The sequence below is a fragment of the Symphalangus syndactylus genome, chromosome 3 (genome assembly GCF_028878055.3).
Source record: "Symphalangus syndactylus isolate Jambi chromosome 3, NHGRI_mSymSyn1-v2.1_pri, whole genome shotgun sequence".
NCBI lineage: Eukaryota > Metazoa > Chordata > Mammalia > Primates > Hylobatidae > Symphalangus > Symphalangus syndactylus.
Genome location: NC_072425.2, coordinates 86,685,023 through 86,828,863, shown reverse-complemented (window position 1 = coordinate 86,828,863; position 143,841 = coordinate 86,685,023). Strand labels below are relative to the sequence as shown.

Sequence of the window (143,841 nt, the reverse complement as noted above, 5' to 3'; positions counted from 1 at the left end):
CTGGGCTCACCGCAACTTCCACCTCGCAAGTTCAAGCGATTCTCCTGCCTCAGCCTCCCGAGTAGCTGACATTACAGATGCCTGCCACCACACACAGCTAATTTTGTATTTTTAGTAGAGACAGGGTTTCACCATGTTGGCCAGACTAGTCTCGAACTCCTGACCTCAAGTGATCCACCCACCTCGGCCTCCCAAAGTGCTGGGATTACAAGGGTGAGCCACCACTACTGCCCTTCTCCTTTTAATAAAAAAGAAACATTCTCCACTCTCTCAGCCTGTGGCTACAATGTTTCATTTTCTAGACCATGCTGGCCCTGGGCCCATAGTGCCCCTGGGAAGATTGGAATAAAGCTTTGGAGTTAAGACTAACAAATCCAGCCAGGCGAGATTTAAAGTTAATCGCTGATTAAATTTAAATGCAAAAAGCTGATTTACTTTGGAAGGCCCAGGCGGGTGGATCACTTGAGGTCAGGAATTTGAGGTCAGCCTGGCCAACATAGTGAAACCCCATCTCTACTGAAAATACAAATTAGCTGGGCATGGTGGTGTGCACCTGTAGTCCCATACTCAGGAGGCTGGGGCAGGAGAATCACTTGAACCTGGGAGGCGGAGTTTGCAGCGAGCCGAGATCACATCACTGTACTCCAGCCTGAGTAACAGAGTGAGACTCTTGTCTCAAGAAAAAAAAAAAAAAGACTTACAAGTCACCTAAAAGCCTCATCCACGTATCTTCCAAAAGTGTTGTAAGACTTCCCATTTGGAAATTTACTTGGCATTGAGCTCATGGTGTACTAATATTCTTCTCAATTAGACAGTGAGGCAAAGAACTGTGAACATTTAATGTGGAGTAAGGCGCCCTCTCTGTGAGGCAGGCTTCTTGGTTAGGGGTCCTACCCGTATCCCACCTCCCAAAACAGCTCTACACATCACACTCCACAATTCACAAGTAACAGTGTGAGAAGATAAACAAGAGATGACATTTTTATCCACAGTTGTGGTAATTACGATACTAATTGTGTATATGAAATAGTCAACACTTTTTATAACTTATAAGAAAAATTAGGATGCATCCACGATCTAGAAGAGATGGAAAGACAAAGTTAATTGTGTTGTGACATTTAAATTAGTGAAATCCATTAAGATTTTTCCAGAACGTTGCTACATAAAAGGACAAATGCTTTGTTAATTTTGCTTGTTTTGTTTAACCTCCCACCCTAATTAAGACCGCTATGCTCAGAGGAACCGTGCAATTTCAGGGTGACATGAATGAAGCCATAGTACCCCAGGAGAAGCCATGTGCCCCCTTTCTCAAGTAGAGCTTATTAAAGTTAGGTCTAGCCAGAGGCTTACCTAAAGCACTCTTCTCTCCATTCATCTGGTGCCCGTGGCTTTAGTCTGTTTCTCCGCATTTCCAGAACTTTCAGTGTCATTTAGTTCTCCCACCATTACTACATGTTAGAAGAAAAAGGTTTCAAATAATGAAAAATTTATTCAAAACTCTTATATGGTCCTAAACTGGAAGAAGTCAATGTGCTTTAACTTAATTCCAATTGGATCCCTCTAAAACCATTTGTATTTCACTTATTTCAACTGTAGAAAGTTAATTGTATAATCTATTATAAGGGCTTTATTGCACATGAATAAAGTCATAACAATTTTCATCGACATAGAGGCCTATTATTAATGTTCAAAACCAATTATTTAGGGGGAAATATTCAACCAGCTATAATCAGAGACTCACAGATTAATCACACACACAAAAAGGGTTAAAGATATGTTTTAACTAAATTATCTGTGTTGCCATTCTACCAGGAACAATGACGTAAGTAACTTGTCCTTTATTTTCTTTTTTTCTTTTTTATAGAGACAGGATCTTGCTATGTTTCCGGGGCCAGGGAGGATCCAACTCCTGGCCTCAAGCAATCCTCCCTCCTCAGTCTCCCAAAGTACTGGGATTACAGATGTAAGCCATATCGCTCGGCCCAATTTGTCCTTCTTTAACATGTTATTCTTTCAACGTCTTATTTCTCAACAGGGTAAACTGATTATATTTGGCAAGTTATAAATAAAAGCTTCATTGCAATTTCACTAACGTAGGTCCTTAAGAAGCAAATGCTTGCTCCTGCTAATGACTATTTGAATTCTAAATAGAGTTCAAATAAGAAATTCTAAACCTTTAAGTTTGCTTACCGAACATAGACAGCAGTAAAGTTTTTCTTTCACTGGACTCCAGAGGTCAGATAGAAAGATGAGTTATAAAGCAGTGTGGCCGGGCGCGGTGGCTCACGCTTGTAATCCCAGCACTTTGGGAGGCCGAGGCGGGTGGATCACGAGGTCAGGAGATCGAGACCAGAGTGAAACCCTGTCTCTACTAAAAATACAAAAAAATAAGCCGGGCGTGGTGGCGGGCGCCTGTAGTCCCAGCTACTCGGAGAGGCTGAGGCAGGAGAATGGCGTGAACCCGGGAGGCGGAGCTTGCAGTGAGCCGAGATCGCTTCACTGCACTCCAGCCTGGGCGACAGAGCAAGACTCCGACTCAAAAAAATAAAATAAAATAAAGCAGTGTAGCCACAGCTTCTGCACCACACACAGGTGTTGCTACCATGGAGCACTTTGAGCAGAAAGTGCTGGCAGTGCAAATGTTTCCTGTGGGTTGTCAAAAGAGAGGCCAGTAGTTTCTGCCACCCGTGATGGCCCAGCACAATATGCTTTGGCAGGGGCCATTCTTAGCCCATAAGTTGCTGCACTGAGAGAAGGGCACACGGGGTGCAGCCAGTTCTGGGGGCTTGAACATGTCCAAAACATCCTTGTCTTATAGAAACCTAGGACACATACAGGAACATTCATTAATATTCTCAAGGAAGAAAGTTTTATTTTGCACTTGGAAATATGTCAGAAATCACTTGAAGGCAAATAAGATCTGGCCCTCTGCAGAGGTAAGTGGCTAACATGCCCTAGATCTCCATGCTTAGACGCTGCCCCTTTGGTACCCATGGTTCTCCAGGCCTTTCCAGGGCAACACTGTCCAGCATCTCTCTCTTCTCCTTCTCCCCCCACCCGTCTGCCTTTGAAAGTTTGACTCTCATATGTGGTGCCTGATCCCTAGGCCACCTGTGCCAGCCAGCCCCTGAACAGATAAATCCTACCAAAGGTTAATCCCAAGCACAAGCTTTGGGCTGGTCCTTCTGGGTTGATTGGCTTTCTCTCTCTCTCTCTCTTTTTTTGAGATGGAGTCTCCTTCTGTCACCCAGGCTGGAGTGCAGTGGCGCAATCTCAACAGTCTTGGCTCACTGCAACCTCTGCCTCCCGGGTTCAAGCAATTCTCCTGCCTCAGCCTCCCTAGTAGCTGGGATTACAGGTGCCCGCCCCTGCTTCTGGCTAATTTTTGTATTTTTAGTAGAGATGGGGTTTCACCATGTTGGCCATGGTTGGCCAGGCTGGTCTCAAACTTCTGACCTCAGGTGATCTGCCCACCTTGGCCTCCCAAAGTGCTGATATTACAGGTGGGAGCCACCGCTCCTGTCCTGACTGGCCTTTCCTCCAAGAGCCATGCCAACCCAACCAAAAGGATTCCATTTTTAATGAGAATTTCAGGAACCAGTATTTTCTTTTGGGTGAAGGGGAGAGGGATTGGGGACTGGGGATGATTTTCCAGGTCTTTGGCTCATCATATAACCACTCAGTGGCAACTGTGGCCCAACAAAAACATTTTTTCTGTCCCAGGACCTTAAAGCATTGAGAAAGGACCCTCAAGGCACTGATTCCCTTCAGTAATGACCTAAAATATTTCTCCCAGATAGGCTCAGGTTCCTGAGACAGCCTCCACACTTAGTCCATACATCTTGTTTGCAGTTAATGGCAAAGAGTTAGCTGAGAAATCGAAGATAACAAGGCTTTTACTTTATAAATGTGCAACCTAAGAAATCAATCCAAAAATATGTAATGAAAGCATTCCATTTGACACATTCTAGACATATTATCTACATTTTGCTACAAATGCTTTGGCCTAAAATAAATGGCTTCGTTTGCAGAAATGCGTACCACACGTTTATCAAAACTCCTCACCCGTTGGAAAGTGCTGTAGTCGTGGTAACTGGAGGGCACAGCAGCACCTGAGTCCTGCAGGATGGCAAGGCTCCTCTTGCTATTCCACCACCCCATCTCGGGGCAGGCACAGGACGGACACAGCCAGGCATTTGAGAAACTCACTCCCCATTTGCTGTATTTACCAGGTCCTGAGCTAGGGGGTTAAAAGGAAAGAGGATACATCCCAGCTTCACCTTTGATGTACACATGCGGAAAAAAGAAGCAGGTGGAGTTACTCTTTCCAAAAGGAAATATTCAAAAAGTATATGGAAATATTAATGCAACTTTGAAACGACAAGCGGTTTCTCTAGGCAGGATTCAGCAGAACTCAAAAAGTGGGTACATTGCTCTAGGCAAAAACTTGACAGTACTGGGGCATGGGAGAAGAATTTTAAAGTGCTGCATCCAGTGCAAATTTTCCCAATTAAAGCTATATTTTTTACATATCTGTACATAATAGATATAGAATAGATATGTTATAGAATATGTATATATACATAGGTCTACATATATAACATATACATAAGTATGTATATACATGTTTAAACAAAGATTTCTATGATCTAACTCAAACTTTCAGTGTTGAATCAGAGAGGCCTTGGTCATTAACAAAGAAATAATGAGGCCGGGTGTGGTGGCTCACGCCTGTAATTTCAGCACTTTGGGAGGCTGAGGCGGGCGGACTGCCTGAGGTCAGGAGTTCAAGACCAGCTTGGCCAACATAATGAAGCCCTGTCTCTACTAAAAATACAAAAAAATTAGCTGAGCATGGCGGCACATGCCTGTAATCCCAGCTACTCGGGAGGCTGAGACAGGAGAATTGCTTGAACCTGGGAGGCAGAGGTTGCAGTGAGCTGAGATCGCCCCACTTCACTCCAGCCTGAGTGACAGAGCGAGACTCCGTCTCAAAAAAAAAAAAAAAAGAAGAAAAGAAAAGGAAAGAAAAGAAATAATGAAATAATTCATGAAGTTTGGACAGAGGTGGGGGCAGGGAGCAAAATGCCATTTAGCATAAGATGACCAGCTTCCTGAAAAGTACCTTTCTCTAATATAAATGGCAAAAATCATTTCAAAACTTACCACTTTATGCCGTCCACACCTTTAAGGTCCAAAACTGACATATCCAAAGTAAATAGGAACCCAAGAAAAAAGGGATTATTCCCTGGCTCCAGGCAGATCAGCCCTTATCTCCTTCAAAGAAAGTTTCTTGCTGTTTTTATTGACTGTTGTTTTAAATAAAATGAACAGGTAATTGAGAAGTTGTTACTGAGCTTGTACAAGATAGTAGATGGGTTTTTACTCTCCAAATAAGAATATTTTCCCCTCAGTGCACACTGCGTGATAAAATTATGCACTTGACTTAGTGACCCAGGGGCATTTGAATCCATAGGTAAGAAGGCTCAAAGGAACTGGAAGAGAAAGCAATGGGGAAGCAGATTAGACAGAAGGTCTCTCTGGAAGCAGCATTTTCTGCTGTGGATGAAATCATGTTTTCCAGCCCGATGCACTCCTCCTACAGAAACTGGTCAGCATTTCTCCAGGCACGAGAAGTGCCACTGCCTATGTCCCATCACAGACTCTGGAGTGAGACTGCCTGGTTCAGATCCCACCAGCCCTGTGGCCAAGGTCAGGTTAATTGATTTATTTAAGCCTCAAATTTTCATCTCTAAAATAGGAGTAATAATAGGAATAATAATAGTACTTACCTCTCAGAGTGGTTATGAAGACTAAATGAGAATGCATGAAGGTGCTTAGGGAAGTGCCTGGGGTAGAGTTAGAGCTCAAAAGAGTATAGCTATTGTCATTTATTATTAGTAGCATTTACATACTCAATTATTATTATTGTCATTATTATTATATTCAAGGTGTGAAATGGCAATCAATGTGAAGAAGTGAGCAATAAACACATTTTGGGAAGATAACCTCACAAACACACTCTCTTCTTTCCCTGTGGTAGACCATGAACTCTAATGTTTTGGGATGAATCTAGACTTTCCATTGGGATTAAGGTCAAAGGCTGAGTCCCCCAGAGCATGATTCATAGTGTTAGGAATAAAGCCATCAGAGTGACATAGAACACAACAAGAAATACACTTTTACTGTTTTATTTTTGTTTAATTTTATTTTAGAGACAAGACCTGGTTCTGTCTTCCAGACTGGAATGTAGTGGCATGATCATAGCTAGTAAGCAGTACAACCTCAAATTCCTGGACTCAAGCAATGCTCCTGCCTCTCAGCCTCCTTACTAGCTGGGACTACAGGCATGTGCCAACACACTCAAACTTTTTTTTTTTTTTTTTAACAGATGGGATCCCACTATGTTGCCCAAACTGGTCTCAAATTCCTGGCCTCAAGTGATCCTTCTACCTCAGCCTCCCAAACTGCAGAGATTACAGGCATGACCCACCATGCTCGGTCAGTTTTACCCTTTTAAATTAGTTCTTAAACAATTCATACATAGATAGATCCTCCTTACAAAAATTCAAACAATTGCAGGTAAGGACAAATTGGCCGTTGACCACCATCCCTGATCCTAGAGTCCTCTTTAGAGGGAAGCACTGTTGTCAGAGTAGAATCCATCCTTCCACACCTTGTCCATGGAAAAATTTACACTGCTCATTTTGGTTCACATAAATGGACTTACACCCTATGCATTATTTGGCAACTGCTTTTTTCATTCAATAATGTCTGGAGCTATTTCCATGTTAGTATTCATTTTTTTTAAAAAAATGGTGCCTATTCCCAGCAACCACAATGGATTGCTTCAATAGGCCTGTTGAATGTCCATCCCTTGCCTGCTTCTGTCTGTTCCAGAAGTCATTGCTTTGTGGGGGAAACGGCTTACTAGCCTGAGACACTGGACATTTGTTCTTTGGCTCTTGCAATTCTAACTAGACGTGAGACCTTGCGTTAATTGTTAGATCACTCTGAAATTCAGTTCCCTTATCTATTAAGTGAGAGATTTGGACTATATGATTTCTAAGTTTCCAAACAGCTATGCTAATCAGTGTTTTGGTATTGAGACAGAGAAAAATGATCTCTTTCAAATGTCAGAGTGAAAAAAGTCAGTGGGAAAAGCTGATGATCTCTGAGGAGGTTATTCCTACCAATGCTTCCCAAAAAGTCAGGTCTATTCCTCACCTATACTCTGGCTTACCTTGTTCTTTTAATGCATGCCTAATATTTAATAGTATGTGAGCTTTATTTGACATCACCGGAGTCAAGATATTTTTGCGTAGTCACAGATACACAAACTCCTCTGAAGGAATTTGGTTGAAAATAATTACAGCTGGACCATTTATTGGGGATAAAATTAGGATGTCAGAAGACAGGTTTGGGGAAGTCAGTGCTAAAAGGGAGAGATTTGAGTACCCTAAGAAGTTGTGTTCAATCATTTATTTCTTCAACACTTATTGAGTGCCTACTATGTCCAGCAGCCAGGATATTAAAATGAAGAACAAAGACCATTAGCCTTGGTGCTTCCAAAATCTCAGCCATTGCTTGTTTTCTACCCACAGGGTGTTCGTGTTATGGGGCAGTTCTTTTGCTCCCCAGGCCATCATCATTGTACTTTGCTGTCAGAGAGATCAGACGAAGCCTTTGGAGAGCCGCTTGTCAGCGTGGGTTTGTTTTTAATGAGGTTTCCTTCAACCCCACTATTAATGTTTAATCAGTGCAGGAGGAGGGTGGTTGGCAAAGATCGTTTTATAACTCTTATCATTGTTGCTGGAACATAAAAAAATTATCATTACTGATACCAAAAAGGAAATGTTGTTTCACCAGGAAATGGTAAACTGGGACCTATTGTGGTGTGGATGAGCAGTGACATAATCGAGGGTGGGGAGTGCGGAGGTGGAACACGCAGTGTTGAACGAGGGGGAGAGGGGACCCAGCAAATGTTCTCCTACCTTCTTCCCTTTTCCTCTGAGTGGCAGTAGGTTTTAAAGACCTAGAGAGTTCGTAGCATAACCTGCCAGTATGTACCCTAGGGTTGAGCCCAGCCTTTTGCCCCACATTCTACTGGACTTGTTCACAACCCCAACCACATTCCCACTCCCTTAGATGTGGCCTTAGAGCTCCAAGATTGAAGGGCCCCCAAACTTCTTTTTTTTTTTAATTAAAAAAATTTTTTGTAGAGACAGAATCTCCCGGGTTGCCTAGGCTGGTCTTGAACTCTTGGCCTCAAGCAATCCTCCTGCCTCAGCCTCCTGAAGCACTGGGATTATAGGTGTGAGCAACCACACCCAACTCCAACTCCTTATTTTGCTCCCAGGTTCAGCCTTGTCTGTGAAGGGAGAGACACAGCACGGAACCTTCCAACCCCATCTGCTTCTCTAGTTAACTAAGCAAGTCAATCCTTAGCCTCCAGCCCTTCGGCTCCCTGCCTGCATAATCAAACAGATTTAGAGTAAAGCCAGCATTGGATTAAATCCTAGTGTTCTTTAATAGAATGCTAAACATAAATCCACGGAGAGCTAAACGATTCTTCCCCTCCCCCTGTCTCCCACCATCATCCCTTCCCTCCCCACACAAATTGCACCAGTTTAGACCCTGCCCTCCTTACACCTTTATTCCTGCCTGTGAACTGCTTTGAATTTTTATCATAATTGCTATGTGACTTTCAAGCATTCTTGAATTTTTTTCTCCACATAAACATTATTTTGCCCCCAACAGTGATGTAAACAACGTTGGAAAGTTTTGGAAGCACCATTTCTGTATTAGAAGTCATCACACTTCCTCTGTTGACAATCATTCATTGGTTCATAGCTAGTGGCTATGATTTAATTATCTGCCCTTTAGATCTCCTACATACACTGCTATTTTTCTAAACAACAACATGCAAAAAATGGTGTAAGGGCAAAGACAGCACCAAACACCAGCAAGGCCGTGAAGCTGTTTTTATTATGATGATTTCCTTATGTTGTACAGACTGTGGCATCCAGCTAGACAAGCTCTGTGGTTAATATTATATTTGAAATGAAAAAGATTCCAAGTTCTTCAAATTTGCATTCTCAAAGTCTGTCTTCTTGAATTTCTATATTTTAAAAACAATCTTCTGACCATTAAGATTGTATTTAAATCGGCTTTGCAAATTCCAGCAAGAAACTGAGTCCACATCATTTGAGGTGCTATTCTGTCGACTTCCCTTGCTTCCCCCTAGCCAAAAAGATAAGCCATTTTAAAAATTGTATAATTACTTAAAAAAAAGTTTAAAGTATTCAACACACAGTGAGCTAGGCTCCCTGAGAGTTATGATACAGGAGAAAGGGACAAAAGGATACCATGCCAAAAACTGGAAGAGGGAAATTGATAAATTGAATATGACTCTAAAGGAATGGAACAAAGCAAATGTTAATAGGCAGACTGCAATTCTGGCTACCCTGGAGGTATTAGTTATTTCTGGGCTAATCCTAAATTAATTTGCTCAGAATGATCACTACGGAGCTGCTTTAAGAGACAGGGTACACAGTTCTGCAGTTGCATGATTCCTACATATGACAATTAGACAGCAAGGCTAAAGCAGAGAGCTATCTAGCAACTGCATAGCCCAGAAAGAAACAACTCTGGTTCCAATTTACTGACAAACTCCTAACTTGCTGAAGTCTCAGGTCTGCCCCTTAGTTTTTGCCTTTTATACAATTGTCTTTTGGTTATTGCATGCATTTAAAAAAAAAAATGTTCCATTGAGCATTCCCTGGCAGAGAGGAGAAAGGCCTTTCTCTCATTCCCATCTTCCATACTAAACTTCTCCTCCATCTGTATTTTTTTTCCTCTTCCCAAAGGACGGCCTTCTCTAACAGTCTAGGAGTTCAGAGTGTAAATCACCCCTTATTAGCTCTGAACATTGGACAAGTCACTTTACTTCTGTCAGCCACAGATACTCAAGAAATATTTACTGAGTTAGTATGTTTTCTAAGAGATGGGGATTCAGGGGAGAACAAGATAAAGCCCCCACTTTATAAGCTCACATACTTATGACCGGAGAAACAATGAATGGGAGAACAGAGAGGCACTTAATAGAGTGTCAGAGGGAGGCAAAGGTCAGCGGTTGGCGTGGGGGAAGGGCAGAGAGCGAAGGAGGGAAGTTACTTTGGATGGAGCCACCAGGAAAGGCTCTTCAGGTCATGAGGTCTGAGCAGAGACCAAATAAGGTAAGAGAGTGAGTCACATCCTGGGGAGAGACAGCGATTGCAGACACCAAGGTGAGACTAAGGTTGGCCTGTTCCAAGAATGACAAGAAGCTGGTGTGGCTGGAGTGAGGTCTGTGTGGGACAGAGTAGAAGGAGATGAGGGAGGTACGTGGAACTAGGACATATGCACCCTGTGGCCACTGTGGGACTTCTGATTTTATTCAGCGACAGGAAACAACTGGAGAGTTTTAGCAGAGGACTTATGTGGTCTGATTTTGTTTTGTAAAATTGGCTCTGGTTGATTTTGTCAAGAGTGGACTCCAGAAGGGCAAAAGTGTTGCTTACTCCATGGAAGCAGTAAGACCAGAAAGGAGGTTATAATAATGACTGTGGCAAGGGATGATGGTAGTTCACTACTCTATGAGGGTGACAGTAGCAACAATTGCATGGCACTGTTGTGAGAATTAAATAAGATAGTACATGCAGGTAGCTTGACATTGTGCCTAGCACATAGTAATAACAGTGTTAGCATTCTTTTGTTTGTTTTTTTGTTTGTTTGTTTGTTTTGAGGCAGGGTCTCGCTCTGTTGCCCAGGCTGGAGTGCAGTGGGGTGAGCTCCTCCTGGGCTCAAGCGACCTTCACACCTCAGCCTCCCAAGTAGCTGAGGCTACAGGTGCTCGCTACCACACCAGCTAATTTTTGTGTGGTTTTAAAATTTATTTATTTATTTATTTTTGTAGAGATGGGGTTTTGTCATGTTGCCAGGCTGGTCTCAAACTCTGAGGCTCAAGTGATTCACCCATCTTGGCCTCCCAAAGTGCTGGGATTACAGGTCTGAGCCACCACGCCTGGCTTGAGCATTCTTATTGCTATCATGATGATTATTATTTTGAGGTGATTCTTCTATGCCAACTCCTTTTCTAAGCTTTGGCACTCATATTGCTTGAGGGATTCCAAATGTTTCTTTCTTTCTTTCTCTTTTTTAAAGATAGGGTCTTGCTTTGTTGCCCAGGCTGGAGTGCAGTGCATGATCATGTCTCACTGCAACCTCTGCCTCCCAGGCTCAAGCCATCCTCCCACCTCAGCAACCCCGAGTAGCTGGCACACACCACCATGCCCAGCTAGTTTTTGCTTTTATTTATTTATTTTTTTTTGAGACAGAGTCTCACTCTGTCACCCAGGCTGGAGTGCAGTGGCGCGATCTCAGCTCACTGGAACCTCCACCTCCTGGGTTCAAGTGATTCTGCTCCCTCAGCCACCTGAGTAGCTAGGATTACAGGCATGCACCACCACACCTAGCTAATTTTTGTATTTTTAGTAGAGACAGGGTTTCACCATGTTGGTCAGGCTGGTCTTGAGCTCCTGATCTCATGATCTGCCTGCCTCGGCCTCCCAAAGTGCTGGGATTACAGGTGTGAGCCACTGTGACTGGCCAATTTTTGCATTTTTTATGGAGACAGGGTTTCCCCATGTTGCCCAGGCTGGTGCAAATATTTCTTTTCTTTTCTTTCTTTTTTTTTTTTTTTTGAGATGCACCCTCGTTCTGTCGCCCAGGCTGGAGTACAGTGGCATGATCTCGGCTCACTGCAACCTCCACCTCCTGGGTTCAGGCGATTCTCCTGCCTCAGCCTCCCGAGTAGCTGGGACTACAGGCGCCCGCCACCACACCTGGATAATTTTTGTATTTTTAGTAGAGATGAGGTTTCACCATATTGGCCAGGCCGGTCTGGAACTCCTGACCTTGTGATCCGCCCACCTCGGCGTCCCAAAGTGCTGGGATTACAGGCATGAGCCACCCCGCCCGGCTGGTCAAAATATTTCTTAATCTCTTCCAAGCACTCCCTTGTGTGTCCAAGCAAGCTTGCATACAGAAAGGTTTATGTATTTGGTCCAAAATGTTCAAAATTCTTTGTCAAGGCCATTTTTATTCACTGTGGTTATAAATCCTGCCACTTACAACCTTAGAGAGGCAGCACGGTAGCGAGTCCTGACATGGCACTGCTTCCCAGGGGCATCTGGTGGTTGGTGGGGAGGGGCATTTCTGAATGTCAGGATGGCAGGAGGGCAGTGCTGGCACTTTGAGTGAGGTCTGGGGATGTTAAATGAAACAGTCCTGCACAATCAATGATTTTCCACCCAGACTCCCCATGCTGTCCCTCTGGAAAACACTTAAGAGGCAGGAAAGCCTCCTTGCAGGCTGTACATGGCCCAACTCCAAGGAAGTTGTACAGCATGGGGGGCCTGGGGATGCTGGCATAGAGGAAATATCCAAAAAATGGAAGAAATTTCCCCCACTGCTTTCTTGGAAGGTTAAGGATATCCAATAAGTTAATGTATGTATGTATTAATTAAGTTGTAAGTCATCATAAGGCTGACCAACCTGTCCCTCTGCACACACAAGTTGCTAATGAGACAGAAAATAGTCTCTGCCTTAGAGAATTTATAATTCAATAATCAGTAATGAGTAGCTATACTCTCCTATTAGAGAAGAAAGTGGGCAATGTGCTTTCAAAATTATGGGCCTGGTTTTCGCAAACCAAACATCTTATTTTTAATTAAACTTTGTAAACGCCAATTCTTTTTTCTCTAGTTATGAATATTTCCACAAATATATCCACATTGTACCAAAATGTATTAAGTCAAAGATACTTAAAATACTACTTAGGCTTTTAAAAACAAAATTACATGTAACATTGTTTATGACACCTACCTTCTTTTAAAAATGGGAAAGGAAATAGTCAATAGCCCAGGTTAATCTTTTTTTTCTCTCTTTTGCTTTTTTTTTTTTTTAAAAGAAAAGTTATGGTTGTCTACGGCAAAATAATCTCAAGAGAAATTCTGATCTGCTAGAATAAAATTGAACTGATTCTTTATGAAATTTCATTTTTGTAGTCAGAAAATAGCCACTTTTATGCATTCGTTATTAAATCACTCATTTGCAGATAATAAGCATTGTCTACCATAGGCCAGTTTTGCACAAACTTTCAAAATTTATTCCAAAGGGCACTTCTAGCCTAAATAAACAACAAAATGGGAATAGGAGGCATGGGCAACAAATACTAGAAGCTACATTTAATGTAATTTTTTGAAGGGGATAGTTTTCCTTTATTAATAAGATAATTAAAGGGAAATAACAAAAAAAATAAAAGAACTGTGTTAAAAATGTGCTGAGGTTAAAATGTTGACACACTAAGTACATTCGACAAGCTTAATGACCATGGCAGGCACTGACCGCTGTTTACTTTGTATTCACCATCCTTCTTTCCTACTAACAAATACCAAAAAAAGAGAATCCCCTATTTCAGTGTAGATGGATTCATTCTCCAATTCCAGAATGTGAATCAAATTTGTCTAACCTAGTCACTATCCATGGACAATGGTTGGTCTAAAGGTAGTGATTAAACCCAATTTTAGCCAATGAGATGTAAACAGATATCTGCTAGGTAAGCTTCCAGGAAAACCTTTGAAGCACTGTATTAAAAAGGCAAGTTCTGCTTAGGGATGTATATTATAATTCTTAGAGCAATCATTAAAATAGCAATACAAAGAAATATTGCTAAAAATCAAATAGATAAATTAAAATGGAATACTAAGAAAATTGTTTAAAAAACAATAAGATGGGAACAGAAGAACAAAAAATGAAGAGTACAGATGATGAGATGATTAAACGGTAGACCTAGATTCAGCCATGTCAATAATTACATTAAATGTTTACAATCTAAACACATTAAAAAGCAAAAATTATCAGAGTGAGTAAAAAAAAGCAAGACTCAACCATATGCTCTGTACATGATACCATCTTTATTTGTGTCTTCTCTAAGTAAGAAGATACAAATAGGTTTGAAAGTACATGCAACAAAAAACATATACTGGCCTGGCATGGTGGTTCATGCCTGTAAGCAATTTGGGAGGCTGAGGCAGGCAGATTCTTTGAGCCCAGGAGTTTGAGACTACCCTGGGCAACATGCCAAAACCTCATCTCTACTAAAAATACAAAAAGTTACCCACGTGTGGTGGTTTGTGCCTGTAGTCCGAGCTATTTGGAAGGCTGAGGTGGGAAGATTGCTTGAGCCCAGGAAGTTGAGGGGGCAGTAAGCCATGATTGCACCACTGCATTACAGCCTGGACAATGGGAGTGAGACCCTGTCTCAAAAAAATATATATATACACCAATAACTCTTTTTAAAAAATGTGAAGCAACCCAGAGGAAGTCAGAAAAAATAAACAAAAAAGAAGAAACTAACAGAAAACTAAAAATAGAAAAAAATAGAATGAAAGATTTAAGCCCTGACATATCAATAATTACATTAAATGTAACTGCTGTAAACACACCAATTAGAAGACGAAGATTGGCAGGGTGGATAAGGAACATAGCCTAACTATATGCTGTCTAAAGAAACTCATTTCAAATACAAATCCTAAGAACATTTTTAGGGACTAAATGTTTGTGTTTCCACAAAATTCATTTGTTGAAGCTCTAGCCCCAACTAAGATGGTATTTGGAAAAATAAGTAAGCCTAAGAAGGCTGAAGAGGATATATTGATATTAGATTAAATAAACAATAAGACAAGAATATTACCAGAGATAAAAGAGAATATATCAGAAATATAAATGGAGCAATCCATCAGAAAGACATATAAATTATAAATACGTGCCTAATAACAGAACCTCAAAATACATGAAGAAAAAAATTAACCAAATTAAAGGGAGAAATGGATAATTCTGCAATCATAGTAAAATATTTTAATATACTTCTTTTATCAATTGATAGAACAACTAGACAAAATTCAGGACATAGTAGATTTGAATAATACTATAAAATATATTGATATAATCAGCATTTGTATAATATTACATCCAACAACTGCAGCATACATATCCTCTTCAAGTACACATGGCACATTCACCAAGACAGACCATATGCTGAACCATAAAACAAATCTTAATAACTTCTAAGGAATCGATAGCATGTAGAGCATATTCTCCAACCACAATAGAATTAAATTACAAATCATATCAATAAAAGTAATATATCTAGGAAAGCTCAAATATTTGGAAATTAAATGCAAGCTTTCAAATGTTATGAGTCAAAGGAGAAATCAGAAGGGAATTTAGAAATTATGTTAAACACAATGACAAAAATAGAACACATAAAAATATATGGGATGTGGGTAAAGCAGTACTTAGGGAGAAATGTATAGTTTTAAATGCTTGTATTAGAAAACAATTTGATAGTTTTAAATTAATGATCTATTATTTTAAGAAGCTAAAAAAAAACCCAAAGTAAATATCAGAAAGTAAATAAATTTAATTACAACGAAAGTCAGAAAAATAGAAAACACGCAATAGAGAAAATTAACAAAACCAAAAGCTAGTTCTTTGAAAATATTACCAACAAAGAATTATTGGAACCAAAATTTAAATAATCTGAAATTGAGAAACCCTGAGCTACAGTAACAAACCAGTTTGGCCTTAGCAAATGGTAGATAAATAGACCAGGAGAACTGGATAGAGAGTCCAGAAATATGCCATATATATGGTTATTTTTTTAAAGTGTCAAGGAAATTCAATGGAAAAAAATATTTTCAACAAATGGTGCTGGAACTACTGCTTATCTATATGGGGAAAAATGAACACTGACCCTTTCTTCAAATCATATACAAAAATTAAGGCAAACTGTATAATAGGCTAATATAAAATCTAAAACTATAAAATTTCCAGAAGACAACTAGGATAAAATTTTAGTGACCTTGAGATAAACATAGTTTCTTAGATAGGAACACTAAAGCATAGACCATAAATGGAAGAAATGATAAATTAAGCTGCAGCAGCCAAGGAAGATATACAAATGACCAGTAAGCACGTAAAAAGGTATTCAATATCATTAGTCATTAGGAAAATGCAAATCAAAACCACAGTAAGTTACCACCTCACACACACTAGAATAGCTAGAATAAAAAAGACAGTGTTGATAAATTTTGGAAAGAAGGTGAAGGAATTGCATCCCTCATACACTCCTGGAGTGAGGGAGTATAAAATAAAGCAGCCACTGTGGAAAACAGTTCAGTGGTTTCTCAAAAGCTTGAACATAGTTTCCATATAATCCAGTAATTTCACTCATAGGCATATATTCAAGTGAAATGAAAACATGCAAACCTGCAAACTGGTACTCAAATGTTCATAACAGCTTTATTTGTAATAGCCCTAAACTGGAAACAATCTAAAATTGACAAACTCCTTGCAATGAAGAAAAAAGAGAATCCAAATAACCAATAATTTAAAAACAATTATAACTAAAGAGTCAACCAATAGTAAAAGGATTGTGAGAGAATATTATGAAAAACCTTATGCCAACAAATTTGACAACTTACATAAATGAACAAACTCCTAGAAAAATACAACTTATCAAAATTGACACAAGAAGAAACAGAAAATCTGAATAGCTCTATCTCTGTTAAAAGAATTTAATTTGTTACCAGCAACCTACCCACAAAGTAAATTCTAGGACACTTAGTTTCACTGGTAAATTTTATCAATCAGGGAAGAAATAATACTGATCTCATGTAAAATTTTTCAGAAAATAAAGCAGGAGGAAACACTGCCCACTCATGTTATGAGACAATAACTCTAATGTCAAATTCTTTTTTAAAATGACATACTAATATCCCTCATGAGTAGTGGTTCATGATGTTTCCCTCTTAAAGGAAATTTGTCAACATCTGGAGACATTTTTTAATATCATAACCTGGCCAGAGAGGGGTGGACAACCACTGGATAAAGGAATAAGCACTAGGAATCAACATTTCTGTAATATTTCGCAATTTTTATTATGAAATGCTAAAGGAAAAATGAAGGGATTATAATTTTCTTATATTCCCTAACAAATTTTATTTCTACCTAGAAGAGATAGCTATAAATACACTATAATATTCAAGCTGATAAAACAAAATCAAGAAAATGTATAACAAAGACCAATAATACCAAAAATGTAGAAATTATCAAATCCTAAAGAAACTTAGTAATTGAAACCTTAAAAAAATATGTTTTTAGGGCCGGGCATGGTGGCTCATGCCTGTAATCCCAGCACTTTGGAAGGCCAAGGCAGGCGGATCACGAGGTCAGGAGATCGAGACCATCTTGGCTAACACGGTGCAACCCCCTCTCTACTAAAAGTACAAAAACTTAGCCAGGCGTGGTGGCAGGTGCCTGTAGTCTCAGCTACTTGGGAGGCTGAGGCAGGCGAATGGCATGAATCTGGGAGGCAGAGCTTGTAGTGAGCTGAGATCATGCCACTGCACTCCAGCCTGGGCAACAGAGCGAGACTCCGTCTCAAAAAATATATGTGTGTGTGTGTGTGTGTGTGTGTGTGTGTGTGTGTGTGTGTGTGTGTGTGTGTCTTTGGGAACCCATAGCACTTATTTCTGGAAAGCAAAGTGAAGTAAAACATAATTCATCATGCTTTCAACAGAATAAAGGTATAAGTCACATTTTAAAAGAAAATATTTTATAAAAGTCACCATCTGTGTTAGACCATTCTTGCATTACTATAAAGAAATACCTGAGTCTGGGTAAGTTATACCCTGGGTAAGTTATAAAGAAAAGAGGTTTAGGGCCAGGCATGGTAACTCATGACAGCACTTTGGGAGGTTGAGGTGGGCAGATCACTTGAGGCCAGGAGTTAGAGACCAGCCTGGCCAACATGGTGAAACCCTGTCTCTACTAAAAATACAAAAATTAGACAGGTGTGGTGGTATGCACCTGCAGTCCCAGCTACTCAGGAGGCTGAGGTGACAGAGGGAGACCTTGTCCCAAACAAAAAAAAAAAAAAAGAAAAGAGGTTTAATTGGCTCATGGTTCTGCAGGCTATACAGGAAGCATGCTGCTGGCATCCACAAGACTCCTGGTGAGGACCTCAGGGAGGTTACAATCATGGTAGAAGGAGAAAGGGAGTAGAGTATCACACAGCAAGAAAGGGAACAAGAGAGAGAAGGAGGGAGGAGCCACACAGTTTTAAAAAATCAGATCTTTTGTGAACTCATTTATCACCAAAGGGTTAGCACTAAGCCATTCATGAGAGATCCACCCCCGTGATCCAAACACCACCCACCAGGCCCACCTCCAACACTGGGGATTACATTTCTTTTTTCTTTTTTTCTTTTTTTTGAAACAGAGTGTTGCTGTGTTGCCCAGGCTGGAGTGCAGTGGTGATCTCGACTCACTGCAATCTCTGCCTCCCAGGTTCAAGCAATTCTCCTGTCTCAGCCTCCCAAGTAGTGAGTAGCTGGGATTTACAGGCACACACCAGGATACCCCGCTACATTTTGTATTTTTTTTTTTTTTTTTTTAGTAGAGACGGGGTTTCTCCTTGTTGGCCAGGCTGGTCTTGAACCCCTGACCTCAAGTGATCTGCCCGCCTCAGCCTCCCAAAGTGTTGAGATTACAGGCATGAGCCACTGATTCGAAGGGGACAAATATCCAAACCATATCACCATCTTTATTTAATTTCTTCTCATAAGGATTTAATAATATAATTAAAGAAAATTTGCTAAGAAGGAAAAAAGTGCTATTATCATCCCATAAGTTTTTATTTTTATATAATTCTTTTCAATTTTTCCTGAAATGCAGTTATATTTATACATGGCATCATGCATTCTGGTTTTTCACATAGAATATAAAATGTTTTATGTTTACATAGGTTGTTTGATAAAAATGAAATATATCAAGTTATGGAGGATTTCTTTAACACAATTTATAATTTTGCAATCTATTTACAAGGAGGATACAAAACTCTAATAGAGGAAAAATAAATTTATTCAGACATGTGCCTTATTCTTGTGTGAGAAGACTAAGTAAAATATTAATATGTTCATTAAGTTAGATTACATTAAGTACCAGTTACAGTCTCCAGCCCACTCTCCTGACAAGTTTATAGTGTAATTCATCTGGAAAGATTAGTAAGACTATCATACAGTGCCATTACTGATGATCATGACGGTGATAATGATAATGATGATGATGATGAGTAGTTATAATAATATCATCATCTGAATGCGGCAATTTTTTTTCCAGAACAGCATTGATACTTGCTAACTCAGATCAATTAATATTTCCATCTCCACTGACTGATGTATTAAATTTGAAAGTTATTCTAAAGAGGTGGCATTAAACATTAAAAACTATTCCAAAAGCTAGAAAAAAATGGAATCGTGTATTTATCTCATCTATGAAAGAATAATACGTGGCTCACACCTGTAATCTCAGCACTTTGGGAGGCCAAGGCAGGCAGATCACCTGAGCTCAGGAGTTCGAGACCAGCCTGGCCAACATGGTGAAACCCTGCCTCTACTAAAAATACAAAAATCAGCCGAGCGTGTGTGTGTGTAATCCCAGCTACTCGGGAGGCTGAGGCACGAGAATCACTTGAAACTAGGAGGCTGAGGTTGCAGTGAGCCAAGATCGCGTCACTGCAATCCAGCCTTGGTGACAGAGTGAGACTCAGTCTCAGAAAAGAAGAAAGAATGATACATGACAAAATGGAGGCCATTTTCGGATACACATAAAATATACTAGTATAAAATATTAAAAGTAACAAAAAAAGATAAATATGTAATATACTACTAATAAAAGACAATTTTAAATATATAAGGTTAGTACCTGATTCTGCCTGACTTACAGCCAAGGTGGACAAACCACTTACACATGCAGACTTAAAGACATCAAATTACCAAAATGAAAAATACACACCTGGCTGGGTTTCTTTAATACATGTACGATCTAGGGCATAATTACACATCTATTAAAAATTGAAAATGAATTAAAAGCCCAAGAAAGCACTCATTTGCAGAAGTTGGGGTTGGAAGGTGGGAATACAAAAAATTAGCTGGGTGTGGGGGCGGGCACCTGTAATCCCAGCTACTCAGGAGGCTGAGGCAGGAGAATCACTTGAGCTTGGGAGGCAGAAGTTGCAAAGCCAAGATCCCGCCACTGCACTCCAGCCTGGGTGACAGAGCGAGACTCTATCTCAAAAAAAAAAAAAGCAATGGTTCTTATTTCCAGTGTATAAGTCACCTGGCCCAGGCTGGTTCAGGCCTTCACAAAAGAATAACGGTATCTAGGAGAGGTGTGCAAACTTTCCCTTTCTCCTTACTTAGTTCAACTAAGATGCCTGGATTTTTAAAAATAAACCTTTATTATGAAACAAAGATAACAATGAAGCAAAAAAGTATTGGCACCTGGTGGGGTCTAGCCAAAAACTGGCTGAGGCTGGCTGGCACGTTACCTTAGCCTGTCCAGGCAACCTCATCACAGAATCCCTCAGCCCCTTCTTCTGGTCCCTAGAATCTAGGAGATCTGTTAGGAGAGTGAACAACTATTCAAACACCACTTATTGAGAGCCTTTTAGGTATTAGACACTTCAATGAGCCAAATATTTTCCTGGTGCTTATCTAAACAAATCATCATAAGGAAGTGTGCAAAATATTTTGAAGGATTCGTAGGTAGATGCAGACTGACATGCTTATTAAAATGCAGATTTCAGCTGGGCGCAGTGGCCCACCCCTGTAATCCCAGCACTTTGGGAGGCTGAGGCGGGTGGATCACTTGATGTCAGGAGTTTGAGACCAGCCTGGCCAACATGGTGAAACCCTGTCTCTACTAAAAAAATACAAAAGTTAGCCGGGCGTGGTGGCACACGCTCATAGTCCCAGCTACTCAGGAGGCTGAGGCATGAGAATCACTTGAACCCGGGAGGCGGAAGTTGCAGTGAGCCGAGATCGCACCACTGCTCTCCAGCCTGAGCGACAGAGCAAGACCCTGTCTCAAAAATAAATAAATAAATAAATATGCAGATTTATATGCTTCTTTCCCACTACCACCCCCACTCTGCCATTTGCTGAACCATAATCTGTTATTAGGAATGAGAAATCTTCCCAGAAGTTTCTCATGCAGGCAGTCTGAGGGCTGCCCTTAAGCAAAAGGTGGACTTAAAGGAGCATTAAGACCTCTCTTGCCTCCAAATTTTCTGAGTTTATGATTTTGTTTTAGTAGACTAAAACATAAGAGCTTACGTGATGAAAAACAGGGAAATGCACAAGGCATAGTTCCATACAATGGAGTGGTAAAAAGGTCATTTGATAAATTTCTTTGGGAAGACGTTGGTGCTCTTCTATTTTAGGAGGTAACAAGAGCCCTGATACCCATAGATTCCTTTTTGGTCTGACTTCCACTACATACTCAATTTAAGTAGCTTGCTTTGGTTACATTTTCTTGTATGGCACTGTTGTGAAACACATGCTGTAATGTTCCAGCACACAGACATGATTTGGCATTTCTTTTGCTTGTGATTTTGGTTTTATTATGCCTCTATTCTGGTCTTCCAGGCATTATGTGGAGAGGTAATGTTGAAAACCACTTTCTCCAAATATAGCTGCTAATTCCATGCATCTTTGAACTACATCTTCTGTTACTTGCATTTACTCCCCCTCTATTTGTCACCTCATCAATGATTCTCCATCTGGCCCTGAACACCTTTCCAGCCTCTAATAAAATCTGCACTCCAGTCAGACTGGACTCCTTATACCTTGTGTAGTAAAGAATTAAGTGTACCCAAAGAGAGGTCTGGCCTTTACTCTCAGCTCCTAAAAGGTCATCTCTAAGCGCTTGAAATGTCTTGCCTGATAAGAATGACTTTGTTTACCTGGGGGTCTTGGGCCACACTGGGTAGTCTAACAGTGTGATTTATTGTGGGGGTTTGGTACTATGAAGTATCAGCTTGACCTCCAGAGGGGCTACAGCCTAAAAGTCAGTTATGCAGGCAGTCAACCGTATTGATGTGACTGAGCCCCAGTAAAAACTCTGTGCACTAAGGCTCAGATGAGCTTTCCTGGTTGATAATACTCTAGGTGGATTGTCTCCCATTATTGCAGGGAGAAGTTAACATGGTCCATGACGATGCTGGGAGAGGACAACTAGAAACCACACATGGACTTCTCCTGGGCTCTGCCTGATATGGGTTGAATCTGTGTCCTTACCAAATCTCATGTCGAAATGTAATTCCCAGTGTTGGAGGTGGGGCCTGGGGGAAAGTGATTGGATCACAGGGCTGGATCCCTCATGGCTTGGTGGTCTCCTCATGAGAGCAAGTGAGTTGTTGGAAGATCTGGTTGTTTAAAAGTGTGCAGCACCTCCCCACCACCTCTTGTTCTTGCTTCTGCCGTGTGAGACACCTGCTCCCCGTTTGCCTTCCACCATGACTGGAAGCTTCCTGAGGCCTTCCCATAAGCAGATGCTGGCACTATGTTTTCTGTACAGCCTGCAGAACCATGAGCCAATTAAACTTGTTTTCTTATTAATTACCCAGTCTCAAGTATTTCTTTACAGCAATGCAAGAATGGCCTAACACACCACTCCATGCATGTCTTCTACAGGCTGACTTTAATCAATATCCCTTTGCTATAATAAACCATAACCATGAGCATGACTGCTTCTAGTGAGTTCTGTGAATCCTTCTAGTGGATTATTAACCCTGAAGATGGCCTTGCTGACTTCCTAAGTTTGCACACCTACAGTGCTCTAAACACATCAAGGTCTTTTATTCTTCTAGATCTTTCCTCCTGCAGTTCCCTCTACCGGATACTCCTTTCCCCTGGACACTTCTCTCCTTTACTCACCTGGCAAACTCCTGTTCTTTTATGTAGGTATTGTTAAGCACCTCTTTTGTGAGTCCTCACCAGATCCTTCTTTCAGACGAAATTAGTCATTCCCCATCCCACTCCCATTATGCTAGTTCTCTTAGGACACCTAGCACAAATAATCATGACCCTCACATCTTTGCATTCTCAGTACCCAGCAGAGGGCTTCATGCAGAGTAGGCCTTTAGTACATGTGTATGAATTGAATGAATTACATACGGACATGACTGTTTGAAATAAAGGGGAAAAATCCAGACCAGAAAATATGCACATATGAAATGCAACTCAGTGACAACTATGTAAGGCTGTTAATAAGCACCAGCAAGGGATGCCAAGTACTGTCTGATGTGTTTCAGATATTTCTCCTCTCCAAATCTCATGTTGAAATGTGATCCTCAATGTTGGAGGTGGGGCATAGTGGGAGGTATGCAGGTCATAGGGGCAGATCTCTCATAAGTGGCTTGATGCCTTTCCCATCGTAATAAGTGAGTTCTCATTCTGTTTGTTCACAAGAGAGCTAGTTGGTTAAAAAGAGCCTGGCATTGCTTTTGCTCCTTCTCATGCCATGTGACATGCCTGCTCCCCCTTCACTTTTCACCATAATTGTAAATTTCCTGAGGCCTCACCAGAAGCCAAGCAAATGTGGATGCCATGCTTGTACAGCCTGCAGAATCGGAAGCCAAATAAACCTTTTTCTTTAATATTATTCAGTCTCAGCAATGCAAAACAGACTAATACATGCCTATTTAACACATAATATTATCTTTCTTAGCATAAAGAAGCCATTTCTTTTTTAATATGAAAAATGAGGGTAGGACCACTACAATAAAAACTGTTTCCCAAGATGCACATATATAACTGCAAGGTTAGAAATGCTAAAATATGATGTGTAAAATGTTTCTAAAATGGGCAAATTTTCATATTTTAAATCATAAGCAGATCTATTTTAGCAATCCAATTACTTTTGTCATAAAATATATCATTACATTTTCCTGGTTTTTTGGGGGGCAACTAATTTTAGTTAACTTCTAGTGAGTTACTGTAAGAAAATATTTTAAGAGTATGCTTATTCTTTCTGAACTATGTTCACTCAAAAAAAACCATGCAGAAATCCACAGAAACTATGTCACTCTCATTATTCATAATGTTTATATTTTATTATATTAAGCTGTATTATACAACAATTAGGGCTTATCTTTTCGGACTTGTGCATTTTGAGAGCTTTGGGTTTTAGTGTAAATGAAGCCTACAGCTGATAACATTTCACGGCAAGACTAAAGTAATAACTATGTAAAGTGCTCATTTACATGGCTTTTCATTTCAGGAACAGAAAGGAAGAAATATAGGAGTTTTTTACCATTGTATGATAGCATCTGGGGACAAATACTGAAATTGGACCTGTGCGATGGCCATCAATTTGGTGGCTGCTATCAAGGAAGCAGGGGCCTTGTAAATGAGAGCAACGTTGTGTAGGCTGGTTTTGTTTTGGCTCATTTGTTTATTGTTAATCACAAGCAATTGACCTAGTACTAGATTTTTGTTTTGTTTTTATACCAAGCAATTCTTTGATAATCAGTCTCACTGTTTTAGAAGAAAACTTTAGCAATGTCTTTGGCAGCAAGATAATTTACTCCTAAAATAGTCCCTAGAGACAAATCATTTATTGTTCTCATACCTACATTAAAGTTCAAAAGGCCAGGCACAGTGGCTCACGCCTGTAATCTCAGCACTTTGGGAGCCCGAGGTGGGCGGATCACGAGGTCAAGAGATAGAGACCATCCTGGCCAACATGGTGAAACCCTGTCTCTACTAAAAATACAAAAATCAGCTGGGCGTGGTGGTGCACACCTGTAGTCCCAGCTACTCAGGAGGCTGAGGCAGGAGAATCGCTTGAACCCGAGAGGCGGAGTGCAGTGAGCTGAGATCGCACCACTGCATTCCAGCCTGGCGACACAGCAAGACTCCATATCAAAAAATAATAATAATACTACAAATAAAAAGGTCTGACTTCTCTGAAATGTTTCTAATCCCAGTACTATATTTTTGAAGTGAATTCTAACTAAATGTTTCTGATCATGTAGCCCCAACTTAGCAGAATATCTTTATCCTCTTTTCAAAAAGAATCATCAGTGAAATAAGAAGAGATAAATGTGTTTGAAGCTTGGCTAGTGATTTTGCCTCTCCCACCTGCCCAATGAAAGTATATTCATTGCCTACATAGAAGACCACAAAATGTTTTTAAAACCAATGTTTATGGTCATTTGTCCTTTAAACTTAAGTAGTTTCCACTTCTGGTATGGCAGCATGAGAAACTCCAAGGACCCACTTTCTGGCATACAAGCACGGCTGATAAAAACTATTTTAAAACAACTATTTAAAGTCTCTGGAAATTCTCCAAAGCATACAGCAAATGAAGAAACATTTATTAAAGAAAATCCACTAAAACTCAGAAAGAACAAATAAGAGTATGTGGAATTTGAGTCATGACCCTCTCCCAACTTTATTCACCCAGCTCAGCTTGACAGAAGCTCCACTCTAGGTGAATACAACCAGGAATATGGAGTTCCCTCTCTCCTCAGCTCCTAATCAAGGGGTACCATATCTTAACAGGAGGGTAGAATGCCAACATTTCTCAAGGCCTCCAACTCCAACTTCAAAAGGAAAAATTCCAGGAGAGTATAGCCGGGAGATTGGGAGCTCCCTTCCTCCACCCAACACTTACACATAAAATGGAGGGTCTACCCCAAGTGCAGCAGGCCAAGCTGGGACAACCCCAGTGACCTCTGCTTCACCTTGCTCAAGTTAGCAAGGAGAGGGAAGCCAAGAAGATCAGAGGCTACTGCCCCACCCGGAATAGTGCTTCAGAGATTTTTCCTATGGGGAGAGTTAGTTCATCAGAAAAGAGAGTTCCAATTTTCCCCAAAGTAACTGACCATTTGAAAGAGAATGTGGGAAAGTTCAAGCCTAAGGGTGTTCTAGAAAACAACAGCTTTTCTTAATTAAGAGCACCAGCTAAAGCATGTACCTGCTATTTCACCAAAGAGAACCAAGGAAAGTGACAGCTAAGAAGTACTCTCTGCTGGGCATGGTGGCTCACGCCTGTAATCCCAGCACTTTGGGAAGCCAAGGCGGGTGGATCACCTGAGGTCAGGAGTTTGAGGCCAGCCTAGATGAAACCTGTCTCTACTAAAAATACAAAAATTAGGTGGGTGTGGTGGCAGGCACTTGTAATCCCAGCTACTTGGGAGGCTGAGGCAGGAGAATCACTTGAACCTAGGAGGTGGAGGTTGCAGTGAGCTGAGATAGCACCACTGCACTCTAGCCAGGGAAACAAGAGCGAAACTCCATCTTGGGAAAAAAAAAAAAAGAAGTACTCTCCTGGGGGTCAGACTAAACCTCAAAGACTAGTCTCAAAAACTACCCCTGCCTGAGTTTAATTGGATCAGACTGCAGAACAATTTATACCCCAGGGCATTGTTGAAAACAGTAGAGGAATCAGCTGGTAATTCATGGAGTCTACAGTTGGGTGTGACACCAAATGAGGCAGAGAGCTTAACAGAGAAACTAGGGGAAAAGATAGTCAAAGAATGTCCTCCCAAAATCCCTGTCATCCAACTTCGCTGTGTGCACACCCAAGGCAATGCCCTCCTAGGAGTCATACCCTGCACAGTAGGAGTGTCAGGCCTCTGAGCCCAAGCCTGCACGTATACATCCAGATGGCCTGAAGCAACTGAAGAATCACAAAAGAAGTGAAAATGGCCGGTTCTTGCCTTAACTGATGACATTACCTTGTGACATTCCTTCTCCTGGATAATAAGTCTCTGGAGCTCCCCACCGAGCACCTTGTGACCCCTGCCCCTGCCCACAAGAAAACAACCCCCTTTTACTGTAATTTTCCACTACTTACCCAAACCCTATAAAGCTGCCCCACCCCTAACTCCCTTTGCTGACTCTCTTTTCAGACTCAGCCCACCTGCACCTAGGTGATTAAAAAGCTTTATTGCTCACACAAAGCCTGTTTGGTAGTGTCTTCACATGGACATGTGTGACATTTGGTGCCGAAGACCCAGGACAAGAGGTCTCCTTTGGGAGACCAGTCCCCTGTCCTCGCCCTCACTCCAGGAGGAGATCCACCTATGACCTCAGGTTCTCAGAACAATGAGCCCAAGGAACATCTCGCCAATTTCAAATTGGGTAAGCAGTCTTTTCACTCTCTTCTCCAGCCTCTCTCACTACCCTTCAATCTCCCTGTCCTTCCAATTCCAGTTCTTTTTCCTCTCTAGTAGAGACAAAGGAGACACATTTTATCTGTGGACCCAAAACTCCATAGCCAGTAACAGACTCGGGAAGACAGTCTTCCCTTGGTGTTTAATCACTGTGGGGACACCTGCCTGATTATTCACCCACACTCCATTGTTGTCTGATCACCGCGGGGACGCCCGCCTTGGTCATTCACCCACATTCCCTTGGTGGCAAGTCAATTGCGGGGACGCCCGCTTTGGCTGCTCACCCACATTGCAGCCCAGGGCTGCTCACCACCCCCCTTCTCCGTGTCTCTACCCTCTTTTTTCTCTGGGCTTGCCTCCTTCACTATGGGCAACCTTCCACCCTCTATTCCCTCTTCTTCTCCCTTAGCCTGTGTTCTCAAAAACTTAAAACCTCTTCAACTCTCACCTGACCTAAAACTTAAGCATTTTTTTTTCTGCAACACCACTTGGCCCCCATACAAACTCAATAATGGTTCTAAATAGCCAGAAAATGGCACTTTTGATTTCTCCATCTTACAAGACCTGGATGATTTTTGTCAAAAAATGGGTAAATGGTCTGGGGTGCCTGATGTCCAGGCATTCTTTTACGCATCGGTCCCTCCCTAGTCTCTGCTACCAATGCAGCTCATCCCAAATCTTTCTTTTTTCTCTCCTGTTCCTTCAGTCTCCACCTCAAGCTCTGAGTCCTTTGAATCCTCCTTTTTTACGGACCCATCTGACCTCTCCCCTCCTCCCCAGGCTGCTCCTCACGAGGCCGAGCCAGGTCCCAATTCTTCCTCAGCCTCCGCTCCCCTACTCTATAATCCTTCTATCACCTCCCCTCCTCATACCTGGTCCGGAATACAGTTTCGTTCTCGCCCTCTCCCACCTGCCCAAAAATTTCCTCTTAAAGAGATGGCTGGAGCTGAAGGCATAGCCAAGGCTAATGCACCTTTTTCTTTATCCATCCTCTCCCAAATCAGTTAGCGTTTAGGTTCTTTTTCACCAAATATAAAAACCCAGCCCAGTTCATGGCCCATTTGGCAACAACCCTTAGACACTTTACCACTCTAGACCCAGAGGGGCCAGAAGGCCGTCTTATTCTCAATATACATTTTATTACCCAATCCACTCCCAGCATTGCAAAAAGCTCCAAAAATTAGATTCCAGCCCTCAAACCCCACAATAGAACTTAATTAACCTCGCCTTCAAGGTGTACAATAAGAGAGAAGAGTTCCAATTACTTGCCTCTGCTGTGAGAGAAACCCCAGCCACATCTCCAGCACAAAAGAACTTCAAAACGCCTAAGCCATAGCAGTCAGGTATTCCTTCAGGGCCTCCTCCCCAAGGATCTTGCTTCAAGTGCTGGAAATCTGGCCACTGGGCCAAGAAATGCCTGCAGCCCAGGACTCCTCCTAAGCCGCGTCCCATCTGTGCGGGACCCCACTGGAAATCAGACTGTCCACCTCGCCCGGCAGCCACTCCCAGAATCCCTGGAACTCTGGCCTAAGGCTCTCTGACTGACTCCTTCCCAGATATTCTCGGCTTAGCGGCTTAAGACTCACACTGCCTGATTGCCTCGGAAGCCTCCCGGACCATCACAGATGCTTTGGGTAGATCTTACAGTGGAGGGTAAGTCCATCCCCTTCGTAATATGGAGGCTACCTACTCTGCATTACCTTCTTTTCAAGGGCCTGTTTCCCTTGCCTCCATAACTGTTGTGGGTATTGACGGCCAGGCTTCTAAACCTCTTAAAACTCCCCAACTCTGGTGCCATCTTGGACAACATTCTTTTATGCAATTCTTTTTAGTTATCCCCACCTGCCCAGCTCCCTTATTAGGTCAAGACATTTTAACTGAATTATCTGCTTCCCTGACTATTCCTAGGCTACAGCCACACCTCATTGCTGCCCTTTTCCCCAATTCAAAGCCTCCTTCACATCCTCCCCTTGTATCTCCCCACCTTAATCCACAAGTATGGGACACCTTTACTCCTTCCCTGGTGACTAATCATGCACCCCTTACCATCCCATTAAAAACTAATCACACTTACCCCGCTCAATGCCAATATCCCATCCCACAGCATGCTTTAAAAGGATTAAAGCCTGTTAACGCTCGCCTGTTACAGCATGGCCTTTTAAAGCCTATGAACTCTCCTTACAATTCCCCCATTTTACCTGTCCAAAAACTGGACAAGTCTTACAGGTTAGTTCAGGATCTGAGCCTTATCAACCAAATTGTCTTGCCTATCCACCCATGGTGCCAAGCCCATATACTCTCCTATCCTCAATACCTCCCTCCACAACCCATTATTCTGTTCTCGATAAAACTAGCTGACCCCATAAATCCTAAATCCTCTCTACACTCCCCTTTCCATTCCTTAAGAAACAGCCCTAAAAGCTGCTCCCACACTAGCTCTCCCTAACTCATCCCAACCTTTTTCATTACATGCAGGCAAAGTACAGGGCTGTGCAGTCAAAATTCTTACACAAGAGCCAGGACCGCGTCCTGTAGCCTTTCTGTCCAAACAACTTGACCTTACTGTTTTAGGCTGACCCCAACATTATTCCTGATACCACACCTGACCCACATGACTGTACCTCTCTGATCCACCTGACATTCACTCTATTTCCCCATATTTCCTTCTTTCCTGTTCCTCACCCTGATCACACTTGGTTTATTGATGGCAGTTCTACCAGGCCTAATCGCCACTCACCAGCAAAGGCAGGCTAAGCTATAGTATCTTCCACATCTATCCTTGAGGCTACCACTCTGCCCCCCTCCACTACCTCTCAGCAAGTCGAACTCATTGCCTTAACTCAGGCCCTCACTCTTGCAAAAGGACTACGTGTCAATATTTATACTGAATCTAAATATGCCTTCCATATCCTGCACCACCATGCAGTTATATAGGCTGAAAGAGGTCTCCTCACTACACAAGTGTCCTCCATCATTAATGCCTCTTTAGTAAAAACGCTTCTCAAGGTCGCTTTACTTCCCAAGGAAGCTGAAGTCATTCACTGCTAGGGCCATCAAAAGGCATCAGATCCCATCACTCAGGGTAATGCTTATGCTGCTATGGTAGCTAAAAAAGCAGCTAGAGTTCCAACTTCTGTCTCTCATGGCAGTTTTTCTCCTTCTCATTGGTCACTCCTCACCTATTCCCCCACTGAAACTTCCACCTGTCAATCTCTTCCCACATAAGGAAAATGGTTCTTGAACCAAGGAAAATATCTCCTTCCAGCCTCACAGGCCCATTCTATTCTACTGTCATTTCATAACCTCTTCCATGCAGGTTACAAGCTGCTAACCCGCCTCTTAGGACCTCTCATTTCCTTTCCATCGTGGAAATCTATCCTCAAGGAAATAACCTCTCAGTGTTCCATCTGCTATTCTACTATTCCTCAGGGATTGTTCAGGCCCCCTCTCTTCCCTACACATCAAGCTCGGGGATTTGCCCCTGTCCAGGACTGGCAAATTGACTTTACTCATATGCCCCAAGTCAGGAAACTAAAATACCTCTTGGTCTAGGTAGACACTTTCACTGGATGGGTAGAGGCCTTTCCCACAGGGTCTGAAAAGGCCACTGTGGTCATTTCTTCCCTTCTGTCAGACATAATTCCTCAGTTTGGCCTTCCCACCTCTATAATGCAGTCTGATAATGGACCGGCCTTTATTAGTCAAATCACCCAAGCAGTTTCTCAGGCTCTTAGTATTCAGTGGCTCCTGGTTTTACCTCAAACCACTACCCTTAAGTCTCTCTTATAAAGTGGATAAAAGATCTTCAGTGGCAAGGTACACTCCAATACTTTCCCCCTGATAAAGTCTTATTCTTTACTTTTATAGTCACTCTTATTCTCATTCCCATTCTTATGCCACCCTCTGCCTCTCCCCAGCTGTCTCCACCACACTATCAATCGCACTCACTCTCTCCTAGCCATTTCTAATCCTTCTTTAACAAACAATTGCTGGCTTTGCATTTCTCTTTCCTCCAAAATTGCCGAGGCCTTGACTTACTGCTAAAAAAAGAGGACTCTGTATATTTTTAAATGAAGAGTGTTGTTTTTACCTAAAATCAATCTGATCTGGTATATGACAATATAAAAAAACTCAATGATAGAGCCCCCAAACTCACCAACCAAGCAAATAATCACACTGAACCCCCTTAGACACTCTGATTGGATGTCGTGGGTCCTCCCAATCTTAGTCCTTTAATACTTGATTTTCTCCTTCTCTTATTCGGATCGTGGGTCTTCCATTTAGCTTCTCAATTCATACAAAACCATATCCAGGCCATCACCGATCATTCTGTACGACAAATGCTCCTTGTAACAACCCCATGATATCATCCCTTACCACAAAATCTTTCTTCAGCTTAATCTCTCCCATTCTAGGTTTCCATGCCGCCCCTAATCCCACTAGAAGCAGCCCTGGGAAACATGGCCCATTATCACTCCATACCACCCACAAAAATTTTTGCCACCCCAACACTTCAACACTATTTTGTTTTATTTTTCTTATTAATATAAGAAGACAGGAATGTCAGGCCTCTGAGCCCAAGACTGCACGTATACATCCAGATGGCCTGAAGCAACTGAAGAATCACAAAAGAAGTGAAAATGGCCAGTTCCTGCCTTAACTGATGATTTAACCTTGTGACATTCCTTCTCCTGGACAATAAGTCTCTGGAGCTCCCCACCAGCACCTTGTGACTCCTGCCCCTGCCTGCAAGAGAACAACCCCCTTTGACTGTAATTTTCCACTACCTACCCAAATCCTATAAAACTGACCCACCCCAACTCCCTTTGCTGACTCTCTTTTCAGACTCAGCCCACCTGCACCCAGGTGATTAAAAAGCTTTATTGCTCAAACAAAATTTGTTTGGTGGTCTCTTCACATGGATGCGCGTGACAAGGAGACAACAGATTTCATTAAAATTGTCTAGCCAAGTCACAAAAACACACTCAAGCAAATAACAAAAACAAGCCCCAGAGAGGGAGAGAAAAATCTGTATCCATAGTCCCAACAATGTATTACCTAAAATGTCCAATTTTCATAAAAAATTATGAGACATGCAAAGAAACAGAAAAGTGTGAGGCATACATGGGAACAAAAAATTGCATGTGAGAGGGGCTAGATTTCAGATTTAACAGACAAAGTCTTCCAAGTAGCCATTATATATGTACAAAGAACTCCAGTAAATGATGCATTAAAAAGTAAAGCAAGTTGAGGCCAGGCGCCATGGCTCACACCTGTAATCCCAGCACTTTGGGAGGCCAAGGCAGAGGGATCACCTGAGGTTGGGAGTTTGAGACCAACCTGGCCAACATGGCAAAACCCCGTCTCTACTAAAAACACAAAAATTACCCAGGAGTGGTGGCACGTGCCTGTAATCCCAACTTCTCAGAAGGCTGAGGCAGGAGAATCGCTTGAACCTGGAAGGCAGAGGTTGTAGTGAGCTGAGATCACACCACTGCTCTCCAGCCTGGGCAACAGAGCAAGATTCTGTCTCAAAAAAAAATTAGTAAAGGAAGTTATGATGACTATGTCCCATCAAGTAGAGAGTATCAATCAAGAGATATGAATTATTTAAAAAAAAAATGGAAATACTGGAATTGAAAAGAAGAACAACTGAAATGAAAATGTAATAGAGGGGCTCAACTAAACTAGATTTAAAGTGTCAGAAGAATCAACAAACTTAAGATAGATTGATAGAGATTAGACAATCAGAAGAACAGAGAGAAAAATAGAATGAAGAAAAATTAAAAGAGTCCAGAGAAATATGGGACACTTTTAAGTGCACCAACATACACATAAGGAGAATATCAGAAGAAGGAAAAAGAAGAAAACAGAAAAAAAAACTATTTGAAGAATTGATAGCATAAAATGTTTAAATATGTTGAGAAAACATTAATCTACATATCTGAGCTCAATGAACTCCAAGGAAAATAGATGCAAAGAGATACAAATTCAGACACATGAGAGTAAAAATGCTGAAAACAAAGATAAAAAGGAAATCTTAGGCCAGGCACAGTGGTTCATGCCTGTAATCCCAGCACTTTGGGATGCAAAGGAGGGAGGATAGCTTGAACCCAGGAGTTTGACAGTAGCCTCGGCAACACAGGGTGGTGTGATTTTTCTGTAGATCCTGTCTCTACAAAAAAATATTTTAAGCTAGGTGGGCATGGTGGCATATACCTGTAGTCCCAGCTACTTGAGAGGCTGAGGTGGCTGGATCTCTTCAAGGCTGCAGTGAGCCAAGATTCTGCCACTGCACTCCAGCCTGAGTGACAGAGTGAGACCTGTATTAAAAAAATAATAATAAAAATAAAAAGAACAAAAGAAAAGAAAATCTTGAAAGCAGGAAAGAAAAACATCTTATCACATATAAGAGATCCCAAATAAGGTTAGTATTTGACTTCTCTGCAGAAACAATGAAGGCCAGAGGCAATAGAATAACATATGTGAAATGCTGAAAGGAAAAACAGTCAACATTGAATCTTATATCTAGCAAAAACATCTTTTAAAAATGAAGATGAAATAAAGACATTCTCAAATAAACAAAACTCAAAAAAAGTCATTGCTTGCAGAGATATTTTACAAGAAAGACCAAAGGGAGTTCTTCAGGCTGAAAGCAAGTAAACTCAAATGAAAGTGTAAATCCACATGAAAAAACAAAAAGTATGGGTAAAGGTAAAAATATATACCGGTATAAATGCATATTTCTTCTTCTTTCTTCTTGTTATGGTTTGAATGTGTGTCCCCTACAAATCTCGTGTTGAAACGTGATTCTCAGTGTTGGAGGTGGGGCCTGGTGAGAGCTGACTAGAACATGAGGGTGGATCCCTCCTGCATGACTTAGCACCATCCCCTTGGTGATGAGTTCTTGCTCAGCTAGTTCACGTGAGATCTGGTTGCTTAAAAGTGTATGCACCTCCCCACCCTCTCTCTTGCTCCCTCTCTTGCCATGTGATGCACTAGCTCCCTGTTTCCCTTCTGCCATGATTATAAGCTTCCTAAGGCCTCACCAGAAACAGATGCTGGCACCATGCTACCTGTACAGCCTGCAGAACTGTGAGCCAATTAAACCTCTTGTCTTTAAAATTAACCAGCCTCAGGTATTTCTTTATAGCAATGCAAAAATGAGCTAACACATTTCTCTTGGCTGATTTACAAATCAAGTATATAAAACTACGTGTGTGTATGTATATATGTTTGCATGTACATATGTATGTATTCTTAGGCCTAAAACATACAGAAATGAATACTTTGCAAGGCAGCAACTTGGGGCAAAATATTGGACTAGGAAAATAACACCAGATGGTAACTCAAACACACAAGAACAAATAAAAAGTATCAAGGTAAAGAAGAAGTTAAATATAGCAAACACCATAAATATATACTTTCTCCTCTTTCTTTTTCCATCCTTAATAGACACAAAATTACATAAAGTCATAATTGTAACAATGCATTCTTGGGATTGTAGAATATAAATATTTGGTACGTACAACAGCAATAGCACAAAAAAAGGGAAAGAGGAGTAACATTTCCACATCTCAGTGGAATTAAGTTACTGTTGCCCCTTGGTATACACAGGGGATTGGATCCACACTGCTCCCTACACCCATGTATCCCATAGAACTCACTTAGTGAGGATTATGGGTAAAAATAATAGCAGCATAAATTCATATTTTTAAAAACATGAATTTTAAAAATTCTGTCAGCCTTGCAGAACCTGCATATACAAAAAGTCAGCCCTCCATATACACAGGTTTCACATTCAACTGAGAAACCTTCAAGCCAAGTTTGGTTGAAAAAAATCCATGTACAAGTAGATCCACACAGTTCAACTCCACATTGCTCAAGGGTTAACTGCAACATAAATCTGAAGCTGATTCTGATAGATTAATATGTATAGGAAAGCTCTAGAGCAAACAGTAAGAAAAACTCAAAAGCCTACAGTGAAAAAAAATCATTAAATGAGTTTGAAAATGTTACTCTAGATAATATTCATTTAAAGAAATTAGTAAAGGAAAAATAGAGGAACAAAAAAGACATGAGACCCATGGAAAACAAAAAATCAAATGGCAAACATAATCTAACTTTATGAATAATATTAAGTGCAAATGATCAAAAGATCCAATTGAAAGACAGGGATTGTCAGATTGGATAAAAAGCAAGATCCAACCACAGATGCTCTCAATTTATGATAGGGTTATGTCCTGATAAACTCATCATAAGCTGAAAATATTATAAATCAAAAATGCATTTAATACATCCAGCCTACTACATCATAGCTTAGCTTAGCCCACCTTGAACATGCTCAGACCACTTATGTTAGCATGGCTGACAGGGAGCTGCAGCTTACTGCCACTGCCTGGCATCACATGAGAGTATTGTACTACATATTGCTAGCCCAAGGAAAGATCAAACTTCAAAGTTCAAAGTATGATTTCTACTGAATTCATATCACTTTCACACCATTGTAAAGTTAAAAAGTCATAAGTTGAACCATTATAAATCAGGGACCATCTGTATATGTTGTCTACAGAATACACACTTTAGATTCAAAGACAGAAAAATGTTGAAAGTAAAAGTATGGGAAAAGATATGTCATGCAAACAGCAAACATAAAAAAACTACAGTGGCCATACTAATATCAGACAAAATAGACTTTAAAACAAAAAAAGCACTAGAAATAAATAGGGACATTTTATAATGATAAAAGTGTCAACCCATCAGGAAGCTATAACAATTAGAAATATATATACACCTAACAACAGAACCCCTCAACATGTGAAGTAAAAAATGAGAGAATTAAAAGAAGAAATACACAATTTAACAATAATAGTGAGACATTTCAATACTCCACTTTCAATCATAGATAGAACAACTATGCAGAAGATCAACAAGAAAACCAAAGACTTAAAGAGCACTACACACAAATTTGACCTAACACACATTGGTAGAACACGTCGCCCAACAACAACAAAATACACATACTTAAGTGCGCATGAAACCATCTCAGGAATAGATCATATGTCAGGTCATAAAACAGGTCACAATAAACTTAAAAGGACATACATAATACAAAGTATGCTCTCCAAACACAGGAATAAAAATAGAAATTAATATCAGAAAGAAATGTGGGAAATTCACAAATATGTAAAAATAAAACAACATACTGCTAAATAACCAATGGGTCAAAGAAGAAAGCACAAGTAAATTCATACTTTTAGATGAGTGAAAATGAAAATACAACATACCCAAACTTGTTGGACATGGCTAAAGCAGTACTTAGAGGGAAATTTATAGATGTAACTTCCTACATTAAAAAAGAAGAAATATCTCAAATCAATAACCTAATCTTCCATATTAAGTACACTGTAAAAAGAAAAGAACTAAACTCAAAGCAAGAGGAAGAAAATAGTAAGAATTAGAGCAGAAATTAAAGAAACAGCAAATAGAAAAATGAGAGAAAATAAACAAAAAAGAAGTTTATGTTTCAAAAAAATCAGTAAAATTGACAAACTTTTAGCTAGACTGAATAAGATTAAGACAAGACTTAGGTTGCAGAAATTAGAAGTAAAATAGGGGGCATTACAACTGGCCTTACAAAATAAAGGAAATTTAGGAATCAAATAAAATAATTACATGGAAATACTATAAACAACTGTATGCCAACACACTGGATAACCTAGATGAAATGGACAAATTACTAGAAGGTACAAACTACCAAAAATGATTAAAAAAAAAATAGAAGGCTGGGTATGGTGGTTCATGCCTGTAATCACAGCACTTGGGAAGGCCCAGGCAGGCAGATCACTTGAGCTCAGGAGTTCAAGATCAGCCTGGCCAACATGGCAAAACCCTGACTTTAATGGAAAAAAAAAAAAAAAAACAACCAAAAAAACAAAAATTAGCCAGTGCAGTGGTGCACACCTGTAATCCCAGCTACTTGGGAGGCTGAGTCACAAGAATTGCTTGAACCCAGGGGGTGAAAGTTGCAGTTAGGGAGATCATGCCACTGCACTCCAACCTGGGTGACAGAGCGAGACTCTGTATCAAAAAAAATAAAAATAAAAAGGGGGTGGAGCCAAGATGGCCAAATAGGAAGAGCTCCAGCCCACAGCTCCCAGCGTGAGCGACGCAGAAGACGGGTGATTTCCGCATTTCCAACTGAGGTACCAAGTTCATCTCACTGGGGAGTGCCGGACAGTGGGTGCAGGAGAGTGGGTGCAGCATACTGTGTGTGAGCCGAAGCAGGGCATGGCATCGCCTCACCTGGGAAGCTCAAGGGGTCAGGGAATTCCCTTTCCTAGTCAAAGAAAGGGGTGACAGACGGCACCTGGAAAATTGGGTCACTCCCACCCTAATACTGCGCTTTTCCAATGGGCTTAACAAACTGCACACCAGTAGATTATATCCCACACCTGGCTCGGAGGGTCCTATGCCCACGGAGGCTCACTCATTGCTAGCACAGCAGTCTGAGATCAAACTGCAAGGCAGCAGCGAGGCTCGTGGAGGGGTGCCCGCCATTGCTCAGGCTTGAGTAGGTAAACAAAGTAGCTGGGAAGCTCAAACTGGGTGGAGCCCACCACAGCTTAAGCAGGCCTGCCTGCCTCTGTAGGCTCCACTTCTGGGGGCAGGGCACAGACAAACAAAAGACAGCAATAACCTCTGCAGACTTAAATGTCCCTGTCTGACAGCTTTGAAGAGAGTAGTGGTTCTCCCAGCACGCAGCTTGAGATCTGAGAATGGGCAGACTGCCTCCTCAAGTGGGTCCCTGACTCCTGAGTAGCCTAACTGGGAGGCATCCCCAGTAGGGGTGGACTGACACCTTACACGGCCAGGTACTCCTCTGAGACAAAACTTCCAGAGGAATGATCAGGCAGCAGCATTTGCGGGTCACCAATATCTGCTGTTCTGCAGCCACCGCTGCTGATACCAGGAAAACAGGGTCTGGAGTGGACCTCCAGCAAACTCCAACAGACCTGCAGCTGAGGGTCCTGTCTGTTAGAAGGAAAACTAACAAACAGAAAGGACATCCACACCAAAAACCCATCTGTATGTCACCATTATCAAAGACCAAAGGTAGATAAAACCATAAAGATGGGGAAAAAAAAGAGCAGAAAAATCGGAAACTCAAAATCAGAGCACCTCTCCTCCTCCAAAGGAATGCAGCTCTTCACCAGCAATGGATCAAAGCTGGACGGAGAATGACTTTGATGACTGGAGAGAGGAAGGCTTCAGAAGATCAAACTACTCCGAGCTAAAGGAGGAAGTTCGAAACAATGGCAAAGAAGTTAAAAATTTTGAAAAAAAAATTAGACAAATGGATAACTAGAATAACCAATGCAGAAAAGTCCTTAAAGGACCTGAAGGAGCTGAAAACCATGGCACAAGAACTATGTGACGAATGCACAAGCCTCAGTAACTGATGCGATCAACTGGAAGAAAGGGTAACAGCAATGGAAGACGAAATGAATGAAATGAAGCATGAAGAGAAGTTTAGAGAAAAAAGAATGAAAAGAAATGAACAAAGCCTCCAAGAAATATGGGACTATGTGAAAAGACCAAATCTACGTCTAATTGGTGTACCTGAAAGTGACGGGGAGAATGGAACCAAGTTGGAAAACACTCTGCAGGATATTATCTAGGAGAACTTCCCCAATCTAGCAAGGCAGGCCCACATTCAAATTCAGGAAATACACAGAATGCCACAAAGATACTCCTCGAGAAGAGCAACTCCAAGACACATAATTGCCAGATTCACCAAAGTTGAAATGAAGGAAAAAATGTTAAGGGCAGCCAGAAAGAAAGGTCGGGTTACCCACAAAGGGAAGCCCATCAGACTAACAGCTGATCTCTCGGTGGAAACTCTATGAGCCAGAAGAGAGTGGGGGCCAATATTCAACATTCTTAAAGAAAAGAATTTTCAACCCAGAATTTCCTGTCCAGCCAAACTAAGCCTCATAAGTGAAGGAGAAATAAAATACTTTACAGACAAGCAAATGCTGACAGATTTTGTCACCAGCAGGCCTGCCCTAAAAGAGCTCCTGCGCCACTGCACTCCAGCCTGGGTGACAGAGCAAGACCCCATCTCAAAAAAAAAAAATGAAAAAAATAATAATAATAAAATAAAATAAAATAAAAAGAGCTCCTGAAGGAAGCACTAAACATGGAAAGGAACAACCGGTACCAGCCACTGCAGAAACATGGCAAATTGTAAAGACCATCAAGGCTAGGAAGAAACTGCATCAAATAACGAGCAAAATAACCAGCTAACATCATAATGACGGGATCAAATTCACACATAACAATATTAACCTTAAATGTAAACGGGCTAAATGCTCCAATTAAAAGACACAGACTGGCAAATTGGATAAAGAGTCAAGACCCATCAGTGTTCTGTGTTCAGGAAACCCATCTCACATGCAGAGACACACATAGGCTCAAAATAGAGGGATGGAAGAAGATCTACCAAGCAAATGGAAAACAAAAAAAGGCAGGGGTTGCAATCCTAGTCTTGGATAAAACAGACTTTAAACCAACAAAGATCAAAAGAGACAAAGAAGGCCATTACATAATGGTAAAGGGATCAATTCAACAAGAAGAGCTAACTATCCTAAATATATATGCACCCAATACAGGAGCACCCAGATTCATAAAGCAAGTCCTGAGTGACCTACAAAGAGACTTAGACTCCCACACAATAATAATGGGAGACTTTAACACCCCACTGTCAACATTAGACAGATCAACGAGACAGAAAGTTAACAAGGATATCCAGAAATTGAACTCAGCTCTGCACCAGGCAGACTTAACAGACATCTACAGAACTCTCCACCCGAAATCAACAGAATATACATTCTTTTCAGCACCACACCACACCTATTCCAAAATTGACCACATAGTTGGAAGTAAAGCTCTCCTCAGCAAATGTAAAAGAACAGAAATTATAACAAACTGTCTCTCAGACCACAGTGCAATCAAACTAGAACTCAGGATTAAGAAACTCACTCAAAACCGCTCAAATACATGGAAACTGAAGAACCTGCTCCTGAATGACTACGGGGTACATAACGAAATGAAGGCAGAAATAAAGATGTTCTTTGAAACCAATGAGAAGAAAGACACAACACCCCAGAATCTCTGGGACACTTTCAAAGCAGTGTGTAGAGGGAAATTTATAGCACTAAATGCCCATAAGAGAAAGCAGAAAAGATCTAAAATTGACACCCTAACATCACAATTAAAAGAACTAGAGAAGTAAGAGCAAACACATTCAAAAGCTAGCAGAAGGCAAGAAATAACTATGATCAGAGCAGAACTGAAGGAAATAGAGACACAAAAACCCTTCGAAAAATCAATGAATCCAGGAGCTGGTTTTTTGAAAAGATCAACAAAATTGATAGACCGCTAGCAAGACTAATAAAGAAGAAAAGAGAAAAGAATCAAATAGACGCAATAAAAAATGACAAAGGAGATATCACCACCGATCCCCCAGAAATACAAATTACCATCAGAGAAGACTATAAACACCTCTATGCAAATGAACTAGAAAATCTAGAAGAAATGGATAAATTGTTTGACACATACACCCTCCCAAGACTAAACCAGGAAGAAGTTGAATCTCTGAATAGACCAATAACAGGCTCTGAAATTGAGGCAATAATTAATAGCTTACCAACCAAAAAAAGTCCAGGACCAGATGTATTCACAGCCGAATTCTACCAGAGGTACAAGGAGGAACTGGTACCATTCCTTCTGAAATTATTCCAATCAATAGAAAAAAGAGGGAATCCTCCCTAACTCATTTTGTGAGGCCAGCATCATCCTGATACCAAACCCTGGCAGAGACACAACAAAAAAAGAGAATTTTATACCAATATCCTTGATGAACATTGATGCAAAAATCCTCAATAAAATACTGGCAAACTGAATCCAGCAACACATCAAAAAGCTTATCCACCATGATCAAGTGGGCTTCATCCCTGGGATGCAAGGCTGGTACAACCTATGCAAATCAATAAACATAATCCAGCATATAAAGGGAAACAAAGACAAAAACCACATGATTATCTCGACAGATGCAGAAAAGGCCTTTGACAAAATTCAACAACCTTCATGCTAAAACCCCTCAATAAATTAGGTATTGATGGGACGTATCTCAAAATAATAAGAGCTGTCTATGACAAACCCACAGCCAATATCATACTGAATGGACAAAAACTGGACGCATTCCCTTTGAAAACTGGCACAAGACAGGGATGCCCTCTCTCACCACTCCTATTCAACATAGTGCTGGAAGTTCTGGCCAGGGCAATTAGGCAGGAGAAGGAAATAAAGGGTATTCAATTAGGAAAAAAGGAAGTCAAATTGTCCCTGTTTGCAGATGACATGATTGTATATCTAGAAAACCCCATTGTCTCAGCCCAGAATCTCCTTAAGCTGATAAGCAACTTCAGCAAAGTCTCAGGATACAAAATCAATGTGCAAAAATCACAAGCATTCTTATACACTAATAACAGACAAACAGAGAGCCAAATCACGAGTGAACTCCCATTCATAATTGCTTCAAAGAGAATAAAATACCTAGGAATCCAATTTACAAAGGATGTGAAGGAAATCTTCAAGGAGAACTACAAACCACTGCTCGATGAAATAAAAGAGGATACAAACAATTGGAAGAACATTCCATGCTCATGGGTAGGAAGAATCAATATCGTGAAAATGGCCATACTACCCAAGATAATTTATAGATTCAATGCCATCCCCATCAAGCTACCAATGACTTTCTTCACAGAATTGGAAAAAACTACTTTAAAGTTCATATGGAACCAAAAAAGAGCCCACATCGCCAAGTCAATCCTAAGCCAAAAGAACAAAGCTGGAGGCATCACGCTACCTGACTTCAAACTGTACTACAAGGCTACAGTAACCAAAACAGCATGGTACTGGTACCAAAACAGAGATATAGACCAATGGAACAGAACAGAGCCCTCAGAAATGATGCCGCATATCTACAACTATCTGATCTTTGACAAACCTGACAAAAACAAGCAGTGGGGAAAGGATTCCCTATTTAATACATGGTGCTGGGAAAACTGGCTAGCCATATGTAGAAAGCTGAAACTGGATCCCTTCCTTATACCTTATACAAAAATTAAGTCAAGATGGATTAAAGACTTACATGTCAGACCTAAAACCATAAAAACCCTAGAAGAAAACCTGGGCAATACCATTCAGGACATAGGCATGGGCAAGGACTTCATGTCTAAAACACCAAAAGCAATGGCAACAAAAGCCAAAATTGACAAATGGGATCTAATTAAACTAAAGAGCTTCTGCACAGCAAAAGAAACTGCCATCAGAGTGAACAGGCAACCTACAGAATGGGAGAAAATTTTTGCAACCTACTCATCTGACAAAGGGCTAATATCCAGAACCTACAATGAACCCAAACAAATTTACAAGAAAAAAAAAAAAAACCCCATCAAAAAGTGGGCGAAGGACGTGAACAGACACTTCTCAAAAGAAGACATTTATGCAGCCAAAAAACACATGAAAAAATGCTCATCATCACTGGCCATCAGAGAAATGCAAATCAAAACCACAATGAGATACCATCTCACACCAGTTAGAATGGCAATCATTAAAAAGTCAGGAAACAACAGGTGCTGGAGAGGATGTGGAGAAATGGGAACACTTTTACACTGTTGGTGGGACTGTAAACTAGTTCAACCATTGTGGAAGTCAGTGTGGCAATTCCTCAGGGATCTAGAACTAGAAATACCATTTGACCCAGCCATCCCATTACTGGGTATATACCCAAAGGATTATAAATCATGCTGCTATAAAGACACATGCACACATATGTTTATTGTGGCACTATTCACAATAGCAAAGACTTGGAACCAACCCAAATATCCAACAATGATAGACTGGATTAAGAAAATGTGGCAGATATACACCATGGAATACTATGCAGCCATAAAAAATGATGAGTTCATGTCCTTTGTAGGGACATGGATGAAGCTGGAAACCATCATTCTCAGCAAACTATCGCAAGGACAAAAAACCAAACACCGCTTGTTCTCATTCATAGGTGGGAATTGAACAATGAGAACACATGGACACAGGAAGGGGAACGTCACACACCGGGGACTGTTGTGGGGTTGGAGGAGGGGGAAGGGATAGCATTAGGAGATATACCTAATGCTAAATGACGAGTTAATGGGTGCAGCACACCAACATGGCACATGTATACATATGTAACAAACCTGCATGTTGTGCACATGTACCCTAAAACGTAAAGTATAATAATAAAAAAAGAATTAGAAACAAAGTAAAAAAAAAAAAGAAAGAAAAGAAAGAAGAAAAGAAATAGAAAATCAGAACAGATCTATAAAAGTAAAGAGATAAACTAGTAATCAATAAAAACTTTGCACAAAGAAAATACTGTGGTTGAAGGCCTAGTGGTTTCCCTGGTGAATTCTGCCAAACATTTAAAGAATAATTCATAACAATACCCCACAATTTCTTCCAAAAAATAGAAGAGGGGGGAACTCATTATTTGAAGCCACTGTTACCCTGACACAAGGCCAGAAAAAATATCATAAGAAAATAAAAATACACAGTAATATTCCCCATGAGTAGAGATGTAACACTCCTCAACAAAATACTAGCAAATCAGATAATCAAAGAAACATAAAAAGAATTTTTATGGTGTAAAGAATTTTACACCATTACCAAGTGGGCTTCACTCCAGGAATGCAAGGTTGGTTTATCATTCAAAAAATAAATTAATGTACTACCCCATGTTAACAGAATAAATAACAAAATCTACATGTTCATCTCAATACTTACAGAGAAAACATTTGACAAAATTCAGCATTCATTCATGATGATTTTAAAAACACTGAACAAACTAAAAATATCGAGCAACCTCCTCATTCTGATAAAGAACATGTGAGATAAACCCACAGTTTGCATCATAACGTGAAAGATGGAATCTCAGAATATAATCTTACCTGGAAATAGTGTCTCTGCAAATGAAATTAGGATGAAGTCATATAGGATTAAGATAAGCGCCAAATCCAATGACTAGTACCCTTTTAAGGCCACATGAAGACACACAGGAAAGAAGGCCATCTAATGACAGAGACAGAATGGAATGAGGCAGCTAGAAGACAAGGAATGCCAAAAAAAGAAAAAAACCAAAAAAATAAAACCAGCCTGCCACCACTAGAAGTGGTGACACTCCTAGACCCTTCAAAGGGAGCACAGGCCTTGAATTCAGGCTTTTAGCCTCCAGAACTGTGAGAGAATAAATTTCTGTTGTTTTAAGCCACACAGTTTGAGGTAATTTGTTACAGTAGCCATAGGAAATTAATATAGATTTTAGTACCAGGGCATGGGGTGCTGCCATAACAAATATCTGAAATTGTGGAAGTGACTTTGGAATTGGTTAATGGGTAGAGGCTGAAAGAATTTTGAGATACATGATAGAAAACCTAAATTGCTTTAAAAAGTTTGCTGGTGGAAATACGGGTGTTAAAGGTGATTTTGGTGAGGGCTCAGATGGAAAAGAAAATAGTAGAGCTTCTATCATTTTAGATAACACATATGTCATCATGATTAGACTGATGGTAAAAATTTGAACATTGAAGATGCTTCTGGTGAGGTCAGAAGGAATTGAAACACATGATTGAAAAACTGGAGGAAAGGTGATTACTGTTATAAAGTGGCAGTAGAGTTGGCTGAACTGTGTTCTAGATTTGGATGGAACGTAAAAATTGTGAGATATAAACTTGGAGATTTAGTGGAGAACATTTGCAAGCAAAGTGTGGAAGATGTGATCTTATTTCTCCTTGCTTCTTATAGTAAAATGCAAGAGGTGTGAGATAAATTGAGAAGGGAACTATTATGTGAAAGGAACCAGCATTTGCTGCCTGAAAAAATTCTCAGCCTATCTAGATAGCAAAAGATGAGAAAATATGGTCTGGAGAGAACACCAAAGGCATGGTGGACAAAAGTTTGTTGATGAGATATGTGACTTACAGATATAATCAACCATCTTATCAGAAGCCACAAATAGAGATGGAGTTATCTGGAAGCAAATCTATGCAAGACCCCCTTGTCTAATGGCTTGAATGCCCACGAGCTGCATAGGAAACAGACAGGTTTTTGAGGATTTTGTGCCAGTAGGAACACTGCCAGCCTGTACTAAAAGGGGTAAAGATGGGGTAAAATGAAAGAAGGCTGGCTTCAAGGACTGAGCCATGGATGCAGTAGATGGGGTCATTATTGCTGCAACCCAGAAGATGGAGCATCAAGTCACAGAGAATTATTCTTAGATCTTGAATCTTAATGGAATCAGGAAACCTGTTGGGTATCAGAGGCCCCTTTATTCCTTAAAATTTCTCCCTTTTTGATTAGAAATATCTGTCTTATGTTTGTCCCACCATTGTATTTTGGAAGCAGATACCTTATTTTCTGGTTTCACAGGTCCACAGATGAGAAATTTTCCCCAGGATGAACCACACCAAGATTCTCACCAATACCTAATTTTGATAATGAGACTTAAGACTTTTTTAGTTGATGATATTTAGATGAGATTTTGAACTTATAAGTGATGCTGGAATGGGCTAAGACTTTGGAGGATGCTGAGATTGGGTAAATGTATTTTGCATGTGGGATGAATGTGAATTTTGGGGAGCCACAGGGACGACTGTATGGGATTGAATGATGACCCCCTAAAACACATTGGCCTAAAACCTCAGAATTTCACCTTATTTGGAAATAGAATCTTTGCAGATGTAATTAGCTAAGTTGGAGTCACAGTGGATTATTGGAACCCTAAATCCAATAACTGGTGTTCTTATAAAAAGGTCATAGGAAAATACACAGGAAAGAAAGCCCTGTGACAACAGAAGTAGAGACTGGAGTGATGCAGCTACAAGCCAAGACCTGCCAGGAGCCACCAGAAGTTAGGAAGTAGCAAGAAAAGATTTTTTAGAGCCTTCCAAGGGGATATTTTCCTGCTGACACCTTGATTTCACACAGCCTTCAGAACCATGAGAGAATAAATTCTCTTGTATTAAGTCATACAGTTTGTGGTGTTTTGTTACAACAGTTCTAGGAAGCTAATTCATCAACCTTGAATTATTGGGATAAATCTTTATCTTCTACCTAGGTATTGATCCATTACTGAAAGTAAAGTATTGAAATCTCCAACTGCTACCAAATTGTCTGTTTCTCCCTTCAATTCTGTTAATTTTTGCTTCATGTATTTTGGGGTTAGGTGCATGCATGTTCATAATTGTTATATTTTTGTGATAGTTGACCTTTTCATCATTATAAAATTTCTCTCTTTATCTCTAACAACATTTTTTGTTTGTTTGATTTAAAGTCTAATGGTCTGATATTAGTGTAGCCATTCTGACTCTCTTACATGGTTGCTGTTTGCATGGTATAGCACTTTGGATCCTTTTATTTTAAACCTATTTGTGTCTTTGAATCCAAGGCATGTCTCTTGTAATCACCAGATAGTTTGATCTTTTGAAAAAAAAATCCAGTCTGACAATCTCTTTCTTTTGATTAATCCATTCTTCAATATGCATAGATATGTTTTGCATCAATTCTAGAATTTTGGATTTTTAAAATAGATTCTGATTCTCATGAAATTCTCCATCTTTACTCATTAATCAAAGCTATTTTTTAAGTCTGTCCCTGATAACACTAATAACTGGGTCACCTGTGGATGTTTTTATTGCCTTTTCCCTCATAGTTCAGATTTTTAACATTCTTTGTAATTTTTGACACAATGTTAGCTATTAGGTTTGATACATTTTATAGTATCTGCATGATATATTCCTGGTGGGAAGATAGAGTGGTGGCAGGCAGACCGCATTAATTCAATCAATCATTCAGTTGACTTGAAGCTAAGTTACGATTTTTATAAGGTATAATTTACTCTGATTCTCCTGTTTGTATCTCTACAGAGTTCTTAAATGAGATCCTGGGATATGTACTAGGGGCTTTCCCTCTTGAAGGGTCCTGAAATAACATTTTTATCTCTCAATGCCATGACGCAAAAAAACTAAAAATCTTTTTTCTGGCTTTCAGCAAGTTTCTGCCTTTTTTTTTTTTTTTTTTTTTCCTCTCTGAGCAATACAAGAATTCAGCAAATACTCAAGAGGAAAACAAGGAAAGTGCCAGGCTCACTTCTCTGAACTTCCTGTCTTACTAGGATCTCTGCTCTCCCAAGTGCTGACTGGTTTAAAGGCCCTGTTCTTTTTGTTTCTCCAGTCCTGTGCGGTTTCCATAACTTGTTTGCTTCTCTGATTCTTAGCAGTAACTCTCTTCTTGGGCCTTTTACCCAGAATTGGCAAATTCCACAAAGGAAGAAGTAGCTACAGAATGTCTGCTCACTTCTCTGTTAAAATATTTCTGTACTGGGAGTCCCCAAGACCACACCAGCACCCCAGCTTCAGTGATTCAACAGAAGCACTCACAAGGCTCAGCATACAGTCATACTCATGGCTATGATTTATTAGAGCAAAGTACTACAAAGCAAAATCAGCAAAGGGGAAAACGACATGGGGTGAAGTCTAGAGGAAACCTGACACAAGCTTCCAAGAATCCTTTGCCTGTGGAATCACACAGGCTGTGATTAATTACTTCAGTACTGAATTGTGACAACAGGTGTGAAATGTTGTCTGCCAGGGATGCTCGTTAGAGTCTTACTGCCCAAAGTTTGTATTGGAAGCTAGTGACAGACGCACCCTCTGCCTAGCACAAATCATAATTCCAGACTCCTAGAAGGAAAGCAGGAATTCAGCATAAACTATGTTGTTTATATAGTTTACAAAGAGAAAACCCCCTTATCAGTTAGGGAATGGTGGGAACATTCCGGTAATCCAAGTTCCCAGACACTAGCCAAAGCCCAGCTTTAAAATCAGGGCTAAGGATAGCATCTCAGCCTGTTTTCTGCACAACTTCTCTCTGGCATTTTGTCTTCTAGAGTCCTGTTTAGCTGAAAGTTCTTCAATGGCTTCAAACAGAGGTTTTAAGCAATTTTATCCAAAGCTGCTTGTTGTTCTCAATGAGTGTTGCTCTGCCATAGAAGTGTCTGGTTATTTTTCTTTTCTCTTGTGAAGACGGTATTTGAAAAATTGTAGAACTTGAGGCTTAAGATGATGGGTTTTTTTCCACCTCCATGGAGCATTTGTTTATTACCAAGCATTTAGGGGATTATTTTTAATCTGATTTCAGGAATTGGGATGGTTTGAATCCGTGCTGAATTCCCTGTGTATGGGAGAGAGTTGATGCACTTTCAATTCACTCTTACTCCTATGGTGGAGCTTTTTTGGGTCCCAGCCCAAAGCATGGGAATTTCCTAAGCCCTCTTTTATGACTTGGCAGGCACTGGTATTCAGTTTTTGTCCTCCTAATATCCTGGAGCAGTAAGAAGCACTGCTTATCCCCTTAAATGCTTCTTCTAGAATCAGCCAATACCTCCAGGAAAGAAGTTGTGCCAATGCTTGCCTTATTGCTTGCCTCTCTAGATTTTCATGTTTATTTATTTAGAGACAGAATCTTCCTCTGTTGCCCAGGCTGGAGTGCAGTGGTGCTATCTCGGCTCACCGCAACCTCCACTTCTCAGGTTCAAGTGATTCTCCTGCCGCAGCCTCCTGAGTAGCTGGGATTACAGGCATGTGCTACTAGGCCTGGTTAATTTTTTTGTATTTTTAGTAGAGACGGGCTTTCACCATGTTGGCCAGCTGGTCTTCAATTTCTGACTTTAGGTGATCCACCCATCTTGGCTTCCCAAAGTGCTGGGATTACAGGCATGAGCCACGGTGCCTGGCCTAGATTTTCAGGTTTTAGAGTTTTTGCTGGATTATCTAGGTGCCAATGGAAATTTTGATGTTAATTACCTAGTTTCCCATGACTGAAAGTGTAATTCTACCTCTACCTCACTTATTACATTGTAAAATGTTTCTTAGAAGCAATATTTTGGGGAAAATCATAATGGTGAACAGGAAGCTCATTATTGCACACACACAAGCATGGTGCTTAGGGAAGGCAAACTTAAACCCAGATCCAGAGTAAGGGTCTATTCCATGAGGACAAATAGTTGTCTCTCCATGAAAGAAAATATTTGATATAATCAATCTGCCACTAACTATCTGGTCACCCTCAGATGTTGTATCTTAGGATGGTCACTGCTGCTGGCCAGTTTGGCTCCTGGCAGTAAGAAGGACAGCCTTGATGAAAGGAGGCCTGTATTGTTGAAGATCGTGTGTAGCCCTATCCTTCCAGTATAGCCACTTTGCTCATAAACTGGTTGAACAAAGGCTGGAATACCAAAGAGATTTACTGATATCCTCAAAGTCATCTTGACCATCTGATTATTTAACACCTCCTTCACCATAGGGCCTTTGTTTAATATGTCTGTAGGAAACAATTATTCTTGTTATCTAAGCCTATTTTAAGAAGTCCAATATGTTTAGCTCCCAATTTTCATCACTCAACCTCCAATCTTATTACATCCGTGTTTCCAACCACCTGGCCAGGTATAAACGGTGTAGATCTGTATCTTGGGATGGCTCACTTTCAGTGCAAAGCAGACTAGAAATACTGCTCATATTTATTCTCCCTGGAAAAAGTTCATTTCCTCACTGTCCTCCAGAACCATCTTTGAGTGAAGCTAAAACACTGTAGGCTACGTCTAGCTAGCATCAGCATGCTGTGCAATACTGCTTGTATAACCAGTCTCAATTTTACCCCCTTCAGGGAACTGGGAAATGTATATTATGTCCTATTGTACAAGTATTCACGGGTTTGCTTGCTTGTTTGGTTTGTCCTTCTTTCAAACATATCCTGTCTCATCAAATTCAACTTGGTGGATATAAATGAATTTAAAGGCTTAAGGAAAGAATAAATATTGGAACAAAAGTCTTAAACTAGAGGGGAAACTAGAGGGGATTAGAATAGAAGAAGAAAAGGTGGTGATGCTCTTCCAGAGGGTTTCATTTCAAGGGATTTGGAGGTGAAAATGTTTGTAGAAAATTACACAGCACAGCAGGCAACACAGAAGTAGAAATATGTTGGCTAAATGAAGAGAGTAAAAGTTTAAAGATAAATGCATGATAGGCTTTCAGTAAGTAGTAGTGGATCTAGGATACAAAAGTTAAATATACTTGTAGTTTCTACAAAAGGAAGCAAGTGAGACAAGGAGCAAGAAGTCAGTGTTGAAGTTAGGCCTTTCCTACATTGTTTTCTGATTAGTCCAGATACCATTCATATTCACCGCAAATCTACAGGAATGAAAAATAAATGTCAAACATTAGCCCAGAAAATTCTTCACACCATTCATACTCTAACTAAAGAGAAACACGATGCATAATTTACTTCTCAAAACACTTTCATGCAGGCATGCTTAAAATAATCAAAGTAAAGCTTTACAACCTTCATTTTCATCTCCATGAAGAATATTAGAGAATAAAAGGAGTTTCAAAGACTTCTACTGAATGGAAGAGAAGCAACACAGTCTCTCCTATGCTGCCACCGATTTCCCGGATTCGATTTATATTCTATCTAGTAAAACAAATCTTTATTCACCATTATGTATTAGTTATATTATATTCCCACAGGGCTGTGGTCTAGTGGGGGAGACAGATATGAGAAAGATAAGTCACAGCACAATGTGATGTGGATTATATTAGAACACTTAACAAGTGTGAACCAAGTGTTATAGAGGTCAAGAAGCTTCAGAAGAAATCTTTGTGATCTTCAGCAGAACACTAAGACGTCACCAAAGATACATCAATTGTTGGAGCTCCAGTGGTACAATCAGTTAGCATGCCGCACTTATGACCTGTCAATTGCTATATACATAATATTGACTTATAGTCTTTGAATAGAGACAGCTAAGAAAAACAAACTGAATCCATCAGTGTCAATACAGCTTGGATAAGACTGTAGCCCATGTATGTCAACATAACTTAGTTGTTTATTCCAGGAAATCTTTGCCCAGGAAAGATAAGATTAGAAACAAAACAAAGCAAATAAAAACAAGAACAATCCCTATTTTGTTGTTGTTGTTGTTGTTCGTAGAGGAAATTCCTAAGGTTGAAGACAATTCCTACAGGTGAAGCCCTGCTCACCTGAGCAAACAGCTTGTTTCTCAAACGACAGTTGACTTTTCAGGAATCTTCAAGAACCTTGCTTGCTGTATCCACTAATTCTGAACTATCAACTTTGCTAATCCCAATCAGTTCCCTGCCTTGACAGACATACCTTAAACCATTTGAGCATAGATCCCAAAGCCCTACAAATAATCTTACTTTCTGGTTCTGACACACAATCAAATCAAGGTGGCACTTTCTCTTACCACAAAAAGTCCTATTATTTACTTGTGCTTTATTAACAAGTCATCTGATATTTGGGAAGTTCAACAACGATTTTTTAAAAGGCTTGCTCATTTAATTGGTGTGTACTCTTGTACGGTAGAATCATTTTTCTACGTCAGGCCAATTCACCTTCATTAACAGTTCTATGTTGATAATGTTAATCAACTGGCTTTATCTTAGGTAGGCCTCATTTAAAATACAAGATCTCTTCAAGAAGTTTGCCCTTTCTAACTACAATCCACTACCAGATATCCAATTCATTGCTGTCAGCTACTAGACCATATTTTACATTTGTATAAGCCATCAACTGAGGAACCTGTTAGAAATACAGGTTTCCATGCTTCACTCACAGTGATTCTGATTCAGGGAAATTAGCACAAAGCCCAGGAATCCCCGTTTAAAAAAAAAAATTTCCTAATGCAGGCTGTCTTTAGACCACACTTTGAGAAACAATGCTCTCCTCCCCCATACTAGCAAACATAAGTGTGTATTATACATATACACACACTCATATGACTGCACACATTTATAATGCAAGTGGGATCATACACTGTATAATCAATGTAAATCATCACATACAGATCTGCATTCTTTTTAATGGCTACATTATATTCCACTGTATGTATGTACCATAATTTATCTATTCCCCTATTAATAGACATTTAGATTTGCTGGCTTGTTTTTGCTATTACAAGCAATACTGCAATGAATACCTTGCATGCTTATGTTTATGCATTTGTGCTAAATTTTCAGTAGAATACAGAGAATGGAATAAATACAGAAGAGTAGGATGGCTGCTTCAGAGGGTATAAGGTACACTTTAAGTCTGATAGATCCTGTTGAACTGCCCACCAATTTATTTGTACCAATCTACAGTCCTGCTAATCATCTCAGTGACTAATGATTTCCCCATACCAATGTCAATACTAGAATCGATCTTTTTCATCTTTATCAATCTGACAGGAAAAAAAAAGACAGAAAACTTATTTTAATTTGCATTTTACCATGCTTTTACTAACAGAATAACGAGCATTGTTTGACCACTAAAACACAATTATCTCTAATTCTGTAAAATGTATTACGATTTAGTTTTAGAACACTTTGATTTTATCTTACCTTAAAACTATCACCTGTAAGACAGATGGGGTGAGTGAATTTTAAATACATCTCCATTAGGTAGGATTTAATTAGTATCTTCTTTTACCAAGCGATAAAAAAGTGAGAATCCTAAGACCTGTGTTCAAGGCCGAGTTTTGCCACTCAGCAGCTAGGTGACCTTAGCCAAGTCCTCTACCCTATTGAGAGCTTCAGTTTCCTCTTCTGTAAAATGGGGATTCTATGCAGTTTATAGGATGATTTCGAGGATAAGATGATCATTTTAATTATACATATTAGCTATCACTAGTATCACAATAACATAATGCAAAGAAAATAATAAAACAACTACAACTGGTTGTAAAAAATCTTTCTCTACAATTATAAAACAGTTATCTTGATATTAACAAAGTCGGGTTGTAGGAGGTGAGTCAACTATGTGGACTACTGGAGTTACTGGAAGAGTGCATATTGTCTAGGACAAAATACTGCTTACAAAATCACCACTCTGGTTCTCTACAAGTACCCTTCTAAGAGTAGTTAAGAACACATTTCCTAAATTACTTAGTTCTTTAGATGAAATGGAATTAACCAAACATATAATCAACTACAAGCCAGGAATTTTTCAAGTGTCTAATAGGTTCTTGTTTCCTTTTTTTTTTTTTTTTTTTTTTTTTGAGATAGAGTCTCACTCTGTTGCCCAGGCTGGAGTACAGTGGCACGCTCTCGGCTCACTGCAGCCTCCGCCTCGCAGATTCAAGTGATTCCCCTGCCTCAGCCTCCTGAGTAGCTGGGACTACAGGTGCCCGCCACTATGCCCGGCTAATTTTTGTATTTTTAGTAGAGATGGGGTTTCGCCATGTTGGTCAGGCTGCTCTTGAACTCCTGACTTCGGTGATCCACCCACCTCGGCCTCCCAAAAGGCTGGGATTACAGGCGTGAGCCACCACGCCCAGCCATAAGTTCTTTTTTCTAAGTGCATACTATAATGCAATTCATGTAATGCCACTGAGATTTCCTAAAGCCAACAAACAAAATTCTAAAATTGTACTGTTAAAGAAAACACTGAAGACTTATCCTTGATTGTTTTCCAAAGCTAACATCAACCTAACTCATTTATTCATTAAATGTCTAGATACCTACCTACCATGCACAAAGTCCTGTCTAGGTACTAGGGGCATATAATCTGTGTACTCAAGAGATATAGACTCTTTCTTTTTCTTCTTCTGCTTCAAGAGATAAGATCTCGTTATATTGCCCAGGCTGGTCTCAAATTCCTGGGCTCGAGTGAGCCTCCTGAGTAGTTGAGACTACTACTCACCACACATGGCAATAAAGATTCTAAAGTTAGAAGGACAAAGTGATGTTACCTAAATATGCCTGTGCTTCTGATATGACAAATAATCCGCCCCTGGTGCATGGCCCATAGAACTCATCTTCATCTTTGGATGAATACAAGTGGACCTGTCATACTCCTCAGCAGTATGACATGTAAATCACAAAGCCAGGAATGAGGTCATTGTCTTATCACTTACCCCAAAAGCTCTCAATGGCTCAACTCACCTAAGTCTTCCTCCTTTACTCTCTTCCTTCAGATTATAACTTCTGCAAATTTTTATAACAATTTTTTAAATGAGTAAACTGATCTGGAAAAAATATTTTTTTCAGTTTTATTTCAATAAAACAAGAGGCAACACTTGTTGTATAAAGTACTGCATATGGAGAACATTTACACAAATATACAAAAATTCAAAAAACTAAACTCCAGTTTATTTCCATAGCCTTAAGAAGGGAGGGAACACATAAAAATATCCAAAGTCATAGTTTATTCTTTAGGAATGTAAGCTCTAGGAATACAATTAGAAACAAATATATTTACTATGAAAAGATTAGTATCACTAAATGATTAGAAATAAAGGTAAGAGGTACACAATAAGTTCCATATAAGAGAAAGCAACAATACGTGAAATAAAATCTTGGGTTTATGGTAAAAACTTCCTATTAAGACAAATGTACTCTAAAACTCTACTATAAAAAAACACAAAAACATCTCCCAAAATGTTCATTGTTAGTTTCTTTAGACATGCACAAGTTACAAAGTATAGAAGACAATATATTTATGCTCTCTGATGAAGAATTTAACAATATTAAACATAAATCTGAATAACTCAAAGTACTGAGTACAATTTTACTAAGCAACAAATGTAGAAGTATAAATTCATGCTCATTAAAGGACTAGAGAATTTTAATTTTTCATACAAAGACTGGGAAGACACTATTATACATTAATTTCTATCTACAATGCTTAAAGTACCCATCAAATTATTTTTCTTTTTAAGTGGTTTTTAAAAAATATTTTTCAGTTACATTATTCAACATATATATATTTCCTTGATGTGCTTCCCTTTAATATAGATTTATTGTGCCTAAACACAAACGTTAACCTGCCTTATTTTAAATATTTGTTTAAAATTATGTCTCAGAGTACATCTGTTCTCCATAATTCAAGTTTTAACATTTTAGTTTTATTCTTCCAAAATAGGCAAAATTCCTTAAAACTGGGATCATTTTGATCTATTTTGGTTTTAAAAATATACTTCCCTTTAATTCAACTTTTTAAAAAAATGAGTAATATCTGCTGAGCAGTTGCTTCACAATTGAAAAGGGCAATGAAATATTGCTTTTTCAAAACAAACTTCAGTCATCATTTAAATGCTGAGAATTCCAACTCTTCAAGTCTAGAGAGCTTGCCTTAAAAATTTCCATAATGGTATACAAAGGACTCCAGGGTGCTTTCCTGTGGCTTCAGGAAGGGAAGGGAAGACATTTGCCCTGGGTAGTCTGGGACAGTCCCTTGAAAAGTCTACTTTGTTTCTCTCCCCACTTGGATTCCAAAAAGCTAGTGCTGGCTCCAGTGCCACCAGAATACTCCAGGCCGTTGGGTTTTCAAATGTGAGAGGTTGGGTGATTTCAAGAATCTATAGAGATTTAAAATGTGCAATGAAGCCACAATTTCTGTTCAGATTCTCTGAAATATGGGGTGCAAGACCCCAATTTTGTGTGGAATCCTTCTCATGATAAAAATATTATTCTGGATACTTAGGAGGTCTGTGACCATCAGCATCTTTATAAGAAAGTGACCTACAAAAGCTACCCCAACTTTCAAATTTGAAAGTTAAGTGGGGAGAAAGTAGTATGGATAACAGCAATGGTTACCATAGTTAAGATTATCCAATTTTCATAATTTCTATAAAAACTTCCAATGTGTAATCCTTATTTGAAATAGTATCAAAGGAACTATAAAAGAATTTTCTTGTTAACATAACTCCACTCTCCAGAAAATGAATTAGTGCAAATCATTTGAAGCAAAAAATCAGAACCATTTCACTGAGTAAGCCTTCAGAGATTTTTTAAAAAGAATATACAAATGCAAATTTGTTGTACAGTATATAAAAGGGTGGCACCCCTTTTCATACTTAAAATGTCAGGCATTTACAGCTCTGATTCAATTTATAGTTAACAAGAAAAATATAAAGTGTTACTTTTTTACTGCAAAAATAAGGATCATTAGCAATTTAGAATTCAAATACTTAAGAAGCCATATGTCAATATTATTAAACTAATTAATTAGCTGTCAAAACCAATGAAGATTATAATGATCTAGTGTCTGACACATTTGATCTAGGGCTGTGAGACCACTGGGAATTCTACATATTAGACAAGTAATTTGTTTGCACTCTGTTACTTTCTTCTCATAAAAATCACTTGGGAACCTTGTTAAGAATGCAAATTCTAATTTAGTAGACCTAGAGTGGCACGAAATTCTGCATTTTTAACAAGATACCAGATAACACCAATCCTACTTACTGGTCCACAGACTACACAGCTAGCAAAGGTCTAGGGAGGTCTAAATGAGGTTCCATTACAGTGGTAGAACATGAAAATCTGATCTCTCAGCTGTGTCAGCTAACATTTCCTCAAACTTATTCTACAATGTTTCCTAAGCACCTCAACTTGCTTAAAATGCCAATCTTACAAATTAGTTTTTAATAATACCAATACCATTAATAACTATGCACAGGGGAAATTCATTGTTAAAGAATGACAAAAAGACGTCTGTAAATTCACAGTGACATTTTACAAATATTTTAAATTGTACACAGGGTTCCTATTAAGTTAATACAATATCAAGTTTCACTGCCTGATTGCCTTACAGTTCTTAACTACAATTTATGGCAATAGATCTTATTCCATTATGTTACTGGAGCTAAAAAAAAATCAAATTCATTTATGTCAAAATCCACATTGTAAACAGGGCTGATGAATGAAAACGAGTTCACGCTTTTTGAAGAATTCGGTTTAAACTGGTAGCCAAAGCAGTTGCAGTCAAAACTATGTTCAGAGTATAAATGCTTTGGCAGCCTTCAAAGCATACAAATTTTTCATCTATCTGAGCTCTGCATAAGCAGGTACAAGAGGAAAACACTAGCATGCTCTCTTGGTGACTACAGCGAGGGACTATGAAGAAGGAAACCGCTGTGTAGTCACAGTGAAAATGAGCCAAGAACTGGACAGCTCCTTAGGCCTTCCTTAACAGTCAGCTGACTCAGCCTCAGCCCTGCTTTCTCTCTCTCACTCTGAATGATGACTTAAGTACACTTGCTTTACAGGGGAACCGCAACCATAGCCAAAAGGACCACCGCTAGCAAACACCAAACTTTTATTTCCATCTAGAGGTCACATACAGATACATACAAGTTTGTTTCAACTTCTGCCATATCGTCATTTTTATTTTTACTTTTTAGTTGGGAGGTAACTAAATTGATTATTCTTTTGATATCATACTAAGATATTTAAAATAGGCCTGTTCACTAACAAGAAAGACATTTTTTCGTATTTTAAATTTAAGAACACAAACATAAACAACTTTAGTTAATATATAAATGTCCTTTGTCCATATTTCACTATCTTTATTTTCTTTCATGACATTTTATAGATGAAAAATGCATTTGCAGACAAACAATTCCATATTATACAGTGGCATCTTGAGAGCCGTGTTGCAAAATTTACACTGATTTCCAGGAAGTCTTCCAATGACATATGCTCTGAATTACAGGAGTCCAAACTAACTAGGATTTCCAAAGTCCAGCAGTAGGGTAAATCAGCTTTACGGCCTATTATACCTTAATAATTGAAAGGGATCTTCACATGCTAAATCCAGATCAAACACTTCAAAACAACACACCTACCAGCAATCTGATTTTTGATACAAAAATGTTTCAAAGATTACAACAGAAATGCCTCTACCCATCCCCTGGAATCATACAATATCCTAGGTACTAGGTTACCACGCATTTTCCAGGACTTTGAGCAAATTGTTCTAATCATAAAGATGATCTGCTTACAAATATTTTCATCAGCTGCTTTTCATACATATCATTTTTGTGTTTCCACACGCCTGTTTTTCAGATTGGCTTCCTGACCAGGAGTTGGAGAATTCCTGGAGTTGTGCCTCTGCCCCATCCTCTATAAAACAGTTCCCATACATGGAGACTCCCTTTGACTCTGAAGGCCAAACACACAGCCACCAGAATAGGAGCTATTAAAAAACCAAACCAAACCAAAACAAGAAAAACCACCTTACAACCTCACATGAGACATAACCAGCTTGATTAGACAACCCTGTCAAAATTTATTGTCACTGACAATCTTACGGCAACAATAACAAATAAGAGGAGGGAAAAAAAAAAGACTCAAACCAATGGGAAAAAATCTTAATCAAGAAATAACAAAACCATATTTCAACTTACTGCAACCTAGACAATCTTCCCTTCATAAAGTCAGGGGAGCCTTCAGAATTTAAGACATCAGGGCTCCTGTCAAGAATATGGATGAAAGACCCAGGGTACTTTCATAAAGAAGCAAAGTTGTATTTCCAGGTTCACTGGGTTATGGGAGAAAAATATGTTACTAATTAATCTGTGGACAGAGTAATGCTAATACTAGGAGGTCTCTGCTGACCTGATTGATGCTTCATTGGAAGTTCAGTTCTTTCTGAAACGTAAATAAGCTTTTCTTCTTGGAGACTACAAGCGGAAAACCTATTGGCATCTGTCCCAGCCCCACAACCAACAGCAGATGATGGGTTATGTGGGACTGTGACACCACTGACTTGTTCAAAGGATTTACTAAATACAGTCGCTGCGGTCTTAGCCAAACCATGGCTACTAGGCTTAGGTAGGGATTGGCTGGTTGTTAAAGTAAGTCTCTTCAAAGAGAGAAGCTCAAGATTCTCACTTTGGGCTCTCTGAGTTTGTTTTCGAGCAAAGTGATCTTTGCAAGATTCCCCTGTAGTTTCTTTTTCTTTTCCTCCAGTTTTGCTTCCTCCTGACCGTCTGTGGTTCTTTCCTATACTTGTCTTGTTACTACAATTGTGACTACTGTTTGATAAACCCGACTGGCTGGTACTAGACGCAGCCCTGGAATAAAATCCCTCGTCAACTTCAGATATCTCCATCAGTTCTTCTTGACCTGTTAATTCTGTATTTCCTAAACAAAGAAATGACAAAGATTAATTAACATTAAGTATTTTAAGCAATCTTTTTAAATGATTAACACCAAATCAGTTACACTTTAAATAAATTAAGCTTTAGCATAATTTATAAAGCAACAGATTATAGAAAATCAAAGGATAAATCAAAACATTTATTATAAAAATGTCAAAAATAGTTCACTGTAATTAAGTGACATAATTTATAGTGTATTAAACAAAAAGCATGCCATAAACCATACCCCATTATGTTTTTAGAAAGAATTCTCCTATTCATGCAAAAGATAAGAAACAATTAGAAATATCACGCAGTAAAACCAGGGGTGAACTCTCCTTCAGTAGCAAAGCAGTATAAAATCAAAGCTCTTACCAAGGAACTTTTAAAAAATTGGTATTAGAATACTTTAAAGACTTTTTTAGAAGGTTGCACTCTATATTGTAGATTATTTTATCAAATTAAAAAAATCTAGACTATAAATATCACAAGCTCAAACATAAAATTCTATATACATTATCTTTCATAACAAAGATGGCAAAAAGACAAAGCTGAAAAAGTAATTTTAGAATTCCAAACGTAAGCAGAAAATTATTTTAGAAGGAATTTTCTGCCTCAGTTTTCATAACAATTTACTCAAAGACAATATAGGTATAATCATTCCAAAGAGCATTAAGAGTCATTGAGAAATGTGGTGCATAATTCATGCATTTGGATTAGATTACATGCAAAATTTTTGTGACTGTGCAACTGCTGCTTAACATGCATCAGTGGCCCTTTGCCTTAAGATACCTTGGAGTGCAGCTATAAAGTGCTCTGCTAAAACTGCACTCTGCCAGGTGAGTTTATTCCATCCTCCATCATTTTTCTTACAGATTTTTGCCTCCTGATCTCTGGCAAGCCTTTGCTCTCAGTTCTAGGATCTGTGGCTGTTTCCTGCACACCCTGTATATGCTGAGCATCAATCTCTCCTAGTGTTCTGCCTTTTTCCCCATTCCCGGTTCTCTCTCCGGCCACATTTGTGACACTAATCTCAGGAATGACAAGGATGCCCAATTCAGTAGCATCATTATTGTTGTCAGGTTGCTCTAGAATTGAAGATGATAAGACAAAATGATGGATGAAAACAAAACAAAAATGTGAAATGAGAAAAGCAAAAGACTCAAAACAAAAATTAGATGACTGCATGTTATGAATTAAGCCAAATATTTGCACTGTAGTAATTTCCGTAATTTATAATACTCTGATGGCACCAGAGACAATAGGGTCATATTCTTTAATTTTAAATGATAAACAAAAAATTCACAGAGCATCAATTCACGTTCTGCATTTTTTCACACACACACATTTCACATGGAATATGAAAGATAAATTTTCTAATAAATCAAAATAAAATTTGTTTTTAAATTGTTCTTTTTGTGTTCTTTGGGTAATTTTCTAGTGTTTTTAAGATAACATGGTGACCACCTAAATTTATGTCAAGTCTTAGGCAAATGTTCAAGGATCTACATCCAAACCTTTAGCTTTTGTCAACATTAGAAACCAAGCCACATAGAAGTTCCCCTTTGTACTCTTAAAATTCTAGTTTTTTTATTAGGCTACATTGAGACTGACTTAATAAACCATGATATTTGGGAAAATGCTTATTCACATATGATATCACGGTTAGTAATGCCACAGGTATAGTTTTTGTCTCACATATACATCATCTATTATTAACAGTAAATATTAATGTGGCTGTGATATAGTTAAGCAGTTGATTTATTCAGACTCATACCAATTTCATAAATTTAGTTCATTACTAGACGGGAGAAAAATAAAAATGGATTTGGAAAAACAAATTCGCTGTCAGCCCTTTATCTGGAAAACAGCCATTACAAATGAAACAAAGAAACAAAACTCCTAACTAGTTAATACCTGTAGACATGATTTTATTCTGGTCTTAAATGAGAAAGGCATAATGTTACAAGGAGTTATTCATGTAAATGGGAAAAAGTAACATAAATATACCTAGAAGGTGACAGTAGTGAAACAAAGTTCAAAGCAACATAAGACTATGTAAAACAGCATATACTTTTTAAAAACTGTAGACCACAAACCTGCTTATGGGACATCACCTACTGTTTTCAAATACTTTAGTGATAGTATTATCAGACTCCCACTAATGATGCTAAAGGCTGAGAAACAGTAACAGGTAGTAAAAGAACAAAGGCCAGAGCCACATATTCCTGTGGTTCCCTAACTTAGCTGCACATTGGTATCACCTGTGCATCTTTAAAAACTGCTGATGCCTGGCTCCAACCCCCAAATATTCTAATTTATAATTAGGGTGAGATATGACCTGGGCATAAGATTTTTTAAAAGCCCCAGGTGACAAATGTGTAACAAAGTCTGGGAATAACTGCTCTATTCTGATTCTTTCAAATTTTAAAAAGTTAAGATAAAAGTTGTTACGGGTGCCTTGGATACTCCATACCAAGCAGCAATATGCACTTCTGGGAGACCCTCCTCAAAGCTTCATGGTGCCTCGCACTGCTGAGCCAACATGCTGGTATAATTATTTCCCCTTAATTAGTGCTTCATAGGCTTTTGACTAAAGGCTCTAAATGAAGTTTTTATTTCCTAGATAGGCTGAAGAATGTTGGTGACGTCGTAGTGCACTGCTGCTTCTGGGTGCTCTGTAATAAAGGTTTAATGAAACTAAAAATCTCCAACCAAGCCTGTTTCCAATTGCTAACAACTGTCTTTCAAGTGAGAGCAAATAAATTCTTATTGAGATACATGCCAGAGGTCACTGCAACTGTGATAAAATCACCATGGCACTGTGGAGTGACAGCCAAGACTTTGTTTATTTACATTGTAGAATGTAGATCTGTTTCACAAAAGATCTACTGAAGGGATCTCCAGTCCAAAAAAAAAAAAAAAAAAATCAAACTTTGGAAATTATCCAGACATAAAAAAGGCAGTGAATATTAAAATTTAACAAAAATTTAAAAGCTAAGCATAGGTGGCCTAATGGAATACAGAACAATACTTACATTGAATTGCCCTACGTCACTTTCTTGAGAGTGTTCACATATATTATTCAACTGTAATCTCACAACAATCTATTAGTGAGCCTCTGAAGTAGGCAATTTGATTCCCATTTACAGACAAGGAAACTGAAGTTCAGGAAGAGCTACACAACTATTCAGTGGGAGAAGCTAACCAGTAAAATCTTTTAACTTCAAATGTCTCTTCTAACATACTATAAATACTAATTCTAACTCTTCAATTCATTTGAGTCCGTTTGAGTTAAATATCCTCTGACATCCCACAGTTAGGTTTAATTTATTCGTGTAGATTCCTGGCCATTTTACAAAAAGCAAATAATTTACTTTGAATGGAGAGCCAGAGAAAAGAAAAGTCTGGAAGAAATCCTAGGAAAGTAATAACTCTTGAGTTTAGGTCTGTTTTTTTTTTTAATTGGGTCAATTTTTTAAGAGATGCCAATGAAAGCTGTTAATCTAAAATGGTGCTTCAATGGCAGAAATTTAGGATTTTGCAAGAAAAACTAGAAAATGACACGGAGAATATTACATAAAGCAGTACTAGGCAACTGAAAGGTAATCACATTTATCAGAATAAAGGTCTGCAGCCCAAGAAGTAATGATATTACATTAAAAAAAATCATGGAATTAAATGGCAAGTAGAAAAATGAGATCATGTGTTTTCCCACAAGCACAAGTCTTTACCTAATTAATTGATATTTGTTATTACTCAAAAATGGTTAACAATGGCAGATTTTTTAAACTGCTTATTAAATTTACAAGAAGAGCAAGTAATTCTGCACAGAGCTAGAAAGAAAAGAAACATAATTCTCAGGAAAATTACAGAATAAAGAAAGATAATTAAGTAATCTAAACAAACATTTGTTACCTAATCTTGCTCTCTATCAGCTCTCCGACTTCTTTCCCTATATAACTCTGTGACCCGACATTCCCACCCACACTGTCTTACTGCTCTCCTGGCTGCTGTCTTCTGCTGGTGGCTGAATGGCTCATTTCCTTACTTCAAATCTTTTTCAAAAATTTCCTTTACAGTGAAGTCTCCCTTGGCCAACCTATCCAAAGTTTTAATAGCCCCCACGTTTCACATACCCTCTTCCTTGTTTCTTCTTCTTAGCGCTTAACACTCTCTAACCGACAATTATTTATTTATCTTGTTTCCTAGACCTAAGTTCCATGAGGAAGGAGTTTTTAAAATTTTCGTCTAGTCACTACTATATATCTAGTACCTGGAAAAGTAGCTTGTATATAGTAGGCACTCAATACATCTTTTTTTGATGAATTGAGTGAATATTCTGTTATGAGATTAAATGATTAGAATAAATAAAAGTGAGAAAACATACAGAAGACATGAGAAGGGTAAGCTGTGAATGTGTTACTTGACTGGATAAATGAAATACATATAGCTTATGCTAATAAGAATTTTTGCATGTCAAAGAAAAGCAAAGCCTCTTTGTTTTGGAAAAGTGAAGGAGCCATCTCTAAAAGTAGGTTTAGCAAGATGCTTAGGTCAAAAGGATCATTTTTAAAATCTATTTGTTTATTATGTTATCCAGAGGATGGCATATATAGCTAAAGAGTAGAACTTAATCCTTTCTTTAAGAAAATTATATAGAAGATGCTGTAAGGGAATATAAATACGTAATAAAATAGATTTTGTTTATCCCAGAACTTAACAATCTATGCAAATGGAGTCATGATTAATCCACACCTTAAAAAAAAACAACAAAAAACAAGTACTTGACTTCAAATAATTCAAAAAGCTCAAAAAAGATCCAAAGAGAAACTTCTCAGGATATATTTTGTGTAACCCCCTATATGCACAAATAGGTAAACTCTCCACATGTAGAAATGAAAGTTAAAGAATACTTTTAATAGACATTTCCAAATTAGTTCTCAAAGGTACTCAAACAATTTTGCCCAAAAAATTTCTTCCAGCTTTAAGAAAAAAAGTGAAGCAAATTGCAAATATTATTAAAACTGATGACGAAAAGTTGTGATTTCTCTCAAATGTCATTTTATAATCCCAAATATCTATTCTATTATGTCACTTACAAAACCACCTTAGCTTTTGCTTTTATTTGTTTTATGGCTGCCATATTTACTAAAGGTGATAATTTTAATAAAAGAATAATTTATTTATTCATAGAATTTATAAATCTCTGTACTCAGATTACTTTGAGTCTAAAGGCATCTGGCTATGACATGGGGTGCTTATGAACTTATTTGTGAAAATAAGCTGAAGCTTTAAAAATATAATTTATTATTTGTCTGCATCATACAATTTTTTACATGAATTACGAAAAATATTTTAACTTAGAATAAACCCCAAAACAAAGTCATACACATTCTTTTACAATTTATGAGATGTAGATATTTTAAATGCCATAAAATACCAGAACAAATATCCTTTAATGTAGTCATTTTATGTTTATAATATATTCTGTTCAATGGAGAAAAATGTTATCTGTATTCATTAAGCTATTCCTTACAGTGTTATTTATAATAGCAAAACTCAGAAGCAAATTTCTTAACATATTAGAAGAATGATTAAGCAAATGATGGAATATCAACTCAATGTGATATTATGTAGCCATTAAAATAACTGTATTTACTAGGAGAACTAGGGAAAATGTCTGACAATATTAACTAAACAAAAACAAAATACCAAAAACATTTAAATAGAGTACAACCATGAAAACACACATGCATAGAAAAAACTAAATGAAAATTCTTTAAATACTGGAATTATAAGTAAATATCCCCTAACCTAGTTTACTATCATGTTGTTATACTGTTCTTCAACAAAACAGGAAAAGAAAGAACAACTTGCTCACCCTATGTTATACATTTCTTTATCATTCGCTCACTTATTCATGCATTCAACTGAAATTTGTTGAGCACCTGTAATATGTCAGACATTGTTTTAGATGCTGGGGATACAACAGCCAAAAAGATAGATTCTTCCCTCACTATATAATAAGGGAACAGAGCTCACACTGTAATATCGGAACCAAGTAAACAAGAGAATTTAAATAGCAGAAAATGCAATAAAAAAATAAGATGGGAAAGAGTAAGTAGGGTAGTAGGGGATAAAAGTACTTAGATGGGTGGTCTGGGAAAACCTCTTTGAAGAAGAGATGTTTAAGCTGAGGTTTGAATGATGAAAAACTGCTAGCCACACAACAATATGGAGTAAGGGAAGTCAAGGTACCTTTCACTATTCAAATTCCAGCTCAAATACTCCAAATAACTAGACAATGCCCCTAAGGCAGAATGGCTTAGTATGTTGAAGTGTTAGAATGAAGGTGTCTAATGAACCAGGGTGAGAGTGGTCTTAAAGTGAGGTCAAAGCAGTAGTCAAGACGTCATATCACCAGGGTCACATATGCCATAGTACGAAGTCTGGATTTTATTGTGATTACAGTGGATAGCCATTGACAGCTACATGGAAAAACTATTTGCATACTTTCATACTTTACTAGTCTTTTTTATCAACAGAAGTCACATTCACATAACACAAAATACTGAGCATGAATTGTGTCCCAAGTCAGAAAGAACAGCACTGTGGCAATGCTTAACCTGGGCCAGTACTTACAAGGCAGATTAGAGGAAAGGAAAGCTATCACAGAAACACAGGATGGGACCCTGCAGTTAAAGGGCTGCACTCTGAGCAAGGGCAAAAACAAAGACTAAGATGTCAAAATCTGAGCTCTGAAGCAGTTAAGTAGACTTTCTAGGTAAGAAAAGAGCAGCCTGGGGCATACAGAAAAACAGTCTGGAACAAAATTTATATAGACACACCAGTTAGGAGCTATTAGCAGTTTCCATAAGAGAAAAACAGTCAGATCTTTAGCTTTAGTTGTATACATGGTAAATGACAGAATTCTCCTTATTGAGGTGGATTCAATTACTCTCAGTAACTCCTTTTGTCATCTTTATTAAGTCTCAAGTTTTAAATAAAATCCAATAGAGAATTGCAACATAAGGCTGCTGCAGGACCAGGTGAATCCTTTATGATTATTACAGATCCTCATGACCACATAGCACAGACCAAAAACAGGTCAGCAACATCTATTACAAAACTACCTGTAAAAGCTTATTTCTTCCTTGGTGTGCAATGTGCAGCAAATGCTCATAAAAAGGTGGAGAAAGCAGGAGTGCTCAATAATCAATAATAATAAATAATAACTTTCTTAACTACAGCAAGATTTATGTAAGTCCCCCTTAGTAAAAATGTAGAATACAATAATTTACAAACAAGTTTTTTTTGCCTCATAAGACCAATAATTCTGTCTCTGGCTGGAAAACTTTTTAACTTCATTTTACCTGGAAATAAAATGAGAGTTTTTTTCTTCAAAAATTGTCTAAGTCAGGATTCTGTACACAGTCTTTCTTTCCTCTCTCAAACTTAATATCCACATGTGTCAAACATATCAACGTATTTCAGCTCTTTGGTTAATATGTCTTTTTTCCTTGAGTAATCTAATATTTCCTAATATTTTATTTTGTCCTCCATGGAAGTTCCATATTGAAAATGCCAGTTAAAATTCACAAAATTTTTGGTAAGAAAGAAATGCTTATTTTTGTCCAAATGTTTTATCTTCTATATTGGGAAAGAAAATCTGTTCCTCAAATAGCATTTTAGAATCTGAAAGTAATGGAGCTTCTCAAAACGATACTAAAAGTATTTACATTTTTTAAAATAAAACTACCAGATAATTTTTTATTTTCTAAATTTCCTTAATAAGTATAGACAACCTTTAAAATAAAAACATACACATTATAAATTTTTAATTGCCGATGTAAAAATTATTCCAATAGACAATTCTTTAAAGTTCACTACTTTGGGGTTTAAAATTATTACCATTTCTTTGTTTTTCAAAATGCTTAACTGTTAGCAACATTATTTCTCCTCAACTGAAGACTTTTCTCATAGATGTAAAATCAGATTTACAAAATAAATGTTCCATTTCAAGATTTATTACAATTTACCTTTTGTAGTATCTAGAAAGACAACCTTAAATGCTTAAAAATATTTATAAACAATTATTATTTATAATTTTACTAAAATACACCCATTACAATTTTTCAGATTTGTTCAACAATTAGTACTTCCTTGCTTTATCAATGTTATTATACAGGAGAAATTTATTAAAATTTTCTAAATCAATAAACAGTTTTAAATGTTTTCCAATATGAATTGCAATCTTTTATTCTTTTCTTTTTTCATCTAATAAGCTAGTACTAAACCACTGAATAAGCAAATTATGAAACAAATCACTTCTTTTTTTTTTTTAATCTCTTTGAACTCTATTATAATCATTTAACTTTATTTAAATATGATGGCATCCGTTAAACAGAAGCGATTATTTTAAATGCTGAAAAATACAATAAAACTGCTTTAACAACATGAAACTGTACTTTCTTTTTATTTCAACTACATAAATTTCATTTAGTCTGATTTTTCACATAAACACTGCATATAATTAAATATTCTAAAATTCTTGCAGTATTTATTTTGCATCATTAAGTTAGAAGACTTAAAAATATATACAGTTGCTATTTTTAATTCTTTTTTACTACTTAAAATTTTGTACTCTTGGATCCCCTAACTGAAAATAATTAAATGCATTGTTATTAAAATAAACCATTTAACATATTCCAGGACCAAAAGTAGGGAAACATTGAAAGTATCTTGTTTATAAACATTCCTTTTATTATTGATACCTACTAGTTGCAAACAATTATAACTGTACATAAATAAGAAATATAAATTTTGTCTATGTAATTTCTATTTTTATGTTAACTTGGGATTGAAACAATAACAACATTTTAAAAATCCTTACTGTAATAGTGATATACACGTTAGGTAATAAAGTTAGAGTACTGTACCCCAGTACCACAGAACATACAAAAAAATCTTTAAAGTAATTGTTACTATCATATAACATGTGTACTTTTGCATTTGATGCTATACTCAAACTAAACAAGTTTAACTCAAATTGAGAAAATCCAAATTACAAGTTTCAAAAACTTACAGTTTTGGGAAAGTACTAAAGAATCACAGGACAATCTGAATAGCAAACTAGCTAATAAAAACTTATTAAGAATATACTTATTGTGTAGCTAGTAAAACAAACAAAACTGTTCTTAATTAATTAATAATCTACCTTTATGTAGTGCTTTAAAGTATACCAAATGTTTTCACTTACTTGTCTCATTATCTCACAAAGGCACAAGTGGGAAGAATGATGGGCAGCAATAAAAAAATCAAGATTCCACTGGATAAGCCTTTTGATTAGTTGGCAAAAAATATAAGCACTCATTATTTGGAACTATAACTTAATTAGGGGACTTTTATAGAATGAATGACTGGTATTACAATAACTATTTTGAAAGAAAGGAGGAAATCTCTTACATTGTTCCAAGTATAGATAATTTCTTAAAAAGTGAAAGAAGAATGAGTAATCATTGTAGTAGTAGTTGTGGTGAACAGCGAGAAAATAGCAATTAGATTTGCTCTAGAAAAGGAGGAAGGAATGGAAAAACAGAAGGAAATAAACAAGTATAAATTGTATACTAGAATACTGGAGTGGTAGAGAACTTTTCAGGGACTTAAGAAAAGGGGCTTTTTTAAATAGCTGAAATGGTAGATGATGAAGGTATCTTTGGAAACGACATTTAAGAATGACTATAGAATTAAAGCATGATTATAAAGAAATAACTTTCTATTTTCCTTTAACTTTTTATTTTTAAAAGGAAATAAATATTTAAGTAAAATTGAATTTTAATTATTAACTTGAAAAATTAATGAATTATTTTACTAAATTTTCTCTCATTTTTCTTACTGGAATTTTCATTTTGACTTTTATTATGGTCATAATCTATTCAGTCTTCTCTAAACTTATTGAATGCTTTTTAAAGTTTATTTTATTACTATCTTTCTCCAACTGTGTTTTACTTTCAAATTATGACTTCCAGGCAGCCCTCAATTTGTAGGTGACTTGAAAATCTATGTTTGAAAAAATACACCTTTGCCTTGAATTATTTGCCATCTATAGACTAAATTAAACACAATATGCATAAAAGAATAAGCAACACATAAAGCTTTTAATTTTGAAATTATGTTCCTTAAAAGTCAAAAGCAGCAATTCTACATTGTAATTTTATTTTCCAAACATATTTACTGACATAAAATTACGAAGTCGTTAGAATTTTCTCAAAGATTTAAACACAAAGTTTAAAAAATTTGAAAAACACATTAAGTTAAGCCATATCCATACAATGGTTTAACTTAAACTGAAAAGTGGGGCAAATCAAGCAAACACACCATTAGCTGTCAAACAGATATAATACCTCAGTTGAAACCAACCTTTCTTTAAAAATCATCCTATTTAATTGACATGAGGATGCACTGTCTGGTCAAAATTTAAATTATAGGTCCTTACAAACGTACCACTCTGGTGTGGGATGTTGATATACTGGTGGAGGCTATGAATGTGGGGTCATGAGGTATTTAAGAACTCTCTTATTTTCCACTCAATTTGGCTGTTAACCTAAAACTGCTCTAAAAAATAAAGTTTACTAAAAAAATAAAAATAAAAAACAGAGCCAAGCAAATAACAGGACTGGTCAAAATACAATTCTAGAAACTTGAGTTGATAACAACAGCAAAACCATGGCCAGGGATGTGTATTCTGAAATGTGTAGAAATGTGAAGGATAAAGTAATTTTTAAACTTCCATTATAATACTTTCTATTAAAACATGTTGTGAATAATTCTTAACCTTAAGAAAAAAATGGCAGATCTATGAAGCATTAGAGAATCCTAAAATACATTCTAGAATAGCTTTAAAATATTTTAAAATGTGAACAATTAAAACTTTTCAAAATTCATTTTAAAAACACTACAATGTGAGATTGGGCTGTAAAGAAAATTGAAAGATTCTTCTGTTACTGATAATAAAAGAGAATAAATGTCCACTAATTGCTCTAATTTAATGTATTTGTTGGCTGTGTAGTAATTCTTGGTGACTCAGATATGCAAACATACCAGTACATTCACATGGCTTAATTACGTATATTCTTTCATGGTAAAGGGAGATGGAAAAAAAAAGCAAAAAAGGCAAGTTTTACTTGGCTTCTTCCATGAGAAAACCTCATTCACTCCTTTCCCTCTTCTACCCAGAAAAGATAGAAAGAGGAGAAATTAAAGGAAGTGCAATAATAAATAAAGACAAATAAGTAAAAGAAAAAGAGAAGCGCTCCAACAGAAAAAAAAAAGGGGGGCCAATTGCTTTCTTCTTCCCAAAAACTAGGAAAACAAAGAGGCAAGGAGAAAGAGAAAAAAAAGAATATTTCTTAAAGTTCATGGTTCTTGTCCCTTCTCCTTTCCCAATCCTCATCACCACTGGCTTAGGGTGGGATATTCCTTGTTTCTACTGTATGATAGATACAGTTGAGGGTTTGGGAAGAAATTCGTCGTACTGTGAGGGTTGGTGTGGTGAGGGAATAGTAGGGATATGAGTGGGTGGAATGGGAAACACATTTAGAGTTCCATTAAATATAGAAACTCTAAATGTATTTTCACACAGCCATAAACTGAACTTACATTCCATAGTCCTATGTTTCAGAAACATCATGAGATAAAAAGGCTGTTGTGGCTCACCCTGGGATCTACAAGCCCTTTAAACATTGTTTCTAAAGAAATGTAGAAACAAATTTTGTTTTGATTTATATATAAATATTAACAATAGAATTTATATATTAACACAATTAAATTTAAAAATCTATTTATAATTTGAGAATTGTCTATATATCTAAGAAGTACAGCAAAGGTGTCTACCTTCCCCACAGGAAGCCAGTGCCTGTTAGAGAGCCTAGAACAATAATGTGTTCAAGTAGGAAGCAGGACCATGAGGATGGAAAATAGAAACCTTTTAAATTCAGCCGAACATGGTAACTTTACTGCTCTAGAAGGGAAAGCCAAGACTACCCTAAAAAGGGAGGAGACTGCAACCTACCTGCAGAGGCAAATAAGAAGGACTTAGGAGTATTTTAGAGTCCACTAGATAAAGGGAATTCACACTAAAGAAGAGTGATAAACAAGGCTAAGCTGTATTCTGTATCTGTTCCATGCATGTGACTTACTTTTTATAGTTCATTCACTTCTATATTCTCATCTGTGACTTTATTGTTATAATAAACAGGAGTTTCCCAAGTGTTAGAATTGTGAAGGGGGACAAGTGATAAGAATGCTACTTTAATGAGGGTACAATCCTAAGACAGAGTGCTAACCCCTCAAGTGGCAGCCAAAATGCAATCTGGAAGATATTTAAGAATCTGCTAGAAACAACACATTCAAGCAGTCTTTTCTCTTGTTTTGTAATTTTTTTCCTATAAAATACTTCTGGGAAATGGCTTCCATTTTGTTGCAGGGTACAGACCTCCTTGTTTAAATGTATGCCTGGACATGCACACATACGCTCTCTCATACACACACATATGCACAAATACAAGGGAACATCAATATTTCACATTTTTAACTGCAGGACCTACATTTATCTCCCAAATTCCCAATATGTCTACCTAAATAGCAAGAAGGAAAGTGGAAAAGAAATTAAAATTCATTCTTGTGCTTCCTTTAGCAGTAGCTTAGAAGCAATTATGGCCACAGTAACCACTATGATCTGCTTCATTGCCTCCGTGCCTGTTTTCACACATTAATGCCAAAACAGAAAAAGCAATCTCAGGATAAACCATATGTAATTAAATTACTTTCTACCTGTAATCTAGCCCCATTCAGTAGCATAATTTTCACTGAAGAAGCTGAAGTATGTTTAGACTGTATGTTTTAAATGGTGGCATAATTTGCCTTGCTATTGGCAAACATCACCGCCTCTTTTATGCTTTCCTATGGAACTTCCAAGAATTGCTACACTTTAAAAACACCAAAAATGATCACTAGGTAAGCTGGATAATCATTATTCTTTTTTGACATACAATCACCTAGATTCTTTAAGTGAAAACAATGGCAACTGTTCTCATCATCAACTTTCTAGTTTACCATAAATAGCTCCATTCTTCTCCTTTCCCATTTTCTCTATAGAAACCACAACAGAACCGGTACTAAATATACCAAAAAGAACTACTATTTTCACCTCAGTTTACAGGAAGAAGAAAACAGAGAATGGATTTTGTTTTACCTCTAATATACATGTTTGCTTAGGGTAAAGAAGTAGCTTTTTGCTTCCCACCATGGTTACCTTCTGAGGAAGGTGATAATTTCCTTCTTAGACTGGTTGTTGACACTACAATAACTTCTAGACAGGAGGGAAGTTATACAAAGAATACGAAATTAAATAACAATAAATTAAAAGACAAGGGAGGGAAATGGGAAAGCACTGAAAAAGCCATAGTGAATGAAATTGACTTCCAGTAAAATTTTAAAATAATAAAATGAAGCAGACAAGAAGGGATATATATATATACACACACACACACAGAATCTTGAAAAAAAATTAACTTCAAGAAAATACAAACAACTAGTGTTGCATCAATACTATGGCATTCTTTACCAGAACGTCCAGACAAAGTGTTTAAAGTCCCTATTAGTTGTTCTACTTCAATATGTAAATTCACCTGCTTAAGAGTTAATTGAGAAATCAGAAATATTAATTAAGGAATATTTGCAAATACTTTTGAATACAAGCCCAAAATGTATGAGTAATTTTAAAATGCATTTTCCTTACTCTCCTACTGAAATAACAATTTCAAAATGAATATGATTTTTAAATAAATTTTCATTCATATGTGTAACATAAGGGGCTCCATTTTTCTTATTGCCTATTGCTCCTAGATAATAAATTAGGAGTTAAGGGCAACTCCACAGCTCTTTCTTCCAGACTACTATTTACTGAAGTTAGAAGTTATAGCACCATAAGTACAGTGAAAAATATAAAACAATCAACAATGGTTTGACTTGAAGAGTTACGTATTTCTTACCATGTCTTTTCCACCTATGACCCCTTATTGACATGCTGGTTACTGCATTTCTTGATATTCGAGTGGAAGTTGGTGTGATTTCAACTTGAATACACCTTGTACCTTCCTTATTAGATTTCACGGGACCATGAGGCAATGAAGCCTTTATTGCATTAGCAACCTAAGGAGAAAAAATATAGTTGAAGATCAACATGAGCAGATGTATTATCTAACCCTTAGATAAAACATGATGCTAAACAGGCTTATACAAAGATGCTCTTCCCAAGCATTTTATAAGATGATACAGAAATCCTCTAAGATAAGAATAGGAGGCTCAGAGGGAAATTCACGGTTAAAACAATATGTAAATGACGAAGTTAAAAATTTCAAAATATTCAATTAGATTTCCAAATGCCTAATTTTAATTAATAAATGCAGCTAAAGTATGTTAAGGAGAACAATTCTCATAAGTTAAAAAGACTGTTAGGTGTCTAGGAAGTCGGTCTAATAAAAATTTTTATTTTGGCCGGGTGCAGTGGCTCACGCCTGTAATCCCAGCAATTTGGGAGGCCGAGGGGGGCTGATCACCTGAGGTCAGGAGTTTGAGATCAGCCTGACCAACATGAATAAATCCCGTCTCTACTAAAAATACAAAAAATTAGCTGGGCATGGTGGCACGTGCCTGTAATCCCAGCTACTCGGGAGGCTGAGGCAGGAGAATCGCTTGAACCCAGGAGGCGGAGGTTGCGGAGAGCCGAGATCGTGCCATTGCACTCCAGCCTGGGCAACAAGAATGAAACTCCATCTCAAAGAAAACTAAAAAAAAAAAGTATTTGTTACTTTTCTAAGTTATAAAACTTCCATGTATAACCAGAGCATGAATACACTGAGTATTAATGACATATTAATGAACTATGAATAGCTCTCTCTCAATTTATAGTTCTAAATTGAGAAATCTTAAATTATAAAATTTACATAAATAAGTCAGGCACCTACCAGCAATGGCTCTGGATATAATTCTAGCTGGGCTCTGTATATAATATCATCCAGTGCTTTTTGAGCTAGATCCCATTCTCCGTTATAACTATAAAATTAGATGAATTAAATGAAGAAATTATAATTATTTATAACTGAACAAAATACAATGAGAAACTATCTTTACTGAAGAAAATAAAAGATCATATTAGCACATTGCTTAACATTCTACTCCTCTTAAAAATGTATTTTTAAATCTTTGAATTCCTTTCAATTGCATCTAAATGCCTATTAATAGCAAAGAAAATTTTATAGATGTACATTTCGTCTCTAAAGAACATGACTATTTATAGAACAGAAATAAAAAAAGCTAAGGCAATTTCAAAGCAGTTTATACTTTCAAAGCAAATCAGAGAATAATAAATTATATACCTTAGAATAATGTTCAGAACACTTTATGGCCAAATTACTCTGTAACTCCCACAGTTTTTAATGAGAATCTACAACCAATGTGGCTTGCAGTATCCTGAGTAGTTATTTCTTTGCATTTTGATAATCACTTAGACGTGTATTTGCTACATGTTGCAAATAGCAGAGCAACATGAGGGAAAGTGTGCGTGCATGTGTGTGTGAGTGTGTGTGTGCATGCATGTGTGTGTGTGTGTGTGTCTGTGCATGTGTGTGTGTGCATGTGTGAGTGTGTTTGTATGCATAATTTTCAAAGATATGCCAAACCCTTCCTAAAAATCAGCTAAATTACAAAAATGAACAGAGATATAGTGGCTTGATCAACTTCCAACAAAACAAAGAGGTACAAATTACATCAAGAGTGCAAGCAAGGCCTAAAAACTGGCAAGAACATTGCTCCCTCCATAAAAACAAGATAAAGCCAGGTAATCTATAAAATTATAAATTCTCATGAATCCATCAAAGAGCTGAGGTAACAAGGGCATCCACGTAGCCAGAACCCTAAAGGGACACAGGTGCCTCTAAGGAGAGATGGGCCACAATACAAGCAGGTAAGAAACATTTAGCTAATCTTCTTAACAAATTCCTAGAAGCCAGATGGCTAAAAGGTACCTCATGGGCTAGCAGGAGAGTACAGAATCTCTAAAAGCACATACAAGTGGGAGCCTGTATCCACCATAGGCTCTTCGCAGTAAATCTCCTTTAGGCACTCACAAGAAAAACTAGAAACGGCAGGTCAGAGAAAACTGCCCTTGATGGTATAGGCCTGAAGGAAAAGAGTAACCACTCCTGTGAGAAAAGTACAAAGACCCAGCCAGATGCCTTTATCACATGGAACAAAAATTTTAAAGCCTTTGGAGAAAGAGCAGCAAACCCTTTCACCCCACAGGGTGCAAGTGAAGACCAATTCGGCTCTGAGGGTAAGAAAAAAAGCAAAAAACCTCTCATTCTATGCTGAGATAAGTAGAGGGGTCATTAATGAAGGGGAAGGACCACTGAGAAACTCCCATCCCTGAGAGGCAGGGACATGGGATCAGCCTAAAACTGAGGCTGGACCAGGACAACAGAGAACACTACCTCCCCCCATTTCCACATCCCCCCCGACCCCATCAGCCACCACCAGGCTAGTGCACACCCAGAACCAAGCAACAGAACCCTACTGCTGGAGGAAGGAGCGAGAACATGGAGAGAAACCTATCTGCAGTGGAGGCATACAGGGAAGGCTGAAAGCTGAGGATGAAGCAGGAGTATTAAGAAAAACCCTCCAGCAATCCAGCTCTCCACCTAAGTACCAGGTAGCACCAGTGGAATTTGAAGTAGATGGTGCCCTGAGGGTAACCATAACAACAGAACCCAATCCCAGGTCACTTCTGCCTATAATAATTCCACTAACAGCCTAGAAGAGGCATGCCCGTTTCCTGTCATAAATAATATTTACGTCAGTCTCTACTGTCCTACTGCTAAACAAAATCATGGACAATCAAAAATTACAAGGCACATAAAAAGCAAAACAAACAAGACGAACTCTGTCAAGAGATAAAGCAAGCAGTGGAACGAAATTCATAGATGACCTAAACGTTGAAGTTATTTGGGAAATTAAAATAACTATGACTAATATACTAAAGGCTCTAGTGGAAAAGACGGACAACATGCATGAACAGATGAAGATTTCAGCAAAGAGACGGGAACTACAAGAAAGAGTCTAATGAAATGGTTAGAAATAAAACACGGTAACAGAGATGAAAAATGCCTTCAGTGGTCTCCTTTCTAGACTTGACCTAGTCAAGGAAAAAAATCCATAAATGCTGAAGATATAGCTAACAGAAATTACTCAAACTGAAACACAAAGAAAAAAGATAAAGTAGATCAGAGCATCCAAGAACTGTGGGACAATATTAATGGTCTAACACAAGGGTCAGAAAATTTTTTCTTAATGGGCCAGACAATAAGTATTTTAGGCTTGTGGGCCGTACAATCTCAACTATTCAACTCTGCCATTGCAACACAAAAGCAGCTATAGACAATACATAAACAAACAGGCATGACTGTATTGCAAAAAACTTGACAAAAACAGGCATCAGGCCAGACTGGGCCCACAGACCATAAATTCTGCCTTTAAAAAGTTTATAAATTCTGCCTTCAAAAAGTTTATAATCTAGTAGAGAAAATTAAAAGTATCAAGTGAATATAATGCAAAGTAAATGAGATACGTATAATAAGAGAATTATAAAGTAAAAGATAGGGTGCAAAGAAAAATATTAGTACCCAGGTCATTAGGTAAGACTGAGACTGAGTGCCAATATTAGAAACTAATAGAAAGCTAATAATAAACTATTTCTAATCAAAGAGGCTCTAAAATTTTTTTAAGAGCTAAAGTTTCTGGCAATGGAAAAAAATATTTCTTGAGGAAAAAAAGCTATATGGAAATTATAGCAAAAAAAATGAAGAAAGGGACCATGAATATATTTAAGTGTTACTAATTTTCATTCCGTCCTTGAATTTAAGAAAGATGATAAAGTGTTTTAGTTGGTTAAAAATTCTTCAGAACCTTAAAAGATATGTTTTAAACTTAGATAATAGTTTTAAAGTATTAAAATATAGTTTTAATACTTTAAAACTATTATCTAGATCTTCATATTTCACAAAAAGTATGCAAATCACTTATCTATTGACATTATAATATAGTGACAATAGATTAACAGACTATAATTTTCCAAAGAAATTAAATGTTTATTTTGCATATGATGAGATACTTACAAGGCAAAATAAATCCCTGTTAACATTTGCACCATGAATCCTGAAGAAACTGGTATCCTGCTACTTATACCTTTGTATTTTCTTACATGTTGTCGAGGATATCCACAAACACAGATTCTAGAAAAACCAAAATAAATGTATTTGTAAAATTGGTAAAAACTTAGGTGATTTATTTTAACATTTATAAGCCAACAATGTACTAGGTACACTTTCATAACAAACCTAATATTTATGAAACAAAGAATCTTTCCAAACAGAACATTTGTCTGTAATATATTCCTGAGTAAGTTATACCAGGAAAAAACATAAAGCTTAGGTATGTTGATACACAGAGTTAAGTGAACCAGATTCACTTACTGGTTAGTTCACTAATTTTGGTCAATTAATTACCAATAGTTTTTGGGTACCGCTAAACCTACTACATGAAACTTGGCACTGCCCAGGCTCAGTGGCTCATGCCTGTAATCTCAACACTTTGGGAGGCCAAGGCAGGTGGATCACCTAGTCCAGGAGTTCGAGACCAGCCTGGCCAATATGGTAAAACCCTGTCTCTAGTAAAAATACAAAAATTAGCCGGGTATGGTGGCATGTGCCTGTATTCCCAGCTACTAGGGAGGCTGAGGCAGCACAATCACTTGAACCTGGGAGGTAGAGGTTGCAGTAAGCCAAGATCGAGCCACTGCACTCCAGCCTGGGTGACAGAGTGAGATTCCATTAAAGAAAGAAAGAGAGAGAGAGAGGAAGAAAGAAAGAAAGACAAAAGAAACTTGGCACTATTTGTCATAAATAGATGTGTGGTATGATCCACAATTCCTGACAAAGTTCTTGACACAAACTGCAGGATCCAAAAAAATTCTATAAATTAGACTCAAACTTCATACAGTATACCATAATAAACTTCAGATAGATTATAACTGTTAATGTTTAAAAACCACAAAGGAAATAAAACATAGGCAAATAGTTACATACTCTTCGCATGCTACCTAAACATGAAACCAAAGGTAGAACCCCAAAGAAAGATCAATAGATCTTACCTTTTCTTTTTTTTTCAAGAAACTACCATAAACAAAATGACATGTAAATAAATATTTATTTCTTGGCACATGTATACCTATGTAACAAACCTGCACGTTCAGCACATGTGTCCCAGAACTTAAAGTAAAAAAATAAAAATAAAAAGAAGACATGGAAACTAAAAAAAAAAAAAAAAAGAAATATTTATTTATTATTATTAGTTTTTTAAAGTCAAGGTCTTGCTGTGTGCCTAGGCTGGAATGTAGTGGCATGATCATGGCTCACTGCAGCCTTGAACTCCTGGGTTCCAGCAATCTCCCCATCTCAGCCTCCCGAGTACAAGTGCATGTCACCACACCTAGCTGTTTAAAAAAATTTTTTTTTGAGATGGGGTCTTGCTATGTTGTCCAGGCTGGTCTTGAACTCCTGACCTCAAATGATCCTCCCACCTCAGCCTCCCAGTCGCTGAGATTACAGGTATCACACTCAGCTCCAGAAATACGTATTATAGTGAGGAATATTTAAGGAGTACTAAAGCTAAGGAGTATTTATTATAACGAAAAGGAAGCAACCTAAAGTCCAACACAGGAGAACAATTATATAAATCATTCAGAGAATACTATAGAAACTAAACACAATGTTTTGAAAATCTATTTAAATGACAGGGAAAAAAACTGTCCAAAACAACAGATGCAGCATAATCCCATTTTGCAATAAACAAATAGGCATATAGTGTGTGTCGCTGCAAAAAGAACATTAAAAAGTCATAGTTATCTCTGATCTGTGGGATTATGGATCTATTTTCTTCTTTATATTTACATGTATTTTTGAACTTTCTGACCAACATGCACTGTTTTATTGTTTGTTTGTTTCTTGTTTTTGTTTTTGAGATGGAGTTTCCCTCTTGTTGCCCAGGCTGGAGTGCAGTGACGTGATCTTGGTTCACTGCCACCTCTGCCTACCAGGTTCAAGCAATTCTCCTGACTCAGCCTCCCAAGTATCTGGGACTACAGGACTGTGCCACCATGCCCACCTGATTTTTCTGTATTTAGTAGAGATGGGGTTTCACCATGTTGGTCAGCATGCACTGTTTTTAAAATAAACAGTAAGTTTTTATTTTTAATAAACAAATTTACTAGAAAATAGATGCTTTCACATAATATTCTATGCTTGATATAATATGAGCTTCACTTAATATAGTACTAGCCAATAGATTGTAATTATTTACTCACTCTTCCCCTGTACTCACTACCTAGAACTTAAAGTTATTTCCTCTACTCAATGAATCAAAGCCTTTACTTTAAAATGTCCAAGTATGCCACAGACCATTTCAAAAATATTCCCCAAGAATGTCATTAATTCAGAGCAACTTTAAAAAATCAACATAAATGCATTTGATATTAGAGGATCCCAGAACTTTTTAGAACCAAGAGTAAAAAGTAAGCAGGGAAACAGAAAAATTAGCTGCATGGGAAATAAAACAAATTCAAGTTTTGTTTGAATTTACAAAAATGTATGCCCAACTAGAATAGAGACTCCTGTTACTCTTATTAACTAAAGAAGCAAACAAAAAATTTTACTTTCTTACATCTTACACTTTTATGATAGGGATGGTTGTATGGTTGTAAATAATAGAGAACCAACGGATGAAAGAAATTTTCAATTAATTCATTTATTCATTCTGTAAATATTTACTAAAGACTGATACTTTGTCAGACTCTAGAGATATACATGATGGATGTAGCACCCACAGGGACTCACAATCTAATCATGGAGACTGTGTAGTAAGCAAATGTTTTCAATGAACAAGTTCAAGAGGTGGTAAAGGAGAGAATGGTAAACTCAGGTGGAAGAAGTGGAGAGTCAGAGAGGAATTCTCAGAAAAGAGATTCCTTTGAATTGAGTCTTGAAGAAAAAGTGATATTTTTCCAAGTGGAAAACAGGAAAGTTCAAAGGCAGAGGTGGGATGAAACAGCATGACATTGAGGAGACTGTGGACATTTTAGCAGGATAGAGGGCTAGGACACTAGGAAATACTAGAGAAGCTCATCACATCATGGAGCCAGATCATGAATATCTTATAACCTGCTAGGTTTTACCACATAGACACTGGTAAGCAACTAAAGATGTTTTGTTTTGTTTTAAGCAAAGGAGTACCAAAATCAGATTGGTCTTCTGATAACATCACTCTGGCTATATTGGAAGAGTTCATTGAAACTGGAGATGGGTGGGATGAGTACCCCAGCAGTGAGATGAAGGAGGACTGAATACAAGACATAATGGTGGGTAGAAGGAGGAAGGGTAGGTTTGGAGTCCTATCTAGGAAGTATAAAGAAGATGAGACCAAAGAAATAAGAAGAGTGGATAATTATTTCCACATTTAGTTTGAATAGCTGACCACATGATGGTGTCATTAACTGAGTTAGAACAAATAGGAACACTGGAATATACTGTTTCAGATATGTTGATTTTTAGGTACCGTGGTATAGTATCAATTTTGTCTGCCATGCCACCATCCCTATCTTCTATTAAAAGCACTGCCATCCCTCTTCCCTTTAGGAACTAGTCTTTCCCTATATAATCAAGAATAATCACATGATTATGGTGAGGCTGCTAATAAAACTATTACAGAGATCACTACCTCCATATTTATTTTTAATAATACATACATATAAGTCACATTCCCTTCCTTTCCCCCAGCAATTTTAGCTAGGAACGGCAGCCGCTCCACTAGAGACTACGTTTTCTAGCTTTCCTTGCATTTAGATGTGATCATGTGACTAAGTTCTAGACAATGGTGTATTAACCAACCTGGTAAAACTTCCGGGTCATACCCCTAAAAAAACTTCTATGTCATACTCCTAAAAAGCAGCTACATGCCGTTCACTCCCTTTCTCCATGCTTGCAGGATAGAAGGCAGTTGTAATAGTAGTGATCTGAGACCATATCAAAAGGGCAATACCATAGGAAATGGCAGAATCCCCAGACAGAAGCAACTTGAACACATTGGAAACATAAGCAATCTACCTCTGAGACCACCTACCAGCTTGGACTTTTATGTGAGAGAGAAATAAATTTCTACTTTATTTAAGTTATCATTGTTTATCTGTGTTAATACAACCAAAGCAATATTTAACCTGACAGAGTACTCTTCCAATTATATTACTCAACATGGCCCCAAAGGGATATGTAGAAGTCTCAGGCTGGCACACCCTTTGCTGGATGTTTTTAATACTGAAGCTGGGAGAAGTTCTTTCTGCTGAGGTCACCAAAAGCACACAATGTAAGGGCCTGGCACAGTGGCTCACGCCTGTAATCTCAGCACTTTGGGAGGCCAAGGCAGATAGATCACAAGGTTAGGTTTCAAGACGAGCCTGGCCAACATGGTGAAACCCCATTTCTACTAAAAATACAAAAATTGGCCCAGCATGGTGCCATGCGCCTGTAATCCCAGCTACTCAGGAGGCTGAGGCAGGAGAATTGCTTGAACCCAGGAGGCAGAGGTTGCAATGAGCTGGGATCACGCCACTGCACTCCAGCCTGGGAGACAGAGTGAGACTCCATCTCAAAAAAAAAAAAAAAAAAAAGTAGACAATGTAAGCCTTTAGCTGCCTGAGGTCACTGTTCTTACCACATGGAAGAAGCCTATCTGCAAAAACAAAGTACAGTGCCAACAAATGAAGATGATGAGATGGAAGGGAATATCCTAAAAATATCTTGAGTCTCTGGATCCAGCTGATCCTGAGGCCAGTTCTTTTTGTTTGTTTGTTTTTTAAGATGGAGTCTCACTCTGTTGCCCAGGCTGGAGTGCAGTGGTGCAATCTCTGCTTACTGCACCCTCCACCTCTGGGGCTCAAGTGACTCTCATGCCTCAGCCTCCCACACCACACCTGTTTATTTTGTGTGTGTGTGTGTGTGTGTGTGTGTGTATTTCTATTAGAGACAGGGCTTCACCATGTTGGCCAGGTTGGTCTCAAGCTCTTGATCTCAAGTGATCCACCCGCCATGGCCTCCCAAAGTGCTGGGATTACAGGCGTGAGCCACCATCTGGCCATCCTGAGGCCAGTTCCATGACTGCTCTTCCTAGGTACAAAAATCTGGGTTTTTTTTTTTTTTTTTTTTTGAGATGGAGTCTCGCTCTGTCACCCAGGCTGGAGGGTAGTGGCACGATGATCTCAGCTCATTGCAACCTCCACATCCCGGGTTCAAGTGATTCTCCTGACTCAGCCTCCCATGTAGAAGGGATTACAGGCACCCACCACTATATCTGGCTAATTTTTGTATTTTTAGTAGAGGTGGGATTTTGCCATGTTGGCCAGGCTGGTCTCAAACTCCTGACCTCAAGTGATCTGCCCGCCTCGGCCTCCCAAAGTTCTAGGATTACAGGCATGAGCCACCGCATCTGGCCCCTTTGGTATAATTTAGTTTGATATAGATATCAGTTGGCTGCCATAGGAAGAGTCCTAAAACTTACATGGTATCTATGGGACATGTTGACAGAGATGGTTCCTGGATTGAATATACAGGTTTAGGAATCAGGAAGGAAATAGTATAGGGTTCAGGAAACAGAACATAGATAAGTTATTGTTGTTATTATACAACTTAAAAAAATATTTGCATGGCTCTAGGGTGGTCACTCATCTTTTAAATTTACTTTATGTAAGAATTACAGAGACAATTCTCTCAAATACCAACACACATAAAAGATTTACAAAGGAAATAAAATTCCAGATTCTCTCATTTTCTATACTAGCTACTTGTAAGGAAATAAGTGATCATCTATCAGAGGCTGAAATTAAACGTTTATTCAGAAATGCAAATGGTTAATGTTTTATAACTAAGAAAACTAAAACTGGTGATTTCATTTACCAATGAAAGATTTTTTCAAAGTAAAAACCCAATTATTTCCTTTAATCCTAACTCTACTTATCAAATCATAAATCTGAGTTGAAGAGCTCATCTATCATTCATTCATTCAACAGTTATTGAGGTTCTATCATATGCCAGGCACTTCTAAGCTCTTGTGATACAGCAGTGAACAAAACAAAGTTCCTGACCTCATGAAGTTTCTAGCAGTTGATAGTCTATATCAAAAGAACAAACAATTATAGTGTTATGAGTGCTACAAGGAAATAAACTAGGGTGGGAAAGTGCTACTTTAGGAATGATGGTCACGGAAAGCCTCTCCAAGGAGGTATCATTTGAGCTGAGACCCAAAATAGTCTAGTCCTATCCCTCTGCATCATTAACTGGTAATGGCATCGCTTTTCTGTACTCCTTTATTTTGGTACTTAAGAATTCTCTGAATTAAGTTTTTTCTGATTCCTGTCTTCAAGGATATTGTTTGCCCATATACCCTTCACTAAACTTAAATGCCAAAAAAACAAAGCAATAAAGCTATATGCCACATGAATGCCTGGCTCCTCTGTTCATCACGGCTATGTCCTGAAGTTCTCTGATTTCCTTTCACAAATCCAAACATAAGGATATGCCCTTACAAAAGAGCAGCTGAGTGCCATAACAGCTATGTCTGTATTAAATTTACTCTGCCAAATTCACAAGGCATGTGAAAATAAAATCCCTTCTGGAAGGTGTATTTGGTCAATATATTTCTTGGAGAAGTTCTTAGCATCAATGTGTAAGTGAGAAAAACTCTTGTTGTGATTCTCATTCTCTGGTGAGAGACACGTGTATCATTCTTAGAATAAAAATAAACTTTTGAGATTGTTAATATAGCCTCAGTTACAAACCATACAATGATTAGGAAGACCCATTCCAGTGAGTTTACTTATTCATGGTAGACCAGAACCAAAAGTAGAAAAGAAAGGTTATTATCAGATAATATAAATATATTCAGATAATATATTTATATATAAATATATAATTATAATATTATATATAATATAATAATATTATTATCAGATTATTATTCAGATCATCAGGCTAGTGAGTAGAAACTTGGCTGAAAAGGGGAAACAGGCCGGGTGTGGTGGCTCACATCTGTAAACACTTTGGGAGGCTGAGGCCCCTGGAGTGCCTGAGCTCAGGAGTTTGAGACCCGCCTGGGCAACATGGCAAAACCCTGTCTCTACTAAAAATACAAGCAATTAGCTGGGCATGGTGGCATTTGCCTGTAGTCACAGCTACTCAGGATGCTGAGGCACAAGAATTGCTTGAGCCTGGGAGGCGGAGGTTACAGTGAGCAGAGATTGTGCCACTGCACTCCAGCCTGGGCAACAGAGCAAGACCCCATCTCAAAAAAAAAAGAGGGGGCAGAGAGAAGTGGAGAGGAAAAGTCCAGGAGAATAGAAAAAGGGGAAAGGAGAAAAGAGAAAGTGGAAGAATTGCCTGAATAGTAATGAGCACTTTTCTGTCCTGCTTGTTCTGCTCTTTAAGAGCTTAATAAAGTCTGCATCTTCTGTCACGTTTCTCAAGTGAAGATCACACACAAAAAATCATGCTCACATAGTTGGAGGAAAGATTATTTTAGTTGGGTTGTGAAGGATGGGCAAGATTTAGATACTGGTAAAAAGAAGTTTCCAAATAAAATAACAAGCAACTGAAAAATTTGCCATAGGTTCTTTCAACCAGAAATGACCTAATATCAGATATGCTCTAGAATTGTTGATACAGTCATAGCAAACAGGTGAGAAAAAAAATGAAAGCAATGACTTATGTGCATCCATAGTGAATGTGTGTGCTCACTGATGGGGTACAATAATATGCCAGCTGTCATTTACTAGATGATAATGAAGTGGCTGATGCTGCATTAAGTGCTTTATATTTATATAAATTTTATTAGTCAGGAGCCAAATGGCTTACTCGTAACAAAGCTGCCCTTAATTGACAGAAAACAATCTGTTCAGGTGGTCAGAAAAATTGGCCTAGAAGTGAGGAGAGAGGCAGGGATTCATTACAGGTACACAGAAACAAATACACTGATCAGGAACTCACAGCTATCCATATCCAGGTTCGTCAGTTAGATGACTCACTAGCTAAACAAAAATCAGAGCTGTCCCTTAGACAATGGGAGAGAATTTAACTTAATAGCTGAGCATAGTTTCATTCTTAATATTTATATTCCACATCAAAAAAGATAAGCCATTTGTTAAACAGCCTTGTATTAAATGTCCAACAGAAAGAAATCATTTCCTCAAACTTAGAGGACTCTGGCATATACTAGCAAAACTTCTTTGTAGCATTGGTGAGTATATTTCTTTTCATAGTGCCATATATGTTTAGTACTAGCAGAGAACAAAAGCTTCTTGACTATAGCTTATTCAGTTTAGCTCTTGCTTGCTGTCAGATCTCTTCTTCAAGTTGTTCACACATACTATGTAGGAAGAAAACAGGCTATCAAGCTGGCCATCAATCAGTCTGAATCAGGAAGGCAAAGCTTATAGTAACTGAACAGATTTTTGCTCAGTAGAATGAATTTGTGTGAGCATAGGTGGAGGGTGGGAAGTGTTCAAGATTGTTTTAATTATTTTCATAACTAATTAAAATCAGAAGATTAAAAAAGACTGTAACACATTTGTCACTGAATCTAGTTCATATATCCCATGAATTTTTTCTGGTTGTATTTATGTAACCTTTCTCCTAGATGACCCAGTCAATCATTTTGGTATAATCATCAACCAAATTGAGCAGCAATCTAAAACAACTATCACATGGCAAACAGGATTAGATGGCCCATGTAACAGCAGGATCACTTTCATCTTCAGGAAAACCTGCGTTAGTGCTAAGATCATTAAGAAGCTCTTGTACTTTAACTGGCATAACCGTTTCCAACTTACTTATCACCACAGTTCTGTAACCAATTTTCTTTCCATAGATATGAACTAGGCTTAACATGATTAACAAAAGTGTTTTATAATTCTTTTCCTCTTAGAAATGTACAAAACCTCCTAATTGGAATATCTGATAAATGATTAAGAAAGCCAGTAGGTAAGAGAAATAAGTAACTGGATTTTGTCATTGAGAATACAGTTAATAGGGAATCTAAAATGAAAATTTAAAAACATAAACAACTAAAAATGACAGGAATGATAAATTTGATAGAGTTCCTCTAATATAATGCATTGTAGTTAAGAGTTAGCATTATTTAGATAGCTTAAGTCTTTTAAATTACTTAGATCTTTTCCCCCACCCTTGCTTTTTTTTTACAGCTGGTGGACATTTATATGAAATTAATTTCTCTTGTGGCATAAATTGATCTATTTCTACCAAAACTTCCTTGGCCAAAATCCTATGGCTAGTTTTAAAATAATCTGTTTCTCTTTGTTTTTAAAGCCAGTTTTTACTTGTGTTCTCTGTTGAAGAATTATTCAGTTCCCTGGTCAGGTAAAATTGGTATATTAGGAATTTTCTACTCATAATGTAAAAGTAATTATATTAGAATGTGCTACATTAGAGTTAGATAGGACAAAAATCAGTGACACATGCTCTTTTCTAACTTTTCCATCAGTAGTTTCAGGGAAACGTCAAGAGTCGTTGGGCATTGTATTAGAACATCTATGGAGCTTCAAAAATACATTTATATATAATAGATAAAAATACAAATAGATACATATATAGGCATTCCTGGATCCTACCATCTAATACACTGCTTCAAAGTAGGACCTGGACTTTGCAGTGTGTTCTAAGTTCTAGAGGTGAAAATTGCTGCATTGTTACTCCTTAAACCAGTATTTCTGAATGTTGGTCCTTATACCCATTTTAGTTGATAACAGAGTTTTCACTAGACCATAGTGAAATGAAAAGCAAGGAAAGCTAAACTTATCCCATTTTTAATTTATAAATTATTTTCCTTCCCTTCCACCCTCCCACCTTTTTGATATTAAAATAGTCTCCCTTTTGTTAAATAATGTTGATGGTAGATATTTATAATATAATGACTTGGCAAAATAAAAAGTTAGCAACACTTATGTAAATAACACAGCTGTTCCACCTTTTTTGAGATTTTACAGATCTGTGAAATTCAAAAGTCTGGACATTTCTGCCTTTAAACAATTTAAAGCAAAAAACACCTTAGAACGACTTGGTAAGTGGAAGAGATGAACCATTGGTACCATCTTTTAAGGTTAGGAAATGTAATTATGCTCTAATTGGAAAACACCTGAAAGACTTCACGTCTCTATCTTCTCTACCAAGCCCTTTGTCTTGTGAATTCTCTTCCTCCGCTGATTCTGCATGGCTTTCTATCCTATTCAGTATCAAGTTCTGATTTTTTATTTATTTTGTTTTCATTTCATTCCTAAGTATTGCTCAATGATCCCTCCCTCTGTGATATGGTTTGGCTGTGTCCCTACTCAAATCTTATCTTGAACTGTAGCTCCCATAATCTCCACATGTCACGGGAGGGACCCAGTCAGCGGGGGGGAATTGAATCATGGGGGCGGGTTTTCCCATGCTATTCTCGCGATAGTGAGTAAGTCTCATGAGATCTGATGGTTTCATAAAGGGGAGTTCTCCTGCATATGCTCTCTTGCCTGCTGCCATGTAAGACGTGCCTTTGTTCCTCCTTTACTTTCCACCATGATTGTGAGGCTCCCCAGCCATGTGGAACTGTGAGTCCACTAAACATCTTTTCCTTTATAAATTACCCTGTCTCAGGTATTTCTTCATAGCAGTATGAAAATGGACTAATACACTCAGGATAAGTTGCATTTTCTAAATAAATTCCTCAAATAGAAATTATTCCACAAGTTCCTTAGTTCTATAATATCTCTTATTTACTTGAATTATCGAGGGGAATAATCTGTTATTTTTGTTTGTTTTGTTTCTCGTTTTTTAAAAAAAGTAACATTCACATTACCAAAAATTTAGAAAATCACAAAAAAATCACAAAGGAGAAAATTAAAATAAACCACAATTCCACCAACTAGAGATAATCATTGTTAATATTCTGGTCATATTCAGCCAATCAGGAAATCATACCATATATACTATCATTAACTACTCTTTTAAATCAGGATTTTTTAAATGTGAATATACTACACTCAAGGATATAATTTATTTTATAACCCCTTGGCTCAATTTACTTTTAACAAGAAAAGTTTAAGAACCAGTATCTCTTACTTATTTCTTAGCTCCTAATTAGAGTACAGTAAAAATAAATAAATGCAAACAAAAAGAAGCCAACCACATGCCAAAACTTGAAAGGTCATAACAGCTGTATCATTTAGCTATATACTATAACCCTTTTCTGATTAAATAGTCAATTTAAATGTTATTCAGCTTTACATTCTTCATCATGTTCTTGTTTTTGTTGTTTTTGTTTGTGTTCTTTGTTTTTGAGACAGGGTCTTGCTCTGTCACCCAGAGTGGAGTGCAGTGGTGCAATCATAGCTCACTGTAGCCTCAACCTCCGGGGCTCAAGCGATCCTCCCACCTCAGCCTCCCAGGTAGCTGGGACTACAGGCATGCACCACCATGCCCAGCTGACTTTTTAAAATTTTTTATAGAGACAGGGGTCTTGCTATGTTGCCCAAGCTGGTCTTGAACTCCTGGGCTCATGCAATACTCCCACCTCAGGTTCTCAAAGTGCTGAAATTACAGACATGAGCTATCACATCCAGCCCTTTATCATGTTTTTTGTGACTATCAATTATAGGGAACTTTCCATGTGTTGGGTAGGCTGAGCTTTACATTATTAACTTATTTAATGTTTTAAACAAATGATTACACAAAACAAAAATAACTTAGGTATGTACCAGACTAGCAATCATAGATTCATATATTTCAATATTAGAAGCACTTGAATTTTACTTTACCTTGAACAAATTTGACACAGTGACTGAAGAGAAACACTGGGCATATAGGTTAAGGCAGCATTGTAACACAACAAAAGGAATGTCAACACTTCAAACCTAAAGACAAACAAAAAGAATATTAACAAATCTTTAGAATTCTAAGAAGTCAACTATAATAGGGGAGAGGGCACTCCTTGGGGAGAGATATAATGTTACAGAACAGACCTGCACAGTATAAGCATACCAATAATGAAAAATTACAAGGAAAAAAAGACTTTCCAAGTAACAGCCATATGAAACCTGTCTTTAAAATTCAGTGTTCCAGCTGACACCTGAAGCAAAGCACAGTGACAAATCTAAATCTGTTTCTCTTGTATAAAATGACTCAATATTCAAATAAATTGTCACACACAACTCATTAAACATTATTTATAAGTCTACTGAAATAATTTTCTTAAAAAATCAGTGGAGTAAGATAAGAATTTTTATCCCCACGGTATACCTATTCTGTGCTGTCAGCATCTCCCTTTGAGGATGAGGTCCGCTGTATACCACTTTTGACAAACCATGCTGGGATAGTGCACTCTCGGTCAGAGCCATGGACCCAATGCTGGAAGGCTAGAGAAAAGACATTTGAATAAAGAAAAAAAAGCTATTCTGCTGAAAAGGTGATATTTGAATATATATATACCACTAAAAAAGCTACCATGAAGAACATCATATATCTTAAACATATTTAGGCTGCCTACCAAATTTTCTGCTCAAAGATTTAATAACTAATTTTAAAACAGACCACAAATGAGAAATAAAAAGTAGTTTAATTTCACAAATTCTACCATGGAAATACACAATTGCCCACCCACCACCCCCTCCCAGCCCCCCGGCCAACACACACAAGTAGCCATCCATCAGGAGGAGTAAAAAATATTTCAAAAAGAATACTTTCAATAGATCTCTTATTAGCAGATTTTAGTTTGATGTTCAATTATTTTGATTTCTTATCTCAATTTGGAAATAGTAAATACTTTGTGGGTGTTTATACTTTTGCAGGTACTAATAAATTGATCAAATTTTTTCCTAAATAACTAGATTATAACTTGTGGCAATATCAAAGCTTAGGGTCAATAAACTTACTATGATAAAATGTCACTTACTTCATGGTATACAGATGGTTTGGATAAAGATGGAATCGTAAAACTCAATACTTTGGTATGTCCCTGTTTGTCAACTATTTCCTATAGAAGTGAAAGAAAATATATTAAAATACATACTTTCTTAAATATAAATTTACAAACTAAATTTAAATAGTCTAAAACATTTTTTTGAAAAGTACCTGAATAGAAAGGAATTTTAAGTTAAAATCTTAAACCATGATAATCCATTATTATTCATCAACATCGGTAGTTAAACTGTACTTCCTTCCACTTAAAAAACATATGTAACATAATTTTCAGGATGGCTGAGATACAGATACAGTGTCTTAATAATCCTTGATCTTCCTCATGTAACAAGTTATATTTGCTAAGTGATCATTTAAATATGAAATATGTGAAGAAAATGACCTTACATTTCTTTTCCATTTTGATAGGTACAAAACTTAAGTATCTAGAATACCATACGAATTAATATACAAACTCTATTAGTAATGCAAGCTGTATGTTAAAACAATCTTGTACACTCCGGAGACAGTCTAGATTTTATGGAACTATGATTGGTGAATATTAGAGTAAATCTTTTCTCCCAAACTTTCTGTGAAGGTCAGAAACAGATCATTTATAGACAATGGACTTTAAGTTTACAAAATTTAAAATGCAACACTGATATTTTCAGATATCTCTATAAAAGAAATGAAATGGTCTGATTTTCAACCTTCAATCAATCCATAAAGGTATAGTTACATAATTACATGTCTGCTTGTATGTCTCCCAACCCCCAGAAAGTTATATTTGGAAGAATGGGCTATAAGTCATTTGATGTATGAAAAAACAAACACTAGCTTTATTAAAATGAAAAGCAGTTGTACAGGTTATATATTTGATTTTGTCAAAAAAGATTTTGTTAACTCCATTAAATACAAACCAAATTGTAAACCCCTAGAAGAAGAGCTTCAATGCATCCACTGCTATGCACATTTCTGCTGGCTGAGATGGCAAGGTAGCACCAAATTAGTTCTGGGAGAAATTGCAGCGTAAATTGAAGCAACTGCTCTTCTCCACTGCGATAGAATTCAAAGAGCTGGTGACAGACAGGTTCTAGCAACTGGAAGAAAGACAAAATGTTAATTCAAGAACTGGACTGTATTTGAATGGAACTACTATATGAAGTATAAAAGGTTTTCTCAGATTAGTAAAAATTGTATCTTTTTAAATTCTTAAAATAGCTAAGTTGTAGGGAGTTTCTTCCTAAAATATCCTTTCTTCCTGGTAAAACACATGCCAATATATAAAGGATTGACTATGGGGTTGAAGAAATTGAATGGGAATCCTAGGTAGTTACTGTCGTATTTCCCTCCTCCTGAGTTTATTATATGGCAGCATCTGGCAGCAATCATTGGTGCATAGGGGGGCTAAATAACTACAGACCCCCCTGGATCTAGACCCCTATTGTAACCATGACTAATTGGCCCTGGATAATCTAAATATTGCTGTAATTTTATTTTAAACATAATTTGGAGTCATCTACAACCTTTTCCACTCCCACCACACTCTTAACATTATCCAGTTAATAGAGCTGACTGTAACTTTATAATGGGCTTTAAAAAATCAGATAGGCAAGGTAAGACCCTCTTATAGGTAAGTATTCTCTTAAAGCATATACAATGATTGCACACAAGTCATAATCAAATATGTTAAGAGATTCACAAGGTACTGTTCACAAGGTACTGATTTTTCAAGCAAATTATCAGGCTATTTATTATATATATCCAATGAACTATACTTCACTAAGGCAACAAATTTAAATATACTAAACAGATTTTCTACAACCAATAATGGTAATGAACAGAAACTAATTTACAGTGGATGTTTTGATTTCAAGTAAGTGAAATATGTAAACTGAATATAAAGTCAATATTATTTATAAAAGGTATAACAAAAGTTATACTTCAATAAACACTGACTAAGTCAAACTAGTCTTTCCTACTGAAAAATTACCTAACTTCTGACAGTTAATCTTCCACAAGGAATACTTTTCCCACTCTTGAAATGGTCTTTAGAGGGCAACAGATGTCCACTGTGGCCATGGAAAGGTAACAGAAAAACAGAGGGGCAGGAGGCAAAGTCATCCCATTCAGAGACAACAAGAAAAGTTTTTAGCGTAGGAATTTGGAATGGGGATAGAGGTGGCTGGAAGAAAGAATGACTGGTTAGGGATATTTAGCTTTCAGGGTGGAGTTTTTAAAATTTTCTTTGTGGACCCACATCAATAATCTTGAATTGTGGCATAACATCCCTCATCTCTAAATCCCTCAGAAAGCTAAATCAGTTGAGATAGTCTAACAAACATTGCAAAATTATGAAATCTTATTTGAAATTTTATTCAAGACAGTTTGTATGAACATATAATTTTAATCAAAACATACTCAAAAGGCTTTATAACCCATTTAAAATCCAAAATTTAGAGTTTTTGCCATACGAAAGTATAACTTAAGACAGATTCAAAGGGGAGGTAGAAATATATTGCAACAAGATTAGATGAAATTATGCATCTGAAATTAGTACAGATAAATATCAGTATCTGCATAGTGTGTCACAGATTACAAAGTACTTACACATACATAAACCCATTAAATTCCCACAACACTATCATTATCCACGCTTTCCACAGAAGGAAACTAAGACAAACAGGCTATCCACTATGACCAAAATCACATGACTCACAAGGGTCAGACCTGGAGCCAGATATTTTGACTTCTTTACTAATATACCTGAAAAATGTCAGGAAGAATAAAATGATAAACAGCGTGGGAAATATAGACAGTGTTTGACATATCTCACTTGACTATATTTGAAGCAAGCAAAGGAGCATTAGAACCTGCTGTGTTCCTGCTGTCTGGGTTGCATTTTTTAATGTTTTTTTTTCATGGAAACTGTATTATTTACGATGGTTAGGTTTTACAGTACTATTAAGAGAGACTGTACCTCAAGTATATTTACATGTGTTAAATGGGCTTTTATGGGTTTAATGAGAACCTAGTCACCATGTGTCATCTCTCCACTGAAAAACATATTTTGAGTTCTAAAACAACTAAGCTGCAAGTGGATTTTTACAACAATCCATTCATAAGTAACAAGTCTGTATCATAAGAGAGATTTCTAGTGGTAACAGGCATATGACTCAAAAATGCTCTTTAGTGACTAAGTAAGGAAAATGTTCTTTAATGACTAAGCAGGAAAAGAGTCAAGTTTTGGTAAATTTAGAAAGAAAATCTTGCAAAATTTTTTGCATTGAACAATTACTCAGGAACATTGGGTAAGAAAAGGATGCGGAAAAGTTGGAGAACGCTACTATTCAGGAACCAGCAGCTACTGGTACCGGACCTCTCCACTCTCTGGACTCCCGACTCCTAGAACTCCAAGGAGACTTTACGTAGGTCTTTCAAAAACAGCTGATTTCATAACAGACTTAACTAGTATTAACCTCTACTCATAGGCCTGTCTCAAAGTTATAGTCAACTAAACTAGCGCCATTTAAGCAAACTGCACTGTACCCATATAAACTGCCTCTTTATAAGTTTCTTGAACGCATCACATATCGCAGGGCCTTTCCACCTACAGTTCCCTCTCCTGGAAGACTCTTGCCCCTGATTCCACCCTAACTCCTAATTCGTTTGGATCTTGAGTCAATCGCCAACTTCCTCAGTCCCAACACATATTTCCCTTACTTCATTTTATTTATCCTTATAGCTTTATCACTAACTGACATAGTATTATATGTTTAGCTATTTGTTTAATGTCTATCTCACTAACTAGAAAACAAGTTTTAATCTACAAGATCAAGAATTTAGTCTATTTTGTTCTCGTACTTCCTAAGTGGTTCCTGACACATTATATGTGTTTAATAAATATTTGTTAAATGAATAAAACTGAATGATGAAAAAGTACTATTAGTGAAGTTTAAATGCCAAATTTGTTGAACTTCAAATAATACCAGAAACAATATCTCAAATTTCAAAAATTCTGGAAAACAATAATATCAACTTGTTAGGAATATTTTCAAATTAAGACACAAAATATTCTAAACAGCAAAAGGGAGGTTACAATGTTAAAGTAGATCACACTGTTATATTTTGGAAGCACTTCCGAATATATTTGAAAGAGCGAGTGGTTTTTTTAAGAATACAGAATACACACTGTCTTCACCACATGAACCAGAATAAAAGCATGAAACAAACTAACACGCAAGACCAGAACCAATGCTTCGGAAACTGTGGTCCTGAGGATCATCCACAAACTGTTACCAATCTCCAACAATATAAATACAGAAATTGAGAGGAAATATTTAGAAACTTTTATAGCAACTTAATATTGTTACAACATCCAAGTGAGTGATTAGCAGATTTATCAGAGTATACATCAGTTAGGGAATATCAAATTTGTGTGGTGCTTCACACGTGGTGTGAGTTGCATGTTAGTCATGTATTTTAGATACACATATATATCTGTGACAGATTATAATTTTTTAAAAAAACTGGTCCATCATCACTAGTAGTTTGAGAAACACTGCTCTGAACCATTACAGCTATATTCACTAGAGTTATCTGAATAAAAGGAATGCTATAAACTAATCTAGCCAATCATAAATTTATCCTACAAACACTTTCCAAAGTAGCCTAGTTAAAACATACTTCATCAGAGGAATAATTTTTAAGCTTCTCAAAATAATAAATAATAAATGATCAACAAGATTTAATTTGTTAAAAAACATAAAGCACATGGCTATACTTACCCTATTTGGTGAAATAATTCTAAACCAAACATGGAAAACCTTAAAACAGCTTTCACTCAATATTTAAAAAGTAAAATCCTTCAAGAAAACAGTCTACCTGTGCATTCTATACAAGTTAAGAAGCTTTGGGGAGAAGGAAGAGACAAGACAAATATGATTGTTCAATTCAGTTATTCCAGTTAAAGTTTTTTGGCTTCTCAATATACTCCCTAATCCCTTCAGCACCTAAAATTCATGATATGCATTATAGTATAACCAGTAGGAGTGGGATATTCTACACCCCCTCCAAAAGAGGTTAACTACTCAAAAGAAGAGCCTCCCTCAATTCTGGTAGTTTCATCCCAGAGATACATAGATCCATATTGGACTGGACTCCAGGATATGTTACTTTACCACTGAATCTGCTGTTAGAGTCTATCACGCCATCAATCAAACTCAAGTACAAAAGGAATTATGTACTTTAGATCCCTCTCTTCTACCATACCTCTTTCTACCCCTCCTGACACTGCCCAAGTTTAGGTTCTCAACAGCTCTCTCCTAGGCTACTGTCATAGCTTCCTAGTCTTCTTGTGTTCCCCATTTTTTCATTTGCCAATCTATCCTCCACATAGCCACCTTCCTAACCCCTCAGTGCAAAAAAAGTCTAAACAGCTAAAGATGGAATTTGAGGCCCACCATGGTTACGTCCTAAACCTAGCTTTCTAGATTCAGCTCCTATCACAGCCTTACCCTCTTTTGTTAACTACTGCGTTAGCCTAACCACCTTTTTCCAAATGCCATACCTTTTTACTTTTTATCCTATTTCCAATGTTTTTTCTATTTCTACTATGAATGGTAGGATTTACAGGCAGCAGAATATGGAGTATAGATTATTTTATTACCTTCAAACTAAATGGGCAGCTAGTGAGGCGCAGTGCCTCATGCCTGTAATCCCAGCACTTTGGGAGGCTGAGGTGGATGGATTGCTTGAGCCCAGGAGTTCGGGACCAGCCTGGGCAACATGGTGAAACCCCATCTCTACCAAAAATACAAAAATTGGCGAGGTGTGATGGTGCACAACTGAAGTACCAGCTATTGGGGGTGCTGAGGTGAGAGGATTGCTTGAACCTGGGAGGTCAAGGCTGCAGTGAGCCATGATCACACCACTGCACTCCAGCCTGGGCAACAAAATGAGACCCTGTCTCAAAAAAAAAAAAAAAAAAAAAAAATCTAAATTAGCCATCTGAAAAAATAAAGAGTGGTAGTGGGGCAAGAGGAAAGACTGGGAAAGGCACTAGCCAGGCTAAACTATGTGCCATTCTTTAAATGCCTTGCATTTTCTGAGCCTCCGTATACTATCCCCACTGCATGGAATATTCTTTTAACTTGCCACCTGGAAAACTTGTGCTTATCCGTAGATTGGATTAAGGATTGCCTTGAAACCATGTGTTTACTTATTTTCTCCCACTTTCCTCTTTCAGGATAAAAACCATGTGTTACTCAATTTGATTCTCTATTGCCTAGCATAGCCGATGGCTCATAATGGGCATTCAAATACTTGCTGAATGAATAAAATGAAATGCAGTGACATAGACTTTTCAAAGCTACCTCTAGCAAGAGAGAAAAAGAGAGAAAATGTTCAGAGATGGCTTCTGGAATATGGTAATAAATTATATTTCTTGGCTTGGGGAATGGTACACTAGAGTTCATTTCAGTATTGTTCTTTAAACATATACATTTTCTTACCCTTTTATATCTATTTCACAATAAAAAATTAAAAAATCAATCAAGTCAATACTACTAGCACAATAAATCATAAAAGTACTTACCTCACTTTGTGGCTCTTGGATAACTTTATAGAGAGATGAAACTAAAGAACTCTTGTCTTTCAAATTTGTGGCATAATTTGGTAAAGATGTTTCTGGTAATGTCTAAACAAATTAAAAAAATACATTTTACTTTTATGAAATGTCCAGAATAGGCAAATCCATAGATGCAGAAAGTAAATTAGTTGTTGCCAGGACTGCAGACGGGAGAAGAAGATTAGGAGTGACTAACAGGTATGAAGTTTCTTTTTGGGGTGATGGAAATGTACTGGAATTAGATGCTGGCATTGGTTGTACAACACTGTGAATATATCAAAAACCAAGGCAAGGTAAACATGTTTACCTTAAATTAGTAAATTTTATGTTATATTAATTATATCTCAAAAAAATTCAAAATAAAACAAAAAATATACTTTATCCTCTTATCAACAAGGACATAAACTAACATCAACACTTCATCTTTGATCATAGTTTGGGATTAGAGATGAGAATATAGGCCAGGTGCAGTGTCTGATGCCTGTAATCCTAGCACTTTGGGAGGCTGAAGCAGGAGGATTGCTTGACCCCAGGAGTTCAAGACCAGCCTGGGCAATATAGTGAGACCTCGTCTCTACAAAAAACAGACAAAATTAGCTGGGCATGGTGGCACATGCCTGTAGTCTTGGCTACTCGAGAAGCCAAGGTGGGAGGATGGCTTGAGCCTGGGAGGTCAAGGCTGCAGGGAGCCACGATTGTGGCATTACACTCCAGGCTGGGCAACAGAATGAGACAGGGTCAAATTAACTCCGGAGTTACATACTCTGACTGTTAAGCATGGGAAGGTTGTTCTACTTTACCAATTGAAGGGAAAATTTAGACTTTTCAGAGCTAGAGAAAAAAATATCTGCACTACCAACAAATGAATTTTCCTAATGCCATTTAAAATACAGACAATTAGTCACAGCTTGCCAGCACCACCTATTCAGAATGAACACCATGACCAGAGAGGAATGGGAAGAGATAAAACTCCAGTAGTAAGTCAGATGATTTTGAATAAAAGAGTAGGGAAATCTGAACAGAAACATTTCATTATCATAATGATAAAAACCTTTCCTTCTGGAGCACACCCCCTCCTCAGCGATATCTGTTTCCTAAGTCATTATTCTATCTCACCCAAATTACTTCCTTCAGTCAATCGCTGCCAATCCTGAAGTAGATACCATGTCTCAGGATATTCCTAACTCACTCTAAAATATACATTATTCCTTATATGTCTCATATCCTAGTATTTCAAAATTTAATATGGGTTATGATTAGTGTATAGGTGGATGTGTGCATAAATTAAACAGCATAAATTTTTACAATGAAGACATTTGATTCATTTTCACTTTACTGTGAGCTCCTTGAGGGCAAGAACTGTCTTATCATCTCTCCAACCACAGCACTCACCACAAGCCCTCATAGGCAAATCTTTGCTGAGGGAACATATTATAGATAAACAAAATAAGAAACAAAAATTGCCATTGCTTATACTTTGGTAGATTCTTTAAAAGTGGGTCATATTTCACCTTGGGGTATATAAGTGAATAGAATTTTTTTTAAGTTTAATAAGAGAGTTTTATTTACCAGAAGGGTAAGCAAATGTGGACTATTTGGAAACCTTTCACAGTCCTCCAGAGGGGGGTAAAAAGGTTTTACTGCAACTGCTTACATAAAGAAGAGATTAAGGCATTCTTCAATATTTCAAAAGCATGACACAAAAGATCTCCAGGCAACATTCCATTTCCGTCATTTGATCAAGAGTAACCTAATACTGGGGGAATTTATATAAAAGGGAATAACAGTCAAATAAACAGCAGATTCCTAATCCTGTGAATAAAAATAAATCTAAATTATGTATAAAATACATTATATATATTTAAAACACATTGATGTCTAACATATGTAACTATGTATACATGTCTAATATATATGTCTAACTATAAAATTGAAGAATAAATGAACCAAAATATAAATCTTTAGAAAAATTATTAGTGAATAGAAAGATTACTATTATATATATATTATATATATGATCTAGGCTAAAACGAGATCATTCGTTAAAAACATGAATTACAATGTTCAGCTTATATATTAGCTGACCGTCACAAGGTAAAATATTTTCTGTGAAACACCCAAAGGCAAAAAGACAGCTGTTTTTCTGAAAAGACAAGCTCTGGAAAATACCATGGACCCAGGCTACCACTGATAAATGAAAGGAAGGGTATCTTAAAAATTAGTGCAGTAATAATACCTTTTATTCACAATTCTGTCATCATTTTATTTAATGAATGTGGGAAAAGTTAATTTTGTCTGTAGACAGGGAGAAAATGTGTTCATGAATGGTGCTTTAAAAAACAAGATCTAAAAGAGCCAAATGAATTTAAATACTATTATAGCAAAAACATTTAAATTTTCTTGCACTGTACTAGTTCAAAGGTACTGACCTTCTTAAATACTAGATTAGTAGGCCGGGCGCGGTGGCTCACGCCTGTAATCCCAGCACTTTGGGAGGCCGAGGCGGGCGGATCACGAGGTCAGGAGATCGAGACCATCCTGGCTAACACAGTGAAACCACGTCTCTACTAAAAATACAAAAAAAAATTAGCCGGGCGTGGTGGTGGGCACCTGTAGTCCCAGCTACTTGGGAGGCTGAGGCAGGAGAATGGCGTGAACCCGGGAGGCGGAGCTTGCAGTGAGCCGAGATCGCGCCACTGCACTCCAGCCTGGGCGACAGAGCAAGACTCCATCTCAAAAAAAAAAAAAAAAAAAAAAAAAAAAAAAAAAAAAAAAAAATACTAGATTAGCTTTCTCACATTTCAGAAGGCATAACTGGAGTTGAAAAGCACCTAATGGAAAATAATGTTGGTATATTATTCTTGGCAAAATTTGACTGGGCACGATGGCTCATGCCTGTAATCCCAGCACTTTGGGAGCCTGAGGCAAGTGGATCACGAGGTCAGGAGTTAAAGAACAGCCTGGCCAACATGGTGAAACCCTGTCTTTAGTAAAAATACAAAAATTAGCCAGGTGTGTGGTGCCACACGCCTGTAGTCCCTGCTACTCGGGAGGCTTAGGCAGGAGAATCGCTAGAACCCGGGAGGCAGAGGTTGCAGTGAGCTGAGATCGTGCCACTGCACTCCAGCCTGGGTGACAGAACAAGACTCTGACTCAAAAAAAAAAAAAAAAAATTTGAAGACAGATGCCTCATACTAAAGTATCATTTGACAGACGGTTTTTCAAAAATGTAAGGAGGTGATATGGGTTGAGTAGTAGAGAATTAATGAAGATGGACAGATGGGTGAAGAACCAGTAATTAAAACAATCCTGTTCAACAGCATCACACATAAGATTTGATTTTGAGTCACATATTGAGATTCAGCAACTATCAGAAAATTTAAAAAAATTAGGAGTCCGGAAATCTGCTAGATAAATCTACCACACAGCAGTAACAAAAATAACACAATCTGAAAGATAATATTTTATAAATAAATCTTTGAAAAGATAGAGCTTGAACTATTCATGAAATCTTAAAATAATGAAATCCTAGACTAATCATTTAGTTGATACATAAAGAAAATAGGACAAGCGTGGTGGCTCACGCCTGTAATCCCAACACTTTTGGAAGGCCAAGGCAAGCGGATAACTTGAGGTCAGGAGTTCGAGGCCAGCCTCGCTAACATGGCGTGACCCCAGCTCTAATAAAAATACAACAATTAGCTGGGCATGGTGGTGCACACCTGTAATCCCAACTACTCAGAAGGCTGAGGCATGAGAATCACTTGAACCCGGGAGGTGGAGGTTACAGTGAGTCAAGATTGTGCCACTGCACTCCAGCTTGGGTGACAGTGTGAGACCCTGTCTCAAATTTTAAAAAAAGAAAATACTAATCAGAGTCCACAGCTAGAGCAGACAATGAATAATTTTACCACATTTTCAATTTCAAAAATTTCATCTCTACACATCTGAGAGATGTTGGGTGAGGTTAGGAGTTCAGACTGACTGTGGAAGAGTGTAGAGCTAAAAATCATCTTCGTAAACCACTTACAGTACTTTAACTTTTCTGATGAAAATATGAGACCCGGAGAGGTTATGCCCAACATCATAAAACCAGCTTGGGGAGAATTAGAATTAAGTCAAAGGGTTTCTTTCAGCTCACTTACTCAATCATGATGACTTGGCCTTTTTAGCATCATGGTTATTAAATAAAACAACCAAGCAGAAGCTTTTCTAGAAATACGTATGTAACCAAAACCTTTCTTAAATATTTTAACAAAAATATGTAATTTAACACAAGAGATTTCAAAAGATACGTTACTCTAATTTTAAAAGTACTTAGCAGACATGTTCCCAAGCACTTTTCTATATTCTATTACCTCTGTATGCTGCTGATTTTGCCTGATAACCTTCTTCTCTTTGTCAAACACAGAGCTGAATTCAACATACACTAACTCAATTTAGAATAACACTCCAAATAATTATCAGGAATGCCTACCAAATTAACCAAGGAATGGGAAATACCCTTCCTTGAACTGGCTATAATACAGATTTGAAGATAATTTAAAACATTTGAATATCAAATTGGTTCAAAATTGGGTAAAGTTAATCTTGGGGTTGGGCAGGAGAAACTACTTAAACTACATTGTATTTCCTGCAGGCCATGATTTCACTCTCTCCTCCTAAAGGAAAAGTTTCCTATGCTTGCATTAAATTTATTAAAAATGTTAATAAAATATTGCTACCCACAATATTTTTTGGTAGCACAAAATATATATATATATTATATATATTTTGGTAGCACAAAATTATTAATATTTAGCACAAAATTGCTACCCAAAATATTGCTACCCAAAATATTATATGGGCACATAATATGCCCATATAATAAAATATAATATGTTATATTGATAAAATATTACTTAAATAATATTACCTATTTATTCATATTCTGGTTTCTTGTAGTGGGAGATGGTATTTGCAAAACAAGATCCGGGTGCTTAGTGTACTCACTGCGATCGGGGTGCCATTGTTTCTAGGTCCTCCCAGTGAACAAAGCTAGGAGATATATGTATGCATATATGTACAGACACACACACACACATATATATATATATCATATGCATACTTAGAACCCATGAGTTCATAATGATTCCAGTACAACACCTTAGAGTTCTTGGCTTTTGCTGTTCCATGATTGTAATTCCTTTTTCAGACAGATAGAAATTTAACTCCCATTATCCTCAAAATATTTACGTATTTGTTCAATCAACTTATTTGCAAAATGTAACCAATCTACCAATGTAACTACCCTGGTTATTCTTCTACACGCCACCTCTGCAGCCCTTCACCCCAGCCACCTACTTCCTCAGACACTACTGCCGATAACCGCTGCTCTGCCCCTCACTCCTCGGTACTGCACTTTCTAGGTGTCTATATATCCAAACCAGGAGGGGAAAGGAATAAATGAACAGATGGAAAGGGAAGGAGATCAGTCATGGTTTTCCATTATTTACCTTACTAGCTGATCTTACCCCTACAACCCACCCTTTAACATGCTCTCTTTCCACAACTCCCATCCTAAAGAATGGATAGCTAGCGATATTTGCTTTTGCGTATTTTACTTCATCATTAAACATAAGAATGCCCTAGAAGAAATAGCATTCAAAGCATTCAACTGTTAAAACTTGACAATTTCCATCAATCTGCCAAAAAAAAAAAAGCCGTGATAACAGACTATTTTAAACACAGAGATAATACAGGCAGGAAACACACACACACACACACACACACAATATTTAATCAAAGTTTTTTGTTTTGTTTTGTTTTCTTTTAGAGACAAAAATCTCACTCTGTCAGCAGACTGGACAGCAGTGGTGCCATCATAGCTCACTGCATCTTTGAATTCCTGGGCTCAAGTGATCCTCCCAAGTAGCTGGGGCATGCCCAGCTAATTTTTTTTTTTTTTTGTAGAGAGGGGGTCTTGCTATGTTGCCTAGGCTGGTCTTAAACTTCTGGCCTTAAGCAATCCTTCCATCTCTGCCTCTCAAAGTGCTGGGATTACAGACATGAGCCACCACATCTGGCCACAAGTTATTAAAATATGTAGAAAGCACTTCTGTAACATTCTATGTCACTTCATGATGACTTGGGGAATCCATAGAAGGATGCTCAATTCATGGCTATAAAAGCTGAGAAAGTAAAAGTCTGCCCAGCTATTCATCAGGATTAGATAAAAGAGACAGATAAGGCCAGCTGTTAAAATTAACAGGAAACGGTGCTTTTCCTAAATACACACTGCAACTGAAAAATGTCATAACAATCTCCTTCTATGAGTGACTACTAAGTTCTTACTTACTAAGACGACTTGTTATCTAAAATCACAGATTATAAAAAAGTTTGTTGTTGAACATGTATCAGTAAGAACAAAACATCCCACTCTTGCCTAGAGCATCTAAGTCACTTTGACACAGAGAATCAGCCTTGATTTTCAACCCAGGTGCAGAGATATAAATATGGAGTTTCTGAACATAACATTTCAAATATACATTGACTTTGTAGTTTTCAAGACAACAAGATCCTGGGTCTACTTCGAAGGCCAGACCAGATGTTCACCCCATTATAAACAGCCCTACTTTGTTTTGAGTCTACCAGAATACTGTTTCATTTAAATTTCACCTAAACTCTACCCTTCCTCCAAATTACTATAATTTTATCTTTTCTTTGGTTTGGTGAGATGGTCCCATGGTGTCTGTTGGGCAATCTCTCTCAATGCAACAAGCCAATAAGCCTGACTTTGTCAAACTGTAACTTTGTCCTTATAGGTCTTGGGCTGTTTGGGCTGGACAAAATCAAACTGATAGTTGCAGCCCAAACTCTTCATTCCTGTGGTTCATGATCATGCAAGTGCACATAATTATGTGTCACATAAGGACAGAGAAAAGTAATTAGCTCATTAAAGAAATACTATTTTAGCTATCCTAGAGAAAGGTTCATGAGACAAGAAAATATAAGTTTTATTTTCTTCATTAACTAATCAAAGGTTATACACCCCTTATATAGCCACTGGGTTAGCCAACTAGAGAAAGATTCACTGGTATAAAGTTGAGCAAATATCTTCCCATCCTCTCCTCATTGTTGGTCACACCCAGTTCCACTGCCCCCAAACTGGAAGAAACATTTTGACAATGAATCATTGATGGTCGTTGGAGAATGACATCAACATTCAGAGACTTTAACTACTTTGTGGTATTGCCATGAAAGAAAGAAAATAAACAAACGAATAAACTCTTTGAACCACTTGGGAGAAAAAAGGAATCAAGTTCCTAGAAAAGATTACTATGTGTAAATAACTCTCTATTGAGATTTGATAGAAAATACTTCTTCCACAGATATTTAACCTTTCAGTCATATAAAATACAAAAATCACTGGAATTTAAACCCCAGACAAAACTTCTTTGGAATATAATTACTATAGTAGAACAGTAAATATTACCTTAAACTCTGACAACCATTCCTCCACAACCCCTTTCTCTGAAGTAAACATTTTTCCACATCTGTTCTAAACCTTCAACCTGAAAATTAACACAGAAAAATGTTAACGTTTTGAATATATTTTATTTAGTCAGATTACTATGAACAGAGGTAATCCTATAAAGTTTTTACTTCATATTTGTGAAATGAGTTTCAAACATTAATTACTAAATTCATTTCAAAACCAATGTGCACAAACAAGCCTTAAAATGCAAGAATTTTGACAAAAGTATAAATATCATAACATGATGAAATTCGCTCTGCAATTTTCATTTAGTTTTCAGGAATGCCAGCTGCAAAACATATTGGACATTTTTCCCTAGTTTCAATAAAATAATTTCAAAAAGATCATTTATCTTAAAAGAAGGCAGAAAATATTTCAAAACTGTGAAAATACAAGAAGACACGCATCCAAAATTGACTTTATAGAAAGCATTAAAGTAATTTAATTTGCTTATATTTCAGTTCTTTACAACAGTAACTAGGCAAGCCATTTGGTTTCTTGAAAGTGTAATATTCATTTTTTAAGAAGTAAAAGTGACAATATTCAAAATGACCATATTTGACAACAGTTATTCAGAAGATTGGGATTTACTTAAGTATAAATTTAAAGAAATAAGCTAAAGGAAATGCAGAACAGTTTTATCTCAAGCAAAATGTTTGTCAAAATACAATGTATTTTTCTTCACCTATCCATTTGTATGGGAGTAGACTTGGAAACTATTTCCTGACAGAAAACTTGAGCTCTATCTGAACTTCCTAACTTCCAAATTCAGTCACAAATCCTTCATTAGGCTACTTAATTTTCATCAGCATTATAAGGTAGTAGAAACTCAGGTAGAGTAGCCAGAAATGAATTCTGATTCTATTACTTACTTGCAGTATAACCTTGGGCAAGATATATTTGCCTTACTTTTTTTTAATCTGCAAAATAGGGATAATGATAGTACCTATTTGCAAGGAGTTATTGTGAGGAGTACATTTTAAGATGCAAATAAAAGCAGTTATTTCCATTCCTGGCAACAAAGTATTATTACTATGCAATATTTTTATTATTATTACTAATTCTTATAAACTCTGCTCAGCTGTCTATGAAAGCATCCAGATATGCCTTAATGAACAACACAGGTTCTTGTCAAAGAATACATTCTAAGGTTTCTGCTGTCTAATTCTCATAAAAAACACGATTAAAACATTTTTTGGTCATTCATTCATTCATTCACTCATAAAAGATTACTTGGGTAATATGCATTTTACTTTTAAAATAAAAAATATTTCTCCTTGGATCAAGTCAGACTAACAGAAAACCACATATATGTACTGTATTATTGATTTTATAGAACTGTCTGGAGAAACTGGGCTTTGAAATCATGTCCAAAATGTTACCAAAGCACTGCTAGATCACATTTATCCTCCTTAAAAGCCAACAGAGTCTAGAAAATTCACATCTTAAGTTTTTAGTACCAGGAAAACCTCTCCTTTGGAGTAACTTGTTTGTTTTTATATTATGAATACTGTGAGTTTCATAACTGATTCTCCTTGTCTTACTCTCATTTTCTGTCTGCCTGTATCTACTTTTTTATGTTATGTATATTTGTAAAGCAAAGCCAATATAAATGCACAAAAGTTTTCTTTTGTATGAATTCCATTGTTTAATAAATTAGGACAGAAAGTTATCACAAATTGAACCACACTACATCAAGTTACATAGAACTGGGGAGGTAAAATTTTTACAAAAACTCAAAATAACTCTCCAGTTAAAATTAAGGTTAATTTTTCAAAAATTAAAAAAAATCAAGAGGAATATGCAAGGAACCAAGAACAGTCAAGGGCTGTCTTGAAGAACAACAGAACTGCGGGACCTGGACTTCCGACAGCAAAGCTTAGTATAAAACTTACCAAAAACTACAGTAATTAAGCCAGTGGTGGCACTGTCAGAAGGATAGAAAACAACCAATGGAACAGAATAGAGTGGCCAGAAACAGACCCACACATATATGGTCACCTGATTTATGACAAAAATGACACTGAAATTCAGTGAGGAAAGGATGATCTTTATAATAAATGGGGCCAGGTTATTTGGATAGCTACATGGGGAGGACAAAAAGAACCATGACCCTAGAGATCATGCTGTATGCAAAAAAAAAAAAAAAAAACAGTTTCAGTTGGACCATAGATCTAACTGTGAACAGTAAACCATAAGGCTTTTAGAAGAAAACGCAAGAGAGTACTTTCATAATCTTAGGCTAGGCAAAGGTTTCTTAAACAAGAGGCACAAAAGCACTAATCACAAGGAGAGAAAAAGGATAAACTGGACTTCCTTGAAAGTAAGAATTTCTACTCACCAAAAGATATCACTAGGAGAATGAAAAGGCAAAGCCATAGAGTGGCAGATGATATCTGCAATTCATATACATGACAAAAGTCTCATATCCAGAATATATAAGGAACTCATAAATTATTAAGAAAAAGGTAGACAATCCTATAGGAAAAACAAGACCATCACTTATTCAAATGGAAACTTAGCACATGAAACATGCTCAACTTTGTTAGTCATCAGGGAAATGTCAGTTAAAACCCACAGTGAAATACACCATACAAACACACACACTGACACACACACACACACACACACGCTCGCATGTGTAGCTAAAATGAAAGATCACACCAAGTGTTGAAAAAGATATGGAGCAATCAATATTCAGACACAGCTAATGTGAATGCAAATTGGTACAATATCTTGGAAAACTCTTTAGCAATATCCTCTAAACTTGAGGATATATACATATACTCTACGAACCCAGAAATTCTACCCATGTTACTACTCAACAGAAATGAGGACATCTGTTCTCTGAAAGTTATGTTCAGAAAATGTTCATCTGAGCAATAGGCTTTTGTTTTTGTTTTGTTTTTAGAGACAGGGTCTCACTCTGTTACCCGGGCTAGAGTGTAATGGCGCTATCACAGCTCACTGTAGCCTCAAATTCCTGGGCTCAAGGGATCCTCCCACCTCAGCCTCTCAAGCAGCTGAGACTACAGGAGTGTACCACATGCTTGGCTAGATCAGGTTTTTTTTAATAGTCAGAAACTAGAAACAAACCAAATGTCCATCAATAGTTGAATGAATAAATTACGGTATACTGTACAATATCTGAAATTCTATACAACAAAATATAACTTTGAATGAATAAACTATATCTGTGTTACAGTGTTGGATAAAAGAATGCAGGAAAACAGAGTACATACTGTATAATTACATTTATGTAAATTTCAAGAACAGATAAAACGAATCCATTTGTGTTAGAAGTTGGGACAGTGGCTGTTCCTGAGGGGCCTATCTTGTCGGTTCTGATAACAGTCTGTTTCTTGATCTAGGTGCTGGTTACTCAAGTGTATACATTTGGTGAAAATTTGCCAAGCTAAACATTTCATAATTTGTACATTTTTCTGTGTGTATATTATACATTAGTAACACCAGTCAGCCCTGGGTCTCTTATCTTCCACTTGATAGAGATCAAATGGGAGCCCTCATTGCATAGCTGAGCTCACATGGACACTCACCTGTTTAGCAAGCATTCAAGGAATAAAATTGTTCCTCCCCAAACTTCTCTATCTCCTGCAGAACTCATAAGGGAGTCTATGACATGCCTCCCTCCCCTGAAACTTTCACAGTCTCACCACCACTGTCTGCCTTAGGTCCACCAGGACTAAAGTCATTATTCCCTTCATCTCTGTTTATGTCCAGCACCACAAGAAGCTACAGACACCTATATGACACTCATCTCTCACACACTAGTCATCATAACTCTTTGTGCATCTTCTATTTTGCTCCCATCTTCCATCCCATCCTAATTCTGGATGGAGGATATACTTCCATTGTGTCCTCCGGAATTTACAGTCTATTACCAGCAAAATCCTCTATATCTTCAACAGTTCTTCAAATGTTGCTTTCTTCTTTTCATGAGACACTAGTTTCCCTGCATGCAACCTTACCAAATAGCGATTGCATTTCCTCACACATCCCTGAAAGAAAACACTGGGCCTAGAGGTAAAGTAGGTGTTCTCCTTCCTTCTTATTACCACTCAAGATCATTCTCTTCCTCCTTCAACCATCCACCCAAAGCTGCTTTGAAACTCTGTCACCATCATCTATCAATCAATCCACCCCATGCCCTGGCCCTGCTCGGTCCCTCCCCTTCATTTCTGCATGATCTTAGCTCCTAGCTCACTGTCATGCTTTCAAACAACTCCTGCTTAAATCTTGGTGATTTTTTTTCTTACTTGAAGTCTTAATTCCTAGAAATCTTAATTCCTAGAATTCTCCTCCTACAATATTTTCTTCCTCCCTGCCTCAGCTACTCAATCCTATGATCAAAGTCTATGATCATAGCCTAGACCACCTGTTTTCAAACATTTGGGTTAAGGACTCTTTATACTCTTAAATATTAAGCCAACCTGAAAGAACACCCAGGGGCCAAAGCTGGAACAATCTGAGCAACAGAACAAATAATGTAGTACTGAATTATAACCCAAAGTATAAAATAAATATACATGAGGCCATACTCATATAAATAAATGATTAAATAAGTAAGAGAATAGGAGATAAAGCTTCCTTACGGAAGAACTCCCAATAACAGATGTAGACACTATCTCTTCCAGGAGGTAGAGCTTAGTCCTTGCTCCCCCATTGAGAATGCACTGGACATAGCTATTCACTTGCAAAAAAAGAGAGTATGGAAAGAGGAAAAGAGTAACTGTATAGTGGTGAGACCGGGCAAGCACTCCCTTGATCAAAGCTAACGTCAACACGATGTCATGTGAATATCAAGTACCATCCAATATGATTACAGACATGAGCCACCGTGCCTGGCCCCTGGTAAGTTCCTTTTAACTATAAAAGTAAGAATATCTTTAGAAGAGAAAGTATGGCTGGGTGTGGTGGCTCACGCCTGTAATCCCATCACTTTGGGAGGCTGAGGCCAGAAGATCACTTGAGGTTAGGAGTTTGAGAAAGCCTGGCCAACACAGTGAAACCCCTCCGTACTAAAAATACAAAAATTAGCCAGGCATGGTGGCATGTGCCTGTGATCCCAGGTACTTGGGAGGCTGAGATAGAAGAATCGCTTGAACCTGGGAGGCAGAGGTTTCAGTAAGCCGGGATCGTACCACTGCACTCCAGCCTGGATGACAGAGTGAGACTCCATCTCAAAAAAAAAAAAAAAAAGAAGTGAAAATATACAAACATTAAAAATGAATCCTGAAATATCAATGCATTATGTAGGAAAGAGAACAATGGAATTCTATAAAGTATAGGATAATTTTTTTATTTCAACTTTTATTTTAGATTCAGGAGGTACATATGCAGGTTTGTTACATGGGTATACTGTGTGATGCTAAGGTTTGGAGTACTATTGTAGGATAAGTATTTAAAGAAATAAAAAATTAAAAAGCCAACAGTGTTTACTAGCTGACATAAGCTTTTCTTTGACCTTACCACATACAGTACAATTGTAAAAAAAATGTTTCCATTAGCCCTAGGCTTCAAGATGAATAACAGTTATGACCAAAGGTATCAGTAAAGCTTAGATAGGACAAAAAGCAAACTGACCACAAAATGATTTAAAAACTGTTTCTCTCTACCAGCAAGCAGCAAGAGGCTCTCTACAAGTTGCTAACCCACCCCCACATTTCATATCTAATATGTAACCTATTAACATCTATGCCAAAGACTTGATTATGTAACTCTGCAAGCTTTATAAATCTGATTAGACATCTCTAGTAATATTCAAAATATACTTGCATTTGTAAAAACTTTATTCTTCTCAAAGGTAAAAGAGACAAAATTAAAATACATGTTTCCTGCTGTGTAACTAACTTCCTATTTTTGCCAAACATGTTCCAGAGCAGAATATTTAAAATTACATTAGAAGGCTTGCCAGGAGTCTATGTAGTATTTCACTAGCCCAATTAGTCTGTATAACGTTAATTTTTTATATTTTCAATGTACAATAAAACCTTTCTAAGTCAAATGTCTTATTCTTCAATTCCCACATTATGTTATTAATAAAAATTACCAAAATTTATCTTTTAGTGTTGTCATCAGAGACACATAACATATTAATTATTTTATAAGAATATTTTAAAAGTATTTGTAACTTTCACTGTAAAACTCTAAAAATTTCCTTATTCCTACTATCTTTTTTACATCATCCCCTTCATCATTAAGAACTAACTACAAACTACTATAAAACTTTTTATAACCATTTGTTTTATATATCATTATGAAACTTAAGTTTCTATAAATTTATAGAGCAACCAAATTTCTATAAATGGATTGTGACACATCGCGAAATTTTAAACTTCTCTCCTATGCAATGAGGCCATTGCTGTAGTTAAATTAAGTGCTACCAGAAGATTATCAAGAATTCCTGGGTGAATTTCAGGAAAATAGAGCAGAGAGAAATGTTCAGATTATGTTACAGAATAAAATTAATTTAATTTTAGGATTTTGCTGCTTAGAAACTGACCAATCAATTGTGAAGGAGGAAGGTATAAAGAAGAGTTGTTTAAAAAGAAGTGTTGATGCCTCACTGCCTACCTAGGTCATCAAGTAAATAAAGCTGCCTCTCAAGGCACCAGGAGAAGTAATATAATTCACAGTAAGAGAGGTTTGGGAAGTCTTTCCAAAGGCCTATTACTTAGGCCTATTTTCCCCAAAAATCACAAAACAAGTGTCTGATTATCAAGAATAGAACATAGGTTTTTACTCAATAAAATGGTTTTTGGCTAAACCATCTTTTGCCTACCCCAAGGACAAATAAGATCATGTTGGGATATCAGTGTGCTATGGCAACCAGCCCAGTGTGTTTCTGTTGGAAAAGCTAGAACAATTAGAAGGTAACAAGTTCTTTCTTCTCATTTCCCATTTCTATCTTCCTATTCTTCTCAGATCCTCCAGGACTTCAGACAAGATCAGGCACGTTCAAGGTGTTATGGCCATAGACAAGATCCTCCAGGACTTTAGAAGAACATTTTTTCCAGGGAAGGGATATCTGATTTGGACTCTAATGAGAGAAGTTAGGCAGAACTATTTTTTAACAACCATGTTGACCAAAAGAATGCAGCAAACACAATGCTGTGAAACTTCTGAGGCCAACAGTTACTGCTCTTGGATTTCTATTGCAAATATTCTCCCTCTTTTTTGAGCTAGCATTCAAATAGCCTCGACTAAGATCATGTACAATTTATTAACAATTTAGATTTCTTTTAGATAAGAACAGACAGAAAGGTGAGATCTCTGGGAACCATGGCACTACGATGAGCACTTCTTATTGATATTAATATAGCACATGACTCAGTGGTTCAACTTTTTTTTAATTTTTTTCAAATAAAAATTATATAACATAATTTTAAAGTTTTAAACTGTAGTAGTAACTACAGGCAAATTTCAGTCCAGATACTATAAGCATAAGTAACATACAGCAAGTATCTAATAAATATTTATTGAATAGAGGAATAAATTTCACCCTTTATAATGCCTGTCAAATTTACCATCTGCTCTCCATCTCCACAGCAACACCCTGAGTCTGGGCCCTTATTTCCTCTGCATGTGCTGATCACACAACCTTCTGGCTCCTGATTTCTTCCCTTCTCCGGTGCACCATGCATGTTGCTGCTATATAATCTTGCCGAAACTTCTTTTCTCCTGAACACACCATGACATCAGACCTCACAAATCTTCTACATCAAACTTTCCCTATAATATGGTCATAATTTACCTATCCAAATTTCACTTAACACTATTCTCCAAAATAATCCATGCCACTCCAGGCTCCATGTCTTTGCCTATGCTTCTCTTCTCTATCTTCCTTTCACTCCTCAGCTTTTACACCCTACCTAGGAAAAATTTGGGGCTCTTATTAATGAAATGCCTGTGTTGGTAAGGTAAGCTGCCAGGAGAGAACTGGCACTGCATCTGTGAACCATAACAGCATCATCTGATTATTTTATTTTATTTATTTATTATTTATTTATTTATTTTATTTTATTTATTTATTTTTTTTGAGATGGAGTCTCGCTCTGTCACCCAGGCTGGAGTGCAGTGGCGCGATCTCGGCTCACTGCAAGCTCCGCCTCCCAGGTTCACGCCATTCTCTTGCCTCAGCCTCTCCGAGTAGCTGGGACTACAGGCGCCCGCCACCACGCCCGGCTAATTTTTTTTTTTTTTTTTTAGCAGAGACGGGGTTTCACCGTAGTCTCGATCTCCTGGCCTCGTGATCCGCCTGCCTCGGCCTCCCAAAGTGCTGGGATTACAAGCATGAGCCACCGCGCCCGGCCTTATCTGATTATTTTAAAGACTGATTGATGCAGATAATCTCGACTTAGAAAACCTCTTATTAGAATGTTATAAGAAATCTTAAGAGTCCATTAATACGTTATGTATTTCACTAAACATAAAAATATCACAAACAAATTATTTTACATTTAATATTGGGTAAAAATCTACAAGAGCAGTTATTGCTGTAATAAAGCTTTCCAAAATGTTTGTACCACCTTTTACAAAATATAATTATAGCACATACTAAGTGATTCAAGTATTACCTCAGTGAATCAAACTTCAGTAAGCCCTGATAACTAACATACAAACGATAAAGTTTGTTAACAGATTTTAAGAGATCAGTGTAAAAATGCTGAACTATAATAATTACCTCAATCACATTCATTAACATGATTATCACACAACTGCATATTAAATAACATGGTGATTAGAAATGCTTTCTATGTATTCACTAGAACAGGATGTCAAGTCGACAGCCTGTTCATATAATTTATCCAGACAGTAGGCTGGGCAGAATCAGAGTAAGAACAAAGAAATAGAAGTAGCAAAAACAAACATAGAATGGGAGGTCATATTAAGGGGAAACTCATTCAATATTTTCATATATGCAAAAAGTCAATACTACTATATGTTCAAATTGCAACACTAATAATTCAGCAAGCCCTTGAGTGCCTACTGAGTATAATGCAAAGTGTTTCTATTAGTTTGCACCATTAGCAAACAAATAGTAAAATATGATCTGTGTCCTTAAGGCAATTGTAATCCAGATGGCAAAGGAAAAGCAGGGAATAGACGAGAGGAAAGTAAGTCAAGGTAGCACTTTACATTTTCTAGAGGAATAATTGCAAGGGCAATCATGAGAAAATTATCAGAAATACACAAAATCAACAATGAAAATTTAAAACAAGGGTTCTGCCCACTATGCAACTATAAAAGATTATAAAAATTCCACCAAGAAAGAAAATAAAACATACACAAAAACTATGAACACCTAGGAAGAAAACTGATCTCCCATCCCTGCTAATATTTTTCTTTACTGGAGATTTTTTTAAATTGCTGCACTTAAATCTTTTCCACATAATTAAAATAAATAATCATCCTTCTCACTGCTGCTATCCTACTCTTCAAAAGAAAATTCTGTTAACTTTATATTATTTCAAACTTTTTTCTACACATATACTATATAATCAGCAGTTCTGAAAACTCTCTACTCTTAAAAAGTACTGAGCAGTATATCTAAACCAAAACAAATGTATCTCCTCAACCAAGAAAAATATATCAACCAAATAATATATTTATATAGATAGGTACCTATCTATATCTATATAGATATCTGCTCAACCAAACAAAATATATCTGCTCTATCAAAACACGTACATATGTATATATGCACATATATACATACATGTATACATAGTCCATTTATATTTTGATTTTAACATAAAAATACAATCATTCTATCAAAACTTGATTATTTTTCACCTAATATATCATGGACCTTTTTAAAAAAATATGTGGTACACTATTACTATTATATTTACGACCTTCGACAAATGATCTCTCCTGTTCTTTAGTCCTTTGTGTAGTCCTCCTCCGCATCAATGCTGGGCTTGGCAAAGTGACATGTTTTTGCCAGTGGAATTTAGCAAGGTGCTGCAAGGACAGACTTAATAAGAGCTTCCACCTAGGACCTGTCCTCTTGAATAATCCCTCTTAGTGGGTAACCACCATGCTACAAGAGCTGAGGGATAGACATCTGCATAAGAAGCCACATGAAGACAGACCTTAGAGGACAGCAGAAAAAAAAGGCTTTCCTTGTGAAAATTTAACTACTTGACAAAGTTAAAGAATTTTTTTTTATCAAAGGACTTTTCAGAGCCTTTAATATGCTAAATCTGTATTATTAATCTCTAAGAAAGGCATTTGGAATGAAATATTTTCCTAAATGTATTTGACCATGGGATCCTTTGCTGTCCATACACAACTGGCATCATTGGGAATATGGTCTGGAAAACACTCAGTGTGACCAAATGTGTCATACATAGCAATGGTAGATGTCCATAGATAATGTTGTGATAATGACTAACATTCCTCAAGCACTTATGTTTCTGGCACTATGCTAAGCGATTTATCAGAATTTTAATTTAATTCGCATAGCCATCCTAGCTGGTAAATTAACATAACCTCTATTTCACAAAAAAGAAAGCTAACACTTAAAGAAATAACTTCCCCAAGATCACACACTACCAAAGTGGTTAAGTTAGGGTTAGAACCCATGCAGACCAATTCCAAAGACCCCATTCTAATCACCATGCTATCAGCAATCCCTACCCATGGCACCTAAAACAGTTCAAAACCTTTCCCTTGTCTCATAAATAATTTACTCTTGTTTACTCTTTTCTTCTTCCTAATATTTTCATTCTAAATTGAAAAGTAGGATATTTTCATTTTAAAATAAATTGGTAGGGAAAAGTAAATTATTCAGATGATTGTGTTTGGCAGCCAGGTTAAGAACTATAGGTAGTCAAAGAACATGGTAGGGTACTGGAGAAAAAGTATTCAATTTACTTAGACCCAGCTCTGCCACTTGTTAGCATGTGGTTGCAGTATTTTTCTCAGTTGGAATGAAGGAAAAGAAAAAAGATGAGAAAAATCTATCAACTGGTATTTACCACAGTGCCTACATACTGGTAACAAGAGTGATCCAAAAACATGGGTGTGATTGAAGTTGAAATGCCAAAATTAGAACAAAATTCTTATTTGCCCCTAAGTCAGAGGTTTTCTGTTTGGTTTTGGTTTCCTTTGCTTTATGGCAAACATTTTTTTTTTTTAATTCTGGGGCTGAGACCTTTGTTCAGTTCTCTAATTTAGTTTACCCTACTTTCAGAACTCTGGGAAAACTGTCTCCAAACAATGAAAGAGCAAATGTTTTGCTTTTGCATATGTTTGAAATTTTCTCTTCACAAAGTATCTGAAAGCACTATAAAAATTGACTGAACACAGCACTACTTGATATATAACTCAATTAAAAATGTCAAGAAGAAATAATGGTAAAAATTGTATATACACACACACACACACACACACACACACACACATATATATAGTTTGTGGCTACAGCATGTAATGAAAAAATGCTGAAAACCACTGTGGCAACTCAGTATGACTAGTTGATGATCAAAGGATACAGCACTACCACAGCAATGGGCATGTAAAAGACATGCTGTTTTGCCCCTGTTGACTATAACACAAGTAAAATAATGTGATTAAGATTATACACAAGCAATTAGTTCAAATCAACATCATATTAAAAAGTATTTTATTTAGTCTTCCTCTTCCATTTTCTACCATGAAGAAGCAACCAGGGAGAGGCTCTTGAACACCTAGCAACACAAATACCCTGTAAACACTTTCTCCTTACCAAACTAAACAAATTCAATTAAATTAAGGAATTAGCCAGTTGCTTGCCCTTGGCTGTATTGAGAAAGATGAAGGAGGAGTCAAATAGTTATAACTTTCTTCATTAAGCTATCCAAATTTTTCTCTTCCATGTTTTACCTAGGGGAAGTATATAAATTTTTGAGGCTTTGACATTAGCCTTGGCAAACTGTTTCTTGGGAATAGGCAAATTAAGAGTATTTGAGATTTTGCTACATCCAAGTATAAAAGCCATATATTTGTTTGCTAGGGCTGCCGTAACAAAGTACCACAGACTGGGTGGCTTAAACAACAGAAATTAATTTTCTCACAGTTCTCTAGGCTAGGAGTCTAAGATCAAGATTCAGGAGGGTTGGTTCCTTCTTAGAGCTCTGAGAGAATAGTTTCAGGTCTTTCCCCATGGCTCATAGATGGCAGTCTTCTCCCTATGTCTTCACATTGTCTTCCTTCTGTACGGCCTATCCAAATTTCCTGTTCTTACAAGGACACCAATCATACTGAATTAGCGCCATCCTAATTACCTCATTTTAACTTAACTGCCTCTCTAAAGACCCTATTTCCAAATGATGCTACATTCTGAGGTACTGGGGGTTAGGCCTTCAACTTATGAATTTTGGATGGGACACAATGCAGCCCATAATACCACTAAAGCTGCAGTAAGCTAGGGTTCAGGGTTCAGCAACCAACCTGGCTCTTTTTTTTCTTATATTAAGGTGGCTAAATATCATCCATTTATTCATAAACTATTAAATGCCAACTATGTCCTAGATACTAGATTTACAAAAATGAATACGACATAGCTGACTTAGGGGATTCACAGTCTATTAGGAGAGACAAATAAACCTAAAACGGCAGAAATTAGTGTGCCTTAAGTCCTTTTAAAACAATTCAAGGTAAATCAGAATATAAACAATAAAATAAAATAAATAAATGCTATGAGAAAAAATGAGGAGGAATGTAAAAGAAAGCCCAATGTAAACATTATCTTCCATTTTGCTATCAATAACCCCTCTTTCCTCTCTCCCAAACATAATAGCATATGGAAATATGGTTTCCAAAGCACAGCTCTACTTTGATTCCTTAAAGTTCTTTGCATTCTAAGTGCTTTCCTTTTTGCAATGTTGGGGACAAAGAAAGACAGAAACGTTAAGAGAATCAAATTCCAAATAACTTGGGAGTTAATGTCTTAGAGGGAGTCGCTGCCCTTTAATATGTTGGAATGAGACTTTCAACCTTTAATAGAGGCTCAGATGTTCAATAGAAAATAGTAGGGCAAAGAGGGAAGTGCAATGAGAAAATGTAAGTAAACACAGTTAATGGTGGTAATGTGTGCTAATAGGGCCATAATAATAAAAACAACAGATCTTGACTGTACAAAATTCTATTTGATTCTCCCCAGTCAGAAACTATGTGGATATTATGAATATAGTTGTTTTTCTTGGTTTAAAAACATTATAGTAACCAAAGCAGAAATAAATAGTTCAGTATGACCATGCTGATTCATATTAACTGGGCTAAGAGTCAATTTGTTTTAGCAGAGGCTGAATTATAAAATTATTTTTAAAATAAAGTTTTCAATAATACTGTCTTATACTAGTATAGCAGAATGTAACCTAGACGTTGTTTTGTAGCTGAATGTGAGGCTAAAATTAGCACAGCAAAAATTTCTATCTTGGTTCCTCCCAAAGTACTTTACTTGAAAGTCCTATAAGCATGTTTAATCCCTAAAGTATTTTAAGCATTTCTTTTTCAATTACACATTGTTTTTGAAGAAAGCGTTTATTATAGAAAAACCAAACATCTGCTTAGACCCTTTCACCAATAACTAATTCCTGATTGATGAAATCTAAATTCAATAAATCACACTATATTACAATAAATTCTTTGGAGCCCTATAATCTGGTGCTTTATTCATATTATTTATTTTATTATATCTTATTATATATATTATTATTTATTATATTATATATGGAGAGTATCTGCTCTAATTACCATCTTGGGACTAGCTCAATATGATTTCCATGAAGAGGCTGGCCTTTCTGAGGTGCTACCTAAAATTGTATGACATATTTGAAGTTCTCATAGTGAAAATAACAAGTTTTAGTCTTATTTTTCTTTACATGCTTGTTCTTGGCCTGTCCTTCCTTTCCTCTCAGCCCATCATTATCATGGGTAAAAAAAAAATCTCATCTCCAAATAACAGCAATTGTTAAAAATTAGATATTATGAGTATAGTAGGGGAGCTTACTAGAAGGATTCCCTTTATAAAAACATTTTAAATAAAAATATAGTCAATACAAATTACAGCAAGCATAATTAGGATTTCTCTTCTACCGCTTTTTTTGTTTTGTTTTGTTTTTGAGATGGAGTCTCGCTGTGTTGCTCAGGCTGGAGTGCAATGGTGCAATCTCGGCTCACTGCAACCACTGCCTCCCGGGTTCAAGCGATTCTCCTGCCTCATCCTCCCGAGTAGCTGGGACTACAAGCGCATGCCGCCATGCCCGGCTAATTTTTTGTATTTTTAGTAGAGACAGGGTTTCACCATGTTAGTCAGGATGGTCTCGATCTTCTGACCTCGCGATCTGCCCGCCTTGGCCTCCCAAAGTGCTGGGATTATAGGTGAAAGCCACAGCACCCGGCCTCTTCTACTACTTTCTACAAGCAGAGGAATCCCACCTATATTCCTCTTATAAGCCCCCAGTGTTTTAATATAGCTCAATAAATAAAGGAAGCAACATGGTATAATGAAAAGAATGCTGACTCTGGAGTCCAAAAAACCCAGGCCAATTTTCAACAAGTTACTTAAACTTTCTAAGTCTCAGTTTCCTCAACTGTGAACGATAGATAATAACATCTACCTTTTAGGGATGTTTTAAGGATTAAAAATAATGCAAATAAAGCACTGGCAAACAAAAGGTACTCAATGAATGATACCTCTAAGTATCACTGACAAAATATTTATCATTTGGACAACTGAGAATGCATTTCACGATCTTATAGTTCTGAAAAGAGGGGGCACAGAAGTAAGGCTTCATCAGATTCTAACGCCCTAGTTACTCCATCCTTATTTACTCTTCACTGATTACTTTTCTGATTTGGTAGCTTAATCTACTACACCACTTCCAACTGCTCACCATAAATTTATTCCTTAACCCCTTTTACAGTATAAATTTGGGTCTCATCATCTACTCTCCATGACCTTATAAATGACAACTCTATCAGCCCTTTCTCTATGGTCATTATTTTTCTGTAACCTGAAGCAAGAGTCTTCCTTTCTGAAACTCTACTTCTTGACCTCACTGAATATTCTGGTTCTACCACCCATGTAACCATTCTTCCAATTTTCTATATTTCTCCAACAATCTATTTGATTTACACATTTTTATCTTCCCTTCTTCCCCCATCCATTTCTATAATATTTTCACCTTCCTCTCCATTTCCCTATCAGGACTCACTTGAAGTTTCATGATTTTCCAAAATAGTCTCTCCCTTAACTACTAATGTGTACACTGCTGCGGGGTCTATTTGTCACCTTGTCCACTACTGTGACATATACCGATTAACAAATCAGCAGGAACCTCGAAATTTAGAACAAAAGAGCATGTATGTGTCTGGCAGGTTTAAGAGGTTCAGATTGTCCCCATAGGAAGGGCATGGGGAGTGCAGTCTAGGTGTGCTGATTATAGCCAAAACCCTAACTGAATTAATTAAATGTTAATTTATAGAGAGGGAACAAAAAGTTAAATACAGAGTTTACGATTGCTTTCCCAATTTAAGCACTTTTTTTTTGAGACGGAGTCTCGCTCTGTCACCCAGGCTGGAGTGCAGTGGTGCAATCTCGGCTCACTGCAAGCTCATGCCATTCTCCTGCCTCAGCCTCCCAAGTAGATGGGACTACAGGCACCCGCCACCACGCCCGGCTAATTTTTTTGTATTTTTAGTAGAGACGGGGTTTCACCATGTTAGCCAGGATGGTCTCGATCTCTTGACCTCGTGATCCGCCCACCTTGGCCTCCCAAAGTGCTGGGATTACAGGCGTGAGCCACCGCACCCGGCCAATTTAAGCACTTTTAAGGCTTACATTACTCTCTTAAATTTCCAAGCCTATACATCACTCAACATAAGAGTAAATATAAATATTCCAGTAGCTAAAACCTAATTTTCATGGTACAGTTTAATAACTCATATATAATGTTTTCATTAAGTCAAGTACAAATGACTGAATGAATTCTATGTATTTATATGAGAAAGCAACTAATGTTTGTCAACTACCAAAAGACTCTTTGTTCAAGAAAATGCACACCAAACAAATATCACTTAACATTACTACTAAAAAGCTACCCTGATGCAAGGCTCACAACAAAAATAATTCAAACTAAAATGGAAAAGTACTGTGTTTCCAAAACTCTTTGATCTCTTGTATGTGGTACACTTAACATAACATTCTTACAAGGTACAAACAGGATTCAGGAATGCAAATTGATCTTGAACACTCAACAATTAAAATGTAAATTATATTAAGCGCATTATATGAACAACAATTTTAAGTTCCCCCACCCTATCCTACCTCACTCCAAGATCACAGTATTTATTAAAATAGCAAAAGATATGACACATCAACACAGAACAGACCAGTGATAATTATAATAGGGTTACCAAAAATTAAAACTAAGTGTGCAGAGAGGAAAAATACTTAATAAGATGCTCAAATAAAATGATTAAATTTACTTCTCAGTAATATGGGGTGAAGAAAGAGTCCTAATTAAGAAAAACATTAGGGTACTGATTAGAAAACATAGGCTATTATATCCGATAGGAATTGAGTTTAAACTTTGTGTGCTTTATTGATGGTGAATGACTGTCTTAACCTCTGAGTCTCAGTTTATCAGTAGAATAGAAATAATAATCTTCACCTCATAAAGTTATATAGAGACTAAATTAAATTAATTATGCAAAATACTTAGTACGTAAGCACATATTAAGACCTTTATAATTGTATTCAGTCCAAAAAGACCTAGACATTTTTAGAGCCAATCTATTTCAAATCTTCCAAGGAAAAGATTAATTGCCAGAGCACATGCAAAGATGGAAAGCTTCTCTCTCAGTCTCTCTTTTTACAAAGCTGGCATATTCAGAAATCAAAACCTTAAAAAGGTAATACAAAAGGAATACTAAAGATCAATCTCATATAGCAAATCAAATATAGCACTATTTTAAAGAGATATGCTATTATCAAGTTGCCTTTATCCCTAAGACAGCAATTGTTTGATGAAAGCTACTTGGAAATCTAACACAATTCATCAACCAATGGGTAAAAGAAGGAAAACTATGTGATCATCTCAAGGTACATTAAGAGGGCATGTGATCAAACTGAATAACTATCTTGGTTCCCCCTGAAAAGGCATAGAAGACTATTTCCTTAACATACCATAAATAAAAATTTCGAATACAGAACTGTGAAACCCTAAAGGCATTTAAAATGAGAAATAAGCTAAGGATCCTCACTGTTCACTACTATAACTTAACATTATTCTAGAAGTTCTGATCAATGTCCTAAGAAAAAGAAATAAGGATTAAGTGTTAGCAAGAAGACAAAATCATTTACACCATTTACACATGCTGTAATTTAGTTACTACAAAACACAATAAAAACCATCAGAATTAAGAGTTTCATAAAATGACCAGTTAGAAAACAGTATATGAGAATTAGCCATCTTTCTATGTTCCATCAGGTACATTTAATCCTCTTTATAAAATAATTTTAAAAGTTCCGTTCCCAATAGAATCAATAAGTTTTAAAATATCAAAAATACCACTTGAAAAATGGGCAGAACCCACATGAAGAAAACTACAAACTATAAAATATATGAAGAAAACTCAAAACTACATCTTTGAGTCATAAAAGATGACTTCAATAAATGATAACATTGTATTAATATAGTACAACTTTCTCTAGAAAATTAACTCAGATATTCCAGTGAGGTTCTTTTAGGATCTTAACTGCCTTTAATGTAACATGAATAAAGAAATATATGAGAAATGCTGAAAATGTTTTGACAAAGACAATAATAGGTGTTCACACAACCATTTAGTGAAATACATTAAAAACTCACAATAATTAAGACAGTTTGGAATTACTAGAGCAAAAAGAAATAGCCCAATTAAACTAAATAGAAAAACCTAGAAAAAGTCATATATCCATATCTATAGACAGAGTATACACACATCATTTGGTATTTAAAACCTCTGAAGAAGATAATTGTTTAACAAATAGCATTAAAATAACAACCATCATTCTACGTTAAAATACACCACAAACAGACTAAAGATGTAAATTTTTTAAAAAACTGTGAAATTAATATAAGGAAATGGAGGTGAATAGTCATATAATTTGGGAATGCAAGCCCTTTCTAAGTAGCGAAGTATCATAAAAGAAAAATTTGATAGGTTTAAACACATTAAAATGTTAGCAATCTGTTTAAAAAGAAAATTCACATCAAAAACAAAATTAAGATAAAAATGACAAACTAGGGAAATTATGTGCAATGTAATTTGACAAAGGCCTAATAGTTTGTATATACAAAGAGCTCTCATAACTTAGTTTCTAAAAATCTCCAGTATTATAATAGACAAAGGACACTAATACGTATTTCACAAAAGAAATAAGTATCTCTGGGTGGAGACATTATAAGTGTTATTTACCATTTATGCTTTCCTGAATTTTTCAAATTTCCTACAATGATTATTATATTAGTAACTAAGAAAATATAGAATGTTTACAATATGGCTGTGACAACAATAATAATAACCAAAATCATGCTAACATTGATATTTCCACTCTTTTAGGCTGCACCAAAATTAGGGATGCCTTTCCTTTCTAGAAAAGAATCATACTTTAATTCTTTAATCACAATGAAAGAAATTTTCAGAACTCTAGAAGACAATCAGCCAAAACTTTTCACTTCCTCTTTATTTATGACCAAGTTACAACGCCAAATAATATTTGGATAAGCTATTCTGTTTTCAGCCCCTATGAAAGCTAAGAGTCAAGGCTGAGGAACAAGCCCTGGACTTCAGAACCAGCAGGACTCAGATTTTACCTATATCCAAATCCTGAGCCAGAAATTTTAAAAAGAAAAAAAAAAAGTGGTGAGGTGAGGATAGGTATTACCTTCCTCAAGATAGAAAATGTGGGCCTTTGAGAACTTCTAGTCACAACTCTTCTCTGTCTCATTTAGGAGACAGAGGAATGATTTTATCCTCCAGTGTATTTAAAAGGCATATATCCAAAGGGCAAGCAAACAAGATTTCTTCTGAGCAAAGATACTTTAAATAGGAGATTTTCGAGTGTTAAATGTTCTTTTTCCTTAGTGCAGATATGCAGCCTAACTCTGAGAAGGCCAAAAAGACTCTGGCAGGACTTGGTTCTCAACAATAAGCAATAGTCAAACTGCTAATTCCATCTGCTCCCCTCCAAAAAATGACAAAGCGTTACATGATGATGCCAGGGATCTCAGGCTCCATTTAAGGAATTGTTCTGAGGGGTATCCATTTTCACAATATTAAGATGCTCTCTAATTTTTTTAAGTACTTCAGAAGTACTTCAGGGAACCAATTTGGATACTATATGCCAACTTTGGTGACGATAACAAAGAAATATACTGTCTTTAACATTATATTCTTAGAGATGTCGCTTCCAGAAATGTCTTCCTTTCGTACTAGTCAAAGTTCTGAATTCCATTCACTTCTATCTCCTTAGGGTCTTAGTTCCAATAATTATCTCACCTTTCCTGAATTGCTTAAGAATCTCTTCCTACTTGTCTCTATTCACTCTTTCCTTATGCGTGTAAACAAACAAACATAACATTCCCTCAAACAATATCACTCTGCAATGGTTTTCAACCATGGCTGCACACTGGAATTACTTAAGGAACTATAAAAAAGTATCAATGCAAGTAATCAATAATGACACAAAGTAGACAGTGGTTTCCTGGGGATAAGAGGAAAAGATTATAAAGGCACATAGGAAACTTTTGGAGGTGAATATTATTTTGATTATGGTGATGGTTTTGCAGGTATAAACATATGTCAAATATCAAATTGTACACTTTAAATATATGTAGTATACGTCAATTATACTTCAATAGAAAAGCTGTTGAAATAAATATTGATATCTGGGTTCAACATCCCCCCACACCAAATTGGTATAGGGATTCCCTCTGGAAAACAAAATTCTTTAAAGCTCCTGAGATTATTGTAAATTATTATTACATTATTGTAAATGCACGGTCAAGATTGAGAACCACTACTCAATGAAAGCTATAGCGATCATTTTCTCCCTTCTTTATTTCAGTTCTCTTGAAAAGTCTCACTTAAGCATGTCTACTTTATCACACCCATTCTTTCTCAATCTTCTGAAGCCTGGTTTCTGAACCACCACTCAGTTAAAACTGTTCTTGTTAAAGTTACCTATGGACTCCTGACAAATTCAGTCGTCAGTGGGGCCCTCTCCTAACTTGACACCTCCTTACAGCATTCAAAATTGTTAACCTGTTCCTCCTCCATTGGAAAATCTCCCCACCCTTGGCATCTTTCCTGATGGTCCTCCTACCTTGCTAGCTACTATTCCTCTAACTTTCAGACAATTCTTCTCCCTACTTCTGCTATTTATGAGAGTCTGTTCTCTAGCTGCCACTTTCATCAGGCTAAAGGCTTTCCCTGAGTCATTTCATCACAATCAAATCAATATAGCTCCATTTCAACCCCCAATCATCTCTCTAATCCTGATTTTCACATCCATAGATACAAACCTCTGTCTATATCTTCACCTGAAGTTCCACTGCTTCCTCAAATTCAAAATAGCCAAAACAGAATTTATCGTCTTCCTTCCATTTTTGTGTTCCTCATTTCCAATCAACAGAACCCTAAGTCAAACCTTCAGAGTCCTGAGTCCTCCTTTCTTCTCATAGGTGATTAGGACCTGTTAGTTTTTCCCTCACTCTGCCACAGTAAAAGTCTAAAATACAAATCCAATAAATGGCCTCTCATCTATCACGTTCAATCCAATCCCTTTAGCTAAGGATACCATTCCCTGATCTGGCCCTCTACCACCCTCACTGTCTTCATCTGGCACCATTTCCCTACTAACCCCTGCATTCAAGCCATATCAATGTCAATGTTATTGACTTTGTCAACTGCCAATGTCAATTGACACTGACTTGTCATTGTCAATGACTTATCTAAATTGCCACAGTTTCTCAGTCCTCCTTGGGAAGTTACTTACCTCCTGCACTTGGCAAAATTATATCATCCTTCACAACTTGGCTGTGTGCTCCCAACTCCACCTACACTCAAGGAAAGTTAACTATCTCCTACTCTAAACTCTCCTATTACACTAGGCATATCTCTATTCCCACTGACTACATAGTATTATAATTGTTAATTTACTGTAATGTTACTAACATCTTGTACATTAGATAGTAAATTCCTTGAAGACAAGAGCATGACATTCATTTCTGTATCCCTAGTACCTACTCACCCTGGAAGAGAGAAAAAATAAATTTATGTTTGACATAATTTCAATTATTTATAAAATATAAACGATACCACAAAATAGGTCTTGAATACTAAGATTTCTTAAAATTTCTTAAGATCCATTATAAAATAAATATTAGGCAACAAGATGCTGAATAAAACAGTACATATATTTAAACTCATTGTCAAAAAGACACCAGTCTAAAAAATACAACCCAGAGCAAATTTCATAAAACAGAAATACAACAAAGAAAGGAAGTAGACAAGGATAAACGCAGACCCAGCTAATGCCTTATCGGGTATCTGTATCCAGGTACTGCTAATGCCGATGACTAAGAAGGTTTCTAATCCTTCTAATCCCTCATGGTAATTTCAATAAATCGAATAAGGATAAACGAGCCAAATCCAGAATTTGTTTCCTAAATATGTGATGCTTTTCCCCCTTGCCACTTGGTTTGATTGAACTGATTTGAATAGCTGACTTTGAAGCTACTATTGGCCAAGCAGATCTTAAATGTTTTTCCTTCCTTGCCTTTGCCTGCACTTCAGAAATATGGTGGTTTAGACTACTATTCATCCTGTAAACCTTAAAATGTATTCACCTAAAGAAAAAAAATACTTAGAAATGTCGGGGGAGGTGGGGTGCCTGTGGATGTTAGCAGTAGAATGTTCTCATGGAAAACAAGCCTCCCAGTCTTTCTGACTTTACGCTAATAAGATTTGAAAGCTGAAAACCTCAAACTGTAAAGTGTTACATGAACCAAAGAGGTGGCCCACCTGCTCCAAAAACTACTGTGTGACCCAAGGATAAATAATTTGCAAAAGGTCAGCTTGGCCCTACTGCCTGTAGCGCAGTCTCTGAGATAAGGAGTAGCTGCCGGTGGAACAAATTCCCCCTACCTGAAGAGCGCCGCGGCTGCCAGGCTTGTGATAGTGTGTTTCTCAGAGAACAGATTCTGTGCAGTACTAAACCACTTAGGCAAAATTAAAATCTTTCAGGAATGTCTAAACTCACAAAGCACACATGTGCAAGCTGACGGGCGGACGGCAAATTTCGCTGAAGCGTACAAACTTGGAGGTGTTTTAATGCAACCATTTTCAGCCAAACCCCCGAGGATTCCCGAGTATGTTAAAATGAGCCTCAGGGGAGGAATAACTCATAGAAAGAAGGGGCAAGGGCTCAAGAAGAGATCTTCAGCGTAATAACCACGGAAGGAAGCGTGGCTGCTGTCTGAACCTCTCCGCCCTGCAGGGGACCAAAGAGCGACTCAGGCCAACGCTGCTCTCCAAGGGGCGGGGGCGGGGGGTCGACAGTGACCATTGTGGCCACCAGACCGGACAGACAGTGGCGGCCTCGCCGGAGTAGAGGGCGCGGGAGGGAGAGGAGGCAGAGGCCGGAGCATCCGTCGCGGCAGGGAGGGGACGGGGGACTCCCGCCCCAGGCCCACCCGGCAGAGAGGCGGCCGGTGGGGCCAGGCGGCGGCACCCGGGTCACGGCAGGAGGATGTACTGCTCCTCGCCGGGAAGGAAAGACCCGAGTCGCGCGCACAAAGCTGCCGCCCTCCAGGCAGCGGGCAGGCTGCGCCCAACTTCGGGGCGAGCAGCCGCCGGCCGCAGCCCACCCGCCCGCCAGACGCCCCTCGCGCCCACCCGTGGCGCCTCGCGCGGGAGCCGTTACCCCCAGTGGAGCCGCAGCCCCGGGGACAAAGTCCCGGTCCTGTCCTCGCCGCCGCCTCGCCCCGGCTCCTCCCTGACAAAAAAAAGTTATCGGTTGCCGGACGCCCTGGGGGCCCGGCGTGGGTCTCTCGGCTGGACTCACCAGAGCGGCTGCCGGAGCTCCACCTGCAGGACCTCGACTCGTGAGACTCTCAGCGACAGCGACGGCGGCTGCTCTGCTTCCTCCCGAGTGGCAGCACCACCTGCTCCCCTTCTTCCTAGCAGAACGGGTCCCGGCGAGCCATCTTCCCCCTCCTCTCACTGACTGACAACCCAGCCAGGAGAGCCGCCACTGCCGCCAGCCTTTCTGACAGGCACGACCAGGGACCCGTCCTCAAGCAGCCAACCACCACCGCCCCACTCCAGTTCAGTCTATCGCCGTCGTCCGGGGCGGGATCAGAACAACTTCTCCACCAATGAGAATCTTCTTCTGCTGGGCCTGGGGCGGAGCCATGAGGCGACTTGAGTGGGTGTGGTCTGAGCAATGGGCGTGATCCGGGCGTCCGAGGGAAGATGATTGACTGTAAGGTTTGCGGTGGCCGCTAGGCGATGACAATCAGCGAAGGTCTCTTAGATTCTGAGCCGTTAGGGCTTATGGCCTTCTCAGAAAAAAATAAGCCTTACCGGGTGATGTGAAGTCTATCAATTTGTTTCTCTTTTGTGAGAAAAGAGAAACAAATTGATAATTTACTAGTCAGTAGGATTTACTTCCCTGTAATTAAATTCACAAAAATTTATCAAAATCTTATCAAATCCCGGGAGGAAAAAAAAATTACGTTTTTGCAAAATGGAAATACAAACTTCTCCCTCACCACATCATTGCTTTTGGGCTTAGCCTGGAAAAAGTCAAATACAATGCCTCAGTTTTCTTTCCATGGGGGTTGTTTTTATTTTTTCCATCATTCCTCCCTACTTTTTCTCTGAACATATACTAAATATTTTGTATAATAACTGGAACTTGAGAACACCTGAAGCTGCTCCTGCAGACAATCCTGCTGTTTTTGACCTTGTAAACCCCTCCTACCACATCCTTCTCAAGTCTGGTCAGGATTAATTAGAAGAAAAACTGGCCTCCACCCTAGAAGACAGGAAGTTCATTTTAGCTTTACACTAGAAATGGGCAGGATTTCTCTAGAGACACTAAGTGAACTTTTCAAACATGCTGAACTCATAAATAACAAGCACATAAATAAGAAGATATATTACCTGATATCAAAAGGGTATCAAGCAAACAATTTCAGGTAATTATTAGGGCAGATTGCTAAAACAGATAGGATCCCCCCCTCCAAAGGGAGGATCAGATTAATGAGTAAATAATAACAAACTACAGTGATAAGGACAATAGAGATTGGTTCAATGAGCAATGGAAACAGAGGACAAGAAATGACTCTTTAGGAAAGTCAGCGAACTCCACAAGGAAGGTGATGTTTGAGTTGGATCTTAAAAGGTAAATAGGAGTTTGCCAGAGAAGAAAGTCAAAGGGTATTTCAGAAAGGGAGAACACCATGTTCAAAGGCGTGGAGCTGTGAAAGGGCACAGAGCCATTGTGGAACATTGAGAAGATAGATGGGGTTAAATGATGAGGAACAACCAAAAATTGGGCTGGAGCAAAAGGTTGAGGTAAGACTGTAAAAGACCTCACAAGCTACACTAAGATATTCAGAAAAGCACTGTCCAGCAGAGCTTTCTGCCCTGGTGAAAATGTTCTATATTTGTGTTGTCCAAAATAGTAGCCATTAGCCACATGTGGCTATCAAATACTTGAAATATGGTGTGACCGAAGAGCTCAATGTATTTATTTACAGTGCTTAAGTGATCCTCCCACCTCAGCCTCCCAAAGTGCTGGGATTACAGACATGAACTACCATACATGACTGGAACTCAATTTTTGTTTTTATTTTTTATTATTTTTTTTTTGGCAGAGTCTCCCTCTGTCACCCAGGCTGGAGTACAGTGGTGGCATCTCACCTCACTGCACTTTCACTTCCCAGGTTCAAGCAATTCTCCTGCCTCAGCCTCCTGAGTAGCTGGGGTTACACGCACCCACCACCATGCCCAGCTAATTTTTGTATTTTTAGTAGAGACAGGGTTTCACCATGTTGGCCAGGCTGGTCTCGAACTCCTGACCTCAGGTGATCCACCCACCTCAGCCTCCCAAAGTGCTGGGATTACAGGTGTGAACCACCATGTCTGGCATTAATTTTTAATTTTAACTTTAACAACTCCCATATTGGATAGCTCAGGTTTAGATTTTCTTCTAAAGGCAATGAGGGACCAACAACAGCTTTTAATCATGTGGACAATGCAATCAGGTTTCCTTTAAATGGTGAGAATCAAAAAAAAAAAAAAAAAAAAAAGGGTAGAGAGGAAACTCTTAACAGATCAGACTGACTTAATTTAGGCCCCCTTGGCCAGAGCCTGCTCAGGACAAGTGTTTACTCAAAGAAATAGGGACAGGAAGATCCAGGCAGCATGTTATTCATCTTAGAGAACACAAGCAGTCAAAACTTGAGACATTGAATTCTGCCGTCAAGTCCCATTGAGTAGGAGAGTGAGGGACCAAGGAAGGAAAGAAATCCAGTCAGCCAGATCATAAGATAGAAAGAAACAAGAGTGGGCAAAAGAGTGCACACCTGCGCGCGCACGCGCGCACACACACACACACACACACCCACACACACCATCAGTTTTACTGGTCATTGGCCATGTGTGCCAGTAATGTGTTGACCTGATTTGAAGAGCCAAAGTTACTGGTGGCAGGAAGCCCAGCCAAGACCAGGACAAGATTCCAGGAGAGAATCTCAAACCAAACCTGTGGAAGTCAGGATGGAAGGGAGAGGTAAATATTATTGACTTCCTGTACTATACAAGGCACGTGGCTTGTCAAGGATATAGATGAATGCTAGAAGCTTGCTTATAGTATAGGTAGCTGGATAACAAACAGATGAAAGGTTAAGCAAAGATTAATTATTTAATGCAGCAGTGGAGAGATTACATAAGGCAGTACATAATTGATTCATTGTTCAAATGATTTTCTAGGCAATAACCGCTGTGTTTTCAGAGGAGGATGCAAGCATTGCAGTCAAGGGCAGTCAGGGAAGGCTTCATGAAAAAGGCAAAATGGGCTGGGTCTAGAAAAATGGGGAGGAATTTGAACCAGATAAAATGGTGAGAAAGTAACTCCTAGAATGCCTGCAGAAATAACACAAGAGGGGAAGCACAAGCAATGTTCAGAGGGCATGGGAGGCAACTTGGGTCAGCCAAGCCTGGCAAGCTAGGTTGCAGATAGATAATAGAATACCTTGAAGGCAAGCTCAGTTGTTCAGATTTTCTCGTTTTGCCTTGTGGCTTCCTGTTTGCTCATTAGAATCACTTAGGATGCCTTTCAAAATTTTCAGTACTCAAACCACACCCCACATTAAATAAATCAAAAAATTGGTGTGTGAGGCTAGTCATTGGGTTTCTAAAAAAGCTTCCCAAGTGGTTCTAATATACACCCAAGGTTGACAAAAGGGAAATAATATAACATTTTACTAGTGCCAAATCAGGGCCGTGCATAGGATAGATTGAGTGGAGAGAAACTGAAGTTTGGCTATGTATATTTATATATAATTTGTTTCCTTCCTGCAAGAAGACAGGAAGCAGTTTACTGCCTGACTTCACTTCCCATTTTGCAGTGGTAAGGTAGTATAGAAGGCAATTTAAGTTGTCTTCCCTCTAAGTCAGAGTAAAACAAAAGCACAAATTTATGTTTCCAGTCTACTCTCCTTTCCATCACAATTTGTGCATATAAAAATAATTTCCAACAATAACAGTCTGCAGTTAAGTTTTACACATAACCATTTATATTTTAATCGCAAAGCACCAGAAAAAAATGCCTGAGAACATTCTGTTTCAAAAGGAAAATGCTTTTAACCTACTTTATAAAAGTCAACATATTCCAGATCTTTCCTGCTCATCTTTGCTAGTCTCTGATATCCACATGCATAATTCTAAACTATTAAAATGCATTTATCTTCTTGCAAATAACTGTATAAAAGTGCCAGTTGAACATTATAAACATAAACATTTTCCCTATGACATTAAATTTCAGGAACTTTAAGAAAAATTTAGTTCAAATATCTTTCTCTTTTTTCTTTTTCTTTTTCTTTCTTTGTTTTGTTTTGTTTTTGAGACAGAGTCTCATTCTGTCACCCAGGCTGGAGTGCAGTGGCACCATCTTAGCTCACTGCAACCTCCACCTCCTGGGTTCAAGCGATTCTAGTGCCTCAGCCTCCTGACTTGCTGGGGCTACAGGCGTGTGCCACCATGCCTGGTTACTTTTTGTATTTTTTTGGTAGAAACACGGTTTCACCATGTTGGCCAGGCTGGTCTCAAACTCTTGGCCTCAAGTGATCCACCCACTTTGGCCTCCCAAAGCGCTAGGATTATAGGCATGAGCCACCATGCCCGGCCTAGTTCAAATATTATATATTTCTATTAAAGTCAACTGGACAACAACTGTTGTTAAAATAGTTAAAATAGATAACATGATTATTTTAAATTAAAAAGAATTTGCTTAAAAAAACATGAAAAATATGTCAAAATGTTGCTTTTGTGGTATGTTAAACATACTTTAAGAAAAAAAAAATCAAAGAAATGAAGTCAAAACAAAAAGGGTGTGCCTGAGAGGTCATTTAAGGGCTTGCTATATCAGATTCCCTTTTTAAGGGAACTACCCCAGCCAGTGGACCCAGCTGAGGCAGCAACCTGAGCCATGATCTATACCATACAACCCCCTTCATGAACTGTATAACCCAAGGGCAGCCAACCTCAAGAGGTGACCTGACATGAACACCCACTCTCTTTCAAGAATTTGAACTGGAAACAGGAAGAGAAAATCATGTGGTGGAAGCAGAAGCTAAAAAATCAATCAGTAGAAAGAAGCCCTGAGAAGCTATAAAAAGGGCCAGTTTTCAGTAAACTGCAGCCATTAGGTAGCGTCAAGACGTACAAAGTGGATGGTGAAGTAATAGGTAATAAAGGAGCAGCAGAAGTAGAGACAGTGGAATGAGTCACAGTAACAAAGATGGGGATCAATGAGGTCCTGTTGTCGAAAGGACAATGAGATAATCCATTTCCTGCAGCTGCACTGAATTGCTCCATTTCCCAGTGTTTGCATTCAACATCTGTGAGGTCCAACTGCAGCTGTTCCCAGAGTCCCCAAAATTCCCATCTCCATCACCTATTCTAAGTAAATGGTTGTATCTTTCACTTCTGTGTAAACCAATACGTAAACTTCCAGAATCATGCATTCAGTGAAAGAAGCTAGACCAACTGAATTTTGTGAAGAGAATTTTATCCTTTAAGATTGGTTACAGGTTTTTCTAGGAATAACATCTCTTGAAAGAAGAAAACATTCTTTGCATCTTAAAAAAGAAGACATAAATTAAAACTTTATAATGTTATATTTTAAGGGGAAAAAGTCTCCTTTCTCTTGTCTTTTAATAGCTGCACCAACCTGGTTCATATTTACGAGCAAGTCGTATAGATAGGAGTGGAAAACATAATGACTAATTGCTACCCTCACATGACTGGAAATGAAAAATATCCACATTTATCTTCTGAGACATTTTATTAACCAATGTCTTCTAGAAGAATTCCTGTCAGAAGAGGATTATTATGCAGCTTTTATATATCATGTTTTTGAAAAATATTTGATGACATGGGAAAAAGACATTTCTTTCATCACATTAGATGAAACAGACGTTTACAAACTGTATAGTATGTGACATGGTCACAATCTGGCAAGTGTTCATGTCAGGAGGATATATCAGCAATGTATAAGCATGGAGAAATCATAAGTGAATTTTATCTTCTTCTTCATACATGTTTTCAAATTACCAAATGTTCTATAATAAACAAGTGTTGGTTTTATTAAAAAAAAAAAAAAAAAAAAAAACAGAAGTGTGGCCGGGAGCGGTGGCTCACGCCTGTAATTCCGTACTTTGGGAGGCCGAGGCAGGCAGATCAAGAGGTCAGGAAATCAAGACCATCCTGGCCAACATGGTGAAACCCCATCTCTACAAAAGTACGAAAAGCTAGCCGGGCATGGTAGCGGGCACCTGTAGTGCCAGCTACTAGGAGGCTGAGGCAGGAGAATCGCTTGAACCCTGGAGACACAAGTTGCAGTGAGCCAAGATCGTGCCACTGCACTCCAGCCTGGCAACAGAGTGAGACTCTGTCTTAAAAAAAAAAAAGCAGAAGTGCACATTATTTCTTCAGATGAAGAGACAGCAGACTGTACCTTGCTTATTGTTAATTCTGCCTAAGTGAACCTCATTTAAACATTCTTCCTTTCACTTTTAGCTAATGCATTACGCAAAATTCTTTAAAATGTTCTCATAAATTCCACAGAGAAGCTCTGGTTATTGCTGATAAGCAAAAGACCTTGCTAATGAGTATTTAGTATAGAAGCATGAACTTGTATACAGATTTTCTCTGACAAATGGTGGCCCAGAGAACAGAAAATAACATGGGGAAAATACGTAGGTAAATGCGATAAACTGACTCCCCCAGAAGAAGCTGAACTTTTTTTGTCATCTTTGGACCCCCTGCAATAGTATAGTGCTTGGCCAGTGGAGGACCTTCAAAAAGACAGGTTAAAGGAGCACATGAAAAGATGGCCATTTTCCTCCTCCATCTTATATTGGTTGGGTTTGAATCTTTTTCAGGTTTACACAGCTGTCCCCGAGCATACAGGCCAAGGATGGGAAAATGTGACTTCTCCCGTTTCTGACCACTGGCTACATTCGTTAGATGCAGTGAATTTCAATTGTATTCAGTTTAATACTTCATTGTGTATCACCTTTTATCTTTCCAAAATCATTTCCCATGTGCTAACCCCTCACCCAGAGAGCAGAGGCAGCAATCAAGGCACACACTTCCTTGGTTTCTTTGCTAAGTGGTTCCCACAAAGCAATTCAACAAGCACAAGCACTGGATGAAGGGAGGGTGAGTTTGGGAACTCGGCCCAGCTGCAAGAGGAGGGATGAAATGCCAGAAAGAGGCATACCCCCCAAAAGTTTTGCCAGCTGACTCTCGCTGGTTTGTAACTCTGTGCTAAGGGAGTCCAATATATGAGTAATACTTCCATTTTTTCAATTTTGTTCTCATCTACTTAGTCATCAGCACCACACCCTGATACTTATGCCAAAAAAAAAAAAAAAAATTCAGCAAGAGAGTACATCACCAATGTTCAATAAGAACAAGTGTGGCTTCCATTTCCTCTACCACCATGTGGAAGTGACCCATCCCATTATCAAAACCCCCGTTATCCTGGCAGAGGCAAAGCACCCATTCTCTCATCTTCTCTGCTTACCTGAAACAAGTCCTCAGCATAGACATGTCCAGGGCCAGCTACCCTGTCATTGAAAGGGCATCATCCAAAAAACCTCTACCCCTGTGGGTTGGACCATGATACTAACCTTTAAAGCACTCTTGAGGGTGTTTTTCAAAGTTGAGTTACACCAGGAGGAGAAGCCACATTAGTCATCAGCAACTTAGCTAAGATTAATTGGTTAGGTCTCTAAGAAAGTGTGGGGCTTTAGGGGAAAAAAATGGGGAGGGCAGTGGGAGGAAATGTAGATATCTGAACCTGGAACAGTATCCAGGGAGGACCCAAGCTCTGGGGACCATGAACAGTAAGACACAACCAGGGCTGAGAAGAATCAAAGCAACTGTTCAAGGAAATAAGATGAATCTAAAGGGTCAAAGAGGGCAGGCTATGTTGACCTGGATCAATCCTACAAGCTCTGCAACTGGAACTTATGTAAAAAAAAAAATCGAAGTATAATATACATATAGGAAAGTAGAGATAACAAAAATATGATTAGTTCAGTGGATTTTTACAGGCAAACACTGCAACCGGGTCAAGAAAAAGAATATTGATGCAATCCAGGAGCTCCCTTGGACCCCCTGCCAATCATCATCCTGTCTCTTATTCTCAAAGACAACATCTGTTTTGACTCATGATGCTTTAGTTCATCTATGCCTGCTAAATTTCATGTAAGTGGAATCATATGGGATATATGCTTGTGTGTCTGGTTTTTCTCTATAAATTTTGTGTTTGTGGAGTCCATCTATGTTTCTTATTGGAATTGTAGTTTGTTCATTTTCATTACTGTAAGGTATTCTACTATATGAATATGCCATGATTTGTTTGACAGTCCCACAGCTGATGGATATTTGGGTTCTTTTCAGTCAAGACTATTATGAAGAACGCCATTTGGAGTATTCTTGTACATGCCTCTTGGTGCACATCTACATACTCTTCTGTGGTATATATCCAGGAGGGGTATTGTTGGGAGGAAGGTAGGCATATGCTCTCCTTTATATAATACTGCCAAATGACTTTCCAAAGTAATTGTATCACTTACACACCCACCAGTGGAATATGAGAGTTCCAGTTGCTCCACATCCTTGCCAATATTTGTATTATCAGTCTTTTAAATTCTAGCTATTCTGGTGGGTGTGTAGTGCTATCTCATTGTGGCTTTAATTTGCATTTCCCTGATGACTCACACAGACTTTTTCATGCTCTGCAATTTTAAAGCAACTCTGCCTGTCTGTTTCATTGCAAATCATTCCTCAGCTGTATTGAGATTTAAAATCAACAACCATTTATTAAGTCCCTACTGTGAGTCAGAGTCTACATACATTAGATGCCTCCATGTGCTTGGCCTGAAGGTGGTGGTGAGAGAGTTTTTTTCTGGACTAAGTGGTTTCTGGTCAGTCCTGCTGGTTTCGCTCTAGGATATATTATCACTGACACTGTGGAGAGAGCACTTCTGGGAAGAGAATGTCCCAGCAGGGCTGGGGGCAGAGGGCAGGAATGGGGTTGAGTGTAGAGAATGAAAACCAGCTGGATTTTCAAGCTTTCTGGCTTAGGAATAGTTGATGACAGTATCTACTACTACATAATTTAACCTATCAGCCATAAAATAGGATAATGTTTAATACTGCTACAGATAACACTAGTCCTTATAAACAAGGGAAAAGTGAACTATAACAGTTGTTTGATGATACTATGAAATAAAAATCTCCCAGAAAGATCTTTCTCTGAATAACTCATGGAAAAATCAGGTTCTCTGAAAATGTGGATGAACCTCTGGTAACATGATGATTGTTGAGGGACAAAGACAGGTTTACTTAACCTCAAATCCCATCTGACAGAGTTTTGTCCAAAGACGCAACAGTGGCCAATGGGAAGCTCCTTCTGTTTTAGAAAAAGAGGCTCTGAATTGCCTTCCTGTGCATCTTAACCAAGAGGGGATGCTAGGTGGGTGTTCCCTTGCTGCCTGCGTTACAGGCTGACTGGAGTATATGAACATTCCATCACAGGGTCTATTTATCACACTAAGATATTGTAAATGTGGAGAGAGTAGCCAAGAGTGAGAAAATGGGGAAAGTACTTGGGAAGGGTAACACATTACACACTAAGTAGCCACCCTGAACAGTTAGACACCAGATCCCCTGCAGAAATCTCACTGAAAGGGAAACCCTAAAGGATAGTTAAGCCTCAACTGAGCAGAGGGCCAAGGACAGTCTGAAATGTGGGACCACATTCAATGAAGCCTCATTCAAAAGGAAAGAGAGTGGCTCCAGGCTAAGCCAGGGCTTAGAGATGGAAGGAAAGGAAGGAACCTTGGAAGAAAGTGTGGGTATGAGGTCACTTAAAAGAAAGGTCAATCAATTCCCAGTTTCCCCAAGGCTGGCCCTGAAGCATGGAATCCTTAAGTGCCCTACATTCCTCAGGTGGCCCAAGCCACCATTAACCCTAATAGAACCTAATTTTGGCCACCTCCATCACCTATTGAGATTTCCACACAGAATACCTGTAGCATAGTTGGATGGATCAAGTTGACCTCTCCTGGTGAGCCAGCTCTTCAGATCCATCCAGCTCAGCCAAAGACATAGCCAGGCTTTAATATAAGCTTGTTTTTATTCCTGTGCAATTTGCATCTTGTGTTTGCAGAAACCGAGAATGTTTTCCTTATTCGGATGAATAGCCTAGTGTTGGCAGCCTATGTGTGCCTGCAGAGGAAATCTTCATCCCTCTTTTTCCGTGCCTAGGAGATACCAGATATCTGAGCAAGTGGAATTTTGAGGCTGAAGTAAGATAATGAGAAGACCCAGAGAGATTATAAAAGATGCAGAGTGGGAGAATGGAAAGAGCCTTGAACCAGAAGTTAGGCTTGAGCTGAAAGCTCACATAGCTCTTGTAAGATGTGTGTTCTCAGTTTTCTTATCCGTAAAATGAAAGGATTGGACTCTGATCTGAAAGTAAAATGTTCTGTTCATTGAGCATAGGAGGCTTGTTCAAGGTTGTTACCAGTTGTTACCTAGTGTGACAAAGGAGGCCTGGTTATTCTTCATTTCCTCCTGAGATCCTCACTTGCTCTGGTCCCTGAGATTCTCTCCTCCTCACTCTGTTGCTCTGCATCTCCTGCATCATAGCTAAATGTCTATTATAGATATCCCAAATGTGACTAGAAATGTCTGTGAGGTCTGACTAGAAATGTCTGTGAGGTTCAACTAGATAGGTTGAAGATGTGAAAGGTTGGCAGGAAGGTGATGAGTTTGCAGTAGTGGAGAATAAAACCCTGAGATTTCAGAGCATGAAAGAGTTTAGAAGTGGAAGGAGAAATGACAAACTTTTAAAAGCAAAAATAGCTTGGATGAACCCTTTCCTGAAGTGTGTACCATGAAGCCCTGACACTGTAAGCCCCTCCCATGGGGCTTGGTGGGTGCAGAGGTTATGGTCAAATAAGTTTGAGAAATAGTGCAAAATGTGCCTCCTTCTTGGAGTTCCCCAAAGCTTATTAAAGGCACTGAGAACTTCTGTAGCAAGAATCCTGTTTAATGGTTGAACTCCTGTTTCTTCCTCAAAATTTTAGCCATGACAACTTTTAAAATAACATCTATTATCATTATCTTGTTTAAATTACAATGAATACCCTTTGAGAAACACAGTATATCATGCTGGGAGCAGAAACTCAGGAAATAAAAAGGAGGGAAACACGATTCTTATCTTCTTCATCTCCTATGTCCTGGGCAATATGACTCTTGCCCTGGAATCCAAAATTAGACTGCTCTTCTTTTTCACCCTGATGAACATTCTAGCAGAAAACGTTCTATAGAACATTCTGACACCATAGACTGGCAAATGTTAGGTGTTCCAAAAATATATGTTGAATGAATTAATGATCGAATGAAACAAAAGTTACCGTGAAGCACTTAGCACAATGTCTGAAGCAGAGCAGAGTAGCAACAAATGCTGTTACTACTACTCACCCTGTTCTTTGGTGTAGGGGAAACAGAAAAGCTCAAACTTTGTTATTGGTCCCCTTCCAAATGACGTAAAGATTTAGATCAGCTCTGTCCTCAGGTAATATATATTTTCTGAAAGAGAATCAAATACTTATGCCACAATAAAATGACCTTTACACAGAGAAGCCTTAAATGGAATTGTATCAGAAATGGACTGGGTAAATATATATATATATATATATATATATATACCAGTTCTGTGATGTTAGGAGGACCTAGTATGTTATTTCATCATTTTTTTCTTTTTAATATCCTTACCACAGTTGCAGCTATCTACAGTAAAAATATGATAACATAAAGGAGCTGGATTAACTTATTTACTCCTACCTATATTTATAAAACAGAATAGAGGCTCTAAAAAGCTGGCAATAGTTAAGATTATGTGGATCAACTGACATAAAATGAATTTATCTTGTCTAAGAATTTCAAGTGTTTCCTAATTTAGTAATATCCTGAAGTACGTTTCTCACTGACAACTACTAACTAATCACAGTGAGTCTTTTGAAAGACAATTGTTTTTCCTGCCCACAGTATATCAAGAAAACATTAAGAATAGGGCTGTGCTTTTATTGAGCACTTTCTGTGAGGTAAAGCACAGAAATAGATTTGTATTTAAGTGTGTATTATCTCATTAATGAAAGCTACAGTTGCCAGCTATTTGGATGAAAAAAAGCTGGCATTAAGTTAAAATATTTCTTATTTTCAAATACAAGTTTTCATTTTATTGTCTTAGGAATTTACCTGACTTTAGGTAGTTAAGTGTGGCCAAAATAACAGAAGTTCTGATTTGATCTAGCTTAAACTAGAACATTTGCACAACCTCTCATACCAGAAGGTACAGAGGAAGATCAAGCCTCCGGCTTAGCTGATTCACTGGCTCAATGATGTCATCAAATGCTTGGGCTCTATCCATCTCTCTGCTCTTCCATCTACAGTGCTGGCTTTTTACCGAAGCTAGTTCTCTCCTCATGGTGATAAGATGGCCAATTGCAAGGACTGGAGCAATATTGTTCACTATTCATCTACAACAGCAGAGAGGAAATCCTCCCACCAAGGAACACAAATCTTTGCCTTTAGTCTGATTGGGCCAACTTACTACACTTGCCTGTCCCTAGAACAGGGAGCTGCCACTGATGGTCCTAAACCCTTGATTCTCAAAACATGGTCCTCAGAGCAGCAGTTTAAGCTGCTGGGAACCTGGAAACCTGTTAGAAATGAACATCTACAGAATCAGAAATACTGAGGGTGGGGTCCAGCAATCTGAGTTTTAACAAGTCCTCCATGTATTGTATAGTCTGAGGACTACTGTTTTAGACTAAACAGAATTTACTTCTAGAGATGGAGAAGGAGTGGATACATGGATAAAATTGAGGTTCTGTTAGAAAGGAAGAAGGAGAAGTTATGTTTATTGAGCTCATAACAGTGTTCGCATCCTGGATTTTTCAAGAATAGTATTAGTTTCAAATATTCTGTTTCATGTGGTTCACAAAACATGGCCATTAGGTTGGCTATCTCGGCCGGGCACGGTGGCTCACGCTTGTAATTCCAACACTTCGGGAGGCCGAGGTGGGCAGATCATCTGAGGTCGGGAGTTTCAGATCAGCCTGACCAACATGGAGAAACACCATCTCTACTAAAAACACAAAAAATTAGCCGGGCATGGTGGCAGGCACCTGTAATCCCTGCTACTCAGGAGGCTGAGGCATGAGAATCACTTGAACCTGGGAGGTGGAGGTTGCTGCGAGCCAAGATAATGCCACTGCACTCCAGCCTGGGCAACAAGAGCAAAATTCAGTCTCAAAAAAAAAAAAGAAAGAAAAGAAAAAAAGATGACTATCTCCAAAACTCTTGAAATCCTCCTGTGAAGCACAATGTCTTAGAAAGATAATGAGAATATGCCAGGACACAAAATAGCTGAATTCCAATTCTAGTTATGTCAGTGGTTTATCCTGTGTCTTTGAGAAATTCACTTAGACTCTCTGGACCTCAGCTTTTATTTCATAAGAGTGTTGGAACAGGGTGTTTACATTTCTAAAAATGAAAACAATTATAGCCAGCATTTATCATGCACTTACTATGTGCCATGCTCTGCCAAATATTTTTTTCTCATCTTCTTTGTGATGGTATCTGCCAAAGATTTTATTTATCACTCTGTCATTTAATACTTAGAATAGTTCCTGTGAAGGATATAACTTGCCCAAACTCAGTGGGCTGCTGAGTGAAGAATCTGGGATTCAGGTCTGTCTGACTCCCAAGTCCATTTACTTACTCACTACACTATACTGTAGCCCCCTCCCCAACCTCCAACAAACTCTGATTCTGTCATTCATTTGCTTTCATGTGGTTTAGTTCATTATATCTTTTAGAAAAAAAGGCCAGGCGCGGTGGCTCAAGCCTGTAATCCCAGCACTTTGGGAGGCCGAGGCGGGCGGATCACAAGGTCAGGAGATCGAGACCATCCTGGCTAACACGGTGAAACCCCGTCTCTACTAAAAATACAAAAAATTAGCCGGGCGCGGTGGCGGGCGCCTGTAGTCCCAGCTGCTCCAGAGGCTGAGGCAGGAGAATGGTGTGAACTCGGGAGGCGGAGCTTACAGTGAGCCGAGATCCGGCCACTGCACTCCAGCCTGGGAGACAGAGCAAGACTCCGTCTCAAATAAAAAAAAAAAAAAGAAAAAGAAAAAAAGCAGTTTGGTGAAATTAAAGAATGTGAACTTTGAATTCAGGCTATAATTTGAATCTTGGCATCACTATTCCTCTGATTGATGACTTTGGGTAAGTTATCTTCTCTGAAACTTTAATTTGTAATCCATAGAATAACATTTTTTACCTGGCATTAAAGGAGGATTAAAGGAGATAAAACATATAAAAATAATTTATATAGTGTGTGGACCACAATAGGTATTCAATAAATGTTCATTTCTTCCCCTGCCTATTGCCCTATGGAAAATGTTATTTGATGCACAAGAGGGAAATATTTTGGAACATTTATTTGTTTCTCAAAATAAATATTTGCATTTATAAATGACCTTACTAAGTACCACTAGGAATGGAAAAATTCTGCCTGAATCTTCTTGGCTAAAACTTTTCTAGACCTAAGAATACAGACGGATGACTTTGTCCAGGACAAGAACACTCTAGTACCTTCCATCAGCCTCCCCATAGCCACCCTCTCCCAACCATCATTTCTTAGAGGCTTTTTCAAATGGGATGCACATGGTCCACATTTGAATCTGGAAGACCATTTTCAAATTTCAGAAGTGCCCATCTTTTTTTTTTTTTTTTTTTTTTTTGAGACGGAGTCTAGCTCTGTCGCCCAGACTGGAGTGCAGTGGCGGGATCTCGGCTCACTGCAAGCTCCGCCTCCCGGGTTCACGCCATTCTCCTGCCTCAGCCTTGCGAGTAGCTGGGATTACAGGCGCCCGCCACCATGCCCGGCTAATTTTTTGTATTTTTAGTAGAGACGGGGTTTCACCGTGTTAGCCAGGATGGTCTTGATCTCTTGACCTCGTGGTCCACCTGCCTTGGCCTCCCAGAGTGCGGGGATTACAGGCGTGAGCCACCGCTCCCGGCCAGAAGTGCCCATCTTAACCTGTGTTACTCTCAAAATGAAACAGTCTGTATGGGGTAAGGAGTCTGATCTTCACTTTCACAGACCGTGCTCCCATGAGGAAGGGGTACTAGCACCCACAGATGAAGTTTCAGGAAAGCTATTTGGTCCGTAACAACAAAGGCCATGGTTCCCAAGGAAAGAATGCTCCCTTCAAAGCAGTTGCATCAAGGAGGAAGAATTTCACCCTATGAACTCAGAAGGGTGTGTGTTCTAAATATTTCATGTTTCACATCCATGGGTTTTGGTGGACTTTTTAGGACAATTTATTTTATGGTTCTATCATCATACCATTTCTAATGCTGAAAAGCAGGAAAATTAGGAAACATCCATTTCAAATGCTTGAAAAGTAAGAAGTTCCAGCTGGGCGTGGTGGCTCACACCTGTAATCCTAGGACTTTGGGAGGCTGAGGCAGGAGGATCACGAGCTCAGGAGTTCGATACCAGCCTGGCCAACATGGTGAACCCTCATCTCTACTAAAAATACAAAAAAAAATTAGCCAGGCTTGGTGGCGGGTGCCTGTAATCCCAGCTACTTGGGAGGCAGAGGCAGGAGAGTTGTTTGAACCCGGGAGGTGCAGGTTGCAGAGACCACACCATTGCACTCCAGCCTGGGCAACAGAGTGAGACTCCGTTTCAAAAAAAAAAAAAAGAAAGAAGTTCCTATTTTTTTATTTTAATGTTATAAAATTACTCTTATATTTCTATTACTCTTTTTTTTTTTTTTTTTTTTTTTTTTGAGACGGAGTCTCGCTCTGTTGCCCAGGCTGGAGTGCAGTGGCGCAATCTCGGCTCACTGCAAGCTCCACCTCCCGGGTTCACGCCATTCTCCTGCCTTAGCCTCTCCGAGTAGCTGGGACTACAGGCGCCCGCCACCACGCCTGGCTAATTTTTTGTATTTTTAGTAGAGACGGGGTTTCACTGTGGTCTCGATCTCCTGACCTCGTGATCCGCCCGCCTCAGCCTCCCAAAGTATTACTCTTATATCTTATATATTATATATAATATAAAAAATATATAGCTTTTTTTTTCTTTGAGATGGAGTCTTGCTCTTGTCACCCAGGCTGGAGTGTAGTGGCATGATCTTAGCTCACTGCAACTGCCGTATCCTGGGTTCAAGCGATTCTCCTGCCTCAGCCTCCTGAGTGGCTGGGATTACAGGTGACTACCACCACACCCGGCTAATTTTTGTACTTTTAGTAGAGATGGGGTTTCGCCATGTTGGCCAGGCTGGTCTCAAACTCCTGACCTCAGGTGATCCACTCACTTTGGCCTCCCAAAGTGCTGGGATTACAGGCGTGAGCCACTGCGCCTGG

The 143,841-nt window shown here is 37.9% G+C and overlaps 1 protein-coding gene across 3 annotated transcripts; it reads right to left on the bottom strand.

Moving 5' to 3' along the window:
- Nucleotides 1-54,422: 54,422 nt before the first annotated feature.
- Nucleotides 54,423-127,943, bottom strand: HYCC1 (hyccin PI4KA lipid kinase complex subunit 1). Of its 3 annotated transcripts, none has more exons than XM_055272463.2 (11): nt 127,649-127,943; nt 104,482-104,560; nt 96,975-97,076; nt 91,300-91,479; nt 90,375-90,455; nt 89,723-89,838; nt 89,242-89,337; nt 77,453-77,569; nt 74,249-74,336; nt 73,274-73,433; nt 54,423-59,223 (listed from the first exon to the last, which is right to left on the bottom strand). In XM_055272463.2, the coding sequence occupies exons 2-11, from the start codon at nt 104,530-104,532 to the stop codon at nt 58,649-58,651; spliced, it is 1,566 nt and encodes a 521-aa protein (XP_055128438.1). In that variant the 5' UTR covers nt 104,533-104,560; nt 127,649-127,943; the 3' UTR covers nt 54,423-58,648. The 3 variants fall into 3 exon arrangements, with proteins under 3 accessions (XP_055128438.1, XP_055128439.1, XP_055128440.1); XM_055272464.2 differs by lacking the exon at nt 127,649-127,943 and adding an exon at nt 126,730-126,839; XM_055272465.2 differs by lacking the exon at nt 54,423-59,223 and adding an exon at nt 59,692-60,307 and having other exon boundaries at nt 127,649-127,927.
- Between the last annotated feature and the right edge of the window lie 15,898 nt (nt 127,944-143,841).

Excerpts from the sequence above, each read along its gene's own strand:
- HYCC1 (XM_055272463.2), bottom strand. The coding sequence starts at position 104,532 with ATGTTTACTTCAGAGAAAGGGGTTGTGGAGGAATGGTTGTCAGAGTTT. Across the intron at positions 89,338-89,722 it reads ATGCTGACAGCACAGAATAG|GTTTGAAGTGTTGACATTCC; the intron begins GTATACCGTGGG and ends GTTTGTCTTTAG. Across the intron at positions 74,337-77,452 it reads ACAGGGATTTATTTTGCCTT|TTATAACGGAGAATGGGATC; the intron begins GTAAGTATCTCA and ends CTAATTTTATAG.